Here is a 122,384-nt window from a genome sequence, read left to right as displayed (position 1 = left end):
AAAAATCAGGATACACTTGTTCATGTTGTACTCAGTTGTCAAGGCCTTTGGCCTTCTGGACAGGAGGGAAACTGTGGACTTCTGAATCCATATGAACTGTATTGTTTAACAGAACATCAACTGAGAGGCTTTGAGTAATTTTGTACTGTTTTGCTTGAAATAAAACACATTTTGTGTACGGTTCCAATTCAGACCTCACATCCTGAAGTTTAATCTACTGATTTGAATCTAAAGATTTCTACTTCAAACTTATGGAGAAGAGACAGCCTCTGCAACCTGTAGAATAGAGTTTGCTATAGAAATGAAATGTATTAAGAAAATATTTCAAATAAAAAAGGTCCCAAATCTGTAGATGTGAGAACAACTTTATTTTCTCAAGTGCACTTGCTAATGATTCACCTGGCCAGCAAAGTTGCAGTCAAACCTAGGTTTTAGGGTAAGAGCCTAAGGTGAGTTAGCCTGAAATGCAGTATAATAAATGTTAATAGATGCTAATAAAGCAGAGCTGATGGCACCCATGGACTGCAGTGGTACCTGAAGGGGCAGAGAAAAGGGAAAACTTCTCCCCACCAGTCAGGGGGGAAGTGAGGGGCTCCAAGGCAGGCGCCCTCCCCCTTGGGGTGTCCTGTTGGTGCAGCAGGTGCTGTGTGACACTGCTGAGTGTGACTCTGTGACTGTCACTCTGTGACTCTGTGGGAGCTGCTCAAATTCCCCTGGGCTGGGTTTGCTTTATGACGCTGTTTGCATCGATTGTGCCGCGCTCGGTGCGCTGCCTGTCCTGGCTGGCTGCTGTGCCTTGTGCTTGTGTGTTAGGGGGCAATGCCTGCTGGACAAGCAAAAACACATTGCCCTTGTAGGTGCCGATGTTACCAGCTAAAAACTGTGAGGGAAAGGCTGAAGAGCTCCCTCAATGGAGTTATAGAGTGGCAAATAAAATGTCAGGAGGCAGAGAGGGAAAGGGATGAGTTAAATACAACAGGCAGATGTTTCCAGTGTAAAAGCACTTCAGAATTGACCAGTGCAAGGCCATAAGGATAAGAACAGCTGTAACAGTGGAGTAAAGGCACTGCCACAGTTTTCTCAGGCTGGGGACATTAGAGCTTACATGGATGCAAGTGGAAAGTATGCCATGGGATTTGCAATGAAAGGGTCTTGGTATTAGAAAAGACAAGGCACCATGCAATACCCTCCATAGCAAACCACAGATACAAAGGCAAAGGCTTTAAGTGTGGCCTCTTAAAAGAAGAGGCTTAGCCTGGCAGCAGGGAGTGGCATGGCAAACCCATCCTGAAAGAAACATGTTGTCTGAGGGATTTGTGAGTGTTTAGAGGAGAATTAGAAATGCTGTTAGTAGTAGGCCTTGACAACTGAGTACAACATGAACAAGTGTATCCTGATTTTTCAAAAGTTTCCAGCATTTTAATAATGGCAAATGAAGCATTACAGATTCCTTATTAATGATGGGCAATATCAGTGCACATTAGAAATACCTGGACAGTTGAGCTGCTGAGAACCAGTACTCAGCTTGGGTAGCTTTTTTACTAACAGGTCGGGTTTTCAGTTAGGAAATGCAATCTGCAGCCCAAGAATAACATGCTGATGTTAAGGTGAGAGGGATTGTATGAGAAGGGTCAAAACAGCAGCAAAATGTAAAGAGGATTCTGCTTGGGGGCTTGGTGTGGTTGAATGGACGATCTGAACAGTTCTTTCATATGTTCAGTCCTTAATTCAGGAGGCTATATTGTCATTTGAGAGAGTAGTGAGAAAATACCCACTGGAGTGACCCACTTCTGGATAGGGAATGGGAAGAGGGTGTCTGTCCCTTGGTGCATTCCAGGTCAGCCTGCATGGGCTGCACTGATGCTGCTGTGCAAAATGTTGCTCCTGTGTGGATCTTCAGGGTCAGCCAGAGTTGTACAGAGGGGAAAGCCTAAAGCCAGACTGATTAAATGTGGGTTTTCTCTTTGGGGAAAAAGTAGATTTTGCTTGGAGCAGTGGTGGACAAAGGGAATCAGTTGTGAAAAGAACATCTGAGGCAGCTATTTCATTCTGCTACAAGATGGGGATCCTCTCACCCCTTTTCCAGGAATATCCTCCTCACTCTCTGTGCCAAGTGAGTTGTGTGCTAACAGCAGGAGGAGCCAGGTGGCTGCTGAGGGGCAATGGGGCCTGTAGGGGCGAGCATTTACAATGTGCCCAGGTTGTAGGGGCAGCTCTAGGCCTGACTGGTTAGAGGCATTTACATTCTGATGTCGCTCTTCAGGGTTTAGGGCGTTTTTTAAACTTTATTTGACTCCAACCATTACTTTTTGCTATGTGCAGGGTGTAGCCTCCTTGAGAGGGATGCTTATCCAGCCATACTGGCTTGGTTTGATGGCTCAGGCTCTAAAAGAGACAGTCAAAGTGGTGTAGTTTGGCACTTGTGCCCTGCCCCGGGTTCCTCTTTGTCATCCTGTTTTTCTTCTGCAGTCACTGCAGATCTGTGATGTTGTCTAGAACAACACAGCATAGTCTATATAGCCCACAACCCCCTACAACAGACCCTCAAGAGTGGTCATCCTTCTTGCCCTACTCTCAGCACAGTTCTACCTAAAAAACTGAAAACATGTGAGAAAAAAAACACATGTAGCAAACTACATTAAAATATTTTCCTTTTTTTTTAACCTTCATGCCCGGCTTTGCCAACTAATAATCTTTATTCTCTTGGGTTTGGGGCTGGTCACAAGAGCCTGCATTGAGATATTCAATTATTTAGTGTCCTTTTAAAAGAAAAGGTAATGCACACAAGAGAGATGTAAGATCTGCTCTGGTGACCATCCCCGCAGCTGGGATTTTAAAAGAACATTTTTGTCAGGGCCCTTGTGCTTGTGGTGCCAGCATTGCAATTGTACCCAGAAACCAATTCCTCTGTTTTCTCAAGGGACAATGAATTGTTTTTGCAAGTAAGCAAACCAACCAAGAGCCTTGTCACCTTCCTCTCCTCACATGAGTTACTGCAATACCTTTTCAAAACCATTTTTCACTTTCTCATTATGTTTGACATTATTGTTTCTCAAGCTTGAAGATTTGTCTTTTTTGACCTCCTAGACAAAATTACTTATAAGGATAGATTTCAGTATAGCATCTTACCCAGTTTTATTTTGATCTCCTCCTCTCTCTGTAATCTCTGGAACAAAGAACCTGATTTGAAGTACAAAGCGGTCTGCTGGGAGTAACATTAAAAAAACATAGTAAATAATTTATAAATGCTACCCAGAAAAGTATTCCACATTATTTTAAGTAATTTTGTTTGACTGTGGTAGGGAATGAACACAATAAGAGATCAGAAGTGGTCACACTAACCACAGAGAAGAAAAATATTTCAGGTTGGGCATAATTTCTCAGAGCTGGCAAAGCTGAAGTATTGGCTCTCCTTTATGGATACATACTTCCCAGCAATTATAGTGTAGACAAAGGCACAAATCTGTTGTTAAAACAAAAAATCATCCAGATTTATTACTATGAATTTCTATCAGGAGTCAGAAAATTGCACATGCAGCCTGGCTAGTATGTTTGGTTCTGGTGTTTTGTTGTTGGTTTTTTTTTTTTTCCTTCCAGTATAAGAGTAGGACCTAGCTGACCTGTGCTTACATCTAAATTGTTCTGATTTATTTTGGATTCTGTTGAGTTTTGAAATCTGTATACTGACTGCACTCTTCTAGGACTCTGTGTCATGCATTTGGATAAAGACTTCAATTTGTGTTTGTTTGCAGTGATATTAGATGTTAAGAGGTTTATCCTGATGCTAGCTTCTTTGCCAGAAGCTCCAAAATCAGAGATCACGCTGCATTTCACATAGCTCTGTGGACAGAATCCCAGCCTCCTTCTTTTCAACTTCTGCCATAGGTTTACTCAGTGAACCAAAAGGTTTCTTCATCTGGAAAACGTGATCAGGAGGTATCTGTCCTGGAGATAGCATGCTTCCAGCAGGCTTACTGAAAATATTGTCCCATTTTTACCTGAGTGCTTGGGGGTATGGATGTGACACTGGTCTCCTATGCAACCCTACTGTGCCCCACCTGTTACATCCAAAGCGTGTCTCCCTTTTGTCTTGTACCTGAAGTACCTGCTGGTACCTCTAGCGTGCCCTTCTGTATTCCTCCTATAAACAATCTCTGCTGCTGTTTTTCTGTTTTGGGGTTTTTTTTTCTTCTCTTGCCAGATTATCTCATGGATCTACTACTCTGGGATAAGCAAGAGGCCAGAGCATATGTTTAGATACTTTGGACCATTTTGAGGTCAAGGACAAATTTTTTACTTGCTTGGTTGGTCATCCCACCTGTAAAATGGTAGTAGTGACACTGGGCACTCCTTTGGCACCCTGTCAAAAAATAAAAATTAGTTATTAAGAAACAATTAGTCTGGCTTGGTATCAGGGGAGCTTTTAATATTTAGTTTAACACAGATTAACTGTGTAGCCAGTGATAAACTTACATTGTGAAAACATGAATGAGTTCAGTGAATCCACTAAAGCGAAGAGGATGTCTGAGATTCAATGGTGTGCCTGTTTAATTCCTTTTAAAATTTCTTTATTGTTTTTTGAAGTATTTGTTGACAGCTGTTTTTTTTGGCAAGTGTTCTTAACAGTCTGCTCCTCAACAGAAGAACAAGACCAAGGGTCTCCTAGGTAAGTCTAGTGGCAGCAGAAGCCACTCTAGCCTGACCCCAGCATAAGTGGAAAGGCAACTGGGAATTTGTACATGTAAGGAGTGAGAGGAATAGTGGAGCATTACTTTCTGTATTTACTCTGCTGCTGTTTCACATTACTGAATGCTCTTTAGGAGGAAATGAAAATCTTTCTAATGGGATCAAAATGAGATGCGTGGAGCAGCAGAAGGTAGTTCCCTGGAATGAAATTAGATCTGACGGCTGGGATTTAACACACTCTCTTTTGCCAGAAGTGTGTAAGATTATTAAAGCATCACAACCTCATTTGGTTGCTTTGTAATCTGTTCTTAACCTTCATGCTGATGAGGCTGTTATGTAACAACCAGTGAAGGCCAGACCTTATGTTGCTTCAGTGTATGGGAGCCCATGGCCAGAGACCCCTGTGGGGCCAGGTGGAAAGCTGGCTGCATTTTCCCCTCTTGAGATTATGTGGAAAGCTTGCTTTTGGGCTGTGGGTAGCATCCTTGACCACAGAGAGGTGTATCCTAAGGTTTGCTGTGTGATGCTATGTCTTGTCACTGAAACACTCCTGCTTTCAGGAAGCCCATGGCAGTTCTGTTGAAAGGGACACTGCCAAACCCTTTCTCCTTCAGTACCTAAATTTTGGCTGCATACAGAAGCAGGGGTGACTGCTGTAAAGAAGGTGTTTATTATTTTCATTAAATTAAAGGTTTTTCTTCAACAGGAGCAATCTTTGGTTTGACTAATCAAAAGAGGGATGTAGGTGACAGGGACAACCCTTGCTGAGCTCTCATTTTAGCAGAATGAAACATTGCAGCATCCTAAGCTGTCTGTGGTCAGGGAATGCCCAGTTTAAAAACCCAACAAAAGTCTGGCTGTGAATGAGAGCTCTGAGCAATCCATCTCTAATGAAATCAGAGCCAACAGTATTCTCCTCATTTAAGAGAGAATACCGAGGAAAATACTGAAGAGGGAGAAATGTTTCACCTGCCTAGATGCATCAAAATTCTGCACAGCATCTACTTGCACCTTTAACTATCTCAGTAGCTTTATCCTTCTCCACCCCACAAACTCAGACTTTTGCTAGAAGTGCTGTAGGAGTCATTTGTCAGTGTTTAGATCTCAGTTTCCATCAAAAACACAAAGCAGTTCAGAGTAACTAAATTCCCAAGGTCATCCATGAAAACTGCAGTTCCTGCTAGTACACAACAAGTATTTCAGGTCCTTTCTCTGCTCTGTTCCTTTGCTTCATCAGGAATTGTACAATAACTTCCATTAGAAAAAACCAAAGCATAATTTATTTTGCATTTGCATCTTTATTCTACAACACAAGCAACATAAATAGTTTATACTTTTTGTTTTAAAATATTTCCATTTCAGAATTCAGTCAGAATAAAATATACACAAAATACAATTTGCAAGCCAGCTGACAGTGACTGCCCAACCACTGGACACCCAAGGACCATACAAAGCTAGCGGCACAACAGGACACGGTGGACATGGGGAAGTGTTCTTCTGAGAAGAGCAGAAAGGTAGAGGGAGGAAACATGGATGAGACCAAAGAATTGCAGATAGGTATGAACTCAGCAGAAGGTAAACCCAATGTAAGCACTTGTTTGACAAGGTAATTTATAGTCTCTCTAAAGAAGTACTATTGGCTCCTCCTGAATATACAGCTAGAGAGATTAAGTCCTGGGAATCGTGTTTTGTGGTAAAATGCTTCCTCTGGCAGCCATCATCATGGAAATAGAATTTGATTTTTTTTTTTTTTTTTAATTTTCAAACAGAAAATACTTAGATCTTTGGTGAAACGGAGTGTCCACTCCCTTTGGCTTGCTTTCAGTTCTGGTTGAAGGGCCATAGAAGTATGTTTGCAGTCTCACAAAAATGACAAAAGTGGGGGGAGGGGAAAGAGGCAGAGAAGAGGAGGTGGGGGGAACTGAAAGAAGGTCCTTGCTGTTGTCATTGCACACCTTCAATCCCCTGCTCCCATCTGCTCTAGCAAACAGCGTATGCTACAGGGCTCTGTCACCACCGTGTTCTGCCCTTCCTGCTGTTCTCCCTTTGGTATCAAGTCCTGTCTTCCTCTGCAGAGTGGGGGGCGCAGGGGTCACATCCTGATTGTGGAGGAGATATTTGTCCCTTGCTTGAACCTGTGTACCTGTGCCTGTCTGCCAGCTCAGCTCTCTCACTGCAGCGTGCTGCTTGTGGAACTGTGGCGCTTCACCACAGCCCAGATGGACCAAATGCATGGACAGGAAACAGGGCCCTGATCTCCATGGGAGTCAGACAAAATTTATCAAAGTACATAAACTACCTTTTGAAAAGTGGGATGTTGGGGTAAAAGGATTGAATAGATCCTGTTGCCATGTTTCTTAACCAAAAATGCTTTCCATAAACTCAGCTCCCTTATTCAATGTGGCAGTGTAGACTATGCAAACCTCAACTTGTGATTTTGCCAAAAATTGGAATTTGAGGGATCTGGTTCCACAGGCAAGCTCATTATTGCATTAATCCAGGATCATACAGAATAGCTCCACTAATATCCACAGAATTAGGGCATTTCTTCTTCCCTCTGCTTTTAGTTTTCAGCTTGGAGACCTCTGAGCACTAAGTGAAAAGACTGATGCACACTTAGGCCATGTGTGTTTTCATTTTTTCTTTTTAAAAAGGCAGCACTGCTGGCTTTTAAAATGTTTGGCCAAAACTGTTTGTTTAGTATCATATTAGTGTCACATTAAAGTATGTGTTCTGAGGGGAATTAGTGGAAATGACTTCTTCCTTGCAGTTGTACAACTTCTGGAGTCCCAGGCATGTTGCTGGTGAGGGCTGCTGAGACCCTTTGCTGATATCCCAAAGAAGCTCCGCTCAAATTAGGGAGGCTCAGTGAAGAGGGATCACTAGCTGCCACATGCTTTTATCTACATTGCATAAAATCCAACATTTGTGCTTCTGTGCATGGTAAATTGGTCCTTTACACTAAAAGAAGAGAAACTTCTTTTGGTAAATTGATGGTATCATCTTACTTCTTTAACAACTGTGGACTGATCAGCAACTGAAACAAACCTGTTTAATGTCATATACCTGCACAAAGGTCTTCCCATAAATTACTGTGACTGGAGTAATGAATAAATAGCCTGCTTAGACACCTTAGACATAACTTAGTATAAAGGTGGGGGGGGTGGGGGAGAAGGAAGCACTTCACTTCTTTTGTAAATTAAAAACAATTTAGCACTGAGAAATGGCATTTATTTCTAGAATGGATTGCTGAAGGTGACAATAGCCAAACCACATGCACAATTTCTCAACAGGCTTCTATACAGATGAGCTAGGTGAAAAATAAATCACTTTGGCTTGCTGGATCTGTGCAAAAGTGAGGGTTCTAGTTTTGCAGTACGGGGTTGTGTAGGACTGTGTGCTGGTTCCTGTAGATTTTTCAAGCAGGAGGTGTATGGAGGACAGCAGCAGAGAGGGTGACACAAAAAACTTTACAGGACTTCCCCTTTCCTGAGAACTTGTGAATGTATGTAGGGACTGAAGAATTCAAGGACTGAGTCCTAAGTATTTAAGATCCCTAGCTACTTAACCTCCATAGATTTTGACAGCTTTGGCACTTTGAGTGTGGGCCCAAACCGTGAAGAAAGGTACAAAGTGGAGGCAGAACATGGAGCTGGACTCTACTTTCTAACTTGTTTGCCACTGGGTTTCATGCCAGTGCTGTGCTGGGCTCTGCAGTGTTGATACCAACACTGAGATGCTGCTATATAAAGTACAGGTGAAGACTGCACATGGTACTTAGAGGTGGGGGTTTTATCTTTGGTGAGTGAGGATTTGTCAGTGAATTTTACATAAAGGTTTAAATTTTAAACAAAACTTGAAGCTCAAACTGAAAGGGAAAGCACCTTACAAGTCACAGGTGTAAACTGTGCTTGGCTTTGACATGAGCAAGCCACAGTGCAGATGACATAAATTTTTCATCTGTGATGAGGCAAAAGCTGTGTTGCCTGTGCTGGGAGTTGTACAAGGAAAGTATTGCCCAGGTCTGTCTAAATCTTTTTCTAATAATTATTTCTATATAGTAAATTAAGTCAGTTGTTCTCAAATGAGTGTTTATCCCTAGGAAAGTATTACAACTCTATTTTAACATAGTGGTGGTAATTCAATGGCTGCTGAATGCTCAGGAAAGGTACCAGAATAACCATGTTAACCATTGCTGGTGTGACACAAATACATAACACAGCAGATAAGCATGTTACTAATGTGGATAGCTCTCTGAAAATATGCTGGATACCCAGAATATGGCAGTGATTGGAGCCACAGGTATCTGTACATATACATGTCAATCATCTCATATGACTGCATATGTTCACAGTGCAGAATGAAGTGCAAACATATGCAATGACCTGAGACCGTGTAAGTTGGGGTCAAACCCTGCCCCTGTTCTGTAGGAAAAGGATTGCTCTCCTGATGAGTGCTCTGCTTTTCTCAGCTTTAAATATTTGCACAGTGATGAGCTATTTCATGTGCTTAAAGGTAGTTGATGCTGGGCAGCAGCAACTTTCTTTGTTAGCAATTGCCTACGAGATTTTAAAATGAGATGTCCTTGCCTCTGCTGGCTGCAGTGGCCCTGAGGAGGGCAATGTGAATTAGGCAAAGGCAGCAAAGGTGCAGCTCTGGTACCTGAGAAGGATACATCTTCTTTTTTAAAGCATTTCAGTTGAGCAAAATTTACTGGGTAATCATTTTTAAAAACAACTGGCCAGTTAAAAAAAAAAAAAAAACAAAACAACCCAAACTCAACTCCTATAGAAATTTATGTGACCAAAAAAAGTAAGGGCAAGAAAAGAGAAGAATGTGGTCATTAACCAAGGCAAAGAGAAAGAGCAAGCTCAGGCTGTAGTGCAGAGAGAGTGGTTTGCTCAATGTTCAAGTGTTTGGTTCAACAGTAAAGCTGCCAATACTCTGCCATGCATGAGGTTATAGAGCTAACAGTAAGGATTTGAATGGGATACACACATGGATACCAGGACTATTACTGCTACTGACTGAGTGGCTTCCCCACTCACAAGCAGAAAGCAGAAAAGCCACTGTAGCATGGACATGATTGGGGTGTGCAGTGTAGGGAATTCCCCTTCTGAAGCTTAGGACAGGCTGATGCAAGCCCCCCTTTCCTGGGACTGTTCTGGCAGACTTCTCCTTTGGGCTAAAAGCTTGCTTTATGAGGTCTGAAGGCATCATGCTGGCAGTCATGAGCCATGAAACAGGCCACAAGGGACCTATGAAATGGTGACATCACATTTATTATTCTACTTCTTTGGGGATTACTGATGTCTACAGCTAAACTAGCAGAAAAATTGCTGAGAATCTGATGAACCAACTAATATTTTTTATTTGTTTATGTCTTGAAGGTGCATCAGAAAGCTTTAACTTCTACATCTCATGGTTGTGGTTACTGAAGTGGCCATGGGCTGCTCCCCTCACCTGGAGCTAGCATTTTATACACACAAGGAAAAGGAAGAGCAGCACATGCTGAACCTTGCTCTCTAAATTGCTCTGTAAATAATTGCTGCATCAAATATTCCTTCTCCCCTCCTTCTAAATTACACTTCTGGAATTATTCAAAGTTACTTATGACCTTTTAGAGAGGAGTCTTAATGAGCAGAGGCACTGAGGGTGACAATGGGCACTTAGTGCATAATTTGAAGGACAAAGCTCGAAACAGGCCAACAGCAACACAGCAAATTTACTTGTCCTCATTTTCCAATGTGGTATTTGTAATGTAAATAGTTAAAAGGAAATTACATTTTAGGCCAAGATGGTGGCTAATCAGGTAACACTAGGTTATACTGTGTTCATGAGCTTGAGGGAAGTGGTGGTAATGGTACTGGCACCCCTAAAGTTTTTTTTACTGATTTACAGAAGGATTTTGTATTGCAACCACAATGCAACCATGGTGTTTCCTAGATTCTGGGACCTCTTCTGTAGTCCTGAATAATTTCACTGGTACTGCTATCAATTTTGTTTCCCCTACATAATTTAGGAATTTGCTTTAGTTTTAGATCAGTACAGCAAGGACCTGCATCCATTCAATGCATTTTTAATTAAAACCATCAGAGTTGGCTGCTTTGAATATGGTTTATTATTCTGATTTCTGTTGTTGCCTAATTAATGTACTGCTTTAAAAGCAGCTCTGTATAGATGCCAAATAAAAACTTTAACAAAGAATGTAACCAACTTTCACTCTACCTAAAGATGCATAAGAAAGACATGGCAACAGAAATCAAACTGTGCTAATGCTCTCCCAGATACCAAAGCATAATCTAACCTGTCCCTGAGGAAGTATTAAAACTGTGGGGGAAAATTGACAATTGAAAATGTTGTTAAATTAGTAATTAATAAAGTCAGTTTAGGTGGTAGAAAAGAGGTGTTTTTACAGAATTTTAATGTCTTTTAAACAATTTAGCAAAAGGAACTTTTTAAAGCAAGAGAAACAGCATGGCTGGCACTACAGAAAGTAATGGGACAAATACTCCCTGCACAAGACTAGCAGGTGACAAATGGGAAGAAGGCAGCGGAGGGAAAGGCAGGAGGATAGTGTCAGACTCTTTGTAAACAAAGCAGCTTGGGAGATGGCTGTTCAGTGGAGCTTCTTGGCTCCCTCTTTTTTTCCAGGTTTAAGATGCTAAAAGCAGTTCGTTTTGCAAAATCCAGGCCTTACACAAAGAGATGACATTGTAAGGATGCGTTGGAGCAGGGACTGAAGCTGTATATTTAGTTGGCATGCACATTTTAAAAGCCTTGGGAGAACAGCATTAAGGGGTTACCCAAAATTAAAATTAACTCATTTTCAACAAGTTATCAACAAATGATACAGCATAGGAGTATGAGATGAAATGTCCCAAGGGCTGTGACATAACTTGTGCAGCAAGGTAACCCTTGCTCTGTATAGTGTGAAAAGCATCACATATGCATTTGACAACACAATAGTCAATCCTCCCCCTTCTCCTCCCTCTTACTAATAACAGCAAATTGTAATAGTCCCAATAGGAGTGCTGCATGGAGGGGGGATGTACCTCCATGAGGATATGTCCTTTTCTATTTACAGCAGCAGACAAGAAATGAGAGAAAAACAGGAAATATACCTCCCTTTCATACCATTTTCCATCTTACTTCAGCTCCAAGTAGAATGACCTTTAACCAAGGTGATAAGGGTGTTCCTGGCTACAGCAGCTCGACATAAGCAAACATAAATTTCCAGCAGAATAACAGCTGCAGTGGTGTTTAAACTGGAGCACTTTACTCTGCTTAGCTGAATGCTGGATACTGGCACATGCTGGTATTTGCTGTGGTGTGTCTTCCCCACAGCTTCACAGGAAAGAGCAAAACAAACTTTCCTTTTGCCCTTAGAGGGAATTAGACATGTGGCAAAATGCTCAGCTGTAGGCATAGGTGAAGAGGCAGCCAGTGTGGTGCTGCAAAGAGGGCAGTTTGACAGTGCCATTTCTCTTTGAGCAATACTCCATAAGAGCAATGAAAGGATCAATAGTCTGTGCTTGGTTCACCCATTTTAGACCTGGGATTCTTTAGCTACTCCAAATGTGACTACAAAGGCTCCTCTTGGAGCAAAATAAATTTCCACTTTCTCTAGTGAGCAACACATTTAGTTACTTCAATAATCTTTATCCTTTCTCATGCCAATTTTTGAAGGGAAGATGTTACCCTAAAAAATGTCACCTTCTTACTTGTCCTATAGCCCTCACCTTTTCACTGACTTGGATTTGTTTATTTATTTTCTAAGTTAAATAGCTCTACTGACCTGGTTTGACACCCCCATGACAGTTGCACTCACAGCTGACTTCAAGTGAGGAAGTTCTGCTGCAGTTTCTGGTGGCTCCCACTGCTGCAAATTTGAATTAAAATGAAGGCAATGAAATGCACCTCTTCTGGTAGGAGCCTGATTTACAGACAGGTTCTGGGTTCTGGGGCCATGCCAGATCCTCTAAACAGACTCATGCTTTGCTTCCTTTGCTAGTGTGAGTGAGGGACACACAATCTCAGGTGGACAGACAATATAAATTGACAAGCTCGTTGTTTCTTAATTTCTCACCAACAAATAGGCAATTAATGAACCCCAAGTACTTCTTTGCTGTATACCTTGCATGTCTTCTGCCCTTTGCAATGAGCACAGCTTGGTTTAAATGATGATATCGTAAACTCGGCCCACTCTTCCCAGCCATTCCCGTACTGCCTGGCGGACACGGATGTCTGTCACGTGGCAAGTCAGCTGGCTGATACAGGGAAACACTGCTGGCTGCAGGGCTGTGAAAGTTTGGTCTGGCAGAGCCTGAATCTGGTTGAGAACTGTCAGCACCATGTTGGTCCATGCCTACGAAGAAATTTGATTTAAAAAAACCTCTTTAGAAGACCTTTCTAAATAGGTGAGCCCAGTGGTTGAGGCAGAAAATAAGGTATCTGGTGGCTGCAGCCTCATGGAGCAGACTGAGTAAGGCCAGCATATTCATTTAATGTTCCAAAATCACTTGACTTTGTATTGCAGGTATCATGCTCACCCTTTCCTTTTTTTTGTCCCACAGTGAACAAAACCTGTCAAGTTTGATGCTTTAACTGATTTGTTCACTTGGACATGCAAAAAACAAGCTTTTAGCAAAAGAACCCATTATTTTTCTCTGGAATTAACAAAAAATCCCATTCTTAAGTACAAAAGCAATGTGTCAAGCAGCATAGCATTTTCAAAAGCCTTCAGAGGGCTACAGACCATAGCAGTAAGCAATGAGTTTGCTGTAGGTTGTGAGTTCTCAGGATTAAGGGCAACTTTGGCCCCAGCCACAGAAGCACTCTTGACAGCTGAGTTAGTATATATGCCTGATGACACTTCCCTGAAAACTGACTTTCTTTTAATAGGGCAGAATCAGGTTTTTATTAATTCCAGCTCCTAAAGATTCAGTCCTCATCATAAGGACTTCATTATATAATACAATATTGAACAAAAATATTATAATAATGTAAATGTTTTTATATATTGCTATTATTATTAGCCTTCTACAAGAATGTCCTACCTGTATCTGGGCCTCTGCATCCCTAATAGATATATTCAGGGAGCTGACTGTGGACCCTGAACGGGGTCTCTTCTCTTGTCTCAGGATCTCTGGACCAGCACTGAATGAATGCCTCATTTGACCTTGATCTAGAAGATGTTGAGGCCGCTGGAGTACAGGTGAGTCTGGCCCTCTTGAACCCAGGAGTTCCCCTTTCTTTTCCACTTTGACCTCTTTGGTGAAGGATGTCATGGCCTGTTGCTGCTTTCTCTTCTTGTATTCTGTCATAAACTTGGAGATGGTTTTGTCAGTGGCTATGGTGTAGATCTTGTTACCAGCACTCTCCCACCATTCTTTTTTCTTGATTTGCTCTTTTTTTTCTGGTTTAGGACTCAGGGGTGGGGGTAGCAGCAATATTTCTCCACTCCCTCCTCGAGGCGTCAAGCTGTCTCCCAGCTGGTCCCTGATTTGACTTCGGTCATCTTCTGATGGTGTGTCCTTTCCAGACAGCCCTCCAGTTGATGGGGTGGAGGTTTCTGAGTGAAAAGATGGTAAAATGAAGAAAGAGTCACCTTTGAACACTGGAGGCTCCTCTACATTGTTCTCCAGGTCCAGATGCATTTGGATGTAGTTGTTGCACAGTTCCATGCAGAGCTTGTGAAGCCTCTTGATCAGCCAGCCCCAGTCTGCATTGCTGACCGGCTGGACGCTCAGAGATGGGATTCGAGCCCTCCACTGCCTCTTCTCCTTCCCTCGTGGGGGACTGACCTGGGCAGTTTCTTCAAAAATGTCTTCATCTTCTGAAGAACACTGCTGTGAGGAGTCTGTGCTTCTCTCATCATCTTCAAAGAGGATCTTTTTCACTTGCTCTGCAGTGATGTTCTCCTGGTTTGTCAGGATTGCACAAACCAAGGCATGGAAGTAGATGTTGAAGCTCATTGCTGACTGGCGATACAAGTTGGCAGCTCCACCAATGCCAGACACTTTTTTCAACAAACACTTCAGCCCAGGTCTGGTGTCAAACTCTCTGGCTGTTCTGTAGGAGTCCAGGAGTAAGTCAAAGATGACAGCCAGGTTTTGCATGGAGATGTACCTGAGAAAACCAGCCAACTTGTTTTCTGGTACTTGTATTGCCATTTTCTCCTCCAAGTTAGAAGGGCCTTTCACAAATTCTTCCAGTAAGATGTCATATAAATTCTGGAGCAGTACTTGGTGGGACAGCAAGCTCACTACTATTGTCCTGAAAGGAATACTTGGTAAACCAAGCATGGAAGGAAAAAAAAAAATCACAGAATATTAAAATGGTGCATTGTGCTTGTACTAAGAATAAAAGCACACTAAGATATTTTGGCCAGCTATATCTGAGGAATTAATTAACACACAAATTATTCTTCTACCAACATGTCAGATAATCTTTATTTTGCCATGAAAAATTGGGGCCAAAACTAGATTACTACTCAGTTTCCATTTCCACTAATGCCCAGGAGTACTTCTTACAAATAAACCATGAAGAGGTATCCAACCAATAAAGAAACATGTACAGAAACATCAGCAGTGCAATGCAGCATGCAAAGAAGCTGAAGTCTGGCTGAAGGCACATTTCACTGCTTGCTCTTAAGACTTCAACTTGAACACTGAGAACCTAGCATGGACATACCTATCCCTAACCCTGTTCCTCACTTACAATATTGGGTGATTCTTAGCTGTGCTCCTGTTAGAAAGATGCTGGGAGTTTTTTTAGCCCTCACTGATGTTTGATTTGCACAGGGGACACAACAATGGTAAATGCCTCTGACCAAAGTTTTCAGGTCTTTCACCAGTAAATAATACTGAGAGGCTTACAGGCAAGCAAGGCTTGGAAAAAAAGACAGGATTGTTGTTTGGTATCTCATGGATTTCAAATTATAAACCTATCTTAAGGTCTATTATTAAACCTATCTTAAAGTATTTTAAAAAGGTGTAAGATTACAGGACAATGTTCTAAATGAAGATGATGCACATAATAATACTTGGTTTGATGTGGTGGGTCAAGTTTTAATTAGCACAGCTATCAAGTAAGGAAGAGATTTTTCAGTTTGCTTGCAATACTGAAGTTTTAGGTCAATTCAAAGCAAATCTTCATGTAACATGAGAAGTTCAGTTGTAGACCTTTGACATTTTTTGTTGCAAAAATTATACTGCTTTCATTAAACAACTTTCAAAAGTGTTTTGGAACACCAAGACAAAAAGCCTTTTTTTTTTTGAGAAATCCTATTAAAACCCAATTTTCAGAATACAACATTTTTTTAAAAAGTTCAGGCAAAACTGTTATTCAGTTACATTCCCTGTGTCACTTTGCCTAGCATGACACAGCTGATACATCAGTAAGATTTAGTAGTCTTATTATTTGTCAGTGATAAAATGTTAATGATTAGCATATACAGTTGAGCTCTTTATGGGGAAGTAGTTTTCTGCTGTAAAAATCATTAGAGGCTCTGACTCAAAAAAGCTCTTAAGAGCATGTATAAAGTTAAATGAGAGCTTGCAGTGATTTCAAGCAACTAATCCTGTTCCAAAAGCAGGGTCAGGAATGAAGGAGATCTGCTTTCCTTGTAATAGCCAAAAAAGCAATTTACAAGGACAGTATAAAGTACTGCTCAAACCCAAAAGAAAAAGAAACTGGTAGAGAACTACACGTGAAAACACAATGGCAAAGCTGGTTAAGGATAGTATTTTCTTACTCTGTCCAAAGTCTCAAACTGAAATATATTATTATTTTTCAGGAAGAAGAAAAGCTCCCTTACCCCAGCTTCCTGTGAAACGATGCAGCATTAAGGAAACAAAACCAAAAGGGAGAAGTGAAACCCTGCTAAGGTTAAAGTAAAACTTTTGGAAAGGCCACATTTACTATCATGCATGATTGCCATATTACTGCACTGCTGTAGCAAATAATATGAAAATAGTGGCACAGTCAACTTGTGAGCTGTGTTTTGGTGATGAGCATTGCTGGGACAACACTTGGCTATGGGCATATACACCTTTAGCAGTTGGCTGGACAAAGCGCAGTGTGAGAGCATTCGGAGTTTGCATTAATTGCAAGCCTTATTTATTTGTTTAAAGACAAGCAAGACCCTTGCTGCCCTTACAAACACAGCCTGTTAGATTGCATGGCCTTAGGTGCTATGAGAGGTGAATATTCCAATCTTGCTTTGCATTCATGGTAACAAGAAGAATGACCTGCTAGCCTTTGGATAAAGTAGATATTTCCCCCTAAAAAGGAATGGTTTAACCTGTGACCTTTAAGCTTTCTTTGTCTCTGTGCAGGGGCCTGTTCTCTGATGGTGAGGCAACAGAGCACCTGCTCTCAGGGGAAAACTTCTGTACAGCAGTGTAAGAGACATCTTGCGTGGTCTTTCTTCCTGTCCCTCCAAAGAAGGACCATGACATTCTGGCTCCTTGTTGCAAGCAGTAGTTTAGATTTGAATGGTATAAAACCATGTTTGGTATCTTGTAAAAGACAATGCCATGCCATTATATGCCTTGCAATACAAACACAAACCCTGAATGCAGAATTCTGATTCTTGGCCCAAATGATGGTACAGCAGTTGTTTAAACAACCACGTGCAAGCAAAAGGAAATATTCTTTTACAGGATCAGACTGTAGTGCAAACAGAGGAATTTTTCAGGTGGTAACACAACAGAAAGACTTCCACAAAAATAATGTGTCAAGCAAAAACAACACTCCCTAGCTCAGTGTTGACAGCCTTGCAGTTTTGGATATGGTCTCTTCAGTTTATAATGCCCCAGTTCATCCATTACCTTTTTCTACCTTCTTAACCAAGTAATACTGAATTTAAAAGACCCTTAGTGAAGCACACATTGCATTTGCTAGCTGTCACTAAAACCACAACAGTGTCACAAAACCTAATTTGATCAGTGTATTCGTTTTTGTTGATGAGCCCCATGGGGAGGTATGATTTACCAGGCTCAGTTCACATCTCTTCCTGTTCAGCAATACTTTTATCTTGCTTTAAGTGACACAGTGTCTTCCTTGGAAGATATTTTACCTTCTCTGGTTATGCCCATTTGGTTTCTTATCTGGTGGCAGGTCAATGATGAGCACACATGACTGGGCATGTTCAAACCCTTCCTTGTTGCTCGGGGTTTTTGGGGAGCACTGAGTCTCCAGCATAAAGACCTAGAAAGCAACAAGTTACATAAAACAATCAGTTTAGCACTTGCAGTGGGTCTGGGGTGGGGGAGGGGCTGGGAATAGGATTTCCTGCAGTGTGAAATATCTGTCATTCTGAATTATTTTACCCTGATAAAGAGAATGCAAGGTATCCCCCCAGGCAGACCTTTCCTGGAGTATGCTACTTTGGTAAAACAGCACTGGGCTGCCTCCAGACGTCTAGCGGGGTGCAGGGCAAAGGACAGACATATTTTTCTTTGAATTTGTTTAAGGCACAACACCAAATGCCAAACCAAGCTTTCTGCTGTCTGTATGCTTCTATCTGAAAGCACCACGTACAGTGGAGAGAAGGATCTGTTTGCACAGTTAGCCTTCTGCACCTAGAAAGGTTGCTTGTTGGAAGGATTTTTTTCAGCCATGAAGATACAACAGACACCTAATATGCAATCCTTTGGGGGTGTGCTGTGATTTAACCACAGACAGCAACTAAATGCCAAGCAGCCATGAACTTACCACACCCCACACCCCATCTCTCTCAAGGATGGGGAGGGGAATCAGGGAAAAAAAAGATAAACCCCATGGGTTGATATAAGAGTGGTTTAACAATTTAAATAAAATACAGTAGAATCAACCACCACCACTACAAAAAGAGCAACGAAAAAAAAAAAAAGAGGGAAATAAAACTTGTACAGTACAGTACAGTTGCTCATCACCCAATGACTGATGCCCAGCCTGTGTCTGAGCAGCCCCTGCCAGACAACTCTCCTCATTTACATACTGAGCATGACACTCTTTGGTATGGGATATCCCTCTGGCCAGTCTCCAGTCTCCACAGCTGTCCTGGCCATGCTCCCCCTCAGGCTTCTCATGTCCCTCCTTCCTGGCAGAGGATGGAAAACTGAATGGTCCTTGACCTAGTGCAAGCACTATTCAGCAACAACTAGAACACCAGTGTGTTATCAACATTATTCTCATACTAAATTCAAACCACAGCACTGTACCAACTACTAGGAAGAATATTAACTCCATCCCAACCAAACTCAGTTCAGTGGGAAACAGGGCAACAACTCTCAATTGCTGTGGCTTTGTTTTGTAGCTTCATAGTTGTAGCAAATCCTCACTGCAGAGGACTCAGGGAGTGCCACTGATAGTGTCTACAAGAAAAGTATTAATGTTACATTGCCTGCTTTCTTGAGTTCTGCATCTTTAAAACTTAATTTAAAACACATTTTCTATTCAAACAATGTCTGCCACTACCACATTATTTGTGATCACCAGTCCTGGTCTGTGTGTCTCAGATTCTCAAGCAGCATCAGAGTATGATTTATCAAGTCAGAAATTGACACCAACATCTGCTGGCTGTTTTAATCTATCTGCTTTCCCAGGCTGAAACTGTCATATGGTATTTACAGTTTTATGGTACCCTGCAGGTTATTAGGTTCAGTCTGCTGTATTTCAAAGAACTTGTTTCATATAACCACTTTCACAGAATGAATAACCTTCATTGTAGTCAAAAGAACCCTAAGAAGGTTCCAAGTTTGCTCTGCTGATTCTGATTAGGCGTTAGTGAATAATTTGTTAAATGTCAGCATTATCCTCTAGTTCTCAGTAACCCTTTTTCTTCTTTGCCTATAAATACCTAGGTATTTATAGAGAAAAATTCTTGGATAAGTTAATCAAATCTTGTTTTCCTATTTTCATATCACCATCTCTGTTCTAGTGCAATTTTTGTCCTTTGAATTTATCATTCCTTAACAGAGTATTCATAAATCTATGTGACATTCTTGATGAGGATTCACAGTGACACTACTATTTCCCTTTCTCTATCAAAAACACCTCCACTAATGTATCCTGGCAATTTTTATAATTACATTACACAGTAGGATCATTGTCAGTCTTCTCTAGATACCCATGCATTTTTTTCCCCATCCTAGGCATTTCAAATTCCTGTCTACAGGGTGACAGTTCTGATGTTTTCTGTGTTTTTTTTCCCTAGTTTTTGTTAATTTTTCTGAATCCTACTATTAGACAATTGATGTTAGCCTGGTGATGAGAAAGTCTTTGCCTGTACGGTTGGTGAGGAAGATGGTGTAAAAAACACACCTTCATAAAGAAAATTCCAAGTTTAAAAGGTTTTCTGTCTTCCCCTGAAACATCTGTCAGTACCTGCTGTGCCATGGCTCTGATCCTCCAGTACTCAGCCTCGGCACTTGGTGAGAGGGAGGGGGCTGCCACCTTCACTTCACAGGCATCTCCACTGAAGCTTTCAGTACCACTGTGGAAATAGCCCAACAGGTTCTACAGGGAGACACAACATCAGAATTTCACTGTGCAGTAAACAAATGACTGTAGCCATTTCCAGCCTGTTTGTGTGAAATACAAGATTCAGTGACCTTTGCCATCCCACCAGCTGGTCACCTGCCATCTAGAATTAATAGATCCAATGTAAAGGCAGCTTTTTATGGATGCTGGTCTGCAAAGACTTCACAGGATTTTTTGTTTACAAAACAGACAGTGAATTGAAAATTAGTCTATATGGAGCATGCAGCTACAGCAAAGCAACATTGTCTTCTACCTAGTTTTGTAAATCCAGAGGAAGAAATTGATCAAAAGGGAAATTTTCACCTATTAAACTCTTCTGATTTCATACTGGCAAGGCAATTTAAAATAAGTCTGAACTGAAAGCTACTAGTGTGGTCTGTATGCATTTAGAAAAACTGATTTCAACCTCCACTATTGATCCAACATGTTTAATTGGGAGTTGACAAATTATCAACTTGTCAAAAGTTAGTGCATCCACTGTATGATTACATTTTGACTGACAGCAAAATGGCAGTTTTACCTTTACTGGCTCCAGAGTGGCAGAGAATGCATCCTGCAAGGCACAACATGCAAGCCTCCACATCTCTTCAGTAAAAACAGGCCCTGCTGTCACCAACACATACCTGCAAGGACACAGGAAAATGCTACCACGTTCAAGAAGGAACTAGACAATTCTTACTCCTAAAAGGAGAAGGTTGAAAATCCCCTTTGGAAGTGTCCAAAACTAAGCTGGATGGGGCTTTGAGCAACTTGGTCTAGTGGAAAGTTCTCTGCCCATGGCAGGAGAGTTGAAACTAAGTGATCTTTAAGGTCCCTTCCAACCCAAACCATTCTATGAATCTATGAAAACAGAACAAAAGGCTTACTCAGTAGCTAGCTAATGTTATCCAATCTCCTCAGTTGTTATCCTGACCTATTTTTGTAATTACACTATAGTTTTGACTTTTTTTCCTCCTTTGTTTTTCCTCTTTAAGTAGACATCTTGCCACAAGAACCACATACTATGTAACTGTATAAATGCACGGCTTATTTTGATTATGACTGTAATAACTTGAAGACTGATAAAGGTGCTAATTGCGTCTAAAGACCTGTGAATGCCAGGAGCAGACCCTTTTTCTTAAGGATCAATTATTGACTAACTATATATAAGTAATATGCAAATGCTTTTTTTGAGAATCATGCATGTAGTATTGCCTAAAATCACAGGTTCTGAAGCACGCTGAAAACAGCCAGAAAAGGTTAATGACTGTAAAATCTTTTATTCCCCTAAAAAGACTTAAGAGGTATTGTAGACTTCTTTTGAGATGTTAACCGACTTATCAGCCCACAAGTTCTTCAAAGACATAGACATCTTTTTTGAATGTGCTAAGAGTGAACAGGTTGGGTTACCTGATACAGGAGCAGCCAACTCTGGAAATAATTTCTGTTGGTTCTGCTACACAGGCTACCAGTAACTTGAAAACATCTTTCAACATAGTATTGATCATATTTTCATAACCAATATCTATAAGGAAAAAAACACAGACTGGTTTTAACATCATTGCCTTTTCATTATAATTAGAGATAAACAGTCTTGCTACACTTACTGCTATTCAGAGAATTTGCAAAACCAAATGCTTTTTATGCAGCTATTGAAAAATGCATTGCATCAAGCTGAAAGAAGAACATCCTTTTTAGGTTAACAATACAAAATGACTGGACTGAAGTGGTACAGGAGAAATTATCTTAGATCCTGTTTCTGATATTCTAGTTCCTTATGATCAAAGTCTTTGTATCTTCTTTTGGAAATATACTAAAGATTATGATCTTTTAATTTTGAAGATAGCCCTGCTCTGAGAAGGAGCCTGGTCTAAATAACTTCCATAAGTATCTTACAATTTTTTCCTCAAAATTCTAAACCCTAAAGAAAAAAAAATCCCAGTCAGAAATTTTTAACTCTCCTCCTATTCTATGCCTGAGCAACCAAAAAAGCAATGAAACCACCTCCTCAAGTAGCTATTCAGCAACATGTCACTGATGACAGTAAAAATAATACTACAATGACATACCTGAGTGTATGAAATTCTGAATGTGCTCCACTACAAGTTCACTGGAAAGGCCAATGGCATGCTTGAAATTAGAAGATGCCACATCCCAGTAAGAGTGGTCACCATGGCTGCGATGGAGCCAAAGAGACATCGTGGGAAGAAGAAGATGTACAACTGCATAAATGCCAAATCCTGGTCCTTAAAATAAACACAATAATGGTTGTATGTACTTGCTTACAAAGCCTACATACTCAGTAAATTTGCTAACTTCTTCCAAGCTGAAGCCTGAGGCAATGCTGAAGGAAAGAGGTTCTGAAACTTTTTTGTGGGGTGAGAGTGGCAAAATTTGGATGTAGTTATGAGGTACATTTAGCCAACTGTTCACCTGCAGTCTTTCCCAGCAGATGTGCAGGATTATGTAATTTTGTCTTCCATTTGCTAGACACGAAGCAAACATTTTCTGTGGCTAGCACATTGATAGAGTACCACACCTCTTTATTGTGCAATGAATTTAGGCATATGTTCAATATACTCTTACAAGATGCCTTTTGTCAACAGAATGATGGACTAAGTGGAACAACTTATCAGCTCTGAGGAAATCCCTTTCTAGCAGAGAAAGTCTCTGTGCAGCTTTAACACAAATAATATACTTTACAGAAATGGCTTAGGAGTCTAAAAGGTTTGGTTAGGACTCCACTAGCTCACATTTTATCAGGCCCTTTCATTACCAGGTGTCTTGGCAACGTCCCTTAGCAATTCAAAGAGCAGATCCAAAGTAGGAGGCTGGTGCTGACGGGGACAGTTGGATATGGCAGTTGTTAATTCTTCCAGTAGAATAATCCAGACGTTGATAAGGCCTACAAGTAGAGAAAGAAAGATTAAAAACCATGAATAAGATACTGCTTGACACAGGTGAAATTTGCCCTCAGAAATTATGGAAATTAATAAATTAAGTAACTTAAAGATCATGGTTCTTGCATGTTTACTGTTGCCAGGTAATGGTTGTGGTCAATAGCCATTTTTGAAATGATGGTTTCCTTTTCCCTCCCTTTTTGTCAAGTTTGTGTTTTGTCCCATCCTTCCACATCAATACACACCTTATTCTGGTCATACTTTACTATTCCTATTAGCTCAGTGTCTTTAACCTTGTGTAAAACATCCCAAAAAAATACATAAATAAAACCTCATCTCATTACCATTGCAAATGCTGCTCAGAATAGATTGTACTTTCTTAGGTTATGCTTGAAAGTAAGATTCCTGAGGAGACTAGCCATAATTTAACTGGCTCTATTTGGTACTCAGGACTGAAGAGTAAAAATGCCTCATGAAGTATGATTAGGCTGCTTCACATGTCATCTTTAGATGTTGAAGAGGTCACAGAGCTGGACAACTGCTAAAAGAGCAGATAGGATACAGGTGAGCTCTCATCTACACTGGCAAGCAGATATCCCCTAAAATATTACAGGATACAACTAGTATTCAATAAAATTTTGAAGATGGTTAGGAATTGCTGCCCTTTAATTTTTCACAGATCCCTTAAGTATCTGCTAGTTCCTCATGATAACATGAACAACTAGAAGGATCTTACACATTACACTCTTAAGTCTCCTTAAAAGGCTAAGGGTTTATTAGGCTAAAATGGATTTTACCTTGGTTCACTAATAAGTTCCTGTTCTCTGTCAGTGGTAGCTATGCTGAGGTAGTCTGTATCTTAATGATGCTTGCTAGCTAATTATGTTCTAAAATCAATACAAGAGAGAACTTTTTTTAAGATTCACTGAGCTTGTTGACTGCAAGAATCTTCCTGAGAAACAAGGAAAAAACAGTGGAATCATTACTTTGTAACTAAGTTGAGGATTTATTTATTCACACCACTTTCAGAGGGCAGTGTTGTGCCCTGTTTTGAGTCAGTTAGACTTTAATGATCCTTCTGAATAAGGAAACAGCATAAATGACTCAGAGTGAAATATGGACGTTTTCCAGTCTGGGAGAACTGAGTATCTCTAAAACACTTCCTGAAGAGTCCAGCATGAAATCAAGTACAGTATGAAAATACACTGCAAATATGCCAAAGTAGGTTAAAACATTTTGCCTTATCCTGCTACTGACTTTAAGCACTGGAGTGCCAGGTGAAGACTGCCTAGTGTCTTTGTAAAGTCAGTTTGCCTAGCAACATTCTGACACCATTGCCATGTAAATAACAAATTGGGTCACAGTCTCAGGGCATAGCTCTGACAAGAACCAAAAGGTTTATTTGCTGCAGGGTGGTATTTTTATTTACAGCAAGAGACTTATTGGCAGCGTCACTTCAGAACAGTAGGCAGCTGAGGTGAGGACACCCCAGATCAAGTTCCAAGTCTGATTCAAAGCAGAGGCTTCAATGACTTGGATCTCCTACATCCCAGGTGAATATCCTAAAATCCCGAGAGAGAAAAACCAAACCAAACCCAGCACAGGAAGAAGTAAAAGGCTGTTTTGTGAAAAACTAGTACTTGTGACTTTCTGGTTTCAGAGAGCAACTTTTCTCTCCTTTATCCAGGGTAGCAGGAACAGGACAATCCATGTGGAGGAAGAGTCTAGATAAAGGTGGTACCAAGGGCCAGTCTGGTGAGGCACATGAATGAAATGCACCGGAGTCAGCCTGCTTTCTGCCAGATTTCAGCTGACTCTTTACAAAGGCAGCCTGGTTGGAACAGCCCAATAGTCCACATATACAGAAGTGACTGTGAAGCAAGGGGTTAAGTTAGAAATGTAGCTAGTAAGACGAAGGCCATATATTTTGATTAGGGGCTTAACAAGGAGATTAAGAAAAGAGTAATTATTACCAGATGGGGATAACTGAAGCGAAGACAATATATCATGTATTTGACTTAGCTGTATTCTTAGAAATGACAGAGAACATATGAAGTATTATAAAAGGGTAGGAACAACAAATACACCTGGCTTCTAACAATGATTGGGCCCAGGAGAGGGAGTTTGGACCATGACCAAGGGGTCACAAAGTCCTGGCAACCAGATAAAGGTGAAGAATTTACCATGAGGAAGACTTCTTACTTCATCTTCTGAAGCCCACTGACCCATTTCAAAGCCCACTGACCCAATTCAAGAAGATGACTGCGCAGCTGTAATGAACATTCAGCTCATTGTAATACCAAGCGGGGGCAGGTGATGCATATGTAGAGGTGTCTGTATGTCTTTATGAATATGTAGAGCTTTTGTAGATATATGGAGAAGCTACAGTTTTGGAAATTCACACGTTTGGAGGGCTACCTCCCAGTGTGCCCAGCGTGCTGAATAAACATGTCACTTTTCAACTTGAATTAGCTGAAGAGTCTTCTGTCCGTGCATCATTTTGGCAACTGCAGCAGGACTCTCCCCTGTTTACTGCGAGACCAGGCTGTGGATGCCTCTAGGTGCCACTGGGATATTCCTGGAGGCACTGGGATATTCCTGGAGAGACCTCCGCTCCCTGTCTGCTCATTCTGGGGACAGACAAAACCGCTGGCATTACAGACAAAGGGTATGTTTATAATTATAGAAATTAGTCTCTAAGTTGTACGTACGCATGGCTGAGGGGGCAGTTGGTAAGTCACAGGGGAGGCCCGGTGTGCATTGAAGGATTTGGTTGCTGGCTTAAGGGTAATTTGCCATGTCAAGGGGACCCACTAGCAGTTCTGGGGGTGAAGTGGGCAAATTCCTGTGTATTGCTGCTATTCTTTTATTTATTGCTATTTTTGACTCTATATCTGTGTGTGTGTTTGATGAAATATGTGGGTTTTGATTCTTGTTATTGGAAATCATAGTTGTCACTGTTTTTGAGGGATATTGTGCATTTCTGAGGTAATACTACTATCTTGTGTCAAAAGGTATAGTTGCAATGAGCTGGTAACTGGCTCATTTCTAAGACAACACTGCTATCTTGTGTCAAAAATTATACTTGCAACTAGTTGGTTTTTTTAGTTGGTGTTTTGGTTTTTGTATTTACTGTGATGTATGTTTATTTTTAATAAATTGTTAGAGGTGGCTGGCGAAGCTTGGGCTTGAGCTGCAAGGGCTTGACTGTCCAGAGAGGCACTCTCTAAGTGGCTTGGGCTTGTACCAGACGAGTTCTTGGCTATAGGAGGAGACTGGGCTGTTATAAATCAACAGGATAGAAAGAGAGAAAGGGTGTTTTTAGGGGGAAGATATTCAAGCTGAACGAACTGTTATTTAGCTTTTGATTGGGAGTTACCTCAGCCGAGGATTATATCAGAAACCTGTGGAGGTAGAGAAGACCAGGAATAACTCCTTGCTTTTTGTGTAATCTGACAATTTTCTTTTGGGTACCTGGGTAGGACTAGGCTTGTGTCCTTCTTCATTGCAAGAGGTGGCATAGAAGGTGGTATTGTGTATCTTACAGGTGGAGACCTGTGTGCCCAAGATATTTCCTGGAATCAGAATTCCCACAGTACTATAACTGGGAGAGAGCATGTACTGAATGTGAGATAGTTAATTTAGTCTGTGGAAAAGGTCGTCCTGACAATTTAGATATTTTTGAAGAAGATTGGAACAGCGCAAAATGAGCTGGAAGGACAACCCCATGTTGTTTAGTTCTGTGGTCAATTCAATGGTTTAGTTCTGATATCTGATACGGGGTTTTGTTTGTGGAATTCCTGCCTGTAGTGAGAGCAATATTTTGTGTAAGATTAATTACAGTGTGGAATTTGTGGAGAAGGCTGCTATTATTTCTGCCGAGGGGCAGACAAGGACAATTTATGGGCAAAAGGTCAATTGAGACCTAGGGCTAGAGAAGCCTGTGAAGAGTGCTGGTGTGGTTTTGAGATTTGTGTGCAGTTTTGGTACATTTTCCCCCTGAGAAGGGAAATGGGGAGGTGTGGTGAGCGTGCACAGTGAAGCGTGTATACATGTGGGCTGCGCTTCAACCATGGCTAAGAGAATTAAAGGAATCTCTCTTACACAGTGGTTCGGACTTGATCCATGGGAATTTGTTACTCCAGTGAATCATGGAATAGATAGAAGAAACAAATGGGTTTACCTAGAAGGATTATATAAGACTTCTGGTGGCCATTTAGTGTCTTTAGATTGGGAATTTCCTACAGTAGAGAGTTTAGAACTTCATGAAGGGATACATAGAATAGCTTGCCTCTGTGGACGTTTCTCTGGAGCCCCTGGTTCATTTAGAGGTCGGCATTATGCATAGGTGTTATTGTAATATAATATTTGTGTATGATGATATTACTGATATTCTGCAGGGCAGCAAAGTGAATGTGTCCTGGGTCAGTGGAAACACCACCTTAATTGAGCTGATTTTGAACCAGAGATTTTAAAGTTGGTGTGTCTGAAGTCACGCTTAGTACCCGAAGATTGGGTTGTGTGGGAAGAAAAATGGGAAAAGACTGTGAGATTTTGTGAAGCAAAGTTTAGGTAGAGAGAGTGAGAAATAAGTAGCTGAGATGTCCTATGAATAGAAATAGAAATTGGAGAAGAGCGAGTTTTGTAGAGGTTGCTTGTCCAAAGGGCTGCCCTTGTGAACTCTGTGTTTGTTTCTGCTGCATTCAGTGTAAAGAGCTGTGGTACAGATAGACATTTAGGTGGAGGAGATCAAGAGAGTCACTTTGTCATTCATGTTATTTTAAGGAGACAAAGGCCACACAGAGATCTATAAAGATTTTATTGGCAACCGGTCGTGAGGGCCACAGAAGTAACAGGTTTGTTTGAATCATTGCAGAAGGGGGTTTCAGGTAATTTAGGGAAGCCAGCAGAAGTAATTAGAGCTGAGTGTGCTCAGCCTATTTTTATACCCTGAGACTTTCAAATCTAGGCAAAGAGAGTTGGGATAAAGTAAAGTGCTGGGAAAAGAAAAATGGGAACTAACCAGAGTAAAGAAATTTCTAAGGCTAGTCCCTTGGGTTGTATTTTGGCACACTGGAAAGAATTGGTGGGCTACAGAGGAACTGAAAATAAAAGGAATTTAATTCCATTTTGTAAACAATGGTGGCCACTTTATAGGCCAGAAGGAGTTGTTAGATGGCCACTGGTTGGAACCTTAGACTATGACACTTTATTGCAGCTGATGTGGAACAGAAATGGTAGGAAGTAACATATGCTGATATGTTCTTTACTCTCCAGAATCATCCTGAGCAGCAGAGAGATTGTAGAATTAAACCTCCCTCTGATCTCCTGGTATTGGCCTTTGAGAAGAAATAGAGAAAATAGAGGAAAACCCAAACGATGTTGCAGTACTTGTTCAATAAATCAACGCTGAACCCATCCTCACAAGGAGGCACAAGAACAGGAATTAGCCAATCTGTTTAGGCCTCCCCCTAAAAACTCCCCCAAAAGACAAGAGAGATCAGGAGGGGATGCAGACTCGGAAGGATTGGAGACCCTAGTTCCAACTCCAGTTCCTTCTTCCCCACATAGCCCCATAGCATCTCGGACTAGGAAGCAAGTAAAGGAAGCATTAAAGAAATAAGCTGAGCTGTCTGCTCCTCCATTTATGATTGGATCACATAAACCATCACTAGTGTTATATCCTCCATTACCTAATAGTGACAGTGAAGATGAGGAGCCCTCCCCAAATGGCCTCACAGTATCCTGGAGCAGAAAACAAACAAAAGAAATAATACAAGCACCTTTATGGGCGGTAGGACCTGAAGGAAGGAGGATGTTAGTTAAAATCCCATTTTCTACTATTGATTTACAGGCATGGGAAAGGCTTGCCAAGAACTACCGGAGTGATCCGATAGGCACAGCTAAATGATTAAAATATATGATGAAACAACACAACCCAGATTGGGCTGATATTCAATTACTGTTAGATGCTTTGACTGAGACAGAGAAGCAGTTAATTTTGAAAACAGCAGGGAATTTAGTAGAGGATGCTTGTAGAACATCACAACTTGATGTTAAGGAATTTTTTCCCCTCCAGGATCCATGATGGGATCCAAATATACCAGAAGATTTGGCAAAATTGGAACATTATTGGGACCTTGTAATAAAAGGAATGGAGAGGGCGATCTCTAAAACCATAAACTGGCCAGCCCTATATAAAGTGAGACAAGGTCCTTCTGAAAGTCCTTCTGAATTTTTAGATCCCTTGCATGAGGCAATGTGTCATTATACATCTTTAGATCCTGATTCTCAGGACGGGATACAACAGTTAGCAAATTTGTTTTTGACTCAGTCCACAGGGGACATTAGGCATGAGCTTCAGAAGATCCAGGGGCCAATGGGGTGAAATTTAGAAAACTTATTAGAAGAGACATGGAGGATTTTTAGCAATGGAGAGGAAGGATACAAACAAGGAATGAGAAAACTAGTAGAAGTAGTGAGAGAAGGAGGAAAAGGGAGATGTGGGAAAGGACCACCAAAACAAGGTCTGCCTTGGCTTGGGAAAGATCAATGTGCAGGAAAATTGGTCACTGGAAAAACCAATGTCTGGAATGGAGAGAAGGCAATGAAAAAAGAAGAGGAAACCCCAAAGGGAAGGGGTGGTTGCACAGGTCAAAGCAGACTGAGGGTGACCGGAGAGTCTCACCCCAGTGGACCCTCTGGTTAAAATCAAGCTAGGGAATAAAGGAAAGAAAATGGAATTTTTGGTAGACATGGGAGCAACATATTCAATGTTAAATAAAGCTTTAATGCCTATAATAGACAATTGTGTTATGGTAAAGGGGGCAACTGGCCAATCTGAAAAAGCATATTTTTGCAAACCATTAAAATATAAACTTGGAAAGCAAGAGGGAATTCACAGATTTTTGTATATGCCCAACACACCAAAGGCACTGTTGGGTAGGGATTTGTTGGAGCAGCTAGAAATAAAAATCATATTTAAATATGGGGAGGCTATTTTGGAGGTTAAAGACCAACAGTATGTAGAAATGTTGAGTTTAATATTACAATTAATGAAACAATTAATAAGACCAGTACTGAAGATGAAGAAAAGTTTAACAAGAAAATAATGGATCAGGTATTTCCTGGGGTATGGGCTTCTAGTGTATCAGGAAGGGCAAGGAACACACCCCCTGTGGAGGACAGGCTTAAAAAAAGGAAATCTACCTGTGAAGGTAGCTATCATGCATATCAAGGCACACCAGAAAGTGACCTCTGAGTGTGTCATAGTGAAACTGGAGTGTATCCCATTCAGCTTTAATTCCAGATGGACAAATTTCTCTAGAAGGTGAGCCAAACTATAACAAGAAGGACAAGAGACTTATTGAGACTGAAAATGGGAAATACAAGCAGGAAAGATGGGCAATTACGCAAGAAGGGAAAGGAAAACTTGTAGTCCCCTCCTATTTGTTATGGTCACTATTAAAAGAGGAGCATCAGAAAACCCACTGGGGAATAGACACTTTGTATAATTATTTAATAGATAGGACTGTAGCCAGAAATTTACAAGGTACAGTTATTCGAGTGACCAAATAATGTAGTCTTTTGCCTCCAAACTAACCCCAAAAATATTCCCAAATCAAAACTTGGACAAATTGGAAGAAGCTATGGTCCTGGGCAACAGTGGCAAACTGATTTTTCAGAACTTCCCAGGAAAGGGGGTATCGATATTTATTGGTACTGACAGATACCTTTTCAGAATGGCTGGAAGCCTTTAATTCCAGAACTGCCAAGGTGCAAGAGGTAACTAAAGTACTGTCACAAGAGATAACAGTATACCATGTTTTGGAGTCCCAGCCACCATATCTTCAGACAGAGGGCCACACTTCATTTCAAAAATTGTACAGCAGATTAGCTGCCAATTGGGCACAGACTGGGAAGTTCATACTCTGTATCATCCCCAGTCAAGTGGCCAAGTGGAAAAAATGAATAATTTAATCAAGCAACAAATTATAAGGCTATGGGAAGAAGCAAAATTACCTTGGCCCCAGGCTCTTCCGTTAGTATTACTGCGAATCCAGACTAAACCAAGGACAAAAGAAAAATTAAGTCCTTTTTGAGATATTATATGGAAGGCCATAGGGGGTACAAGAGGAAACATTAACCCCAGCAGGGGAAGAAACCCTACACAGCTACACGATGGCCCTAAACAAACAACTCAGAAATTGAGAAGCATTGGCTGGGATTTGGAGCAGGGAATTAGACGGACCAGTACATGACATACAGCCTGGAGACTATGTATATGTCAACTCTTTTGCAGAGCCACAGTGGAAGGACCATTCCAAGTGCTTCTCACCACTTTTAATCAAGGACAAAGAACAGAACGCCTGGATCCACCATACGCAAGTGAAAAACAATCCAGAAGGTGTTTGGAAAGTTACACTGGGTAGTAATGAACTGAAATTAAAGCTTACTTGGGAAAATAAGTACATTGTAAGAAGAAAAGTTAATCTAGTTTGTATTTAAAATGACTTTGTTTCAAAGAATGGCAAGTACAATTTGGAAATTTGTGGCCTTCACGATCGTAGCTATGACCATGACTGAAGTTAATGCAATACCGCGTGTGTACAATGCAACTGGTATATACACTTGTCAAGGAAAAGCTTATGACTTTTACTCCCGTAAGGCTCTGTCAAAAATGCTGAGAGTCACAAATGCATCTGTTTGGGAAGGGAGAAATGTCTGGGGATGTGAATATGCGTTTGTTCAGGATGGGTTCCACGAATTCTACCAAGAACCAATGGAACTCATCCGGATTAGCCCTGAATGTTGTGACAAATGCTTAAGCAACTGTCCTGAATTCAGACTCAGAATAGAAGGATGTGCAGACAAGAATCACAGAATTGACTATAATATAACTCAAGTCTGTGTTGTTCCTTGGAAGCATAGAACAACCAGAACAACCAATTAGCCTCTACCAAGACAGACTGCCCATATTCAGACTACACTCATCCAGACCCTAAAAGAGATAATTTGACCTATAATTACCAAAATCGGACCATATGCTATTAAAAAGACTGGACTCCAAAGGCTACTGCTTAATCCAAAATGGCCCCTGAAGTGAGTAGAAATGCCAATGCAGGTAAATGCTTCTGCCATTAAACTGGAGTGTACCCCGTTTCTTAAGACCTCTTTTATGGATGAGACCACTTGGTTACAGAAGTGTATACCATACATGCTCAGATGAAAAAGATTTGACTGGATTATTAAGAACAGGACTGGGGGTTTTGAATACAATGAATTCAGAGGTATTAATGAACAAATTAACTGCAGCTGGTAGTGACACAATTAAGTCACAATAGCCTTTACCATCTCCTTTATTAGCTTTAGGTACCACTCAGTGGAAAGTGTCCAAGATACTACCAGAATGGGAAAATATAGAAGAATGGGACCATGAATTGATAATCAATACCTTGGGTACAGCTACTGAGAATATTTATTTAGCTCTAAGGTGTGTACAAGCACAATTATGGATGCAATCAGTGGCTGCCTCAGTTATAAAGGAAAGTGGAGAAGGCACCTTTCTTGCTGAGATCTGCAAAATTGTTTGGGATAATTCTTCTGACTTAGAAAGAAAACTTCAGTCTTGGTGGGTTTTGGTCAATTTTACCTATGATCCTGTCACAAGTGTAGTACTGCTTTTGTTTTGACTATACATAATGCATCAGAGGATTTAATATACCCAACAGTTGCTTTAAGTTTGAATCATGAAGGAACTGTACTGTATCCTTCTGAACACAGAACGTGGACACAGAAGGTTGAAGGGAAGTGTCAGACTATTAATATAGAGTCATGTGCCACGAGAAGACAATTAGGATTTATACGTGAAGGAAATATGAATAATGATCAAGATACTTGTCTGGATACAGAACAAAGCATTTGTCACTCTGAGGTTTATTCAGTCAACCAGACAACCCTGCTTGTATATATAAGTCAAGGTGTGCACGCCTCAGAATAGCATGTTCCACTATAGCGGTAGACGAGCTCATCATAAATGAAACACAATTTAATCTGTGCATTTGTAACTTTCCCAAAATTGAAGGATGTAATTTCTCCTATCAGGCACCTGCTGTATCACATCAGTATCTAAAGGCAAATTTGACTAGAAAGAAGTGCAAGAAATATCACCTGTGCCTATAGGAATGAATTTAACTTTAGTCAAACAGTTATCAAAACATGAAGATCTAAAGGAAATTCTTGAAGAAATTAAAATTATGGGAAAGAAGATCTGAATTACAATACATCATGACACAGACACCATACAGAGGGTCTTTAAAACGTTAGAGGAAGATATGTCTCACCATTAGTGGGATGTACTTTCTGGATGGTCACCAGAATCAATGGGTATACTTAATGCTTTAGTTCTCCCAATTATTGTTTTATTGATTGTAGTTACCATAAGTTTGATTTTGTCTGTTGTAATGACTGTTTAGAATTTGAGGATGATACAATGAGTGGCACCTTAACATCATTATCAAAAACGTACAGTGTTGTTTTAAGAGATTGTTATCGCATGGCTTGGTTAGAGGAAGAAGAATCTGTGTATCAGTAAAAGAATTTACTAACTTTGCAGAGAAACAGGGGAATGAATCAAGGGGTTAAGTTAGAAATGTAGCTAGTAAGACAAAGGCCATATATTTTGATTAGGGGCTTAACAAGGAGATTAAGAAAAGAGTAATTATTACCAGATCGGGATAACTGAAGAAAAGACAACATACCCTGTATTTGACTTAGCTGTATTCTTAGAAATTACAGGGAATATATGAAGAATTGTAAAAGGGTAGGAACAACAAATACACCTGGCTTCTAACAATGATTGGGCCCAGGAGAGGGAGTTTGGACCATGACCAAGGGGGTCACAAAGTCCTGGCAACCAGATAAAGGTGAAGAATTTACCATGAGGAAGACTTCTTACTTCATCTTCTGAAGCCCACTGACCCAATTCAAGAAGATGACTGCGCAGCCGTAATGAACATTCAGCTCATTGTAATACCAAGCGGGGGCAGGTGATGCATATGTATAGGTGTCTGTATGTCTTTATGAATATGTAGAGCTTTTGTAGATATATGGAGAAGCTACAGTTTTGGAAATTCACACATGTTTGGAGGGCTACCTCCCAGTGTGCCCAGCGTGCTGAATAAACATGTCACTTTTCAACTTGAATTAGTTGAAGAGTCTTCTGTCCGTGCATCAGCTGTGAAGGCCTCCTGAGCCCAGAAGCCATAAGGCTGCATTCCTCTACTGCTTGGCCCTGTACGTTCTAGTTCATCCAACACCCGATTAATTCACAACCCATATAAACCATAAAAATAATCAGGAGACAAATGCTGCTTGTTTTTTCTGGAGGTCATAGTGCTTTTTATGGACTTCAGAAATTCACTGTTTATTTCAACAGACCACAGGGCCTAAGTTTGGAAAGATTTAAACAATTATTCTTTATCTTTGTGGAGTGTAACTCAATACTGTTTTTTTTTTTTCTCTTAAAGGCAGGCCTGCCAATACCAACTGTAAAAGATTTTCACTCCTTTACTTCAGCTGTGGTCTAGAAAGTAGTTTTGTGTTCGCTTTCAGAAATACACAATGGTTGTATTATGAATTTCAGGATAATCAAAATAATTGTTAATCAAAATATTGTTGTTTTGCCCTAAGAGAGGGGTTGTATTTTTCTTATATATGAACTGTATCTTTTACATAAAGAAGGTGACAGGACCTGAACTTCCAAGCTCTGTGTGCACACATGGGTGTGTGTAGACAACAAGGAAACAATAAACTATGAAGTTTTCCCTCCTTTTTGCTTTCAGCAGTTGGCAAAATTTGCAGCAACACATAGAAGAAACAATTGATTAGTTCTGAATTTACTACTTTCAATGCACTTACCAGTGTCATCATCAAAGTCAGAAAGGATGCACTCAATCCCATCCTCACTGCTGGCTGACTGTTCCTGCGCTCTTCGGGGCAAGTTAACCAGCCGGCCACTGAGGAAGATGGGTTTCAAGGGCATTTTATAGATTTTGGCTAACAACTTGGAAGGGTGGAGAAGAGGGGAGAGAGAAAAAAAGAGGAGGTAAACATCCATGGGAAAGTTTGTAAAAGTAATCACATAAAACACAGGTTTGTAAAATAAAATAAAAAGTATGCAAACACAATTAGAGGCCAGAAGTCTTCCATTCACTGACAAGTAAAAAGTTGTGGGTAAAGAGAGGGAGAGCAGCAATTTAAATAACACATTTCTGAGATGGGAGTGTGTTCTCTTCTCATTTGTGAAGGGCAAAGGTTACAACTCACTGATTGCATCTATGACCTCCAAAGCTCTGTTAATCATACTATTGCAGGGATAATACCAGCATTTAATCAGGTCTTTCTAAGTAAATAATGTACTTGCAATATACAGACAAGATTTTTTTTAGTCATTCCTGTTCTACTTTTACTGGCAAGTTAAAAGGTATAACAAGATATAAATGGCTGCTTCTTTTAAAGAGGAGAAAATATTTCCCCCTCACTGTGAACTGGAGTTTGCAAGGATGAGGAACAGCAATGTGGTACAGATAGCATATAGACAGAACATACATTAGATATATACACAGATATTTACTAATTTTTTTAGATGAACAAGATAGCAAGTTGAGTTTGGTATATCTGCTGTTTATTATTCTGAGTTGACTTATTCTTCCCTTCTTTTCTCAGTCTGCACACTGAATCCACCCATTATCTCTGAATTTAGATATTAAGTGCTTTCAGCAATGATAGTATCCTTTGTTGTGCTTTTGTATTATATTCAAAAAACATGGCCTAGGTCCAACAAAAAGACCTGCAGGTGCTACAGAAATACAAATAACATTATAAAATCAGATAAAAAATGTCCAGGTAACCCTGGATAATAATATATGCTGTGTGCAAGAAGGTTAGAGAAAACATGCCAACATTCTAATTATTAGATATTTGACCTGAGCTTCAGATATGTCTGCATGGTACAAATAAGCTGCTTCTGCATTCTGGGTTTTTTTTTTTTTTTTTTTTTTTTTTTTTTTTTTTTTTTTTTTTTTTTTGTCTTTCATTCACAACACTGTTTATGGTAACTGTTTAAACAAGAATGAATTTAGCTTTGAATTATGTTACTACGATGTTTTTGAACATTCACATTTTCTCACTAGCACCCTGGGTCTGAGTGTCTTTACTCGGTTTTCCCGGAAGGAGTAATTGCTAACTGGCCTGGAAGGTATGATACTCCCTCAGATTACCACTGTCCATTTGGCAGCACAGGGTATTACCATCAGGGTCACCAAAGACTCTGTAGGGTTCATGCAAATCATCCAATGACTGATGCAAAGCCTGCAGGTTAGAATTATTTCCCAGGCTAGGTTAGTGCCTGTACAAGATTGTTCATCATACCTGAGAACATCTCCTGAGGTAATCAAGCGCGGGAAGGCACAAGTCTGTAGATGCAGATCCTGATCCTGGCACACAGTCACCCATCTCCTTACAATCTACTTCCCCTGGGGACAGGAAAGGCAGCATTGGGAAGGACAGAAGAAAAACAGTAAGTACAGCATTAATTTTCTTTTCTCATTCAGTTACACCCTAACGTTTGAACAGAATCCAGAAAACATCCTTTGTTTGATCTTCTTAGATGACAACCAGCTGACCCCCACACAAACAATACAGTAATACTGGTCATAGTTTGTACACAAATTTTTACATGAAAAAATGCTTTAATAAACATATACCTATTTAATATTTCTTAGTAGAGTCTTTGGGAGTTCTAATAATCATATATAGTATTATCTGTCTTATTGACTCTATTCCACTGTCTTCCATGGGTGTAGGAATTAATTACTTCTATTAAGCATTGCTTAATTACTGTAGTATTTTTTTCTATTCATTTGTACCCCACTGCCCTGGAAAATTCGTCTACCACAAGTTCTTCCTATTAGTTTATTTACTGCTTAAATCCATCATTTTATATTTTGTATACTACACTTCCTTCTGCTGTCTAATGCAGGCATCAAGTCTCACAGTTTCAACTGTATGACAGTTATCCTGAGGTTTTAGTGCCACTGTTGCTGGTATTCCTAACTTCAATCAGCAGACTGCTCCTCTCAGGCCAGCTTCACTAACAGAATTCAATAACCAGAACAGTTCCAAGGCATCCTGCTGCAGAGCTCCTCTCTGGATAACTCCATTCACTCCATTGTTTTCCCTGTCTGACTGTCCCATCTCAGCTAAAGTTCTGTCCACCTTAGAATACTTGGCTCAAAACCATTTTTCCAGTTTAGCCAAATACTTCTCATTCAGTGCCAAATCTGAAGTGTGACTAAATGCCTATCGATATGAACATTTTCTTGCCTTAAAAAGTTATTCCTCTCATAAAGAGCACAAGATAAATATTAAAAATTTTTATTAGATCCTACTTGTTCTCCTTTCTCTATATTTATTTGCTTTTTCTATGCTCTTAACTATTCCCTCCATAATGTATTTTAAAGTTTTGTCTACTACTGAGATCAGCCAAGACAGCCAACGAAGTTTGAATCCTTTAGTTTTAAAATAAAATGCACATAGTATGGCATTGTATTTGCGGACGTTTCCCATAGTCCTATTACATTTAATACAAAAAAAGACCTTGCTTTTTGATATGTGACCACAATGGGGTCAAAATTATCTTACGAATGCAAGAAATGTAAAGAAATACAAGACAGGCTTTTAAGCTCTGCAGAAAAACAACATGAGTTCCCTTTCTTGGTACTGGACATGTAAGTTTATTTCTCTTTTGTAGTAATAACTACAATTACAATTACATCACAAGGTGAATTCTTCGCCCATTTAAATCAATGGTGAAATAGGTCAATGAGACAAGAGTAACATTAAAGAGTAGATCTTCTGCAGTTAGGTGCTTCATTTAAATCAAAAGGAGCTACTCACAGACCTAGATTTTAAGACATGTTGGTTTATTTCCAACCATCTCTGTGAATTAATTTTCACATTCCCATCTCTGTGAATTAGTATTCATATAGAAACCAAAAGCTCCATTTTATCACAACTTAGAAGTTCTATAATTTACATCCACAAAAAAACCCCAACAATGTCACAGTTCAGTGAAAAGTGTCAAACTCTAATGATCAAGGCAAGCCATGGATCACCAGCATGGGGGCAGAACGGCCCAGCACCATTTGCCTTTGTTCTGAAGGCTGGTGAAGCATGACAATTACTCTGCAGGGTCACCCTGATATGTTATGCCTGGTCTCTGCTGCCCACAGTGTAAAACATGCCCTGCTCTGTTGCAAACAATCCCTGCTGTCTCTGCACAATGCCAGGCCATTTCTGCAATATTCTAGGTTTGGATGTTTTTTCGTTTTATTATTTACATGAATATAAGCAAATCCTGGTGTAAACTAAGAACAAGTTAAGAAGCAGACACTTTTAATAGTGAGATGCATCTTTGCTTCCATAAAAACTTGAAGAACTGATAGTATTAAAAATGTTACAGAAATAATCCCTTGGTCTTGATTTATTTTATTTTTTTAAAGCATTCTGGACTCAACATCTTCAGTGCCCCTCTCTTTCCTACCGTGCTATGTATTACATAATTGATTTATTCTCTTCTGTGAGATATCATGACAATAGGAAAATATTTACCCAGTCCTTTGACAAACTTCATAAGGCACATAATATAACTGGTGGCAGCGTTGGCAAAGACCTGGATGTTGTCTGTGTTTAGAAATGCTTCAAAGACATCAAACACTGGAGCCTGGCGTTTCCCTGTGGAGATAACAAGATGAGAACTCTTCCTCACACTCCCTTAAAATAATTTTCCAACCATTTTCCAACAATTTAACTGAATCTGTAGAATCTTTTCTATTCTGGTCAGAGACAGAAATAATCTTAAAAGTAAAACCTTCTCTTGCCCCTGGGGCAACTCATGTAGCCTTTCATAGGAAGTGACAGAGACTCCCTCCCTTGCCCAGTCTATGACAAATACCAGTTTATGCCTGTTCAAATGGTAGGAGCAGGTTTGAACTCTTGAACTCAGGAGCTAATACTTCTGTTTGGTGGAAGTTTCTGTTTAGTTTCTGGTTTAGTTTTTGGTAACTGCCAAGATTACATCAATCATGCAGAAAACTATTCAGACTATAGAGTACCAAAATAGCCTTGATTTTCCAAAGTAGATTATCTTCTTCAAAAGCTGTGTACACCAGCATTCAGCCATCAACCATAACATATCTCAATGACAAAGTTTAGGAGGAAAACCACGTCCCTTACGTGTGACTTGTCATGTTTAAACATAATGGGGCAAAAGAAAAAATGGATTTTCCCATATTAACGCATTTCCATGCAAGCAAACACCTCCAGGAAGGATGCACATTCTTACAGAAATATAGTCTGTAATAGCACTAGGAATATGAAAGCCTTGTGATCAAATGCCTGGACAAGCACTTGCCCAGATTATCACATTAAGTTACCCTTAGGTATAAGAGCAATAGATTTCATACAACAGGAAAGACAGTTCACAAGATACATGCTGCTTGGATACAGTCTTTTTTCCAGTAGGATAGTGACAAATGCTCAGCCAAACTCAGTACCCCTGCACTACTGTCTTGCTCAGAATTATTCAAGTAGGTTTGACGCCTTTCTTTCTCAGTCAAATAATTTGTTAGAATGTAGAGGACAAAAGGTCAGAACAACACATCTGCTTTCCTTCCTACCCCAACTATTAAGTCAGATACTTTGGTACAGTTCTGGAGTATTGTAGTGCCACGTTCAGTTTAGGCATTTAAATATATTGAGTTAGTGTCCCCCAGGGAATCAAAAGCATATTTGAAACAGTGCAGGAAGTCCTTACCCATAGAGTATTCTCCTACGAGGTACTCTTTGACCTCTGACTTGCTGCTGCTATGCACTGTTTCCAGGGCACTGAACAAGGGTCTCCATCCCGACTGGATCTGGGTAGAACACATTTCCACCAACTCTCCTATAGAGGTGATCACCTGCAGCCAGTGTAGGAGGGGTTAAAAGAAAACAGCCAAAAAGCAGAACTGATATACAAATGGATCTTCAGAAGGAATGTCTTTAAACACATTCCTAGGCCTCACTATGATAATCTAGATTAATTTACTCTTTAAATTTTTTAGATAGTAGAAAATCTTTATTTAATTGCTTTAAAGCCAGGTCTGCTGTCTCTGTGCTCTACCACAATGCTGAATTGGGTAGGCAGAGCACTCTTAATTCCTAAATTCCTAATTCCTTGAAGATGATTAAGGGGCAGCATTCAAAGGGAATCAGGGAAGCACTTTCAGGTGGACCAAGTGCACTCTGGAAACCATTCTTATGGGCATGGAGACCAGATACAAACGCATTGATCAGAGCTAACTTGCCTGGTCTTGGACGTCCTCATCACACAGCTCCAGCTGCATGATGCGCTCAAAGGGGCGGAAAAGTGCCTCGTTGAAGCGAAAGTGAGAAGGCTCGTTCCAGTCCATCAGCACTTCCGTGAGGATGTCATGGATGAAGGAGACAGCCTTCTGAGACACGTGTCTCTCCTTGTGACAGGCAGCCTACAGGGAAAGGAGAAGGATTAGACTATGTCCAAGCAAAAAATTTGCTTTTAGTCAGACATTTTCAAGGAAGGTAAGCACTGCATGTTACTGAACCTTCAAAACAGCTTCATCACTGATGTGACCAGGGACCCCACTGTAATGAAAACAGGAGACTACTGCCCTGGAAACAGATGACTGAGACTCTGAGCTGCCTAGAGGTCCACAGATGTATGAAAATTGGCTGACAAAAACACATAGAGCTAAATAAATTAAATACTAAAACCCACAGAACAGAACTTGTGTGAAATGCTGTCTTTTGTTTGGACTGTGTCACCCTTTTTCTCTTCCAAAGGTAGCAGCTGAGCTGGCTCTATATAGGAAAAGAAAACCTGCATCCTTTTATAGGAAGAATTGCAAGGATGCAGACCTTGACTGGAATATAAGCAGATGGGGGAGTCAGAGCCCCTTGGGGTTGTATCAGTTTTTTCTCCAGGCACAATTTGCATCATATTGCAGAAGTCCAACACCCTGTCTCAGTCCATTTCAGTAACTTAAGCACATGCTTTGGTGGCAGTATGGCAATATATGACACAGTGTATTCAACACAGAGCAGATTTGACAATGTTGGAGGTTGCTATACATTTTAAGAGCTATCAAGCCTTCTTCATCTTTCTCAGCTTTGTTGCTTCATGCACACATTCCCATTTTTGTCCCCCATTCCTACCTCTACAAGGTGAGGAGCCACCAGGCTCCAGCAGCGCATGAGGTGGAGCAGCGGGCGGGATTTACTCCTTACAATTCTGAGCATGGCATCACCAAGTCGGAATAAGTGAAGAGCACTTCTCCTGTCCTGTGTGGATTTTACTTCACCTACAAGAAAGTGTAAGAATAAATGGAAGCTAAGCATCAGCTGCTCCTCCACTCCTAAATGTCTGAAGAAGAATTAGAAATTACTGATTAAGTGATTGATAATTAATAAGCTTTAGTGGGGGCAAGAAAAAGGAAAATAAACCCCAAACCAATGTAAAACACAGCCTATGCCTGTGTAGATAAAAGAACAGGAGATGGACCCAAGTTTAAAGGTTACTAAACCTACTTTAAGTGATCACTTTTTTTGCAAACATACAAAAGACAAAGGCTTGGAAAAGTCTTGCAGAAAAGTTAAGCAAGGAGTTAAATAAACTGATATTAAGACCCAAAGTGGTAGTTGTGAAAGGTTTTGGTGACATCTACAGGAAAGATTGTAAACTGCAAATTATTTGGCTTGGGTATTTAATTTTGTATTTCTTATTAAGGAAAAGATACAAAGAACAGAATGTAAGAAAATTTTTTTCTGTTCCCCAGTCACTAATACTTGTTATTTCCTGTTGAAAGGGATTCATCTTCCATTGCTCTTACAACATTTGGAAAGACACTTCATCCTCTCATTTCAAATAACTTTACACTGCTTTTATCTCTAACAAAAGACATAATCAGGGGACATATCACTTTTAAAATAAAAAATAGCACTTAATTCCTCTATCTTAATTTTAATTTCAGTATTAAAACAACAGTTGATTGACCACTACATAACATGAAAAGACGAAATCTATTAATTAAAACTAGAGTAATGAACGTTGAGGTCTGGAGACAAGCAAGACTAAAAAACCCAAAATCTTGAAGTGTCATACCTAGAAAACAATAAGCAGCACTTCAGGGAGAGAGGAAACCAATTAAATTGGAGACTCAGAAAAAAAACAGTGTCTACCACAGGACAAAACAAAACCTGTGTTATTTATGTAACTTCTGATTGATGTGAAGTACATGCTCTACTCTGTTGGGGAAAATCAAGCAGGACAAATCCCACTGCTTTAACATTCTTCATTTGTGTGCTCTGCTCTCTATCGCCCATTTCCTGAACACATCTGAGGTTATCCTACTGTCAAGTATGAAACCTAAATCCACTGTCTTAAGTCTAGACTGACCCAAGTTGCCATACTGGTCTGGGTTCAAAAATAGAGCTGTGATTATATATTGGCACACAATTAACACCCCCCAAAGTCCAAGACTCAAATGAATGTCCTGTGATGTGTTTCAAAGCAGGTGTGGATGTGGTCTCTGTCCAAATAAAGTGCTCAACTTTTTCTGAAGACAAAAAATTGCTCCCACAATTGTAATAAGAAAGATTAGTCCTGTAAGCAGTACAATTATATATAAAACACTCTGTACAGGATCTTCAGGTTATTTACCTGGCATTGCTAGTGAGTAATCAACTGTATCTGTGACTGAATGGAAAAGCTGGGCCTGAGAAGCCTTCTTGAGCTGGTAAAGGAAGCCTGCCAATGCCGTCAAGTTTAACTTGTCAGCAGCATCTTCAAAAAGCCTGTAGGTAAAGAACAGAATCTAACTGAAAAATTCATGAGATGCAGACTTAAATGTGAATGTAAGAGGAAAACTCCTGTCTGTTTGTGGCTTCTATACACTGGCTTTCGTGACACATTGGTAATTGAGGGCTTTTTAATTTATGCAGTGCTGCAGCAAGACTTTGATCTAGAAGCTTTATTAATTGGAGGGTGGAAAGCAGGTTGCTGTGGAATCAACCAGAACCCTTTCAAGATTCACTACAGTGCTAAAACAGAAAGTCACTTCTTCAAGTTACCATAAGCCATTTATGAACCAGTAATCAAAGAACCAGTTGAAACATGCCCAGTCCTCACAACACATATCATCATAGCTTCACTAACTTTAGGGTTACACCAGTTTGCTCCATCTGAAGTTACCAACCCTAACCTGAAAAATAAATTAATTCAAGTCTTAAACCTAAGGTTACCATACCTGAATTGCTAGTTTGGAATATTTTGCTGAATTTGGCTGGGGTAGAGTTAATTTTTTTAACAGAGGCAAGTATGGGGCTATGTTTTGGCTAACAGTGACAAATACAAGCAAGAGTTGTTATTTTCAGCTGCAATGGGCTCTTAGGATTTAACAGTTAAAATCTGTACACATGAAACAATAAGTGTGGTTACACTGGAGGGAAGATCCACAGAGATTACAGTGAAATTTCATATGGTGCACCCAGAAATTGACAAAAATGATTCTCTGTTATTGCTTTTCATGAAAAACTTTTCTACAGTCCTAAGAAACAAGGGATTAAATCCTAACAAACATTTGCATTTAAGTAAAAGGGTAGAAATGAAACCAGCATCATTAAAATGACAGTATTGCTATTCTCTAATCCTCAGACCCAAGCTGTATTGTAAGCTTCCTAAATAAAAGGTATTTTTTTGCCCAGAGTCAAATTTCTACAAGCAGTTTATGCAGTACTTGTGGCTCTGAATTTACACATAACACCTTTCTATGGGCAGAGATCAAGATGAAAAATATCAGTTGGATCAAAAAGGTCAAACCCAGGAATTTTTCAACTGTAACCCGGGCTGCTTAAAATATAGCAGAAATAATATCAGTTGGCAGGCCATGATGAAAGGACATTTCAGACAGCCATTCTGTGACCATACTTGGCTCCCTTGCTTCTCTGGACACACTGGGGAAGCCTGACAAAGTGTCCACACAGCCCTGGCAGAAGCAGCTGCTTTCTGACTGACACTGGTCTTGTCAATCAGTCCCTTCCTGTCAGGACAAGACACCCCTTTACTTTGTTTAACTGATACAACATATCAATTTACATGCAAGAAAGAAATCCACCACTCTTGGATGCATTTGATTTGCTTGGCATAGTCACTGGTGTGCACAGATACACTCAGCTCAGTACTTGCAGGTACTGCAGAGATGAAAAAACCCCAGGTCTTTTAGAAACTGCCGGTTGTGACAAACACTCAGCTCTCTTGTGAAATTCAACTGAAGCAAGTGGCTGAAACGAACAAAGATTAGGCCCATTGCAGCACAAAAAGGGCCATTTTGGTACTGCTTTGGGAACAAGGATTCTGGTTGCTGAGAGCAGTGCTTTTACCTGTCAGCCTGCGTGGAGAGCGTGAGAACAGCTTTGGCAGCACTGGTACCACACAGCAGACTGCCTCCACGGAAGTCAAAAGCTCTGCCCTTACTGCTGTCCTTGATGAGATCCTGGATGGAAACTGGCTGAATGACAGGGTGGCTGCTCAGGGTGGTCTCTTGCTCGGGGGTGAGTGCCTGAGGAGCCTCCCCAGGCTCAGAGTCTGGGTGCTGCCCTCCGGGTGCTTGCTGGGACTGGGTGATGGTAAGGGAGGGCTGGGCAGCACCATCACTGAAGTGGGTGTGCTCCAATGTGCTGATGTACTCACACACCCTGGGAATACACAGGAGAAGCAAAAATTAATAAACACCCCAAAACAACTCCTGCACTAAAACTCCAAATATAACACCCCAAGACAACTCCTCCCTGCACTAATCACAGGACATTTCCCTCAAACCATAAACAGATGCTTTCTAACTCTCAAATGACACAGAGATAACCTTTCTTCTTACACATAGATAACCTTTCTTCTTTGGCCTCCCATGTGCCTAGATAGCACATAGTTTGGTGGAAGTGCCTAAAAAGCCCATTAAGGTTCCTGGGTCTGCCACAGTCTTCTGGTAACTTTGAAGCTTCCAAGCATTTTGTCCCTGTGTAGTGGTGGAAAACAGCACCATCTTTTCTTTTAGAGATACTGACAGTTAATTCACTTTGACACTGTTTTTACAGAACATCCAGAGATTGCAAAGCCCTTTTTCTCAGTCCCTTACTTTCAGGCAACATGGCCTGAATTCTGGATATTTTGGGAAAGCTGGTGAGTACCTGAATACATGAGGCCAACAGTCCTGATTATGGCTTCCCATCTCCAGACCCACATTAAGGACTGCATCCATACACAAAACATGAGCAGTGTGCAGGCAGACTCCCTGCACTTTCCCCATCTGCTCCAGTTTCTGCTCCACTTTCTGTTTCACTGTAGCATAAAAAAAATAAATAAAATTAGCTTCTTCAGCTTTTAAACAAACACTGGTTTGTATACAGGGTGATGAAATCTATAAAAGAACATGAATTTTAGGCAAAAAAAACCCCAACAAATCAGAGAAATCCATTTCTTCCTAATAAACCTAAGGTAGCTTTAAAACTAAAATCCTTTTTGACTGAGCCTATATTCGTGAAAAAAAAGTATGAAAAAGTGAAAATCAATGCTAGATTGACACCCTCCACCCCCAAATTCACATCCTGTTGCCCACAGAACAGTTGCAGATTGCCAGTGATATTTCTCTTCAGAGATGGCTGACTGGATATTTATTTTTACCAAAATCTCCTTTGCTATGGAAAAAAAAATAGCATTTGTGGATTTCATATGTATTTCCATACAAAAAAATTCGAATTCACCAAAAAGCTCTTGCCAAAGTAAAACTAATTTTTATCTGAGCTACAACCATTTGGTTCTATTTATTTTTTCTGAGAACCCCTGAAAAGCTTCATTTTCATGCTGCATTGGAATAGAAACAAGTTTTGAAGCTTTGCAAGCTTTCACAGAACAGGTCTGTTTGCCTCTGGCCACTGCTGCTGGCTCCTCTTTGATTCAGCACAGTCTGGCCAACTCACTTCAGCCATGTCCAGCAGAGCAGTCAAAAGCTAGTTTAAGCTCAGGCTTTTTCAGTTTTGTTTTCTCTAGCAAGACACCAAATTTAAGTACCAAGCAAGGTCTTTTGTGCAACACTGTCATTTGTAATGGGCTTCTTGCTATTAGAAATTAGACATAAACAGAGAAATTTTGTGTACTTCTTCAAATAATCACTGGAGACAACCACTGGGTTTGAAATGGTGGTACAGAGATGCAGAACTTTTTATTCCATTTTAATCTAACATCATTCAGAAACAGTTTTAAATATCTGAAGATGATGACAAAAGATAATCAAGGATATATAAACCACACAGGGAGAGCGATGCAAACTCAGTTTACATTACCACCCAACACATAAAAATCCCCAAATAAGCTGTTTCTCTGATGCTCTCTGGTTGTACTAGCATCACAAGGTTTAAAAAGTACACATTGAAAAATGCTGCTGGCTTATGCATTGTTCCACTGATATAAGTTCCATATAGAACGTAATTAGTGGGACATAATGTTAAGAACTTAGGACAGCAGGCATGTACTGAAGACACACATCCTATGTGCCTACAAGCAAGTGGTATACAGGAGAACAATGGAGGGAGAAATGCCATTTATATGTGGCAAAGTGCTTTCCAGTTGCAGCTTCACAGGCAATGTAAGATGAAGTAGGTAATTCAATCATGTAGTTACCTTGAGCTATAGCATCACTGGGTTCTTGGATTTCTTTTTCTTCTTTCTCTTCTTGGACACAGGAGGCCGCAGACATTTGGGCAAGAGCAGATGCACAGTTGGCAGCAACTCCTGTAAAGCAACAACACAATTACTGTATGATCAACTTTTCCTCCCCAATCCCATACAACCTCAACAAGAGGTAGGGTCAAAAAAATTTGGTTGAATATGTTCATGCTGTAGGGCACTCTGTGTATTGTCACCATCCATATGTCACCACTATGCAAAACTGGAGGAGGATGCTGCATTTCTTTCTCCTGAATTCCTTCAAGGAAAGTTACCATCCTATGCTATGACTCTGCCATGACATCCCCCATGCAGCCTTACCCAGAGCACAGCTCAGCCGGGCTGCCCTCCTTAGTCCATCCAGGCTCACACAGATGGAGTCCTTCTCCTTCTGGTTCTGCTCTTTGGCTCCTTCTGCTCCCAAGATGAAGGCCAGCCCCTTGGAGCTGCCTGCCATGCGGCCAGTCAGTGGGGTGGACAAAGTGTCAATCAAGTTCTTCCAACAGCCAATTAAAATGTATCGGGCAAAAGCAATTCCTAAAGTGGAAAAAACATTAATACTATTACTACAAGAAAATGGCACAACAGAAGCTTTATCATAAGTGGTAAAAAGCCAAGTCACATTTGTCCCCTGCAGGCTGAACTGCCAATTCACATGTACGATGTACTGATATACTTTCTTTTTAAATTGTCATTCTACACTATTTATCTGCATATGCTTTTGGTACGTAACAACCCACTGCTGGATAACACACTTGTACTTGATATTACAGTCTTAGTACCTGCAACAACAGAATCATCTGTCTTCCGGTTCTGGGAAAGAGGAGACTGAGCTGAAGCAGATGCCATCAATTGGCCACCAATTGCACTGCTGCCCAAGCCGTCGATGTCTGCCAGAACATTAAAAAACATCAGATTACTGTTTGCCACACAGATGGCACGAGGAACACATGTCTTACTGGCTCTGTGTTCAACTAAGTACTAGCATTCCTGACTTCGCAGGTGTGATTTCTTTGTTACTCTTTTTGGCAGCCTTCTAAAGCCTTGGTATAAACATGAGCTGAGGCACCTTAGGCTTTGCCCAGTATAACCAATGTTTTGTTGAATAGGGGAGACATCCCACTCTCACAAGCTGCTCTCCCCCCTCTTCTAGTTACACAATGAACAGAACTTCCAGTAGAGATTTCAAGACATTACAGTTCAGAACTTACCACACACTTAAATCTCTGCATTTCTTAGTATAGTATTTCAAATCTTGCTAAATCCTGTATTTAGATGTTTTCAGACCTCAGTCTTAGTCCTGAAGATGCATTGGGATCCTATTTCCTAAATGTGATTTTTGGTAGATCTCTGCATGCTCAATCTCAACAAAAGAAATAAAACCCTTTCTCCAACACAACTGAAGAGCCATTTCTCACAGAGAGTTTAATGTTAGGGACACGAGGTTGATTTCCTTTCTAACAAGCCCCATCTCCACATCTGGGTATCATTTTTTCCACGCGTTTCTTCCCTCTTACCAGATTAGTAGTTAAAAGTAACACTGAGCTCAATACAATAAGCAAAAAACTTTCAGAGCAGTGCCCTTTGATCACCACTTACTGGCTCAGCTGAAGCCATTGTTTTCCCTGCATACACTATTTTAATTACAGACACATTAAAGCAGACAGTGCATTTTATATCAATACAGTATCATAGGCATCCTGCTGTCTTTCAACTGATACAATTTGATTTTTTTTCCCCTCAAATGAAGCTAAGGATTGCTTCTAAGCACTTGTGCTCTAGGTTTTCAGCTTCTCTCTAGTGCCATTTGGCATATCCCTGGCATAGCTCAAGCCTGAACCAAGGGGAGTCTAATCTGTGGAAAGCTTCCAGGATCAGATGCCACTATTTATATTTGTACTGCACTGCAGGCATACTGAAATGGCTTTGCTATGACATCAAGAAAACAGCAGCCTTACTGTTTATCATTAACAAGTATCAACTCTACCAGAATTGAAGCTAACAGAATTAAGAGATGTTTTGGTTCAGTGAACAAAACTTCTCTCCCTGTCTCCCAGGGACAGTTTTGATTTTTTTTAAACTTATGCTTCAAAACCACCCTGATGAGCCAAAACAAACACTTAAATACCTGCCACAGCTAGGTCTGGCTCCTTCTCTACTGATAATTCCACAAGACACCACATATTGCATCATGACATGCTGTTCTGTATGCAACACAATAAAGCAGTGTGTCATCGTAGCTTGTTTTAGACACATTTGGAAGTTAGTCTTGCCACCATAATATTGTACTGACCCGTCAACATGCTGATAAGTGGAAGGCTGTGCTCCTCAGGGCTTCCCCAGTATCCAGCTTCCCCTAGCATGTTCCTTTCTAGTACCTGGTGGTACAGTTCTTCAACCCATGCCTGGGAAAATACCATCAATACTCCACTGGACTGGACCTGCTTCATGAACTCCTTCTGCAGAGAACCATAAAAGCCAAATGTAAGACAACAGTGTAAGCCCTACAGCATCAGCCCCCAGATCTACTTCTGAGTAAGGGATTGCAGAAAGAATTAAGTTATGAAAAGAATTAATGGAGGATTGCACTCTTAGAATTGTTAAGATTGGAAAATATCTTTAAGGTCATCAAGTCCAACTGTCAGCATAGCACCATCACCACATTCACCATTAAACCATGTCCTGAAGTGCCATACCCACATGTTTTTGAATGGTTCCATGGGCAGTCTGTTCTTCTTCCTTACAACCCCTTCCATGAAAAAAAATTTCCTGGTATCTAATCTAAACCTCCCCTGGCATAACTTGGGATCATTTCCTCTACTCCTGTCACTTGCTACCTGGGAGAAGAGTTCTACCCTCACCTCACTACACCCTCCTTCAGGGAGTTGTAGACAATGAGAAAGTCTCCCCAGAGCCTCCTTTCCTCCAGGCTAAACAAAGACAGCTCCCTCAGCCACTCCTCATAGGACTTGGTCTCTAGACCTTAGACCAGCTTTGTTGCTCTTCTCTGGACTCTGTCCAGGACCTCAATGTCCTTCTTGTACTGGGAGTCCAAGACCAAACACAGGATTTGAGGTGCAGCCTCACCAGTGGGACAATCCTTGCCTGGTCTTGCTGGCCACACTTTTCCTGATACAGGCCCAGGATGCCATTGGCCTTCTTGGCCACCTGAGCCCACACTGGCTCATGTTCAGTTGGCTCATAAACACTCCCAGTTCTTTTTCCCCCAGGCAGCTTTCCAGCCACTCTGCCCCAGCCTGTAGTGCCACACTGGGTTCTTGTGACCCACGGGCACGATCTGACACTTTACCTCATTGAACCTCATACAAGTGGCCAAGCCCCATCAGCCCAGCCTGTCCGGATCCTTCTGTGTCTGTCTCTGCAGTGGAGAATGACATGAACATGAGCAGCTCTCCCCTCTCCTACTGCAGTTAATGTACAATGCAAATCAGAATGACAGTTCTTGCACAGTGACAATGAGACATGCTGATCTCTCGCTACTTCCATGAGGTAGGAGTGGGATCTCAAATCCAATTAGAAGTTGTGGCACCTAACATAGCCTGTCCAACAACTGGGCTTTTCTGCATTGAACAGTCATCACAGATTAACTGGTCTCCAATTATTTGTCAGAATGATCTCTAAGAATACTTTGGTCGTGCTCAGGCCTGTTGTGCACATTGAATCCTCTAGAGAATGTCATGAGTCACAGATCTGCACTTGATCTGCTGCAGACCACACCAGAACTAAGGATGATGTTAAACTCCATTTGTTTTTGAGATTATATAGATTATAAATTCCCTTACACTGGAAGTTCAGTAATAATTATATATTTTGACACCTTTTCTTATTTTTTCCATATATCACAATTTTCTTTTTTTTTCAGAAAACTCTGAAAAAATGTCTCTTGGGCAACTAAGTTAAACAACATGGATGCATGTTTTCAAAACGATTTTTAAAAAGCCCAAGAAGTGGAGGAATTCCAGGTGTAACAAAAATTATAATTTCACACTACTAAGACCTACTTATTTTTCACTTTAACTTCTCATGTCTTCATCTACAGAAATTCAAATCAAATATTAGGCAAAAAAAAAAAAAAACAGTTGCAAGATGAAGATATGTTCATGCACATTGTCAAGAGACAGTACTTGCAATACCACATGATGCTAATCTATTCTGAAAATAGCTTAACCATCAAAATGACTGCGACCTTAATGACAATCAGTAAGCAGCATTCCTTCCCACCAAATCACAGAGTAATTTAGATGCACAACACTTATCATGCAAGATTCATAAGCAGCTTGGAGAATGCTTCATTTGCAATTACTATTACTCCACTTAGCAAGCAGCCTAAAGGCTTTATGTGTGGGCTGGTTTATGTGAAAGGAAGCAAAATAAATTTTCATTTTTTAAAAACAATGATCCCATATTCCCCAACTCACCAGCAACACGGGGGCTTGGGCAGGCTTCTTCCTGTAGTAATCTGAGTTTGCCAATTTTAGGTTGAGCAGCAAAGTGTAATGTGATACCACGTAGAGACTGTCTGCATTCATCAGAGTCTGGAAGTTGAAATTTAGGTTTCCCTCAAATCCTGGTGAGTGCATCATACCTAACAAAAACACCATGTGAGCTCTCATATTTTACACAGATTTTTCCTGGAAAAAAATATCAGAAACTATCCCTAACATTTTGGCAGCAACAGATTGCTAGAATAGTTAATGAATCATCAGTAGAAATTGCTCTACTAAACATACTAGAGTAGGGAATAGAAAAATAAATAGTTCATCTAGAATGCAAGACAAACTGAACACTCCAGTCACAGTCCAGCAAAACAATGTTTTTGAAATTTGTGCTAAATTTGAAATAAGCAAGGAGCACCAGCATTTATTGGGATGACTATCATGTATAAAGCAAAGGGCAGGATACATCTGCAATGCTAACTGGAAAAGTGAGGTGGAAAGGAGCAGACCCAAAGCCTGTGTACTTAAATGAAAATACACTGCACCAAATGGTGCTAATGAGATTAACAGCCCTTTTAACCCCCCAGTAAACTTGTTCTGGCAAAGTCATTTGCTGGATGGGGACTGGAGTGCTCCACACCTTACAAGATCAGTCCGTAATCATCATTCTCTCCATGGCCTAGAGATATGTGGACAAATATCTAGGGCCAAGCCAGCTGGAACTAGTTACAACTCCAAGCCCTATTTATTTCATACAAGGCCTACTTTCTAAATGGCTGAGCACTTGCACTTCCGTCAGACCCAGAAACCACCAGAAAGGACTCACTAGTCCTGAAAACAATATTTTTATGAAGCCTACAACCATGCTCAATGGCACAATCCCTTCTTCCCATGGATGTCAAATAGCTGACCTACTGGTAGAAAAATATCAATCAAGTATGAGCAATACCTAATTGAATCCCCATGATCTGTAGTCTGAACCATGAAAAAACCAGAAATACCAGATCCACCCACATAACTCACAATATTTCATGGTTTTCACATCAACTGTGAAATCCATTCATATAATGTCAATTAGGGAAGATTAAGAAGTCAGCTTTACCCTAAAGGAATGCTCGAAATGGAACAAAAACCAGCTTCCAAGGTTAGTTACATGATGAAGCAAAGCTGTGTCATTTGTTAACGGCTGCAGTGGTTTACTGTGAATATATTCCTCCCACCATAAAGCTCATACCTCTTCTTAGACAAAATACAACAAACCATTAACAGTAAAAAAAAAAAATCCACACACAGAAAAGAAGCAAATGTTTTTCTTGCCTCGTGAGGGTTTGAAAGCTCTGTGCTGCTGCCTTCTCGGACTTTCCACTGTCGTCACTTTGGGGGCGTGGATAAGGTGAGTAACTGTTTGAGGGTGGATTTAGAAAGAGAGTAACTGTTCCAGGGTGGGTCTAAAAAATGAGTATCTGTTCAAGGGAACAACCTTTGTGGAAGAAGGGTGATAGGGCTGGCCACGAACCACATCCACACAGGCTGGCATTGCTTGGGGTAGATTTCTCATGGTGATGTCAACAGAATGTCAGCTTTACCTACTACCAAAACTGCAACCATGTGCTTGAAAGTACCCTGTGAGTAGTTGTAGTGATTTCTTCATCACTGAAAACAAAGATGCATCTTAACACTCTGTCGGATGGAGGATCATGATATTGATGTAGATATCTCCCTCTGGCTTTTTGTCTTATCTCTCTTAAATATGTACCTCAGGGACTAGAATCTGCTAGAGTAACAAAAACCTCAAGGCAGAGGCATATGTAAAAGTAAAAAAAAAAAAAAACCCAAAAAAACCCCCAACAACAAAATATCCCAACCAAACAAAAAAGCCCACTTTATTTTGCATCAAAATGTTTAAAAAAATGTGCAACCTCCTATACAAGATAACAATTAAAAAGGAAGGTTTAGAAGTGCACAGAAAAGTCGATACTCTGTTGAGGGCATGTATTTGAGCACTAAAAAGTGTTGGGGAAAAATATGTTCCTTAACTTCCTCTAAAAAACGGGAAAACAACTGCATTTGTGAGATGCTGAGATCACAGAAACAGAAGATTATACCTACCAACATAAAAACCTTCTCTCTAAAAAGTATGGAATCAAAACTCTAGATGGGCTAACTTACTCCTAACTTTAGAGTTAACCAACTTAATTGCAAATTTTAATTTCACTACAACTCTGTTTAGCTGACTACACCTTTTTCATTCTTATCTCAGCAGTGCCTTAAATTCCTACCTCCATTCATTGCCTTTCAATCCTATGAAAACATCCTAATTTTGAAATGCTATCTATATAAGGACCTGGCTTGAAGGAAAGAATACTGAATTGTATTATTCTTCCAAAGTGTAAGAAAAATCAAGAAATGAAACAAAGCAGTTAAATAAGGTCTCCCAGAAACACAAAAATACTGCTTCTGTACTGACTGGTCTCAGAACTGCATCTTTTCTCAACTTGAATCTTAACCAACTCTCAAATTTCTCCACGCATTCTTCAAGAATTATACATGAATAAATGTTGTATATACAATGAATGGGATCAATCCCTCTAGCTTCATCATCTAATCAGTGCCTTGACCAGCTGGTGCTAATGAAGGACTCCTAAAGTAAGGACCTACACATTGTTTAGAGAGGCAGATCAAACTGGTGTCTCAGAAGCTCTCCAGGGGACTTCTCACCCCATGACATTTGTTTCAAATTTCCTAAGTCTCTCTCTCTCTAAAGGTTTTCAAACTCATGGCTCTCTCATCTACACAGGAGCACAAGTTCTCACCTCAGGAGGACTGATGGACATTTGCTTAAGATCTGAGGTACAAGTTAAGGGACTGTTTCAGCTGGAATGAGTCTCATTCCAGGTGTCCAACTGAAACAGGAATTACCCAGATCTTATTAAAGCATAAAAGTACAACCCTGCAACAGCCACGACTTCATGAAAACTCCATGATAGCTCTTCCAGGCTGTCTTAATACAGTGACTGGTTACTCCATTCTTCCACGATTCCTTACTGAATGGTGTCTTTTACAAGTACTCCACAAAATCCATCTGGAAACGTGGTGTACATTTTTAAAATACAGATTTAGCCACAAGGGTGGCTTTCTTAGAAAAGTGAATGGTCTCTCTCAACAATCTAAGTCCAAGACTAAGTATCTTTTTTAAGATATACAAATCACAAACAATGGATTTAATGCAAAAATTCAGTTATATTCTTCCACTTTTCTCACTGCATTACTCATACTGAATGCCAAGAAAAGCTATGTTTAGCCTTAAAATCTAGAATTCTCCTAGGTCCACATGTTCTAAAGCTTTAAAAGCACTCTATAAAGACTTTACAGACAAAAGGGAAAAGAAGTGGCATACTCATTCATGCACAAGGAAACAGGTGCACAAAGATTTGAACTAGAGGTCTAGCACTGGTCTTTCATCATAACCTCAAGATTACCCTTTTCCAGGAAAAAAGAAATACTTGTGACAGAAAGGGTGCTCTTGAGCCCCTCAATTAGGAAAGTAGTGCACATTAGTGCCTCTTTCCTTTCTGTGATATAAAATAGCCAACGTTTCTTAAGAATACCATTTACAATCTTCCTGAGTTAAGGTTTATTTGGGTAGCATTTAAACAGGATATTAAGAATATCATCTTATTCACCCAGCTTCATATCTAAATTATGTTGTATGATGATGGGAAGAGTCCCCCCTTCTGACTCTGCATGATTTTAATGTGTGTGAGAGAGCATAAATGAATGAAGCAATGATTAGGAGATGAGCAATAGGAAAGGCAAATGCAGTAAAGTAAGTTAAATAAACAGACACATATTTTAGCAAACATTTTCATTTTGGCCACTGTCAGGAAAGCGAAACCCTTCTAAAAATATATATTTACACACATTTAAAATATGCTATCAACCGGACAAACTAGCCTTTGCATGACTTTTTTTGTTTGTTTGACAGGTCGAGATCCCAAATGTTCTAATCATTAAAGAACTGAAGATAGGCAGATCTTAATTTTTGTCTTGGTCTGGGCTTTGAGCTTTGCACTTCCTGTCATATTAGACAGCAGCATTATGAAAAACAAAAGAATGAAGACAAACTCCCCTCCTTCCCTATCCTTTCTAGAGCTTACTGTTGCAGAATTGTTACCACCCTCTTTGTGAGGCTGGCATTACTAATAATAACAGTGCAGTGATGTACTAAGCTACTTATATCTCATTGCAAACAGGCGATGGGACTTCCCACCTTCTCATTCTAAGGTGCAACCCCAACCTCTCTTTAGTGACACCATGTGCAAAGCTTCTCAACAGAGCTTCACAAACCTGCAAAGAGGTATCTTGCTACAACAAACTCCATTTCTTTATTGATTCAGGACATAATCCAGAGCCTGTTAAGTGTCAATGGATGTACCTCCCTTTGGATCACTGCCTGCATACTCAATTTGCTTTGCCTTAAATGAAGTATGTTCCTGTGGAGGAATGTATGGTGTAAAGGCCAAACCTCCTCATTCTGGGTATGTTCTCTGAAGATGAAATCCTACAAGGGAATCTGTGTACAGTGCAGTCAGAGTGTGTATGCTGGTTAGACAGTAAATATTTGCTTGCAAACCTGAGCAGAATGTTGAAGAGAAACTCTGCAGTGCTCCATCCACTTCTTCTATGCTGGGAAGAGCTATAAGCCTAGGAAGAAGTGCTTCAAGTGACTGGATGAAGAGCCGTGCACTGTGCTGGTCTGCTTCTTGGCTCTTCAGCAACTTCAGAGAGAGAGCAGCAGTGCGTAAGGACCTGTGACCCGGGCAATCCCGCGGGGTCTGCTCCTCATCAGCCAGGGAACAATTGTCAGAGCCTATGTCTGAGACATCAGACCTGCCCGAATCCTTTTCTGCTGCCATGGAATACTGATCACACGAATCAAACTCAGTCCTAGAAAGGTCCTGGTCATCTACACTGAAGTTACTTTCACTGTATCTGGATCCATAGGACCGGGTCTTGCAATCAACTGATAAAAAGTTAGTTATATCTGGATAGACTATGGTGTGGCTTCTTTGAACAACATCTGGCTGGTCAATGGTTTCTGACTCTGGTTCTCTATAATGAATTTCTTTGCTTTCATGTCCAGCTGGAGATGGCAGGGAGTTTTTTTGATTTTCTGGATTATCCTCTGGAGTTGTTTGTCCCATATCCCCTTCCAAAGTAGTCTGACCAGTGTCTGTGGTAACGCTAATGCTGATATCAGGACTCTTCTCATTTCCTGATTCCCAGGCAGGGTTTTCTGAGGACAGGATGCGTCTCTGCCACCTGAAGTCAGCATCATTGATCTCCATAGAGTCCCTGCTTGTCTCAGTCCCATCCTTCAATTCTTCCAAGCGCTGGAGCAGCAGCTGGATCTGCTCTTCACTAAGACCCCTCCCTTGGCTCAGCTCATCTAACGCTCCAAGCAGGGCAAAGACGCAGGACACTGAAGCATAGCACGCTTCAATACCGCCTTTGATGCATGCTTCTGTCATCCCATCCATGATACTACAATCAACACAGAGTTTATTTAAGTGATGTATGCAGCAACATGTATGGTGAGCATGTCACTGTCATTCAACACCATCTGTCCATAATCAGGAAAAAAAGAAGTGAACTTATCCTTTAAGACTATTCCTGAGAAAGACAATTAGTGTAAGAACAAACTATTAAGTCTCTCATGCAAACATGGTCGTTCTGTAAAGGGAGTGCCAACAAGGGAAAGTTACCATGTACTCATACCACCATGCACAGCATATTCTCTCTTACAGACAAGCACTTAACTAAAAAAATCTCAACACCCAGCTGAACTAAATTTAAAGGCCATATGTATCCTGAAAATGATCTTATCTACAAGATATGATCTTTATAAGAACTGAGAACCCTTCTTGCTCAATGTGACAATGTTTAAATTTTCTATGACCTCCTCTGACTTCATCTTGAAAATACACCTCTAAAGAAACACACATTTATTTTACTGCAAGTTTAAGGACACATACTCAAAAACTTTCAGCTGTAAACCAACATATTTGGGAATTTTGGCAAACTCAACAAGATAGCTATCTATGTCTTTACAAACAGGCCCAGACTGATGACAAACCAAGCAAGAGCTTTTACACCTTTTCCATTCTCACAGCTTACTTAACCAGGCAGATACCCCAGCTCATACTGGGTATGCTCCTGAACTGCTTAAATGCTCTGTGTGCACAGGTTTAAGACAGAAGAGGCTAAAGGAGGAAACAAAGCGTACAGCTTGAGAAGATCCAGATGGGACTTTCTTTTAGAAATAGACCTCTTCTTGGATTCTGACTCAGAAGAGCAGGGCCCTGCCAAATCACAAAGCTGCCGAGGACTGCCAAGTATCTGAAAGGAAAAGAAACGAAAGTAAGAAGAAGATTATCTAAGCATTATTTAAATAAAATAAATAGGTCATAATTCTATCAAGTCCAAGGTAGCACTACTGTAATTTCTCACAGCAAATGAAAATGGCACAGTGATGGTCTACTTATTAAAGCTACCTTTCCTCTTTTTAGACACAGAAAAGCAAGTAAAGGAGAATATTCAGCAAGAATCACATTTAGAATGTTCTCCAGTGCTTTACATTTTTAGCTGATTTTTTCACCTGATACTGCACAGAAGACAATTTTTATGCCAACATAAGTATTTTTTTATTATAGTTTATACCAAAGGAAACCTCTCTCCTCAGCCACCTTGTTACACAATTATGGAGTCATGGAAAGATAGGCAAAGTGATTCCTTCAGACTCAACCTTCTAGGTGGCACCTTGTTAATGCCCACCAGGAAATACAAACAAGCATGTAATAATAGGCCCAAAGAAGCAACAGGTATGTCCTGCACAAAACAACATTAGACTAAGCTTTTCCTAACACTTCAGTTATCATCTTGCTATTGTTTAAAATTAGAGAAAGACAGTGACAGGATGACTTCCAGTTTAGACAGGAACCAAGTGGGTGGCTGTGTGGTGTTAAGAGAGATTTTTCAGAAATAGAACAGCCTAGGTATGCACAAGCTAGATGAAAAATTCTCTAGGAGATAGCACTGTTCCTACAAATTACATAAATTTCCTTGTTTTCCACAACATGAGAAGAAAGGTACCCATGTAGAATAGAAAAGTCCATAATTTCAGCTAGTGCTGAAACAAGTCTTCCAGTGTTCCACTTCTAGTGCTTTCAGAGATGCTGGGCAAGAGGCCAGAATGGATTGGTCTTGAAATGGCTTCTTAAGCCACTGGCAGCTTTCTTGTATCTATTCAAAAGAGCTCCAAGAAACTGGATTTCAAAAACTGGGCATGTAATCAAAGCATATATTCACCTTCATGCCTGGAAAACAGACTGTGAGGATGTGTCTGGGGAAAGATGCCAAAGAAGTTGCAAACTGGATCGTTATGCTCTATCTCACCCAAAAGAGCAATTGTGACTCAGTGATAGAAACTGCTCCATGCAGCACCACAGCACGAGCACTGACAGAGTGCCACAGTAGCTTGTATTATGGAGACAAATACAGCTATTACAACTGCATCAAACTATCTGTCAGAGTGGTGCTGAAGCACAGAAAGGACAAGTTCAACATCCCTAGGTGGGAAGGTTTGAAATACATTGGTGTGCATGTATCAACAAAACTTCCTGTTAAATAAACACTTTGTTTTACGTGCCTGGATTTGCACATGTGATTGTCCTACCTCTTTCATAATTTTGATGGCTTCTACTCGATGTTGAGGCGGTGGGTAAAGCAACATCCGATGATACAGAGACTGTAGCACAGGCTTCATGGATTCCACTGACCCCATCAGTCGAACCAGTTCTGCTGCAATATAATATATGGTCCGTGCAACAGGCCCACTAAGGGCAGGGGCTGTGGAAGAACAACCTGAACCCCGGCCATGATCAGAGATCCCTGAGGAAGGTGAATCAGCCTCAAGGCAGATGCTGCTGTGGGCAGAGGTGATAGTTTTATCATGGATTGGATTTCCCAGGATTACTATTAGGGCTGGACACAGTTGCTTCCTGAGAAAGAGAAAAGCAGCAGATGGTAACTGGAAAAAAATACTCTTACTAGAACAGATTGAAAATAGCCCATGGTTAAATGAGATAGACACTCTTGTTTTAATGATCAGTCAAACAGCAGTGGTTAGATAGAAAAACAAATTATGCCAGGCTTTTTTCATCTCTCAATCATCAGCGTGCTAGTCCATATGGAAGGATCTCTGTGTGCTGTAGAAACATAGTAGTGATTTTGCAAGTTCCTGTTGCTGCACAGTGCTGTCCCTTTCCAGGATAGCATGCCTGCCTCTTTCACCAGCTGCAGCCCATCACAAAATAGAAATTCTGGACTTCAACTGCTTAGTGTCTCTTTTTCAATTCACCTTGGGAGCTTTAAAAAAAACCTGACTAAACAAGAACTAATCAATGTTAACTAGAAGGCTGAATGTTCCATCGCTGAACTGCACATGCATTATTTTAGTAAGCACCCTTAGTTGTGAGCATCTGTTTGGCTGTCTTTTGGGAACACAATGAAAGCCCTGAACAATAACTTACAGTGTGCACTATACTACACATATGCCACTATACAGTAAATACCCATCCCTCCTTCAACTGTCTCACACTCATGTTAAGTGATTCAACACCAGCAGATCACTCCTCTGTGGAACCAAAGCCAGCTCAGCACTTTGCTCCATTAACTGCTATTTCAGCTTTGCACTCACACACTTGACATTTTACTTCAGTCTGCAAGACCTTAAATTAAGAAGTCAAGTGCTGCATGAGAATGAGTCCCAAATCTGGTTTTCACCCATGTCTTATTAGAGGTTCAAGCAAGTACCTAGAGCAAGCACCCAATTTCAAGCAACAATTCATAAAATACATCCTCATAGGTAACTACATTTTATTTTCTCAAGGTTTTATACAGTCTAGAATTTTCATTGCTCCTCTTAAGAAGATATCTGAAACAGCTCAGCTTCCCAAGCCATGGAAAGAAAACCAGATTTTAATAGGACATCAGATAATTACTTTGAATCTGCTTATTCCATTTATTTCTCCAATCAAGTACATTTCAAAACATAACAATTTACTGCTTAAGAAATATGCCTGTCTCAAAGCAGGAATAATCACAGGTTGCAACAACAATATATTCCCCACACATCTTAGTCCTGTCAAAGTATTTCTGTATCAAACTATGGAGAACACTGTCAGCACACAGAGCTAAATTTTCTCTCTCTCCTCCCTTCTTTATCTTCTTTGGGAACTGATTACAAAGTGCCTGTCAGAGTGAAAGCTGTGTGCATGCAGGCAACAGCTCCTTAAAGAATAAGGACAGCTACCAGTTTGCATCACAACCTCACCAGACAAGTAATGTATTAGTGCATACAAAATGTTCAAAATGATGTTTGCAGTTTAAACTGTTTCGTATCTACCTATGTTTTAAGGTTTTTTCCCCCCACTAAAGCAGGTAGCTGAAATATGCATGTTCATTCCTTGGCAGCAGTGCAGGTTAAGAAGTCACACCCCTGATGGCTTGCCCTCATGGTACACAGGTACAGATACAAACACCTGTAGATTTGCAGCATAAACTGGATCACCAAAAGGATGTAAATTGAAAATAAAACAGGAAATGTTTTCTTTTAACTGAGAAAATTTCAGTGACCTTGCTCACAGGATGGCCCCACAGTCTGTCACATGAGCAGAAAAAATGGGCTGGGTGAAATTCAAAGGCAGAAACTTCTGAAGTGAATCTACCATGAGAGAGAGAGTTCTGCTCTCATGTTAGACCTCCAAGAGGCCTCAGCACTGGGTCCTTGTGCCACACTGCCAAGTGTTACCAGTCTGAACACCTCCCAGTTTGGCAGCCACTGATGTTCCTGGGACAGCAGGGGAGTTATGGGCGCCTCTACATGTTCCATCTTTAGAATTGGGCCCAAGTCAATCACTTCAGTTTCAAAAATTACAGGGTAAAAACACAAAAACCACATTTGTCATTAACAGTCACATATATCATTCCTTAATACAATTACCTGACAAGGTCAAAAGATGGGCACAGACTGCAAGGAACTGCATATTAGTTACATTCTTGCTTTATTAATATGACTCAATTATCCACAGGCTATAAAAACCCCACTACTTCAATCACAAGGAAAGCAGGATTATTTCAGGTGCTTTGATGTGATGGTATCAATTTAGGTGTAGATACGAACACCAAAGATATCAAGCCTTCCTGGTAAAGTGTATTAAAAAGGAGAAATTCTTGATGAAATAGAAGCAACATTAAGACTATTCGGCCTCAAACTTTATACAACAATGCAGGTCATAATAAGCATTTCTGGTCACCAGCACACGTTTGACATTAATTTTGCTTATCTTCCTGTATTATTGTATCAGAACATTAAGAATCTCAACAGTACCCTCCTACAACAAGCCTCTGCTTGCATCTCTGTGTTCAATGCCACACACAAATCCAAACTATTGCAGAAAGCATAAGAGGTTTCCTGTTCTGGCTAAATCCATTAGACCTCATTACAGTGATAATTCACTACCAGGATTTAATGTGGTAGCTGAGCAGGCAGTCCTAACCAATTTTATATGAGGCACAGAAAGAACTGATAGTAGGTTAACAGCAAGCTCTGCTCACACCTGGAGACTTTTTACAGGTTTTTTTGCAAGGCTGGGGGGAACGGGTCCTTTTACATTTACAAACTGAGTATTTGCATTAGTCTTCAGATGTACTCACCATATTAGATCAGTGAATCCTTTGTGCTGGTGCATGCTGGGGGAGGAGCTGTTCAGCATGGAGAGGATACACTCCAAGTAAAGAAGCTGAAGTTGACGATTGTCACTGGCAAAGAAAAGATGCCATTCACATCATATTAAAACAGACTACTGAATTTTCTAAAATAACCACATTAGTTCACTTGAAAATGATGCCATAATCTACAGCAGTGATTTATTTTGCTTCTTTCTGTCAATTTACAATGGTGTGATCACCTGCATCATCCCACTTATTTTGCACTGATTGCATGCAGTGATCTACTGCATTAAAAAAAAAGGTGAAAAAATAGGAAGAATAAAACCCAAATAACTACTCAAATTCAATCTAAAATCTTGAGAAGGAACCTTAAACAGAGGAAAAGGAGAAAATAGAACATTTTGGACTATTGGATAGTTTCTTCAGGCAATCTGAAGCATGTTTAGGCTATTCTCTTCTGGTTATTTTTTTTTTCTTGATGACAGCCACAACGGTCAAAAGTTACTATCTCCAAGCAGAAAGTCACACAGTAACATGGCTACCTTTCAGGGCCTTACGAGTAACTCTGTCAGAACCATAAACTCAAAGAAAGCTTCATGAGAAGGAATATTAAAGAACCTGTGGACATCTGGAACTGATACACTTGTAACATGCACCGTGCCTGCCCCTACTCTTAACATCAACTGTGGGATCCAGAAGACAAGCAAGGCTGAGGTCCGCCTTACGGAAGGAGCACTCCATGGCAAGTGTACCCACAATATGGTTTTTGCTCCTAAGAAAACCAGGATTTAATAACTCTCTTTTGGTCAGAGATGAGAGCTGGAGGAATGCACTTTCTGATATATGACTGTAGGTCAAGGAAGCTGTAAAGAATGGATTTATCTGAATCGAAATTAAGGAGTGAGAAATATCTGTTTTTCTGTCACTGCCTGAGTTCCTTTTGTTCACATACGTGAATTTGTATCCAAGTACAACAATACCTGTTTCACATGCCATAGAGAAAACCCTGAATCCTGAGGCTCAAAGCTGGATTTTTAACTCTGTGGTATGGAGGGTTGAAAACTGCTGGCTTCTTATATATTTTAAAGGTGATAGATTTTTCCTCACAACAGTCCACACCTATCTGGAAAGATACATGCATTCCAGGTACAGATGCCTTCTTTCCCAACAGCTTTTCTTACAATGTGTCTTAATGCAGATGATCATCCCCTTAGAGTTGACACTTGCATAGGAATGCACAGGGCATCCCTGCATTCTTGATTTGATTTTCCCAGATGCTGACACTGATGAAATAATGCTAAGTAATGCATTCCTCTGTAATCCTGCTGCTATTAGAGAGACTCATGGGAAGAAAGTCTGCAAAAGAGCTGCACATAGATGTCTGTGCTATCTTTGCCTCTGGTAGTTTCTGAAAATTGCACAGCATATAAAACACTTCCTGTCCATAACAACCACATTTTAGAAGTTAAGATTATAAATTTTCAAGTAGGTAGAGTGTATGATATTCCTAAATTGGAGGAATTCTTTGATAGCACAAATTACTGCAATTGGATAAAGCCTGTCTAAGAAGGACTGATTTATTAATTCTGAATATAGTATCTGCTAGGTCTCTCCATGGCTCTTGTAATTGTTATTCTCTCTATGATGGTTCTTCCAGCCAGAAAAGAAAACTTAGATTATTAGTTTTTTGTATTAGTATTTTGCTGCTGTATGGAAGTTACCTACAGATTAGATTTACTGGAAGCTCTGTAAAGCTGAACAAAGAAGGCTGCACAAAGAAGGCAAATTAGCTCCTAATTTCAAGCAAGGATTAAATTATGCATCATGAACAATACTTTCTCTAGCAAACACCTCATTTAAGCACAGCTTTGCTCCATAATTCCAGAACTTCAACAGCACAATCACATGCATCAGTGAAACTCTCAACCTCCAGGTAATAAATTAAAATTATAAACTTAAATAACTCACTTTATGACAGCCTGGAGCTTCTCACAGAGTACAGTGAGGACAGATACAACATCATCACAAAGAGACTCAGTTGAAGTACCTCCAAAAAGGACAAATATCAGAGGCATTACATATGAACAGCTGGATAACAACATCAATTAACTGCATGGGTTTTCAGAGCTGGTCAGAGCTTCTAAACAAGAAGCAGGGCTACCAAAATTCATAGATAAGATGCAGTAGGAAAAGTGCTAGATAGGAAAGTGATTGCCACAACATGCAAAAGCAGCAGTATGAAACCCGGAGAGAGCACTAATTGCTTACATGCATTTACAGAAGGTTAGCTGAAATCAAATTCAGATAATAAAATAAGTATATAATTAAATAATAAAAAAGACTGGTCCCAGTTTTCTACATGGCAGCCAATTTCTGTATCTCTCCCTGCAGTTTCTCTCCCTTACACATTTTCTGATGTCTGACCAACTTCTGATCTTATCATAGAATGCTTGTGCTCTTCTAAGATTTTAGCCTCCATTCACACAAGTTCTACAGAAATCCTGAGTGAAGGTCAAAACCAGAGACTATTTTTCCTACTAGAAGATGTTGAAAGTTAAGCCACAATGGGAATAGAAAAACATTCTCTTGTAAAATAATCACCTGGCAAGTAGTCATTATATAAACAATGTCTTTGGCTGAAATAGAGTAACGATTGTTTTCAGATTCCACATTCTACTCTGCAAATCTATTTCATTTGAGGAAGTAAAGGCACTTACTAAAACTTTTTTCAGACCACTGAAACTCCTTAATTACAGTGTTAGCACCTTGAAACAATAATTTATTATTATGTTGAGTGCAATGCTGTTACCATGGTCCAAATGAAGACACAACTGTAAATATCAGGAGCTGACAGGGCTATCTCAGTTCTTACCACAGGTAACCAAGAAAGCACCAAACTATAAGTTACAAAATCCTGAGGGTGCAACTCCCATGACATCAAACAGCACTGTGGTGATAAAAAGGAAGTTAAGAATAAAAAAGCTGGATTGGAAGGAGTCACTAAAAAAGTTTTACAAATACCTTGACTCTTGAATTTCTGCAAGTTGTCAGGGTTTTCAACTATCTGTTGAGGAAAGACAAAGGTGGTGTAATTGGTACAAGGGACAGAGGAACATTATAGAACCAATACTTTAACAGCAGAACTTTCTTAAATTCAATTCTTAAATTGTCCTCTATCTGTTTGGGGTTTTTTGTTAGGGTTTTTAACTGAACTTTTTGCAAAATATTTTTTAAAATTTCTTAAGATCTGTTTTAACAGTCATTTAGACTAAAGGAAATTGCATCTCATTTAGGTGAAAGTTTTGTAAGTCCTTAAGGGATTTCCTACACCTAGAACAACTCAGTAATAATTAGGTATATAAATTGCATTGAAAATAACTGAGAGAAAAGCAAAGTTTAGACTTCACAAACTATTTAGAAACCAAAATCAATTGAGTATTAGAGAGTTTAGAACATTGACAGTGTTAATGTTACAATACCAACAAAATTAATGGCAGTCAGGAAATGGAAATGACCTCATACATCACTTGGTTCAGCTGTGGTATAGGATTCTTCCTATCGTGCACAACAGGGTCAAGCCAAATTCTCTCAAGCATCAATAACAAAATGTCAGGAACTAAATACACTTCTCATATGCTTTTATATACTCCTCACCTATGAAAAGAACTAACAAAAATGAATTTTCAGGCCCAAAATGTTTCTGTCTCTCTGTTTGGGGTTTTTTGGGAAATGGTTTGGCTAGTAAAATGAACCTACTTATCACCAACAGAAGACAAGTTTACTTAAACTGAATTATTATTTTTGCAGTTGCTCAGCAGGATAAAAACAATCTAGTCTATTAATCCAAAATAGAAGTGATCATCTAAACCCAAAACAGATGTAAGGAAAACTATCTGTACAACTAGAGTCCTTAAATTTTCCTAATAAATAGAAACTGACTTTTACAAATAATACTTCTTTGACAATATGGTATTATACAAAACAGTACAAACAATGTAAGACGTCAATGTAATTCCACATGTACCCAGAACATCTACAGTTGAAAATGTGCTGTGATGTCATTCAAACAGCTCTCATGGATTTTAATAATGAAATAAATAAAATTATAATTTTTTTTATAACAAAGAAAAAAAAATCATAAGTTAAAAACTATCTTCTATTAAAAAAAGTGGAAGAAAAATCTCAATTACACTTTCCTTAGTTGAGAATCTGTTTTTTTACTATGTAAATATTTGTCACGCAAAAAGTTTTGGCAGAAGGATTTCAATGCACCTTAGAAAAACAAGAAAACAAAATAAAAGAATGGAAAAAGCTGATGCAGCCTGACATCAAAACAAAGTGTCTTTTATTTAATGCAAAGAAAAAAAAATAAACCAGCCAACACAAGCTGACAATGCGAGAGCTCTTAGGCAGGCATAGTCAGAGCCCAAAACACTTTTAAACAGGATTAACTGAGGAAGTGTCAAATAAAAGCCATAAGGCATTCAGATGAATGAGAACAAAATGTTATGCAGCCATGGACATGGAACCATTTGTTGATGCCAGAAGGCTCACCATGTTTTCTTGCTTTTGTCGTAACTGTAAAGTCAAGTCACTCAACATTTGGCTGAGGGTTGCCCGCACAGCGGTGTTAATGCTCCGCTGGTGACAGCTAGATACATATGTCTCAATGCAAACCTGATGAGGAAACAAGACAGCAGCACAAAGAGATCAACTTCCCCTTACCAGGAACACAGTTTAGGAGGATACCAAGGTCTCTCACATGCAGATAGTCAGCCTTCCTTACTATTTAGCACATTAGAAGTTTTTAGCAGTCTTGGTTGGAAAGCCAAGTAATTCATCAGTCACACAGCTGCAGGAATGGTAGGGCAAAACTGGCAAAGTCTCCTGTCAAATCCAAGTGATTTTGGTATTTATCTCACTTTGAACAGAACTCATTGAATGAGGCTTTGATTATTCATGTCTTGATACTTATTGTAACTACCTTGCTGCAAGTCTATGTCTGCAATGTAAATATCCTCCAATTCTTCAAGCTTGTTGCTTCTGACGTAAAGGTATTTGCCACTTATTCTACGACAATCATTACGTACTGTATCACATGTGAAAACTTTTAAGGCCTTTCTTAACACAGAAAATACAATAGCACTCTACCATAAATAACACAAACAACTGCCTTTTAATAACTGGCAATCCAGCAGAGGGCTCCTCTTCTCAGAGATCCCATGGGAACCAAGATAGCAATAGAAGAACACTGATGGATCATCCAGTTCCCAACTCCAAGCCCAGCTGCTGACAGTTTTCTGACAATGTGCTGTGCCCAGAGTCATGCTTGACTTTTGCCCCAGGTGATCCTGCACAAGATATTTTGTGGGAGGTGCTGGGTCTCTGTAAGACCTTTGGTAACTGGAGTAGACAGTGTAAGCACATTGCACAGTAACTACTAAGTAGATAAAAATCTTGATGGAGCTGAGCAGGTTTGTGACAGAACTGTACAATACAGTCTTCTCGAAGAAGCAGTTTTGGTTCTTTGTCTTGCACTAAGCTTTATTGTTCACAATGACCACAAGAATCTTCCAAATCCAAAACAAACAACCAAAAAAAAAAAAGTAAATGACTGTTCACACACTTACATATTTTTCAGTTTTAGCAGTTTTATTCTGCCATTGTTTAGATATATAGCAAGTAAGAACTGTAAATATAAATGGAACTAGCTGTGAAAAATTATTTAAAATATTAATTCTTAAAAATATAAATGTGTAGTATAAATTATATGCATAAGGAGTATACAAAACTGCATCTGGTGTACATTTTTGAATGAGAAGGATATTATATGATGTAAAGTCACTTTTGTAGTTCCCTAATGAGGATGAGCTTTTAAGAAGGAAAAATTAAAGTGATCTGATTACATAGTCTGATCAGTATTGACATAGGCACACAAACAAGACTCTTGATTGTTTCTAACTCCTATTGAAATGAAACCAAGCTGTCAATAGGTCAGTGATGAAGATGTTCTTGTAAGTTGGCCTGGACCAATTCTGCTCATCATTCAGCTATCCCTTGAACCCCAGTGGACAAAATAACCCTAAAAGCTTGTTAACAACATACAGCCCTTCACAGAGGCCAAACCATTCCAGTGCTGCTGAGATAATTCTTTTTGAGCTGTAAGCCTTCTTCTAGAGTACCTGAATTAATTATTGAAGTACCATTCTTAGAGGTAGGCTGACTTTCTGGAAAGAGCATGGTTGATATCTCCTCCTTCTCTCCCTCCCCATGCGAGCTAATAAGCAAACAATACTTGAGTTGCAATCTTACAGAAGGCCTGTGTTCTGAATGGCTGGGCAAGGTACCTTTTGAAAAGCCACTGATGAAGAAGCAGCAGTAAAAATGCGAGAGCTCAGGGCTCCAAAGAGGTGTGCAATGGACATTTTGATCATTTCATGCATTCGGGGACTTCCAGCTCTATGGCATGCAAAACACAACTAAGAGCAAAACACAGAAGGGTTAGCTAATGAAACACAACAGAGTTACACAAAATAAACCTCCAGAAGGCACACTGGAGCAACAAACACACACAAAAAAACCATGAAACAGCATCATCTACATTTTCCTGCAGGTGTCTAGGCAAGCATGGGAAGGTGCACAGAACAAGATTTAATCCATTTTTCATACTACTAATCTCTTTTCAATATTTTTAATACTTAGGGCAGAAATTATAGTAGTCTTCATGTTGGATGCTTTCTGAATTTGAAGCTGATAAGGTTCAGAATGATTTTGAGTGCCATTGTTTTGTACACATGAATTGCAAACGATCAGACAGTGCAAAATGGCCAGACTGTAGCTTTGTTTGTCAGAGACAGTCCTCAGGGTGTTCCACTAGTAATGAAGGCAGCACCTTTCCAATCCTGGAGTGGTTCTACTTGCTACAGAGTGCAGGCTAGGAAAACTAAGGGACTGATTTGGAAAGAAATGTTAAATAGCATGGGCACTGGAACAGAAAGCTCCTCTTTGCCACCTTTCCCTTAGAGCAAGTCAGAAGGTTAACCAAATGCTGAACTGAGATATTATTTTCTGTTTCCTACTGCTTATATGTTGGCTAATTCAGATACAAAGGCATAGTGATGCCAGCTATTAAAATCTTTGCCTTACCTAAAGCCTGTGGAGGAACTTGTGGAAACATGTATATGCCTGGTAGGATTTGCTATTTAGAGAGACTTAGGCTATTTAGGAAAACCTGAGGCAGTATTTTCTCAAGAAGTGTGGAGAAAATAGCTCTACATCCAAACACTTCAAATAGAGGCAAGCACACTCTGTATTACTGCTTGCTCCAATTCATTGAAGGAAATGAGTTTTGCTTGCTTTGCTGGCACATCTCATCATGCATTAGTCTTGTTCACCATTAAAGAAAAGAACTAGCATTGTCCTAATTTGTATCAGTACACTAGCAAAGCTTTTTAAAAACCAGATTGGCTGAGAATAAACTGAAATGCAACTACCAAAACCAGCAGAGTTTCACATCAATCTGTGAAAGACAACTGCCAATTTTCAGAATGCTTTTGATGAATAACAACCCTCTTTACAGAGAGAACAGAAAATATTATTTCTGATTATTTCTACAGTTTATACCACACAGACCATCACTGATTGACCATTTCCCCCCAGTCTCAGGTAGTGGTCTTAAAGACTGAAAGCTGAAGGGCTCAGAGTCATTAAATGCTTTTGCCAGCAAGCACTTTGTTTAATCTCAAGCTCTTTACCTACAGCCAAGAGATGCACTAAGCTGAATTCATCAGCTTTTGCCTTGCATGTTAGGAAGTCTGTGAGAAATGTGAGAAAAACTGCAGTAGGGGAAATTATCTGTATTTTTTTTCCAGTGTGTGACACTGACCTAAAGAGGGTTTAGTAGAAATTAAAAAACTGTGGCTTGCTTTAAGTAGCAATTCAATTCATCCCTGCTGCAGCATCTACAGATGGGGCTTACAAAGACCTCCAAAAATAGCCACGCCTTATGGTCTCACCTAGCACAAGAGAAACTAAAATCTAAGCTGTGCTAATCTAGAATGATTACTATCTTTTTCATCTGGTATCTGTTATATACATGAACTATTTATGTTGTATCCTTGCCTTTTAAAGCCCTTTTTTCTTCTGCAAAATGGAAGTAATTTTCTTTGGTTTCCTGTCATCCCTACAACTCCTTTCTCAGCTTCTGATACGATAAAGCAAGGTCAGTTTTATTATTGAACTCAGAACATACTGTAACTTCCAGCTAAAGTAAGCTATTTTCACACAGGATTTTTGTTTTTACAAAAAAACTCCACCCCAAATAACAAAAACTGAGAAGTAACACATCTCTAAATGTCTACAGACACTTGGGAGTGTAGGACATGTAAGTAACATTTACATTCCTTCATGGACACTAGCTCTGCCCATACCATGTTAACAATGTACTTTTATAATAGATTCTGCACACAGCAGTGTGGGTTGCACAGGAGGATTAAGTGCTCCTGTACATTTTCTCTAAGCTGAACAGCCCATAGCTTGCAAAAACACTACTAAAAATATCACTCACCTACAGAGGCTCAGGTAATATGCCTGCAAGTATGTTTTTCTACAACCAAAGCTCCTTTACAATTTAATTCATATTAAAATCTAATGGAATAAAGGGAGTAGAGTGACTAAGAACCCAATGGATCAAGGGGCATTATAACTATTTTACTTGGATGTGTCAGGAAGGAGATACACACAAGGAACAGTGAGGTACTTATGCTAACATGGCACACTATGGCTTATAAACTTCTCTTCAGGAAACTCCATTAGTGTTAGAGTTGCAGCCAGTAGGAAATCAGTGCAGTGCTGTTTTATGAAGAACTCAAGAAAATTTTTCTATTGCAAAAGCAAAATAAATATGAGAAGTAGTAAATGTGTAATGCTGTAATAAACAATTATCAGTCAACTTCCAAGACTGCCTTCCCATGCAAGCCCAAACCTGCCCAACTTGCAACTATTTCTTCACACTACACATAAGGTAATACCAGTCCTAATGATGGTAGATGTGTTTTAGACTGGTTCAGTTTCAGGCTACACATGGAAGGCACACTCAAGGTAGTAGGGAAAGCTTAAGTGACACAAGCAGTGGTGTAACAGAGGCACTTACCTCAGCAATCTTCAACACTGAACTCCCATTCAGCTCAAAGGTGGAGGTATACGTTATACAGAGCAAGACCTTGCATCAAAAGAGAGGAAATGAAAAAAATTAAGTTTCAGCCATTATTGACTCTCCTTCCCACCCTTGTGCTCCTAGCCAAAACTCCTTCCAACTAGGAGAAACAGCATCAGAAGCTTCTTAGCACCGTGTGTTATTGGGATAGAGGAGATCCTCCTGAGAAGCTGCATCTGTTGGCCCCAGAGGCACCACCCAATGGATTACTTATTGCTGTCTCCTACATATGATCACCAAAAGGAAGACAATCCAGTGATCAACTCTGGCCTTGGACCCCTATTCATATTTCAACCACAAGCTTTGCATGATTTATAATCAGTCCTTCCATTCACTTCTATCAATATAACAAAAGAGAAAGGAAAAATACAATGCAAGTTATTACTTAAGTGGCACAGACAGATAAGTATTATGTGAAAAAATCCATTAATTACTGCCTGAGGATTTCCCAGCACAGGATATTTGCACTAAGTGTATTATAGTCACTTGATAATGAGTAGCTAAAAAACATCCATAAGCCCCAGTTCATGAAGGGAGGCTTTTTCTGTCCTGAATTCAGCAGGAAGAATAAGACCCTAAAAGACCAATTCAACATCTTGCTTTGAAGAGAAGGGGAGTAAGAATGTGATGTGAACCACCAGGATAAATGGGTGAGCGAGGCAATGCGGCAAGAGATGCTGGGGTGTCTGATGCCTTTTGTGTCTGAAGATTTCTTCCCTCTCTCCTGTCTTCCTTTCCAATCTCCTCTGCCCCACAGAAGATAGAATCTCAGCTACTGTTCTCTCTCCTTCAAAGCATAAAAGCCCTCCAGTACCAGAATTTATGTTTGGCTTGTTCTGAAATAGAGTAAGTTTCTTGGGATAAGTGTAGCAGCAAATATCAAATCACATTAACACTAATGTATTGGTCCCTACAGCTTCTCAGCCCTACTCAGAACTGCTGTTCTCTGCTTCACAAGGAAGTTTGGGGCATCAGATAAGTCAACATTAATGGCTGTTAACTAGAAGCAAAGTACAGAAGAGTCTGTCCACAGGTGAGTGTGACATTTTCCTGAAGGAGGACATAAATAAACTGTTTAGCATTTTGGGAGTCATACTGAAAAGTTACTATACACTGAAATGCACTGCACCTTTACAAGTGTTTTTCTTAGCAGAAAACCTGTATTTCACTACAGGATGTCACACCTTACTCTAAGGTTGTTGGGTTTTCTGTTTGCTTGTTTGCATTTTTGTTTTGTAAATAAAATGCCAGTAAGGAGCTTGATCCTCTTCTTACAGACAATGATTTTACTACAAAAAGTGTTCCAAGTAAACCATTGTGTAATGGCAATTTTACAGTTTTCTGTATATGATATCTTGATTTGACTCTCAGTCCTTCATAAATAGAAGCTGAATAATGTGGATAAATACTAGGGGTAGTGACAACTGAAAAAGGCACACTACTCTTATGAATTACAATAGTCCTGCACTAGAAACACTTTTTTAGATATTTAGCATTTATCTTGGGAGCAAAGTTTCTGAGCCAAATCCCTTCTTCATGGTTTCTCTTTTCTTTGAAATGGACAAAATGGAATTTCTTAAAAGCGTTATACAGCCCACCTCAATATTACAAGAAGAGATACAAGCTACACAGCACTTGAACTTGCCAGAGAAAGCAATCTAATTCTAACTACAAATAATTGAGAATGCTGTACTTTGTATTTCTTGACAGGAAGAAATACAAAGTATTTCTTTGTATTTATTTGTATATACAGGAAGAAAACTCCACAAATTTCTCTGCAATCCATAACATTTACTGGTACATGCACAAGTGCCAGTGAAAAGGAACTGTGGTACCTTTTTTCCTGTCCCCAGAGCAAATTCTATAGAACAACAGAAAGGTAAACAGTCAATTATAAAAACTCTCAATCTCATTTGGCTAATAATAACATAAGTTATAAGGACTGTTATTTCCATCTGCTGCTCAGTCCATATGTGAAAAATTTAAAGCTTTGAAGCCAAACAATTTTGTTTAGCACTAACTAGATTCTTAACTACTGGCCAGCCTCACAGTCAGCTGTGGGGCCTCACTTTCTCAGCTATTAATTACACTGAAATTTTATTGACATTTCTAATAGCTGTGAGAGCTCAGCAGCTGGCTAAAATATATATATTCAGTATACTCAAGGGAAAACTGATCTGTATCCTCCAGACACTGCTGTGTAAAACACAGGTGTAGAGCACAGTTTCTAAACACACAGAGCCAAGTGTTACTTCCCACTGACAAATCTCTTCTTATCACACTAAGAAGCACGATGGACAACCATAACTAATCCTATTCAGTGGTTTGTGTGTCCTGATTTTCCCTACTTGTAAACCCTTATTTACTTCATGTGATTTTCTGCTCTCTTGTCCATCTTGGCTTTGTAGTATGTGTTACTATCTAATGTTTGCCACAGATCAAAACCTGGGTGCCAAGACACTACAATTCATGGAAGGACACGTAAGTTCAGGCGTTCTTTTAAGCCTTTGCCCTGCAAAATCTCTTTCTTCCCTCCTTTTTTTTTTTGTGTGTGTTTATATTTTTGTTGTTGTTTTTGTTTTTTTTTTTTAATTTCCATCTTTTATAGAGCTGAATTGTGAAAAGTCAGTGCATATATATACACACCCACAAATATATATATATTCTTTTCTGTCACAAATCCCAAAAATCTGCATGTAACATGTGAATGATAGAAACATCAGAGATCAAGCTCAGTAAGGAAGTGATGATCAAAACTTTGCTATGAAGCAAAAGAGAATTTCAGCAAAAAGACTGCTAGGTTTTGACTGCTATTCTTTCTAAAAAATAATACTGGGAACCCACTAGTTAGAGAAAGGGCATACGACCTGATGCAACCAAATGACAGAAGCACAAGTAATCAGCCAGTATATTCTTGGCTTACTCCACTGCTGCCACAAATCATTTGTAAGTTCTGAAACATGTCTCTGACCAATACACAAGACTGCTCTCAGCTATGATTTCCATCAGCACTGCTGCAGGACTCATTTACAGTCATGGCAATGATCCAAACACTTAACTTGCGTGTTTTCCCTTTTATGTGGAACAAACAGGAAGACAGCAGGCTTCTCTTTTAAATTACTGGATGAAAAAATGGGACTAAAACCAACCAAACAAAAACAAACTTAATAATTCCAATCCACTGAAAACACTGAGTCTACAAACAGGATACCCCCACAGACTGCTTAACTACTCATGATACTAACTCAAACAATCTGTATTTAAAAAAATTAAAGAAAAGAAAGATAGAGGCTTTCTTGGGCAATAACTTGTTGTTTTTGCAACCACTGGTATGGAAAGCAAAAACAAAACTACAAAGCAGTTACTAATAACTAGAAAGCAATTCCAGTAAAAAACAAAATTGAAAACCAGCTTTTACTGATTGGTATGGACTCTAAACCACATTTTGTTTCTTTTTTTTCTTTTTTGAAGAAGGAACTTATATGACTGTAGAGACAGTTTCAAAGTCACACAGCTTCCAGGATTTTTTAACTGGCTTGCATTATCTTGCAAATGCCCAATGAGATCACATTTCCATAAATGGTTTATCCATAATGAAAGTATTTATTTTAATTACTGTTGAAGCTCTGACCATCATGGAACAAGAAATATAATTCCTACACCCTGGAGTCCCAGGATACAGTCCCAAATGTAGTATTAGAGTATGCACATGGTAGTTTCCACAATAAGTAGAAACAAAACCAAAAACTCGGCCTCTGATATGTCAGTTGAAAGAAAATGTACAGGAAACAAAATGAAGTGCAATGTAATTAAACTGACATCACAATGTTTATCCATCCTGTGCTATGTGCTCTAGGATTACCCTGCTTGAGCAGAGAGATTGGACCAGATAACCACTGCGGTCCCTTACAACCTTGCCTGTTCTGTGTTTCTGTGTGATTCCATACTTTAATGGTTGGATGGGGATTTGAACAACCTGGTCTAGTGGAAGGTGCCCCTGTCCATGGCAGGAGCATTAGAACTAGCTGAACTTTAGGGTTCCTTTCAACCCAAACCATTCTGTGACCTCTTGAAGAGGAAAAAAGTGGGAATGTTTTTAGATTGTAAGGCTGCCTATCATTGTTAGCCAAGTTCCTTAAGTGCTTAGTACATATCTGTAGTACAAAGCAATTCTCACATTGAAGAGCTTATTTCATGTGGAGGCACATGAAATAAGCACAGTGTATAGGAAAGCAAGCAGTACCCCCAAGAAAGACAGAAAAGGTTCAAAACTTTACAATTTAAAAAGAAAACAATTTTGCAACCACCTCTAATCCCTTTGTGGGATTTGTAAAAGAAGCCTTTTCTGACTTACTTCATTTGCAGGCTAGTAAACTTGGATGCAATGTGTGTCAGGTGATTCTCACATCCTGCCCCTCAGAGGAAAACCCTGATAGGAAGGACAGCCCTTTACCTCATTCAGTAGTTTGACATTTAAAGTCATCCAGTATTTCTGCAAAACAGTTTGGACAGAAGGTGTCTCCCTATTTGTCAGAATAACTGGTAACCCGCTCATGTCGCACCCTTTGGCCTTGAAGGAAAACAAGGGCAAGAGAAACAAAGCACATTAATGAAGTCATTTACACTAAGTCACCATGTGTCACTGTACCAAACAGCAGATTTTAATTATGGAGAGAGAGGACATAATGCTATGAATTAGTAAACCCATAAATGCTGCTCAGCATTATGAATGCTTCAGATATAAGGACTATATCTGGTACAGGAGAACCTCACACATCATCAGCACTGGCATGCTGAGTGCTCAGAGAAGAAAATGCCCATTTAGTTCACTGGAATAAAACAGAACTGCTGCTGAACACTATTTATGGTGGCATGAAACCAAGTGAAACTTCTGCTTATGTAGTACAGTTGTAGAAAGGAAAGAAATTATTCAAAGTTTAAAAAATACTTAACAGTGTTTGTCAACATTCTGACAGAGGGCTTTATCTTTAGAATTTTAACAATTAAAGGCAGGGAAAAATAAAGAAAAAGGCTGAACAGCAGTACTAGGATGACATTTCCTCCTTTACAGATTACAACCTATTCAGGTATACTGCATTACTTTACAAATTATACTATGCAAATCTGAGTAAAACAAAAGTGAAAAAGGAGAAATACCAAACTGGAAAACACCAACAAATAGTTTAAAGAGTTCTCAAATAAAAATGAAGTTTCATGCACCAATTACTAAAATGATTCAAAAGGATGTCAACACATGGATGTAAGTAGAGCTAGAGCTGTCAAGGAAAAAAAGAACTGGTGTCTCCCCTGGGTGGAAAATTCTGACATTTTGTCTTGACAACAAGAGAATTTTTTGGGCAGGGGGGAGGGAAGATAACTCCCTTGCTCTCAGATAATGCAAAGCTGTAACAGGGAAGCATTCTGTATGGCAATGTGTTTTACAACAGCTGATTTAAAATTACTGTTTCAAGTCACTAGATTAATTGGCAAGAAGTTAGCCTCAACACAACCTAGGAAGTGGTGTCCCACAGGTCGCCTGGCCTGCCAGAGGATTTTACCCTATCCCAGACCATATTCTGACCTGCATCCAGGAAAATGCTATTAAAAAGCCAGATAAGCTGGTTTTGTGGTTGCATCACCAACTGCCATGTCACATACAGTTTCTCTCTTTTTCCTCTCTTACAAGAGACGTGAGGAGCTCCAGGGTACAGGACACAAGGAGCTGGCTGGCAGTGTCAGAACAGCTTATTGGGACACAAGTTCTCCCCTCAGCTGCCCCAGGGCCAGATGGTGCTAACAGCTATGGTAGCAGCGGCCCTAATCATGGGAGGCTGATAAGCAAGAAGGAGTAAACTGGGTGCATCTGTGGCACACCTGCAGTACAGGTACAATTGCGTGCAAAAGCGATGGCAAGTGACCCTTTCATGCCACTGTTGTGTGGCCGCTTTGGTTGGCAGAACTTGCCACTGTCACCACCAGTAAGCATTAATGTCTGGCAGCTGGCAAAAGACTAAAAGGCCATGTGTCAAAGTTAAAGGGTTTCTATATTTGGGGTTCTGATCATATAATGCCTTTGCAATTCATCTTCGTAATGGTTAAGTGAACTCCAGGTTCTTGGTATGTGTGTCAGACTAAAAAAAGTCTATAAGAACTTGTACTTCCACACTTGATAGGTGTGAAATTACACTTTACAGAACTAGGGACTCGCTGCTTTTTGGTTGATGCCAATGATTTTGATTATGCCACACCAAATGTGACAGTTCCAATGTGACAGAATGAGCATGTTCTCTATCTGAAAACACCTTCATAATCCCACAACTCTGAGACAGTTAAAATTTTTGCACTAGAATTTCTTCAGGAAAGAAACTAAGCCTACTTTTCTATCCTGCAAAACTTTTAAGCTGACCAACACTCTGCTTAGATTTTTGAAATTACACATATGATGAAACCCATAGAGATTGTTCAGGGATTGAATTCAAGCACAGAATGGTGATGAGGAAAAGCCATGGATCCTGGAAAGAGTTTTCATTATAGAGATACTGCATTCACTACTGACTGGTTTAGGCAGTTATCCTCCAGCATCCATTTGGCCACATTCAGGCCATTACCATTATCATGCCTTTGGATTCCTTAAGGAGAAAGCTCTGCTATTTAATTCAAGCCTGGGTTTGGCTACAATGACCAGGCACCTAAGAACCAGGGGAATTCTTTAATCACAGTACTAGGCATTTACCATAGTTCTAATTAACTCAGGAAAGGATGAGCTTATCTTGAAGCCCACAAGGTAGGTCATTCAATCCATTGGAATTAACCTGGTTACTTATAACTAAGCACATGAATAAAATGACTTTCAAAAATAACCAGAAAGAAGTAAAATGAGACAAGCAAACCCAAGAGGGTCTGGATTTGTAGTTGGCCTACATTACAAAAATTTAACTTATGAAAAGGCTAAGCACTAAGAACTCTATGTAGCATCTCTCAGCAGGACTGATCTTAAAAAAAAAATCTTATTTGCATGATGCTGTGAAAGTCTTTACAGAATCCCCTCTTTAACAGAGCAGATGCTAACACACCTCCATTTGATTTTACAGTTCAAGACAAAGCAGAACAGTTGTAAATTATATTCAACTAAGTATAACCACATTGTATGTGGAAAAATATGTTTCATAAACATTAATCTTAAAATAATGAGAAGATATGTATCTGTGAGAGCTTATGAGTTATCATCTCATTTATTAATACTCAAGAAAATTGTTTAGAATATAATCATGCACAGAGACTGGGATTGTACAGTTGTGTTGTGTCAACGTTTTTGATCAAACTCTTTGGAGCCATTTTTCAAATACATGAATTGTTCTCTCTCTTGGAGGGCCAAAGACTTGCTCAAGCAGCAACAAAGTTCCTGACAAGTTTTCTGAAATAATTAACGGTAAGTTTTGCTTGGTTGGTGAAGCACAGTCCCCTTTCATTCAATATTTGCACCACATCGGGACTACCTCCCTGAACCTGTAACAACATGGTTGTACAGACCCTAAAACAGGTCAACTATAACTGCTATGAAAACTAAGGCAAAAAAAAAAAGGTCACTAAACTTTCTCAGACTCCTTGTAGACTTTCAATAGTGACCTTCTCAAGTGACTAATTTGACAGCGTAACAGGAGCCCTATCAATCTAATTAGTTATTACAGAATATAAATTAATAAAAACTAGGAGATGAGTCTTAGCACAAAGAATCACTTTGCACCTTTAAAGCATTATGGTAGCAATCTTGGAAAGAAGAGCTGCTAATACTCAACCTAAAGACAGTTTGTCCTTACACAAACTAAGTTTTACCACAGAACTCTAAGTCAGATTTCAGTTCCAAATATATCCAAAGTGAAAACTGAAATCACAAAGAGAGCTGTCTACTATAATTACTGGAGAGCTCCCAAATGCTGTATTAATGGATCAGTGAAAAGACAAAGAGAAAAGATTGCCTTGACACAGCAGATTTAGCAAGGGTTCATTAAACCCCATTCACAGATAAAACAGACTTCTGGCTGACTCCTCACTGAAAGCCTACAGAAGAAAAATCCTAAAGAATTTGCCCATCTGCAAGAAATACACCTAATCCAGAAACAAATGCAAGTTGGAGTCACTGGGAATAAACTAATCTTTCCTAAATGAAACTGCTGTTCGCCATGTACAATAGGTAAATGATGGGAACTAGAAAAGTCTTCCCTCTAGAGCCACTTTGGAAGATTATTTTTTTGTTTCAAAGCAATCCTCAAGTCTATTAAAAAACCACCACAAGTAAGGTTGCTGCAACTCAACCGTGGGAAGTCTTCTGAGATATAATAAGGAGCAAAGCTTGGAATCTTCACTGACAGAAACAGAGTATATATTCATAACATGCCCAGCATATAACCATTAATTAGAACAGTGAAATAAAGAACAAGTATTTGGAAAAACATCAAATCCAAAAACTGAATTTCTTTCACAAGAGGTCATTATTCTTTTTCTTGCTTGAAAATTTCTGTCCTGCAAGCTCTAAATTTCCCAGGAAATGCGGACATAGACTGGACTGAAATGCATTGAATTATGTGACAATGCTGTCTCTGTGACTGAAGAAAACAAAAGGATGCAGTAGAAAGGGAAATCTTACGCATACCTTTGTCCTAAGAGCAACTTTCTTAGTTCAGTACCCATTATATTACAGTGTATCTGGTTTATCTGGAGAATTTGTTTCTGTGTATCTGGTTTGTCTGAAGAACTTGTTTCTATGTGAGGATTCATCTTGTAATTTGCAATTCTTCATTAAACATTTTTGTTGTTATCTGAGAATAATGTTATCACAGTCAGATAGAAGTACTGCATTATTAAAAAGGTGGTCAACTCATAAATGAAAGTGACTATAACATGCATGAGAATAAAGGAAAAAGGAAAAAAAAGAAAAATATCCAAGTGTCTCTCCTGTTTAGGATTCCTTCCATACTTCCCACTTCCTCAATATTTGGTTTCAGCTGTCTGGGTGCCACAGTTACACTCAAAGCCTAATTGCAGTCTTTCCTGGAGAGATAGCTTTTTAGAGTCAGGGCTAGTGATGAAAAATTACCAAAAACTCAAAGAGAGAAAGTCAAAATCACAGAATTGCTGAGGTTTGAAGTGACTGCAATCCAGAGGTTCAGCTATAGATTAGATTTCCAGTTTCCTTTTCCACTGCTGATCTGACAATATTTGATGGTGCTTTTGTCAATACTGCATGTATTTCTCCAAGCAAAGGTCTAACTGCTTGGAGAGGAGGTTTTAAGAATATCTGAAGCCAGAATTTAAAAGCATCGAGCTGGGGAGGGGGAAATCAGGATCCCCTGACTCCACAACTAAACTCAAAAGCAAGTGTTAATCTTCAGTCCAGAACATGTCCCCTTTCTGCTGCAGACTATCTACAGCTTGTTAGTCTAGTGCTTAACGTGAACAAAATGTCCACACCCCTCAATGTGAGAGAGACACCCTTGCATTTCACTCAAATATAACATGGCACCATGTCACACAACAAAATTTTTCCCACTTCTGAGCCAGCCCCACTGTGTGATCATGTTCATCCAAGGAAAGTGCTAAATTACTGTCCTCCTGATTTTTTCTATGCATCTGCAGCTGTAGAAATAGAGCAGTGAGTCACTTTGGTATCTCACTGATAAAGCATTGCTTTTGATTAGCAATCAATATATCTCTTCCTTCCTACATGAATATTCTAAAGAAAATATAAAAGTATATTTAATTATTCAGTTTGAAACTGAAGTTATTGATGTATAACAAAATCATCAGCAAGGTACTGTATGATTGTGTGGTTTTTCCTTTCCACTGACACAGCTAATTGAGCATAGTAAAACACAAACTGGTAACACACATATTAGAAGGCTTTTCAGTCTTATGGCAACAAAGATGACAAGAGCAAAGGTGAATACTAAAGTGGCCTTGTGTCAGACACACTATTCTCTCTAGTCAGACTTCCTGAATTATCTCAGTATCTATTAATACAAATTAAAGCACCTAAATAACCTCACTTTAGTCCCTAGTGTGAAAATACTAATAAATCTCTACCATAAAATGTATCAGAGATACAGAGAATACACAGAGTGGGTAGTAATTGAGATATTCCAAAGAAATATTTGGCTTAGCAGTTAAACAACATACAAGTCTGAATGCAAAATTTATATACCCAGACAGCTTGCTTTGATATGTGGGAAATCAAAGCCAGTTAATACACCTGTGTTTGTTATTCATGCCCATTCATGTCAAAGAGAAACCACAGCCTTTCCCCCTTCCTCACTGAAAAGATCACTGCCTTTTTTGGGCATAAAAGTGCTCCTGGCATAAGAATTACCCAGTTATTAGCAATTATAAGGGTGTTCTGCAAGAAAAATAAGCAAGGACTTCAGAGTATCACTTCTATTCTGGCATTCAAGGGAGGAATTTCCCCATATAATGACTACATGAAAGACCTTTCTAAAGAGAAAGGCACAATCCCCAAGAGGTATTCAGAAGAAGCAGAGTGTCAAGCCAAGTTTATGCAAAGGTAAGAAGTACCTCACCTAGCACAGAGGGGAGAGATAATGTGGGAGGGGAAAGCTTTAAGTTCATCTTGACAGTTGCATTTGGGCAGTTCAAATCTTCCCTGGCTGCCCAGGACACACTCCTGCACAGTCCCCAGCCCTGGCCTTTAAGTCTGAATACTATCAGAGTGCTGGTTTTTTGATCCTCCAATCTGGCAATCAGCAGAGCATTCCATGTCACTCACCCTTAAGAATCAGAGGGATTTGGTAGCTAGCCATAAGTTAGTCAATGTCCTTCCATCTTTAAAACAGAGGCCCCAACTTTGCTTTTTTCAGTTCCAGAAGAGAGCCAGCTAGCACTTTTCTCCATTTATTTACAGCAACCATTAGAGCTACTCATACCACTATTCCTGTCTAAGGATGGCCCTTCACAATACTGCACATGCTCCAAAAGTGTGTGAGGCAAGACAACTAACTGCCCTTGCACCTCTTTCCTTTCACTGCCAATTCCAACATGCAGTCATCTGAATGTAAAAAGCATCTTTACAGAGTGCCTTCCTCAGCTAACCAGATCCCTTCACACTTCCATCTGTAATACAGGTGGATCATAACAGACCATTAATATAAATATCCAAGACTTTTTTTTTGATAGGATGGGAAGTGTAAATTTCTGGCATACTCTTACTGGGAACAGCAGGAGATATTTTGGATAGAATATTGAAAAAAATCCCCAAACGCATTAAAGTGATTTAGGAGCTTACACACCAGCAACTTACAGTGAATTCTGTACTCCTGCATGTCTACTTTCACACTGATTTTGCACGACTAAAAGCTTTTGTGTAATCTTTGATGGTTGCACTCTTAATACCTGTGAGACTGGTGCAACTGTGCAGTGAGTCACAAAGAACCAGGCTGGCACCATGACTGACACAGTTTCACACAAACCTGCTCACACTCAGGAGTGTCTAATGTCTATCTGCACTAGATAAAGACGTATTTTATCTTCTCCAAATGAATAACACAGTCTAATGTAGAATCATAAGCTGTCTTGAGGACACATTTTAGCAGATCCAAGGACATAAACACATTGCTGAGACCAGCTGCTAGAAATCTCCCTCCTTCCTCTCTAAAGGCTTCAGCCATTCATCAGGCCTGGGTTAGCTAATAACATTTTCAAGTGTTGCAATGACATCTGTAACCTTCAGGTTACAATCTGTAGAGACGTCTGCTTGATATGACTGTCAGGCAAGGCTCAGATCTAATGAGTCTGTGTTTTAACTGTCCTGATTACAATATGTTCTGGCCCTCTGGTCTCTTGAAATATTTAAATCAAAATAGAATTTTGCTTTGTTCTCAAAATGGGAAGTTGAAGTTGTAGCCTGATTTTTACCAATATACATATTTTGCTAAGGATTTGCACATCAAAATTTCACTCAGTGAAATTAAGACAATGTTCTCTTTTCTCTTTTGCACTTAAACTGGAACTGAACATGGTTTTCTAATTAAAAAAAAAGCATCCATAAATACAATGTCTTGGCTTGGGTTTTCTGCAGTTTGATGTTTTGAAATTATATTTGCTTCTCACATGTCAAGAGAATTTGAGAAGATATTTACTCAGAACTGTAGAAAAATACAGTGTTCACATTCTTCTTAGTGTGGGGGCTTTGCCTTGCAGATGTACATTCAGGGTTTCAAAGAAACTGTGCATGCACATTCTGATTCTGTAACACTCAAGAATGTAAAAAAAGTAACTTGTAAAAATTATTGCATTCCAAGAGGAGCCTGTTGGTTCAGTACAGCAAGTACTTAACTCTTCCCCTTTCCCTCTGTAGAGACAAAAGGGGCAGGAAGGAGGTGTGCTGGGTTAGGAAAGCAGAGCAGGGTGTCATCAGTTAAGCAGAAGCCTGCTGCCATAAAACAGGTAACAGTCCACACAAATACTACTCCTTTTTTTTGTTGCTATGTTCACCTCTCTGCGAGTTCTGACACAGTGTGCGTATTCCACCTCCAGTGTAAAGAGTACAGATGGTAGAGAGTAGTTTCTGAGTGGATAACATACATTCGTTAGACCCAAGATGTCACATGGAAGAAACAAAATAACTAATCTATGCACTTAGAAATAAAGGATGGTCAAGGAATAGACCCAAATATATCAATCAGTACTAGGTATAATGAACATGCATAAAGGACCACCAGGTCTGTTCCAAAATGGTTTCACCAATGATCAGCTATAGCCAACAAACCCTGCAGCGCAAAGTTTACACCCAAACATCTGAAAACTGTCCACCATCACTTTGCTTTGTACAAATTATACAGGTATTGCCAATACTGATATAGAAAAATGACTTTTAAGTCATACAACCAACATGATCACAAGGCAAGGCATTTTGGTATAGCCTCCCTGCCAAAACAGAACCTCCTGGCAGCTCAGTTTCTAACATGCTCACAGGAGAATGCTAGAGTATTCATAGAAATTGAAGTTCTGACAGAGTATACAAAACACTAATTTCCCTTACACACTGGTCCAGGGACATTTTGATGCCTAAACAGATCATGCATGCTCTGTCATTAGCACTTTGCAAAGAGAAAATACAGCTAACAAATTACACAGCACCTGTGCACACACAATACAAAATTACAAGTGTGCACAGCCCATCCTACAACAACTAAAGCTCAATAACAAACTTCCAGATCTGTAAGTCCTTTGCCTGTGCTCTTCCATGGAGGAAATTGATTGTGCTGCTGAAGTTTGTTAAAACTGGAACCACCAGTATTCTGAATGTTAATGAAAACTATTTCCTATCTAATCCAGGGAAACACAAAATAGAAATGAAAACAACTGACATCTGCCAGTAGGAAAAGGGAATCAAATACTGTCCTAAAATGAAGATTTTCAAGGCAGCAGCTAATTTATTTGCTAACCCCAGCATTCAGTCACACAGCCTCCGCTGCAAGCACTGATGTGTGTGAAACACTAACCTTCATCACTTCAACCTGCAGGTCTTCATTGAGCGATGGAGTCACTTTGACAGCATTCAGCATCTGATTAAGCAACTGTTTCTCATCTGAGTCTGTTTCCACGGATACAAACCTCTCATCAGACAGCAGCTTCTGCAGAAAGAAAATGGCAATGTACATGTTGAGACAAAACTGCCTCTGCAAAGTACTGCACCTAAACCTACTAGGGCTTGGTACTAGGGTGGTTAGGCTTTCTGTCTAAAATTTTCAAATTAATCCAATAATATAAAATACAAGAAAAACAGCAAAACTGGGAGATCTGTGTCATGTCAGTTGCCATTGCAGTATCATCTTTGCCCATCCCACATCCCCAGTGACAAGAATAAAGCAGACATCAGTAACTGATATCACTTCAGCTAATGTCCTTTGCAAAACCTCTCAGTATTTTAGAAGCTGGGAGAGACTGCAACCTTTTCAGCCCCCCAGATCATCAAAACAACAAATTTTTAAAAAACCCACTCAGGCTAGCATCCTGGCATTGAACTAGTGCTATCAGATCTGCCCAACAGGAGACAGTCACCTACTGTCCCAATTACTCCAATAGAGCACAAGTGCTGTGGAAGTGGCAGTTTTGATCCCTGGCAAAATGTGTTTTGTGTCATACAGAAGTTGACCATTAATGAATACAATCAAGTCCTCAGACAAAAAGCACAGTTAACAAGTGACTAACACAAACACACACAGAAACCAACCCAAGCTGACATGATACCAAAATTCCTTGTCCTGACATTGGGTTGGTTGAACTGAATTCAATACAGACTGACTGAACCTCAGACTGAGTATTTTAGACTGATCAGATTTACTCTGCCCAATATCTCAGAAACATCTCCCGACATTGTCAGTGACACTATTTCCTTGGAGCTCTACTAGAAACGCACCCAAGTTTTGCTATTGCTGAGCAGAGCTCACACAGACTGGTTCTCCAGACTGGTTCCCCAGCAAGTAGGCTGGGGGTGCAGAGAGTTTGGCAGGGGACACAGCTGGGATGGCTGACCCCAACGTGACCACTGGGATATCCCAAACCATATGACACTGTGCTCAGCAACAACAGCTGGTCAAAGAAAGAGGAAGTGGATGGAACACAGATATTCACAGTTAAGGTATCTGTCTTCCAATATAACAGTTAGCCATGATGAAGCCCTGCTTTGCTAGAGATGGCCAAACACTTGCTGCTCCATGGGAAGTGGTGAACGAATTCCACATATTCCTTTATTTGCACATGCAGCTTTGCTTTCACTATTAAACTTTGTCTTAGCCCACAATTTTCCTCACTTTTACCCTTTTGATTCTCTCTCCCATACCTCTGAGAGGGAAGGAGTGAGTGGGTAAAGCTGAACTGCCAGCCAGGGTTTTAAACTCAGAATGCTTTAAAGCATTTCCCATTTCCCACATACCAGAATATCAAGTGTTTTAGCTCTGTACAGCCTGATGAGATTTAACTAAATCTGCAATGACAATAATGGGGTTTTCTATATAAAGAATAATGTTTAGTTCAGGATGGGAGATATGGAGCTGTTGGAGTCAGTGCTAAGATGACAAAGAAACTGAAGCATCTCTCTTATGAGGAAAGGCTGAGAGCTGGGACTGCTCAGACTGGAGAGAGAAGGCTCAGGGAGGATCTCACCACCACATATAAATATCTGAAGAGTGCAAAAAGGACAGGAACTTTTCAGTGGTGCCCACTGACAAGACAAGAAGCTCTGGGCACAAACTGAATCACAGAAGGTTTCCTCTGAACACCAGGAAAAAATTTACAGTAAGGGTGATCAAACACAGGCTGTCCAGAGAGGTTGTGGTGTCTCCAGCCCTGGAGGCACCTCTTTTCCAGTCTAAACAGTGCCAGCTCTCAGCCCTCCCTCATAAGAGAGGTGCTCCAGACCCTTTATTATCTTAACAGCCCTTCCCTTCTACAACCTCACCGTGCCCAATATGAGGAACTATCTAACCAAGTGTCTGACACCTCATATGCTGGATAAGGTGAATTTGAATGATCCACTTACATCTTATATTCCCAGAACAATTTCTTTCTCCCTCCAAGGGAAAAAATTCTTTTTGGAAAATGGATTTTATACCCCAGCAGTGTGCCAGGCTTTTCCACAACTAGCATTCCCCTAGTGATAAGTATTTACTGACTTGTACTCATTTGTCCAATTAAAAGAACAGTAAACTGCTTTAGTTTTTATACTGTCAAACCCAGGAGAGTTTTTTTTTTGTTGCTTGTGCTGCACTGCTGTTCTCTTTTGCAATTTCATAGACTTCCAAATCAGATGCTGTTTCTACTGTTTTCAGTGTACAAAAAACCCAGAAAAGTGTCCACACATAAAGAACACAGCTCCAGATCCTCTATTAACCTCTCCATCTTCCAAGCACTGCTGTCCTCTTTTCTAGAGGAAAGAAGACAGCAAGCCCCAGCTTAATTTCTAAGATGCTTAGCAGTGGCAAACTTTTCTGGGAGTAGCACAGGGCCACAAGGAAGAGTACATCTACATTTCAATATTAAAATCTAAGACCTCCCCACCTATCTGCAAAACATTTTTAGGCTTCTTCAAAATCACCAGCCTTTACTTGCATCCTAACTTCTGAACAGAAATGTGAACATTATTGTTAGGTTCACTCAAGGACAGATGCTTTTTCTGTAGTATTTTTCAAAAGAAAAGCCTAGATTTTCTTGACACCCACTGCCTGCCAACACACTCCCACTCTAAAGTCATACCTGCATCCCTGCTAGAGCCTGTTGGGCCAGCTTCATGCTCTTTGATTCCAGAGCCAGTTGAAGAGGAAGGAGACACTTCTCCCTAAGGAAAATTTAAAACAAGTGAGAGGGGAAAATGCAATTAAAATTGGTATTCAAGTAACATTCCAGAAAGGCTGTATCAATTTCAGAAAGATCATGTTTGCATACAGCATCCAAAGATAATTTCACAATTCTGTGAAGCACTTTTACCCTCTAAAGAAAGCTGGCATATTTCACACACTTCACACATCTCTAATCCAGAAAGCACCTTTAAGTGCTTTTACATTGTGCCTTTGTTATACTCCCTCTCTTAAAGTGAGGAGAACTTGCATTTGAAATCAGCAGATCAACGGGTGCCAAAACAAGGTACCTGTGCATTAACTGGTGCTCCATCAGCCAGACACAAACAGGAAAAAAAGAAGGAAAAAAGATGATTACAGTGTATAGTACTAACTGAAGGACCCTAAAAACTGATGGTTATTTGGACCTGCATCTCTTCTAGGCAGAACACCACATTTTAGACTTTCTACAGATTTTTGCAACAGCATATAAACATTTTGGGCATTATTAATACAGAATGAATTTATTCTCACATTAAAGTGGATGAACACTGGGAGGTGAGGGGAAAATGAAGAAAGTCATAAGCCACTGGAGTGGATCCAGTTCAGTTTCATGATAATGAAGACAGGTGGGAGCTCCTATGGCTTATGTGTAGCTACCTCGCACATCAGCATGTTGCCTGCCATCTGTCATCACATACTGCAATGAACAGATAACAATAAGAGCTTTGATAGATGTCCCAAAAAGAAGAGCAAAAAATGACAAACAGGAGGATGGAAATTTGAACAGATTCAATTAGCTGAACTTCCCATCCTTGCTAAAAATGTTTAACTGAAAATCTAATTAAGGTTGCTGCAGACTGTGCTCCCACTGTATTCTTGGAGAAAATGAATTGCCATTGTGTCATTTCCTGTTCTTGTTATACACTCAGTCAATTAAGCCTTTAGCATTTCTATGCTACAGCTATGAAACACCTGCAGAGATATCTTACAATGTTTGATTAGCTTGAGCACCTTCACACTTCAGTTCAACCTGCCATTTAAATGCATCATCTGATAGCATGAGAACATGAAGGACAGGCAGATAATCCTCAGGCAGAACAGGAGAGAAGGATGTAAATTAACACAGTCCCTTCTAATGTCTTAAGAATTCAGTTCAATAAGGCTGCAAAATAGGGAATGCAGATTGGAATTACCTCAATGGATTTGAGTGCAGTGAAGTAATGGAATGAGGTCTGCAGCCCGTTTATAATGCCACTCTGTTTTGAGCAGTCCCTCACCATGGGATTTCATTGCTTACTGCACCGTCTGCAGTTCTGTATGGTTAAGTGACAATTCATGCAGGTTTTGTAGTACTACACATGAAGGACATTTTACATAAGTGAAGTCCTCAGAATAAGCTGATGCACAACAATACACTTCAAAACATGTTTAAGAACATTCTCCATTTACATAATGTACAGAAAGTAGTTTCACACCATAACTCTTGAGCATCCATACTGCTGCATGCTGGTGTGGACATACATACACACAGAGTTTGAGGCACAAATACCAACTTAACCCTGATTGAAACACATCAAGTACAAAACAGAGGGAGAATGAAAGGAAGGGAACACCTTTGACTGGGAAGAGAGGAAGCTACCTGCCAGGGCAAGCAAAAAACCTCAGTGACAGAACCAAGTGCATAATCTGGGGCCAGTACCTCCCAGAGCACAGGCTGTCCCTCCTGAGCTGCCTCACTCCATGACTGTCAACTTTGCCAACTGCAGAATGAGTGATGGGAACACACACAGCCTTTATATTCAGCACCCTAGGTTACAATGACCTTTCTAGTTGTCCAAGCTTGCTGTGGCTTGTCAACCAATCAACCTGCCTCTTTCCCTGCAGGTCTGGAATAAGGGATGCTTTGGCAGGTCAGTCAAAACAGACTGCCAGAAGGGTCAGAGCAAGACAAATTACTATTGTATGTAGAGAGATCATAAAAATCTTCCCATTCTCATTGTAATGACAAAAAAAGCCTTTAGTGAGAAAAGAATGGGTCATTAATTCACTCTCATGATAAAAACTGTAATGAAGATAGGAAATTGCCTAAACTTAACTCCTTGTTGTTAGTCCCTGGAACACAGTCTCATAGCCCACCTTCCCCTCCTTGACTTAGGGAAAGGGGCATGATAAATGAAGCATTTTTCCCTTCATGCAAATGGTGATAATCCTACTATTTTAAATCCCATTCCTGAAAATTAAAGATTAAAAATAAGACAGCTCTCTGCATTATCTTCCCGCTGAAAATTACATAGGAGAAGCAAAATTCAGAACCTCAAGGCCTTATCAGCATCCAGTTTGCATTCCACAGAATTATTCACAGCCCAGTCAAAGAACAGATAAGAATTTGATTCACCACTGTTGCCATTTTCTGATACACTGTTTATTAGGCAGGATAACAGTCATAGCCAAAGTCTGACATATAGTCAGAGTAACCAACGATTGAAAAGATTTTCTCCATCTTGGCTGCTTAAAAAGAACAGAGTAGCACAGTGTAATATTATTAGCATCACTTATTCAAGAAGAAGAGTTGGCCCATGATGAGAAAATAATTGGTAGAGACGAATTCTCAGAATTCTGCAAGTACCCACAGCTGCTACCCTTATGTAAAACAAACAGAAGCAAACATTGTCCTTGCACAAATAGGAATGATTTAATTTACATAAAACAAATTCTAGTGTTGTATATATGAACACATGTACATATAAAAATAGAAACATAAATCTTTTTTCCTGTACTACTTTAGAGAAATTGGTAAAAAGATTTCACCAACAAGTTTAGGCATAATGGAAGTATTTAAAACCTGGACTAGGGACATGGAATAAATGCATCATTTTTCAAGTAATAACTCTTCAAGAAGAATGAAGATTTAAGTCCTTGCTCACATTCTAGAGAAATATTACTGCAGAAATATTATCATCCCACTTACAAAGAGAATTACAGTCAAACTCAGGTTGGAGAGAGGTTTGGAATCCACAGTATATAAATACAAGGCAAGTTCTCCCACCTCCACAATGCAGGAAGTCAAACCAGATGATTACAACAGACCCCTCCAGCACTAAAATTTCTACCTCTATGCAAGTACAAGTTTGTCAGTAGTACTTAGAGAAATAGTAGAGCAATAGGATAAAAGACAAATTCTGAAGCCTTCCAGTTAGAACCTTCCTTTTCAAGAAAAAATAAAACAACAAATTATCTTTATGACACTGTGACACTACAAGATGATCATGCACCATTAGACAACTTTGGTGCTACCGTGCTATGTAAGAATGAGCAAGCACTCAGAGTTGCAGATTACAGGTCCTGGAAAAAAAAAAACCAAACAACAGTTGGGAGACTGTTGCCAAACTATGTAGATATAAATGCTGACTTGCATCCACAGGGCCAGGATTTTAATCCAGTTACTCACTAACACAGAGACACTTGTGGGCATGTTTCCTGTGTCACGAGATTTGCCTCATGTATTTGCACCCATCCGGTGAGCTTCCACCTTTAAAGAAATTGTAATCTCTGGCTGAAGGCCTTTTCATTTTTCCGTTTCACCACTTGCATCTTATTTTTTAAAAAAATCTCATTATTTTCCTTCCTACAGAGCACAAAACTCTTTGGTTTTATCCAGTTACAATGGAAAGGCTTCTTCTCCTCTGACTTAAGGTTAATGTTCCTTTTCTTTCCATATCCAATTTTCTCACCTCAGCTGCTGACATCAGCTCTCTCTCAGAGTTCCATCCAACTCAGTATTTAATTTTTCCTTCCTCTTTTTTTTCATGTATTCCCTCTTCCCTTCAATCATTTTGCTTTTCAAACCCAGACACAAAGTCTTCACCCAACAGTTAAATAAGCCTGCCTTTGCAGGGAAATATGAGTTGCTTATCAGAGGATGTTTAATGACACAGGGGAAAAAAAAGGACAGAATAATGCCTAAATGTAATTTCACACAGTTTCCTAGCTAGAACTTTAATAATTCTTTTTTCAACCTGGAATTGTGAATGAGATTGCAATTTAAAACTGCTTGGTATTAAAGAAGTGACATAATGGTATTTATAATCTTTTTTATTTACATCCTTTCTAAGATAAATGAATTTGCCACTACACAAGCAGCATAGCTCTACTCATGGGAAAGGCAAGCATGAGCAATTTAATCCTCCAGCCAAGCCAGTGCAGCCAAGACCACAGAATTCATATGATCATAATTAAGTAGCTCAGCACAGTCACTCAGCTGGAGAGCACTTCTGAGGTCATTTGCCTCCTTGCTATACTAGCTAATAACATCTTGATTTTAACAGAAACACAAAGTTCCTAGATAGGAACTTGTTGTCAAGATGAGAACAAAACAGAACCAAAAAAAATCCTATAAGCACAAGGCGTACTTTTACTTGAGAGGAGAGGAAGAGAGAAAGCAAAAGATTCTACACAATATTAAAGTAAGGTGGACAAGGCCAAAATAATAATCAGATGCTTCCAGTCTCCAAAGCTCTAGTGTAATCTCTCTCTGACACATTCTCACTGCTCTCCCTAGAACATCCACCTCCACAGATATTTGCCCTTTGTGCATAAGGTATCAATAGTCACTTGAAAATTCTGCTCTTAAAAAGCTTGATGACACATCAAACCTCACCAGGTCTTAATCATAATGCAATCTGTAGCCTTTATGTGATTTTGTTGATTATGATTTGGAGTATGAAGATGAGGTGACAAGCTGGACTTGCTCAGCTTACAATTTTGAAAGTTTATCAAACTATTCCACGAAATCTCTCTTCCTGATATTTGGTAACTCTGGAAGGGAAGCTAAAGATTTGTCTAGTGAAAGCATTTTGTTTCAAATTTTAAGCACAAAATGACAAATAAAGTGTTTTATGAGAATTAAGCTTCCATCCAGAGAAGTTTTACAATGCTGGAAAAAGGCAGGCTGAGGGAACGGAAAAAGAGACACAGAGGTATCATCACATGGACATCCTGGACATTACCTTATTTTCTCCACTGCAGCTGTGAGTTACAGAAACCAGATGAAAAAAAAGGAGAATGAGGTGTATTTCCGGTCATTACTAGTTACATTTTGAAGGTCAACGCTGTAATCTGCAATGCCATTCAACTTTCACAGCAGTTCAGCGCTAAATCTTGACAAGGGACGGTTGCTAAAAATATCCCCATGTTTGCAATGCATTACGTAATTTTATACTCACTGCACTTCAGCATATTCAGTTTCTTAAGCAAACAAACATTGAAGGAAATGAAAGGTAGTGAATTTCCTGCAGCTTTGTTACTTTTCATGGAATGTAAATAAAGGAAATGTGAGAAAAGACTTTCATTATTCCCACTCACCTCTTCATTTTCAAAACAAAGAAAGTCATGACTTGCACAGCATCGAGCAAAGATCAGAGCAGAGCATTTAGCAGGAAAACAGTCCTCTCAGTTCCAGTGCCACCCCTCTTCCTGCACCATTTAGCAGGAAAACAGTCTCCTCAGTTCCAGTGCCACCCCTCTTCTCGCCCCCAACCATATTTCATTCTCTAAGGCAATTATCAAAAGCCTCATGATGTTCTCATTTTCTACTCTTCTGCAAGCACTGAAAGTGATCAAATGTTTAAAACAAACACACATACTGCTATCCTGTTATCATCCTTGGAACCTTAGGTCAATATTTCAGTTGCATTTGTTGTTAGAAGTCTGACAGTTAAAACTATGGCTGCTTTCATCCTCAGCCCCACCCAGCTGCTCCCCACTCCCATTCTACCGGCTCCCGTGAAGAAAATCAACCTCAGCCCAGCCAAGACTGTGGGGTTTTGTCACAAAATAGAATGAATTTTTGGAAGAGTCTATAAAAGGAACAAAGACCCAAGGGAGTGGTGATTATTATGGTTCACTAATACAAAGAAGATCAGGAAAGGCAGTAAGTTAGTTTCAGAAAGAGCAAGCACTGCTCTTTTAGAAAAACACCACTGAAACTAAAGAAACAAACCTCATTCAAGCTCACAAGTAAGAGTAACAGAAACCATGTGTCTTTTTTCATAACAATGCTAAATTTTGCTCATACATTCAAGAGTCACAACCCCAGCTGACAGGTTTTCAGGGCTCCTGAGGATGACCCCTTACCCTTTCCTCCCCAACACCACTGTCTTTTGGGGTCGCAGACCAGGTGCAAAATTTTGCTAAGATAAAAATACCTGCCCATTGGACAAGAAATAGGGCCACTTACATATCCCAGATTAAACATGCAAATTGATTCAAATACTGTATCAGTGGCACATTGCCTTTCTAAACACTTTTTTCCCCCATCTACTCCTCAACATTAGAACTGAGAATGCAAAATTTTAAATCAAGACCAATGCATGTACACCAGCCAAAACACCAAATGGACTACATAAGTGCTCCCACAAGTCTGGATCCAGGCTGTAAACTGCCAGCATGGGAGATGCAGGTCAGTAATCCACACTGTCACTAGAATCTCTTCTTGGCCAGTTGCCTGCCAGGGAATTCGTAATTCACTTGCTGAATGGCAGACAGTGACCATGTAATGGTTGAGCAGCATGAGTCACATCCAGCAGTCACATCCAGGAAGAAAGCACAGGAGCACCTAATGCCAGGTGGTTGTGGCAGCAAGAGCAGGAAACAAATTGTTTTAAAAAAAGAGAAAGAGTAAAATAGAGAGATATGCTAAAACCATGCCCCCCAAAAAAACCCTCAGAGATAACTATTCCTCCCCCCCCACTCCTTACTTCTGTTCAGGGGATCTGCTATGTATGTATCAGCTTTCCGAGCCACTCTCTCCCAGCAGAAAGAAACTAACAGAAAAAAATCAAGAGATGGGAGAAGACATAAACGATGAAATCACAAACATTTCTTCACAATAGAGAAGGTGAAATGCATTCCAAGACTCAAGATTTTGTAAGTGGATGAATTACCTGCAAAGCTAAGTGGATTGAAAGTCTCTAAAGCATTGTTTGTTTGGTGATGATCACACCACAATTACTGCTTTTATTACTTGTTGAGCACATGTAAGGTAAAATGAGTGAGCGTGTTGTTTTATTTAGGAGATTATAAACTGCATACTTCTCAAGAACTATGTCAGATTCTAATCTAGAGATACCAAAAAAAAAAAAATTAGTAGAACTACTACTTTCATCCCTGAATGTTCTCCTTCCCACATTTCCATGACTATAGAAAAAGTTCACAAACTGCTCTCAAAAGCTAGCACCAACATGATTAACACTGGGACACAAGCAAGAAGAGACAGAATCAGACATGAATTGGTTATTACACAGGACCCTGCTCCTCACTGACTTCTGACTTTCCAGCTGTAATCTCCAGAAATACTGATCACTTTAAAAAGGACAATCAAAAATATAAGAGGAATTTTAGTGGGCTGACCCTGACTGGATGCCAGGCTCCCACCAAAGCCACTCCATCACTCCCCTCCCCAATTGGACAGGGGAGAGAAAATATAATGAAGGGTTCATGGTTTGAAATATGGACAGAGAGAGATCACTCTCCAGATAACTGCCACAGGCAAAACTGACTGAAATTAGAGACACTAATTGAATTTGTTATTACCAAAACAAGAGCAGGGTAATGAGCAGTAAAATAAGCCCTCAACACCTTCTCCCCCACTCCTCCCTCCTCCCACCCAGAGACACAGGGAGGCAGGGAATGTGGGTTATGGTCAGTTCATCACACGTCGTTCCTGCCACAGCTTAGGGAAAGGAGTCACATCCTGCTTCAATGTGGGTCCTCCACAAGGATGCAAGCCCTACCAGGAAACCTGCTCCTCTGTTCATGAGTCCACAGATACCTGCCAGGAACCTGCTCCAGCACAGGCCTCCCACAGGCTCACAGCCTCCTCTCAGGCATCCACCTGCTCCAGTGTGAGTCTCCTCCATGGGCTGCAGGTGGACCTCTGCGTCCCCATGGACCTCCATGAGCTACAGGGGCATAGGTGCTTCTCCACGGTCTGCACTATGGGTTTCAGAGGAATCTGAGCTCAGGCAGCTGGAACACCTCCTCCTTGTCCTTCTTTGCTGACCTTGGTGTCTGCAGAGTAGTTCCTCTCACATATTCTCACCCCACTCTTCTCTGGAAGCAATAACATCTGCAAAACAACTCTTTTCCTTGTTCTTAAATTTGTTATCATAGAGGGGTTGTCACCATTTCTGACTAGCCCAGATTTGGCATGGGGCACTTCTGTCTTGAAGCCAGCTGGCATTGGCTCTGCTGGACATGGGGGAAGCTTCTGGCAGCTTCACACAGAAGCCACTGCTGTAGCCCCTCCTGCTACCAAAACCTGGCCATGCAAACCTAATTTGCATTTCTTCCAAAAAGAAATGCTCCTTCAGAAGTCCCAACCAATCTCTTCTTTCCAGCAAAGTCTGTGCTGATAGCAAGTCACCAAGTTTTACATAGCCTGTAAGGCATGACTTAATGACATAATGCATTCCAAGAAATTCTGGCAAGCCCAAGTTTTTTCAAAGCAGTATGTGACTGGCAACTGCTGTCTAGCCTCTTATTTTATCCTCTGATATGTAGATAATCCTCATGAGCATTAAACTGCTCCAATCAAACATTATTTTTCAAAGCTCATTTTCTTGTGTCTGTTGAGTTACCTTTTATAGCTCATATTTCAGCCTCTAAAATCACAACAAGCCAAGAAGAGAGCCTTGTTCAGTGTATAGTGCTGGCCTTAGGGGAGAATTTGCCATGTGAAAATGCTGAAGTGAATATAGCCCAACTGAGTAGCAAACAACTGTTTGCTGGCAGACAACACTAAGGTCTCTAAAGCTATTTTCCATGTGATCAACTCACCAATTAAAACACAAGCACATCAATTTATCTTATCTAATTCATTATTTATAAGTCAGCCACCCAGCCTCCTTAAGCACTTAGTATATATCCAATTTTCACAACTCATATTCAGAGACAAATACCATCATACTAGACAGATCACAAGAGGCCAGTTACCAACAGGTTATGTGACTCTCCCTTCTCAAGAATTCATGGAACATCTACAGCAAAGCCTTGGGCCATTTCCATCTTGATCCACTTTAATCTTTGTTATTATCTCCCACCCTTGCCCAATACTCTGATCATAAGTTAAAAGTACTGAAAAATCACATACATATTCCTATCTCAAGGCAGAGCTGACAAGACTTTGTGGGAAACTCTGTGTTTGTTGGAGATTTGTATTTCTTTAGGAAGTGAGACATTTAAATAATGACCCTCACTAGAATCAATATGCAAGGTCATTAATGGGGATTTTGATTCATAAGTCCAATTAACATCAAAGGAAGTTGAACAGCAAAATAGTCTCATCTAGCTCCCTGAAGATATACCCAACAGACTTCTATCAAACTAATTAAAGAATTACATTCCAATCTGGATGGTCAGTCACTGGGACTCCCCTGGGGCAAAAGGTGCTCCCAAACACAGCAGGCATGTGCTATCTAAACTGCTACCAGATAACTGCTAGAAACAGCTCCTATGCAAATGCTACAGCTGATGTCCCCAGTTAATTGCACAGATATCAGGGAACTGTAACGTGGTCTGCCTCATGTTCAGTAACACCAGTCCAACATAAGATGAAACCATGGATAGGTCAGGCACATGACAGAACACAGTCTAACCCAATACTACAGTGGAAATAAGTATGTAGCTGATATAATACATGTCAAAAACCCCTTGAACTCAAATGCTCATAGTCTGAGGAAAAGCAGAGACACCTTGTCTTCCCCATTATCACACTGAGACCACAATTTTACAAAAGACAACTTTACAAAGAACCTCTACTCATCTAAAACTGGGGTCTCAGAAGCAGAGAATGGCTTTTTATTTTATAAGAAAGAAGTGAGTATACAGTTTACATATTCTCATTCTTGTGAGTAGCCTTCATTCTTCAGTTCTAGAGAGAAAAGAACCTAAGTGTGAAGTGTAGATTAAGATTCCAACTGGATGAGCAGCCAGAGGCTGATCTGTGTTACAGCAGCTGATACAACCTGCACCTGATGTAAGATGAAAGCAGAAAAGAGGCACCGCCAAGACATGTCCATCCCGTATCTTGGCTGTGTTTCTGGTCACAGCCATTGCTCAACTTTCCAGGCTATTCTTTTCCAGCATTAGGAACCAAGCCATCACAGCACTGCTTTTTAACAAATACCAAGCGAAGAACTGTTATCTAATTTGCACATCATGCAAGCAAACTCCAGCCCAAGCTGTGGCCCAGTGTGCTGATCTGGAGCCTGGCAGTAGCTTGTTATCAGAGAGTGAAGGGTATGTTTAGCAACATCTCCCACCCTATCTAAGGCTGCATGGCTGAGCCTTACCAAGGACCCCACAACAAAAGCTTTTGTCCAAATCCTCTTGTGTACCTTTCATTTTCCAAAACATCCAGTAATAATGTGCATTGCTACTGACAAGTCTAAAATTAAGAGCTTATTTAATCATTGCTACACCTGAAAAGGTATTAACTTTACTTTAAAAAGGGGGATTTACAGTGGAAAAAATACCCCAACTAAACAAATACATCATTAAGAACACTGGAGGAAGAAGAGGAAAAAGAGAAAAGCTGTTACCACATTTCTTCCTTTTCCCCTTGCCTACTATCTCTTTACTATCTGTAAAGAGACAGTAGGCAAGGGGAAAAGGAAGAAATGTGGTAACAGCTAGCTAACCAATTCATAGGGAATGACAATAGCACTTAAAGGCACAGACCACACACCATATTAGAGGCTGATAAACAGGAAGGTGAAGAGCCAAGTTTTCTCCAGCCACAGTGTCAATGCATTGTGTCAGGCACTGGTCATGTCAGACCTATGCTACATCCATCCCCCATTTGATTTGAGGCCTCTTGTGGACTGCAGCTGACAGGAATTTAGAGTGGCAAAAGAACTGCTCCTATTCTTTCCCTGTTTGGTGATTGCTCTGGAAGAACTAGTTCTTCAATCCCTACCTTTCCTTGCAAAGCGTATATGAAAGAAGCCTCAGCGAATCTTGAGGTGATAAAAATACTCCCAGGAAAGTAATGTTGTAGCAAAACAAATGTCCCTCCCTATAAGCAGCTCACAGAGGATACCTGAGAGGATCACAGGACAGGCCAAACATACAGCAACATTCCTATATCCTCCTTTATAAGCTCAAACACTTCTGATTAAGGTACTTCTGAATAAGAATGGTACCTTGCATCTCATAGCTTTCAATCAATTTCCTTCATGGATTTGTTGAGGTGGTTTTTGCATGCATGCAATCTTTCAGCATCCATTACATTCTCTAAGAAGGGAAGCCTAAGCATTTCATATGTCAACTATTAAGCTCTATGAAAGAACATGCTTTTGTTTTAAACAGTGCACTTGCTAGTTTCCTTTGATGACTCTTAATGGTTTGTCCCAGGGTGACGTTATGATGCTTGTATCCCCATTCATGTGTTCTGTTAATGTTGGATATTATGTTCTGTACCTTTAAGACCGGCTCTGAAGAGGGAAAGTTTTGTTTTGGTTTTCTTATCAGCCTGGCAGGACACAGAGAGTGCAGCTTTTGCTTTTTGTGCTTTTGCTTTTTGCTTTTGCTCTCTCACTCTTGCTTGCTTTGCTTCTGCTTGCTTTGCTCATTAGCTAGTTTAGCTAAACTGTCCAATTTCTTCCTGGACTGTTTCTCCTTTCCTTCTTCTGATCATTTCAAACCTGCTCCAGACTGGGACCTGGGAAACACCAAGAGTTTGCACCTTGTGGCCTGCAGCAGCAGCCCCAGCGCCGGAGGGACTGAGAACAGAGTGACCACCCCCCAAGAGAGACTTTCTGAATTTGTCATCTTTGTCAGAGTGTTGCCATCCGGTATTGTTCATTTTGTGTGCTGGGGGGTGCTGTGCCTATTAAATAAACAGGTTCTTTCCACTTATCTCCGAGAAATCCTTCCCGAACCGGTTGGAGGGAGGGGCTGTGTGGGTTTGCTTTCTGGAGGGGCCCTCCATTGGAAATTCTCCTCCAAATTTGCCCTAAACCATGACAAAATCTTGGCGCCCAACATGGGGCGAGAGAGCAAGAGAGAGAGAGAGTGGAAAAACCCTGTTTTGAGTGTATTTTGGTTGCCATTACTCTCTGTTTGTTTGAAGCAGAAAAAGCAAAAGCTGCACTCTCTGTGTCCCGCCAGGCTGATAAGAAAACCAAAACAAAACTTCCCCCCTTCAGAGCCAGTCTTAAAGGTACAGAACATAATATCCAACATTAACAGAACACATGAATGGGGATACAAGCATCATAACGTCACCCTGGGACATGGTTCTGTCAAAAAGAACAGTGAATAATTTCACCTATTTACCTACTCCATAACAATGACAATTTCCAAAATGAGATTTTAAATAGCTAGACAAATCAGGGCCATGCCACCTCTCCCATTTTATATGTGTACAAATGGAGGTGGGAAGAAGGAAGAAGGCTCACTCAACATAATCTAGCAGGCTAAAGGAAGAAGTAGGCATAGAAACTGTATTATTTTAGTTCCTAGTCAGTGTCCTAGCTATATGATGATATAACTTTTTAGTTTCTGGAATATTTATTTTCAGTAACAAAACCTGATTTACATTCAAAAGAACACAAGCACACTGAGAAGAACTAAGAAGCATCATTGCTTATTACTGAAAGATGGAATTTAGCAGAGAACCTCTTTAGCCCATAAGAGAGCCCTCCTTCCTAACCAGTGTCACCACTATACATACTCATGCCCATTTTAACACATTTCCTTACATTTCATTCAGGGCCAAAGGCCAAGGACTCATCAGAAAATTATCTACTACTACCAGCCAAGATATGTATATCTAAAAACTACAGAAATCACATAGATGCAGCCCACTCCTCTACCTCATTTTTAATTCAAAATTTTTGCTTCAGTTTTACAAATACTCACAAGCTCTAAAGAACTCAAGTTCAATGTTCTTACCTCAGCTGATATGGTGGTATCTTGATAGCAGCATCGGGAGAATCCAAGGTTTCTGTATAATTAAAGGAAACAACAGGGCTTTTAAAATAAACTTCTGAGTTCAGCCACAGTTAGCACATCTGGCTACAGCCTCCAAGCCAATGATCCCAAAGTTTACACCTACTCCACTTGACAGAACAACAACCACTGCTGCTGTGAGCTGCCAAAGCTTTGCATAAATCTGACAGGACGTTGCATGCCCAATGAGAAGACATCGAGTACCATTTTTCCCTTTCACTTATCAGCACTTCAGCAGCACATCCACTAAAACTGGAACAGTATAGAGGATACTGGCATGGCTGCTGTGCAAGACTAACATGCAATTAATGAAGCAACTCATGCAACATCAAGATGAAGGGCCAGTAATAAGACAGCAACAGGTCTGATCTACCACAGAATGTAGCTATGCATGGATAAAACACAAAAATTTAAAGCAAATGAAAGTATCCCAGTTATGCTGATTTAAATTAAGGGTCCTGATGATCAGTGTTCCAGGTTGGAAATGTCAAAAAACACTTCAAGACACAAAAAATCTCAGAAAATGGGTGGATGCTAAAATGTACCTAAGCTTGTACCCCCCTGAAAGATTAACTCGTTATACTGATCATTATATTGCAAGGATAAAAGAGCTCATGTAATCCAGTAGAACAAAACTTCTAGGTTTTAAAATAGATTCCATAAGCCGGCATAAAAACTGTACGGCATGGTTTTTACGATGATTTAAAGGAGGGAGGGGGCCTTTAAAGAAAAAGACAGCACCTCCAAAACATACACGGAAACTGACAGCTACTGATACCCGTATATCTGCCTCGCAAGAGCCACGAAGCAGATGCAGGCGGTGGGGAAGGCGAGGGCGGGGATGCTCTCCGGGACCGGCAGCAGGTGCCACGGCCCCTTCCAGCAGCGCGGAGCTCCCGGGCATTTTGAACGGCCCAGGAGCTCCGTTCTCTTCCCAGCCGCGGGAGGCTAAGCTAAGGAGGCTCTCCTTAGCGCGGAACAAGTTTGTTGAGGTCTCCCTGCCCCCTGCTTTAGAGACCCGCTCCATCGGCGGCTCCTGCCCCGCTCCGCTCCCCCGCCCGCGCCCCTTACCGATGGCCCAGGTGCAGCTCTCCTTGATGGCCCTGTGCTTGCTCCCCGACGCCTCCTTCTGCAGCTTTCGCAGGATTTCTTCCATCTTGCCTCCCCCGGGATATTCGCCTAGCCGCGGGGGAGGAGGAGAGGCGGCGAGGAAGAGGAGGAGGAGGAGGCAGGAGGAGGGCGGCGCGGGCGGCGGAGCGGTGCCGGGGCTGTCCCCGCCGCGGCAGTGCCTAGGCGGGAGCGGAGCGCGACACCCCGCTGCCGCCCCGCTGCCGCTGATGAATCACGCCGAGCTCCGTGGCGGGGACACGTCAGTTGTTGCCGCTGCGGAGTCCCTCCTCCTCCTCCTCCTCCTCCTCTCCCACCCCGGGCAGGCGCCGCTGGCGCGGCGGGGCTGGGGCGGGCCTGGCCGTGCCCGCGGGCGCGCAGGGACTCCCTCCCGGCGCTGGGGTTGGACGAGGCGCGGAGCGGAGCGGAGCCGGCGCCGCCGGAGCCGGGCCCTGCGGCGGCAGCGGCGGCCCCGCGGGAGGCGGGCGGGCGGGTCGCCATGGCGACCGGCGGGCGGGGGGCGCCGGCAGCCCCGGCCTGCCCGCCCCGGGCGGCGGGAGGCGGGCGCTGGGTGTGCGCTTGGGCCCCGCCGCTCCGGCCGGGGCTGCGGCTGCTGCCGCTTGGCGCAGCCCGGGCCTGCGGGCAGGTTCCCGCTGCCCGGCGCTCCGAGGCCGGCGGCGCTGCCGCAGCGCAGCCCCGCTGTCCCGCAGCGCTCTGCGGAGCCGCTCCCGCAGCGGGCCGGACGCAGGGAGCCAGGCCGGCGCACCGGCGGGAGTGCCGGCGCTCGGTATACCCTGCAACCAGTGCGGTCAGATCTGATGTGAGATCTGTGCCTTTCTCCTTAGCTGGCAAGTGCAGAAGGACTTAAGCTACCTGTCTGTGCCTTCACAGGAACGCACACCTTAATGTCCCCAACAAACGAGCCTCCAGGAGAAAGAGCAGCCACTCCACTAGCTCAGATCTTCCTCCTCACACGCGGAACGCTTCCGACCCACCAAACCTCCTACCTTCTTCTGTTTGCTGTTTCCCTGCCTTATCTCTAGTTTATAGCTAGTTGCCCTTTTTGTGACTGCATCGCTTAATTGTTACAACGTCCTCATCTTCTTGCAGAATATCTCTTAAAAGAGACAAGAAAACAAGCAGACAATGAAAAGAAAAAGCAGATAAGAAAGGCATTCCAGGTAGCAGCTGGCAGTATTAGCGGTTATGTCTCCTACTGCTAATTGGAAGAGTACCAATAGTGAATTACCAGGCAGGATATTGGCACCTGGTGAAATCAGCCATAACATTTCCCATAGGATATTGGGCTTCCAGAGGCTGTCCCTTGTCCAAATACTTACAAGGGCTCATCCTGTGTTCAGACATATAATGAATGCATAATCCATAGCTGCCTTTTAAAGCCAGAATGTAAAAGTCCTGTCAGAAAAGAAAAGGATTTAGAATAATGCCAGAAAGGTCTAGAGGTGCATAGATTATTGCTGGAGGTGGAAAGGTATAGCCTATTGCTACAATACTAAGAATTAAAAAACCCAACCAACCAAACAAAAAACCCAACAACAACAACCAACCAATAAACAAATAAAAAGCTCCACCCTAACAAAAAACCTCCAACCTTTAACAGAAATACCATTTAGCTTCCACTTTCAGGCCATAAAACAACCTTTAGGAAACTGAAATTAGTTTGCCAAAGTTTCTTATCTCTGACCATGCTCTGCCACCTTCCTTGGAATGAAAAATCTAGTGATTGCTAGTGGCTGGGATTGTCAGGGCACTATGATGCTGTAAGTCAAGGCTCAAGTTGAAGTGATGATAAATTGTTTCCCACCCATTGTGCTTCCTCTTTATTCTGCATTGTGCTTAGTGGAAACAAGCATGAAGGTCAATTTCTGGCTTTTCCAGGCTTTGTTTTTGTTTTTCCTGGGGGAAAAACAATAACAAAAAGAACTATGATGGTGATTTAAGTATTTTTAACCTAGAAATTACGTACCAGAGTTCATTGGACTTCTGGAACACTCAAAGATAAATATGTATCTGTAAGTAGTAAATAATTAATTGCATATTTTCAAGGAACCATTGATGAAACTGAATTAATTTTTAATTTCAGATTATTTCTAGCTGTATGCATCATGAATTTACTGGTTAATTTCTCTGTAGTCTCTACAGGAAGGCTACAGCAGAAAATGCAGCTGGCATTTTCATCAGAGCTATGGTGTTTCTCATAGATGCTCAATGTCACCAAACCAAGATTTGTATTCATTTGTGTTTCACTTGCTGTCCAATGTGTTCAAGCAAAATAGACTCTGTATTAAAAAATGCTTTCTCTCAGTAGTAATGTCATCAGCTTGTGAGAAACAAAGGTCATGTTCAGGCTCCTTAGAGCATCTTAAGGCCTGCCAGTAAGATTTTGCAGAAGGAGAAACAAGTAAGCCATGATGACTCTTCCCAAATGCATATGTCAGAACAGCATGAGTCAGCTTGCTGAAACTTTTCACTTGAGACCCTCCATTTCCAGATGGATAGGAGTCCATTGTGGAGAGCTTTGTGGATAATTGGCTAGCTGAGAAAGGCCACTTTGATGTGATACCGTTGGATAAGGATAGGGGAAACAAGCTGGGGATTAAGTAGTCAGTGTCCAATCACTGACAAGGGTCATGGTGACCTTTGCTGCAACATGAAGATGGGGGAGAAAATCTTTTGCCAGAAAAATGAAGATAGCCTAGGTAGAATAACCACAAGAATGGAAACATAGAAACAAAATAATCATTAGAGCATAGAAGTAGGTGTGGTTGATTTTTGTGTGTTTTAACCAATAATGAGCTCAGCTTTGCAATATGTATAAGCTTCATTAACACCAATATAAATATGTGTGAGCTTTCAATAAACTTTGAGATTTGTTGTTCACGCATATTGTGTGCTGCAATTCTTCCGCCGTTCCCGACAGTCCATCAGTCCTTGGGTCTGTTGTCTGTATACTCACATAAATACACAGTAACCATGTCCTGCTGGAAGTCACTCCATACACAAGCTTTGCTTAGGGAGGAGGTTATATTTAATCATGTGCTCTGGATGCTGTTTCAAGGCAAGCATCCTAAAATGCCACAATATCTGGAAGTCCAGCTACAGAGTAGGGATGATGATGGTGAAGGTTCCTCTCTTTTACCATGAAGAGAAAATTAAGCCTTTTATGGTCATCCTTACAGCTCATAAATCCTCCTTGCTTTGTCCTGGCTGTGCAAAGCAGCCTTCTGCAGTGGTAGAGGTACCTAAGAGTCAGTGCTCTTGATCCCCTGCACAGCTGAAGCCAGGTCCGACTGGGAGCCATAAAACTGCTATGCAGATCTGGTATCTGCATGATGCAGTGGTCATATATCACTAAGAAGCAGTGGCAGATGTGCAGTGTGCTTTTGTAGCCCTCGCCTGGCAGTGCCTGTGCTACTGATCTTTTGCATTATGTGAATACTGATTATATCCCAGGACACATTCACAGCTCTGAGCACAGCCAAGGAGTGTGTAAGCAAAGCCAAGCTACTCAAGATGCCTGGAGTAATAGAGCTGATTTAGTACAATTCTCTGTCCAGGCAAGTAAGCAGCATTTGCTTGACCTCAAAGGTCTCCATGCTACTATGTCTCTGTGCCTTCTAGTAGCCAAGGAAGGCAATGTGCTCTTATTTTTAATCTTTTCTGATAGCATAAGCCATACTGCCCGTGCACACACCTGCCCTGTAATTCTAGTCTTTGGGAACATAAGAAAGAATTAAAAAGTATAGTTGAAAAGTGTGAAACAGGCATGCTAGACAGTGAGATAATCACATATATTTGCTATTAGTCATTATGACTCACGTATTACCTGTGCTTTGGCCATTTTAACAATATTCTTGATCTCACTGTATACTCTAGATGCCGGAAAGTGTGGACCAAAGAAATAGACTGTGTCCCATTCTAGTTCTAGTTCTAGTTCTAGTTCTAGTTCTAGTTCTAGTTCTATAAGAACTTCTTACTAATATAGTTACAAAATGCTAAGAAATTCCCTCTAATGACAGGAAAACCACTTGGTTCCATGGTTCAAAAATTATTTCTAGCCAGATTTTTCAAAATTACTCTTCCCAGAAGCACTCCTATAACTGGACTGACCAGCAGTCACAAGCTTGGGCTCTGTTATGCTCAGGAAGCTCTGTACATGTGGCTTCCCCTATGAAGGATAAATTGCTAAAAAATTTGAAGTGAAGGGAGCTGTAGCTGGACCATGGGCTCATCATCACATTGTGACGCCTGATAGCAGATGGAGGTACCCTTTCTTCTCTCTCCCAGAAGGCATCAAGACCCAGACAAGCAAGACCCTTGTCAGGATTTCAGTTATGGCTGTCTAGACTGTAAGCACATCCCTGATGGTGGGGTGGCATCTGTCGTTGTTTGCCTGATTACACAGCAAGTAACCAGAGGCTAGAGCTGGGGGCTCAGTGAAGTCCTTCCTGAGCTGCTGCTCCTTTCTGCACCCTTCAAAGTATGACCCTTCTGAGCACAGCAAAGCACACTAAGCATCAGCACTGCTCCATGCAGGATTACAGATTTAGGGAGAAAAAGCCTCTAGAGCGGTAGCTGTAAATAAAGCCAGCATATATTCAGAACTGTCTTTTCAGTACAGCCTCACAGCATTTATTCTGTGAAGAACAGTTGAAGCAAATATAAAATCTTCAGATCCATGCCAGGGAAGAAATATGAGACAAGACTTTGTGACTTCATTGAAGATATATTTTCTGCAAAGAGAGACAAAAAACAAAAATCACCATGACTGTCTTCAATTTACCATAATCTTTTTCATTGCCAAGGCAGTTGAAGAAGGCATCAGGAACACAGAACAGCTTTCTGGGCCACATCAAGGTCATTTTTACCTAGCAGTTTGTATTTGTTACAGAAGTTAGTTGAGCATTCTTAAAGAAAGGGCAGAAAAAGTATAATGCCCTTCCCTATGCTGAACTCTCCCAGTTTCTGTTAAATTGCAGAAAAGGCACTTCCTGAGACAGTGGTTTTATCTTCATAAATAATACCTGGTGGATTTTTCTTCTGGGAATGTACCTAATTCCTTTTGAAACTTTTTTATGCTTGTGACCTGCACAACCACCTTCTGGCAGTAAGTTCCACGGCCAAGTTGTGTGCAAACAAAAGAAAGTTCTTTTTTGACCAGTTTTATCTTCTTTTTCTCAAGTTTTTGAAGGTACCTACCTTTTGTGCTTTGAGAAGCACTTAATAAGAGTCCCCTATTTTCTCCCCATAATTCATGATTCTTTATGCATTGAACATGTTCTTCCTCAGCTGTTTTTATTCCAGTCTACAGTGGACTATTCTATTTAATTTTTCTCCCAAAATGATCTTTGGTCATTCTGATTGCCCTTCTCTGTACTAATTCTAATTCTTCTCTACCCTGAAATACAAGAGTTTGTGAAGATGAGTGAGTACATGGGAAAAGGCAGCATGAAGATTTGTACTGTAAAAGCTCTCTTGCTTCCATCAGACTCCACTGGAAAGGCTTCAAGAGGCAAGAAGATTATAAGTAACCGTGGAGTTAACATCACAAGAGTTTCAATTCAGTCAGAAAACTGAACTTTAGACTCCTTCTGTCCCACTTTTCTCCCCTAATCTAGAGGATTCCCCTAGTATTAAGCTGGGGAAGGAAGCTTAAAAATGCAGTCTGTTCAAAAGCTGAATACAAAAAGATTGTATCATCTGGCCATCATATGTTTGGAATATGTAAAATGGACAAACCTAAACTCTCTGAAGCTGTCTCTGGAAAGTGACTGAGCTGGTAACTTGTCATGTAGCTGTATGAAATGTAGGTCACTGAAAATTACAAATGTATTATACATATTTGTGTTCATAACCTGCTTTGAAATCTGTTGTGGCCTCTCCTCGTTATGAGGAAAAAAGGACACTGTCACATCTGCATCTGTCAGAGGCTTGTGTTACAAAGTCAAGAAAGGTCAGCAAGGTCTGACTAAATACATCTCTACTGGCCAGGAAATGGATTGTGATTTGTGCTGCCTGTTTAGTGTTAAGCATATAAATACATGAGTTGAAGTACTAGAAACACTCCTAGAAAAGCTAGATATTATACAAGTTTTCAACTTACTATGTTCTTTTTGAAATAGATAAACAGATTTTCCCACCACTATTACAAATTTTAAGGTAGGAGCACTCCCTGACAAACCCCTGAATTTGTTAAGTATGGTGCAAAGTAAGGAGAAACACAAAGGGACAGGTAAAGTAGATGTTTAATAGTGTTAATATGTAGATTCTGTTCTGCCACAGATAGATCAATCTGAAATGAATTCCCTGGTTTCAGGGCAATACTCTCATGTTTACAATGCAATAGTGGCAAAAATAATTCAAAGCCATCTTTTTATGCAGCCGTATAAAACTCAATATAAACACAAGAAAAAAATCTCCTTCTTCTCTGCAGCGGCCCGGCGGGAGAAGGATCATCCTTCTCGGACGTCCCGGCTAGGTGGCCAGCACCGCTAGCAGCACAGGGAGCACTGTCCCACTCTCAGTGTTTGGGACTGCGCCTAAGGCAAACGCCTTGCGTTATAGCAGCAGCGCTGCCTTGTGCAAAGGACGAGGCCGCCTCTGGCTACAACCAGCAGGAAATAAAGACAGCGCTCCCCAGCTGGGGTAACTTTCAGATTTATTGCAACCCCAGGGGAAAGCAGCCGCCAAAGACAAGGAGGGGGTGGTTGCACCATCTTATAAAGGGTGAGGGATACAGGGGAGGAGCCAGTCCTTAGGCGAATAGGGGTTCAGGGGGGAGTGGGGTACAAAGGACTGACCTGAGGAAACACCAATGGGAACGACATAAAGGAGGGGCCCCGGCTCCCGAGCCAATCACCCAGTGCTCCAGCTGGAAAATTCTAGAGAAGAAGGTGGGAGCAGAGAGTGACAGGCAGGGACTCTGGGGAGGGATACAAAAAAGATACATTGGGTTACTATGGTAACTGGGGAGGAGTTGGGATAACAGACAGCAACAGGGAGGGGAGGGAGAACCAGGGCAGAACCATTACAGCGCAGGGGGGAGCGGAACAGTCCAACTTATGAGAATACAGCACAGCACTTCTCCCTGCTGCTCCCAAAGTCTCTGAGATATAGTTTGACTCTGTTAACCAATGGTTCATATTTTTCCAGCTTTAAAGATCAACTTAAAAGATTTAAAACATAAAATATTCTGAATTAAGAGAGATAGTTAACTTCAGATCATAGTTTAGTTCCTATTTATTATACCTTTTCCTCACAATAAGTGGGAACTTCTTTCAAGGGAGTTAAGTCTCAGTCTCCAAAAGCTCTTTCAAAGTGTATAAGGATATTTTACACCTCATTTGCTCTTGTCCCTGCAGACACTAGTTTTCATCTCAAAGGTATCACAGAATCAATTAGGTTGGAAAAGACTATCAATTACTTCTACGTCTCTCTCTGCCATCTGACTGGGCACAAGACTGGTGTTCTGACTTTGACACTTAAATTGCATATTAGCAGTAAAGTTAACCTGTAAGTAGACCTGTGGTATAGTCACACACTTGGAAGCTTTCTTGGAATGTTCTTCAAGAGGCCAGTTTGCTATAAACTGACTGATGAACTTGTATGTTGAGTGATGTCCTTTTATATTTCACTATTAGTATTAATCAACATGAAATCAATGTTCAGATTGTTATTGGCATGTACTTTCTGGAGATATAATCAGAGGGAGTAGAGCATTCAGCTTCCACCTTGCTGGGAGTAGACAGTAATTGCCTCTAAGTCATGATCTGAAAATCCAATGCTAAGTGATATTGAACCACACAAAAGCTCTTATTACAGCAATAGTCACAAGCACCCAGCCTTGTGGACCTGAGGGAGAGCACCACTATCCAAATGTATAATTTTTGAAAACTTTTCTTGCATTAAATGAAAAGCAGAAATATAGAATATTCGCAACATGTATTTTGAAAAGAGATTTCAAGGAATGGAGTTCTAGAGTTCTGTGTTTAAATTTCAGTAGCTTCCAGATCTAATATACTACTCAGTCTATAAATGAAAAACCTTGGGGGAAAACAGATCTAATAACCACAGGTTCATCTGGTTTCTAGTAGTCAAACTGGACTGCTTGCTATCTTCAATGTACTATGGGGCAGGCAGAAAGAAAAATAAGAGATTGAAATTTTTTGGAGATTATTAAAACGATGGTCCTTTAAAGAACAAAGACTATTTTTAGGGATACAGCACAAATGGATTTTGATGGTTTGATCTTAATATGCCTACCAGTACTCTTGCTTTCTATACTACTGTAAGTCTCACTGATTTCATTAGTAGATGGTTGGTCCTGAGCAACTCTTTTCCTTCATGCTTTAGTGAAACAATTGCAACCAGCAGAACTGTGTGATTTTGAGTCTTGCTGATTTGAAAAGAGAGCAGCTTTTCTACCATAGCCCTTTAGTTTTGCAATGTGATCTCTCACATTTGATCTGTAAGAACTGATAAAAATGAATCACCTTATGTGTGTCAGCTGATCTGCTGAAATTTGTACACATTTGGACAAGTTTTTGACATGCAGCAAAATGCATAAGCCAGATACATAAGCCAATCTTACATTTTCCTTTAATTCTTCATGGCAACAAACAGGGACATCTTCTCAAATAAAGGTTATCAGATTGTATTAAAATTGGCACAACATTATCTGCTCTCTTGTCTTGAAATGGTGAAACTGATCTGATTGAAATGCAAAGCAATCACCCCTGCTCCCATCCAGATGGAAGACTTCAGCCCCAGTTAGTATTTGATAAAGTGGGTGAGAATGAGATTGTACTGTGGCAGTTGCCAGGTAACCTTGAGGTAGTGCCACCTGTAGTGCCAGCCAACTTTATAGATGACATATGTATTACAGATACAATATTGATTTTATGCAGTTACACGTAATTAGTAATGAGAAAAGTGTTCATTCATTTACTGTGCCTTTTCTGATCTTTGTGGAAGTTGAAAACATTATCTTCTTAAATACCTAAATACCAAAGGGGCTACTTTGAATAATTTCTTCATTTGGGAAAAAACCAATCCAGTTATTTCCCATGCCAAGGGTCAGCTGATCTTTACGGTGCAGAAGAACAGATCATCATTGATCCATTAATGAATAGTTATGTAGTTATCAGAATAAGAGGATTTAGTCATGTTGCTTTAGCCATGATTTATAAGTACAAATATATGAAATATAAATTTTTTTTTTAAATTAAACTCCCAAATTTAATTTGTTTCCATTCAGCCTTGTGCAAGATATTTTAGCTAATTTACTGTTATTGGCATGGAATGAAGACACATCTTCCTACCAGCACTACAGGGAAAAGCTTTCCCTTCAGAACCGGCAGCAAAACCTGTAGCTACCATAACCCTTCCCAATACACAAGTTAACATACCTCACATATTCCATGCAGTTGTTGGATGCTTCCGTGTATGTACATACACTCTCTGAGGAGGGCAGCAGTAATTCCTGTACTCTTTTCCTTCCTTTCTTGCTTCTTAAAGGCTCTTCCTGTAAATTTCAGTTAGCCACTGTAGTACTTGCAAAGCCATGGGCACACCCCATTGTACCTTACTGCCTGAGATGCCAACAATATAAAAAGTTATTAAGGCCACTCTTTATATAAAGCTCACATAATTTCATATAAATACATTTGAACACTCTAGTGGAGTCAGGTCTGGTTCAAGAAAATTCCAGCTCAGCAGAAAACTTATTGTGCTGTGTGCAAACAGTTTTCCTTGTGATTTGTGTCAGAATTATGAGAAAGAACATCTTCAGTGCAAGCTGCATTGTTGGTGGAGTATATACAGGCAGTTAAATCACTTTTATCTCCTTGATGTTCTTGTGATTTGTTCTTTTTGTTTGGTTGGTGTGAGATTTTTCCATTTACAATTGGTGGCAGAGCAGATGGCAAAGGCTTAGCTTGGTCTAATATGTCCATAAAATAAGCAAAGCTGTCAGTGAGCCTTGTTTCCAGCTGGCCTATTCCACTTTGAGAGAGATTCTTCTTCCACTGGAATCAACCTCAAAAATATGATTTTAAGAAGAAATGAGTAGCTCTACTAGGAGCAAAATTTAACAGTTCTGATGTTCTCTCTAAGTTTGCTGTAGAACTTCTCCTTTAGGGGAGGGAGGCAATACTTTGGGATTCTCTCCTCCACAAGGCAGTGCTTTTTGGTGAAACTTGTAGGAATTCTTCAGTTTTGGTGTTTCTGATCTTCTGTCATTAAAAGGTGTTTTAGGGAAGTAGGGAGTGGCAGGAAGCTGGCAAAATCATAGAGACATCAGTTCTGCATGAGTTCATGACTTGATTGAGCAAGTCACATGATTAAGTGCAGTCTCATTAAGTTCTCTTCAAGTTTCAAAAAACAAACAAACAAAAGAAACAAACAAAATACCTTAGATGTTTGCACCCATTGGATTTGAGCTAATTCCTAAGTGTCTTCTGAAGCTGTAACTTCAGAAGTTTTTTCTGTGGTTATTTCTGTTGCCCGGTGTGCCCAGTGTGTGCCAACGCAAACAACCTTGCACAGATAGACAGCAAAGACAGGCTTTACCCCAAAACAACATTTGAACAGGAAACACAGGTAAAACAAACTTCAATGCTGCTTATTTCTGAGCTAAAGAAATTATGAAATGCACTGCTTAAACGATTTCCAAAAGGCCACACACCAGGTCTGAGGCAGAGCTGTGAACAGAAAACTTCTGAGCCACAGTTCAGTGCATTCACCACTGCTCAGTGCATTCACCACAGCTCATCCTTCCTTTCCAGAGGACTACCACATAGGAACATATTATTCAAAGCTGCTGACAAGTCCAGCTAGCTGTTTTTCTAACAAATGAAGGAGTGGCAGTTGGCAAAAGGTGATAATAGTACTGGGCAGCAAAGATTGTAACTGCCTGTGCCATATACTGTATTGAACATTTTATCTCTAAATGCTTCCTTAGAGAAGCACAAACAAGAATACAAAGGAAGTGGAAATCTGACACCTGCTTATAATTTATAATGCTCATTATATTTTTGGGACAGCCATCTTTGGCAAGGTGAGTTATTTTATTTATAGGCAGGAGCTGCTCATGATTTGCATGGTAATGCATTCACATCTGCAAAGCCTATAAATTAGCCTCCAGCTCATTACAGCAATGCCATTGTCCTACTTGCCAGTATGTAATCTGATCCCAAATGTTTCAGATGTCCACAAAATAAAACCAGCCTGAGGGAAGAGCTTCACCGTTGCAGTATTAGCACACCAAAAAAATCTTCCTCCCCCGCAAAAAAAAAAGGAAAGAAAGAAAATGACTGGATGGGAGAAAACTGCTAAGTATTTCAAAAAGATGAGCCCCAAAGCCTAACACGCAAGAAACTGGAAACATTTTGCCATGTTTTAAGGTGCTTATGCCAGTTTGGCCAAAAGAATTAATTTATTGCAGTTTTTTAAGGGGTTCCAAAAAAAAGCAGCTTCATAGAAGATTAAGTCACTTACTTGGCTGTGCATTCTGATTTTATCCTAATGTGTCATACTTGAGCACTTGTATTATTATTACTGTTTCAAGTCTGGTTGTGCACAGCTCTCTGAAACAGATGCTGATGTCCTTTATTTTGGTGAACCTTATAAAGACAGTCCCTACTTCCAGGTAGTCAAGAGTTTACAATTATGTCAAGATTTTGCCCCTTCATTAAGCCACCAAAAAGATGAAACGCAGCATAGACAAAGGAGGCTTGTGGAGCACATATCCCCTTCCATCCAGATATGCAGATGCCTCCAATGTTAATTCACTTTGTCAAAGGTCACTGGATGGTCAAAGATTGCTGTACCCCAACTTCAGCTTCTGAAATATCTGAGGATCAGCTTTGCTATGGTGGGTATGAAGAAGAGGGCTCTCCACTAAACTTGGTTAATGCTGGTTCACTATTATATCCTCCATCTGGCACACGAACATACCCATCCTTAAAAAAGAGAAAACTGAAACCCTTACAGTCACAAGCCCTGCCTACATCATTGGAAAGGTCTTTAACAGAGTGACAATGCCACTGTCAGCAAGCTCTCACCCACTGCCCAGACTTGCTTCTGCATTACCCTACTGCTTACCTCCTCTGGCTTTTTCATCTCTTCCATCCAACCTCTCCACCTACTCTTCCTTGGCTGTATAGTCCTCGAAAACCTCTCTTCTTTGCTGGCCTACTCTTATAGATAAATGACTGCAAATGAGAAGAAGGCCTGAAATAAGGGAGCTTCAGCAAAAGCTTCAGAGTGGGAGGGGGCAAGGCACAGGTGACTGCACAAGTGTGATGTTGGATTCAGGATCCTGATGTGCCTGCATGCAGGATGTGCACCAGTATATTAAATTTCTGTATTGAATTCTGGTTGATAATAACTGGTTATTTATTTATTTACTGTAGCTCTCTTGTTGGTCTCAGCAGGTGGGAGAGCAGCAGAAAAACAGGGCTCTGCATGAGTCATAACCCAGAAAAAGCTCTGCTGAGAATACAGCTCACACTCTTCTGCAGTGTAGCCCAGGTGATAAGCATCAGTGTTGCTATTCTCTCCATGTTGTTGGTCTCATATTGCCATGAATGATACTACTCACTGTGATGTAGTCTAATATTCACTGTGCTGTATTCAAATGGAGCTGTAGGGACAGATATTTAGGGATATCTCCATTTCATTTTCTTCTTTTCCATGCTAACATGAGAGAAAGGAAATGCAGCATAAAGAAAAAGAAATACTTGTTTAGAACAAACATAGAAACATAAAAATAAAAGGTGTTACTTCTAAATCCAGGATTTTGATCTCACTTCTGTTCAGTTGTACTTTTGATCTTGCAAAGAATTGCACAAGGCTAGATCCAGCTATGGGCCCAGAGAGGGTTTATACATCTCTGCTGCATATCCCACTGCATGAGTGGGCAGTGCCCACTTATGAGCCACAGCCTGTCACCCCTGCAAGCAGCAGCTAGCTGGCAGGTCTCTCTTTTAAACATAGGACAGTCCTCATGAACTCTGTGGGACCTTTCTAGCAAAGAGCTGGGCACAGACTGAGGGAACATGAAGGCCTGGTGCTCTCCCTGAAATCTGCAGTTCCAGCACACGTTTAAAGGCAGCCTTTCTGCTCACAGTGGGAGTCAGGCTGCTCAGTGCTGAGTCTGGAATGAACTTCTCACACAGGGTCCCTGGAGTGGTCACTGCCGGATGTGGACGACTGCACACATCCAGGGTGCTCTGAATGTGCCAGGCTGGGGATGGCAGCTAGCACTGATCTGGGTACCTCTCACCTCACATCTGTCTCACCCAGAAACTGAAAACTATTTGGGGCTGCTGAAGTGCCAACCATATCCAGCCCTGCATGTCCCACAGGGAGCGAGCAAGCTCTGGCTGTCCTTGGAGCTGCCCTCTTGGGCTGAATTTCTGCACTGGTCATTCATTTCACACACTGGCCTCCTCCTGGCCTTCATCAGACTGTACAAACAGACTGTGAGTAGTTGAAAGGGATTTCAGTATTTGAGTAGTTTATCAATTCTTCCCATGTTTAATGTGCTTCTATTGCTAGGAGAATGGAGTACAGGATATACTTGGGATTGCTGTTTAGATACTGCACTAAGAAGTATAGTGCCTGTGGCTGCACAGAGCTGATTCCTGTCCCATTTCTAATTGCATTCACTCTCTAAACATGGCATAATCTCCTTTACAATAGTATGTGTGGGAAAAAAAATTTAGTAGCATTTTCATTCAGACCTCCTGTGATAAAGACTCCTTTTCTTTTTCCTCTGCCTATTGTGCTTTAAACTTTTACTGAACCTATATTTTGTCCCTAGTTTCTTCATGCTTTGTACTACTGAGATCCAAGTAATTATTTCCTCACAAATGGTAGCAAAAGAAGCACGAAAAAACTAGAAAGAGGGATGCTGTAAAGAGAGTTTAAAAACATACATTTTCCTCTGTGTGTATTTAGCAGTTTCCATCTTTGCCATATGTTCTTTTCCTCATCATTTTGCCTTTTAGATTGTTCTTTAACGCTTGCCTGTTTTCTTGCTTCTGCAACAGAAGGGGAATTGATCTTTCATTTGTTCTGCAAATATTCCTTATTGTCCCAGGTTTTATAACCCCATCTGTTATTGAGTGATCAATTAAAGTCTCTTGTGGTCTCACTTTTCCAACGGATCATGCTATACCACAGACTATATTTCATAATAACTGCTATCTACTGTGTGATGTGTAAATGAGAGAGAGAGGAGCAAAAAGACAAGGGTATTTTTCCCCTGCCTACCATTCCTCTCTTTCTATGTAAGCACATATCTTCAGTGCTTACTTTTTATCAATGACAGCATTTAAACTAAATCCCTCATCTCCACTCTTTTCTACATGGGTTCAATGCCTGTACCTCAGTGTTTGCTACTACAAAGCACAAAAACTTTCAGCATTTGAGCTTACAATATAAGCTCACCAACACTTGAGACAAATAGGTAGATGCTGTCACACTTCCTTGCAAACATCCCCAAAATAGAAACTTCTCTACCCAAGCAGTATTTCCCCGTTCTCTCTCATCCATCTCCCAGCCCTTTCTTACTGCTCTCAATAGTTACTCTTGGTCATGTATGTGTTAACTCTGTGTGTAGTTTTAAAATTACTTCTTCTCCCATATTTTTAGGCATATACAACACCATGTTCTGCAGAGTCCTGTTTCCTCTTCCTGCACTCAACTGTCTGTCACAGCAAAGAACTTAAGAAAGACATGCTTTTAAAATTAGAGGTACAGCATGGTTTCTGCAAGGGGAAGTTAAACCCCACAAGTGTGATCAGCCTAGTGTGAAGAAGGTGAGTTGTTTGCAGCAGGACGGATAGATGGAAATTTCTTTTCTCTGTCCAGCACAATGGGAGAGAAAACTCAGAATTATAACTATTTATATGGTTATGCTTTTCTTAATAATAGAACAAAGTGGGTCATTGCCAGGGAGAAACACAGAAGCAGTTCCTGGTGGAACAAGGCTTGGAAGAAATTGCGTCAGAAGCAGCACCCCTGATTTGCCCCTGAAAATAATGACTCAAAGTATTGACGTTCATGCATGCTGTGTTAATCCAGTGTCATATCTACATGTGCTGCTAATTTAGAGCTGTGATCTCTCATCTGAGTATGTGCCTAAAGACCAGACTGTATCTCCGAAATCAGGCCTCAGTGAACTGAGCTATTGGGTGAGTCATTTATAAAAGCTAAACAGAGACTTCAATGTGGAGCTGTTCAATCAAAGGTACTCTCTCTTCTTCTGGAAGTGCAGGTGGTGATTACGTTTACCCAAAAAGCTCCTGATGTCACTCCTGGGAACCAAGATGTTGTTTCACAAGAGCTAACTGTGCTGAGGCTGGAAAGCACAAAAATGGCGATTCTACAATACCATGTGGGCAGCTCTGAGATACATGTGGCTTTTACAGAGAAGAAGGAGGAATGGAGACAGGAAATACAGATCGATGCAAGAAAATGCAAATGTTGGTGGAAAGAAAAACTATATATCTATCATGCCAATTTTTCCCTGAGATTTTGGGATGAAAAACTCTCGGAAACAGGGAGTTAAATACATACATACATACATACATATATATACACACAGAGGTCTGTCTGTGTGTGTGCGTATATGTATATAAAGGTAAAATCTCAGGGCTAAGAATGGGCAGTAGTATAGGGGCTCTCATCTCCCTAAATGAACTCAAGCCCATGGATGGAAGGCAGTGCCACACTCGCACTGGAAGGCACAGAGGTGCTAGGCCCTGCTTTGCATACACCAGTGGTGCAGGTGTCTGGGTGGAAGCTAACGCCATGGCCTGGGTGACCCTTCATCATCAGTGGTGAGACAATCAGAACTTCAGCCTCAGTCTAAAACATCTGAGTGAGAATAAGTCCACTTTAGGTCCTTGGCCTGCAGTTTCAGGGGAGATGAGCACCTAAAAGCCAGAGAGTCATAGAATCATTTAGGTTGGAAAAGACGTGTATGAACATTAAGTCCAGCTATTAACCCAGTACTGCCAAGTCCACCAACAAACCATTTTCCCAAGTGCCATATTTACATACCTTTTAAATACCTCCAGGGTTGGTGACTGGGCATCATGTTCTAGTGATTGACAACCCTTTCCATGAAAAATTTTTTCCTAGTAGCCAATCTAAACCTCCTCTGATGCAACTTGAGGGCTTTTCCTCTTGTACTGTCACTTGATACCTGGGAGAAGAGGCTGATCCCCACCTGGCTACACTCTTCTTTCAGGTACTTGTGAAGAGCAATAAGGTCACCCCTGACCCTCCATTTATCCAGGCTAAACAGTCCCAGACCCCTCAGCTGCTCCTCACAGGACTTGTGCTCCAGACCCTTCCCCAACCTCACTGCCCTTCTCTGGACTGGCTCCAGCACCTTCTTGTAATGAGGGGCCCAGAACTCCACACAGGATTTGAAGTGTGGCCTTACCAGTGCTGAGTAGAAGGGGACAGTCCCTGCCCTGGTCCTACTGGCCACATTATTCCTGATGCAGGCCAGGATGCCATTGGCCTTCTAGACTACCTGTCTTGTTGCCAGAGGAGCAGAAATAAGGATGGCTGAAAGGGCCCCACTGAGCATAGCCAAGCTGTTCAGGAGGCTCCGGGGTGCTGGGCAGTGTCCCAGGACACGATAAGCCCCTCTGCGGGCAGGGGATCTTGGTGGGAGGCCGCCCTGTCCCCTGGATCGCATCCCCTGTCCCAGCTTTCCCAAGGTATCTCTGCCTCAGGATCCCATTCCCGATCCCAGCTTTACCCAGGTGTCTCCTGCCCCAAGATCCCATTCCCGATCCCAGCTTTCCCCAGGTGTCTCCTGCCCCAGGATCCCATTCCCGATCCCAGCTTTCCCCAGGTGTCTCCTGCCCCAAGATCCCATTCCCGATCCCAGCTTTCCCCAGGTGTCTCCTGTCCCCTGGCGGCAGAGGCGCCGCCGGCCCCGGCCCCGCCCCGCTTCCCCCAGTCAGCGCGGCGCTGTGTTTAAATAAAACAGCGTCAGCGCAGGAGAAATCTTAGGTATGAAGGGGGGGGTTAAGCGAAGAAAGATTTCCAGTTTTGCATCTGATATTGCACAAATGTGATATTTTCCAAGACACATCTTCTCTTGACTTATCAGATGTGAATACAAAAGTCGGAAGAAACACAAGCATACTGCTCTGCAAGAATTAATAAATCTTTCCTGTTCTTGAATAAACCAAAGTTTATCTTAAAAGAAAACAAAGTTAAAAGCCAGAAAAACCCTCTGGCCCCTCAAGCATAAGTACGCACTGTACCTTGGGTTTCCTTGGAGGGATGGTTCAAGTGAGTAACAACTTCAGGAAAAAACGTTCACACACTGCATCAAGCTGCCATTCCTATAGGAATAGTTCCAGTGTTAGCCAGGCTATTGCTAGCATTTTGTAACATCACCCATGAAGACAGCCAGTTTGCAACCTTGGAAAAGGGTTTATGAACAAAATTGAAATCGATAAGGAGATCAAGGATGACACAGTTCTTTATTTGATGATTTCTTTTCTTACATTTTGGACATGCAAATGAGAGGATGAGGCAAAGGAGGAAAAGTTGCAGCAACAAGCCCATAGAACTTAGTTGTCTGGAGACCCTCATTATCCTGTGGGTATGATCTAAGTGAGCCTGAGGTCTTTAGAAAGCTTTGGGTAAAATCCCTGCCACCTGGGTTTCTGCCATTTCCTTTACTTGATGCAGAATTTCACCTAGTACAACTTCAGGACAATAGAGAGATCTTCACACAACCTAAGTGTAGAAAACTTGAGTTAGCAAGCACACGTGTACCTTTACTACTGTATGGCAACCATGAGCACTGCATGCACAGAAGGAGGACTCTTTACTACTACCCTTTTATTTCTAAGATTTTAGGTCATCTCAGGCTGATGGAGTCACACAAGTTGTCCCTTGCAGGAATGAGAAAGGGTTAGTCACACCTCTGCAGGTTGAACTGTTGCCCTAGTATTTCCACAAGGCTTTTGAAGTAGGCTCCATGGCACATCAATTGCAGAGAGCTTATTTCATCTATGCCAGCCCCAGAGGAGTCTGTAATATAAACTGAGTTCAGTTAAGGGCTACTAACAAGAGCTGGCCAGAAAAATTGCTTTCTTATAAATTCACATAATGTCAGCTTTTGAGCACACATGAGGAAATTGAAGTTAGATCTGGAAACACTGATGGAGTGGTTGTTGTGGGTTATACAAATTACATCCCATGCCTATCCTGTTTTATGGGTTGAGTGACTACCCTGTTTAGGTGATGTTTATTAGGTGGCTGTGATGCCTGAAGAGCAATTAAGTAGAATTGGGGCACTTGGACATGGAGGAAAGTGAGCATAAGACGCTGCTGAAGGGCAACACCCATGAATCACAAAGGAATTGGATTTACAACAGATATTCAGTCTGTGGACTTGTTTTTTCTGATTTTTTTTTTTTTATCTGAGAGGTAAACAGGCTAGAAAAAAACAGCATGTAAAATGGATAAAGGAAAGCATCCAGTCCCTGAGGGGACTGTGCAGGGCAGAGGGATGCCCTTGGCACTGTACTACCCACTGTGTCCCACTCCCCTCCCCTCCCTCCAAATGCACTCTTGGCAACCAGCCTGCAGATTCCCGCTGGTGTATTTCAAAGCCTGTGAGAGCTCAGCCATACCTGTCTGGGCTGGAGCTGATCCCTGACCTTCTCTCAGTACTACTTGGTTTTCTCTGATAGCTAGGTGAATGATTGCCAGCACCAGTAAATGATTTACTACATGTAAAGCACTGCCTGCTAGAGAGGCATATCCCTTGTTACACTGCAGAGAAAAAATATTTCTATAGGGCCACAAAGTTTATGAGATTAATTTATTATTTGGATAATAAATAAATAAAGGTAAGGGTAGTGGTGGTGAAAGTAGCTTATGATGCTTTTTAACATGGCCAAAGATAAAACTGGGGAAAGTGTTCTTATTTTCATTAGTACAGAACACATAGCTGTGTTCACAGCTGAAGATAATGTACATTTGTCAGTGCAGCTTGATCCAGAATGCTCAGCTACATTCAGGCTGGTTTGGTGTTTAGGAAAGCAAACTTCCTGTTTGTTTTAGTATGTATTAGGGCATCTTCCTCATAATCACAGCACTACTTGTTTTTCATGCGTGTATCATTGCAGCCCCACAGAGCTGACTCCTACCATCTGGTCTCTGGAAGATGTGGGTTATACAGCCCAGAGGTGAGAAAAGCTGCATATGTTGCTGGAGCTGCCTGTTTTGCTGCAGGAGGCACTGGTTTGTTAGTTCTCTAGATCTCTTTGCTAATAAATCCAAGTGTCATTGGGACTGAAGGCAGACAACTTCATTGACTGTGTTATAGGCCCTCACTCATACAGAATGGAATCTTTGGGGTATTATCTTTTAACTTCAGCTGGATTTCCTAGTTGTTGAAAAGCCAAGGATTTAAAAAGAAAAGAGAAGATGGCATTTCTTTCTTCATGGCGTCACTGGGAGTAGGAGGATAGGCCATAGGCAACACAAGCCATGAATGCCAGAGGTGGATTTGGAGGCTGCCCTCAGAGCTTCTCATCACACCACTGGAGCATCTGGGCACTGAGGCACTCCAGGTGTAGGACAGCCTTGGGAAACCAAGGGATGCAATTACTAAAAATTGGAGCCAGCTCTATACTCCTGTCTGAACTGGGGGAACTCCCTTACTTTTGACCTTATAATGAAGACACTTTCCTGAGTGGTGCATTTCATCAATGGATGAAATTTACTCTCACTTCTCTTCCAACAGCACTCAATTTCCTGAAGAAAATACTTTCTCTATCTCCTTCTGAGGTGACTTGAGTACTGATAGTGAGACTGCTGGAAAATCACTGCTTGGTACTGCACAAACGAAGTTCTGCTGTAGTGACAAAAAGAGGGGATCATAGTGCCCAGTTCTGCCATTACTTCTCTGGCATGCAAAACCTGTGTGTGGATAACATAGGCTTGCATGCAGTTCTGGCAAATTTTATTTATGACTCTACTTTATTATGAATTTGGAATGAAGTCTGAACAGTGGGAATGAACATCAAAAGGATGTTGAGAGAGCTGGTGAAACTCCACATGATTTGAGGTACACTGCCTGAGATTTTTGCAGCTTGCCTATAGTGATATCATCTTATTGTTCTGATTTTAGTATCTCAGTCCATTCCCTAATATTTGTCAGCAATCAGATGTCACTCCTCACAGGTCACCTCCCATGAATATCTCTTGAGGAATTGGCATTGGGCACAGTTTAATTATATGTGACGTAGGTGTGACAAAATCCCATTTTATACCATCCAACAAGAACTCACATGCTCCCGTTCTCCATGAAGCACATGTAATCCCCCTCACCCGCTATTATTTTCAGTCCTTCATATCTCAGAAATTTGTCTTCCTAATGTCTTCTTTGGTGAGGCCTGGAAGCTACTCCAGGACTCAATCAAATGTGTGTGA

General features: G+C 40.6%; 1 protein-coding gene across 3 annotated transcripts; it reads right to left on the bottom strand.

The window, feature by feature from the left end:
* Positions 1-3,132: 3,132 nt before the first annotated feature.
* ARFGEF3 (ARFGEF family member 3) lies at positions 3,133-102,321 on the bottom strand. 3 transcript variants are annotated; one of them, XM_071433826.1, is made up of 36 exons: positions 101,841-102,321; positions 100,713-100,764; positions 87,676-87,757; positions 84,924-85,055; positions 71,350-71,418; positions 66,753-66,875; positions 65,220-65,262; positions 64,167-64,245; positions 62,184-62,288; positions 59,143-59,467; positions 57,694-57,806; positions 56,041-56,951; positions 52,725-52,808; positions 51,390-51,556; positions 49,244-49,409; positions 47,733-47,840; positions 47,272-47,487; positions 46,906-47,016; positions 45,417-45,567; positions 44,613-44,927; positions 42,895-43,028; positions 41,391-41,536; positions 40,505-40,684; positions 39,973-40,117; positions 38,769-38,891; positions 36,528-36,631; positions 35,016-35,160; positions 22,973-23,101; positions 22,266-22,442; positions 21,607-21,721; positions 20,738-20,840; positions 20,062-20,193; positions 17,771-17,901; positions 13,746-14,976; positions 12,823-13,054; positions 3,133-3,202 (listed from the first exon to the last, which is right to left on the bottom strand). In XM_071433826.1, the coding sequence occupies exons 1-35, from the start codon at positions 101,923-101,925 to the stop codon at positions 12,863-12,865; spliced, it is 6,624 nt and encodes a 2,207-aa protein (XP_071289927.1). In that variant the 5' UTR covers positions 101,926-102,321; the 3' UTR covers positions 3,133-3,202; positions 12,823-12,862. The 3 variants fall into 3 exon arrangements, with proteins under 3 accessions (XP_071289927.1, XP_071289919.1, XP_071289934.1); XM_071433818.1 differs by lacking the exon at positions 3,133-3,202 and having other exon boundaries at positions 5,965-13,054; XM_071433833.1 differs by lacking the exons at positions 3,133-3,202; positions 52,725-52,808 and having other exon boundaries at positions 5,965-13,054; positions 101,841-102,320.
* Positions 102,322-122,384: the final 20,063 nt, after the last annotated feature.

This window comes from Agelaius tricolor, unplaced genomic scaffold (assembly GCF_023055355.1).
Source record: "Agelaius tricolor isolate 1412-34295 unplaced genomic scaffold, bAgeTri1.0.p SCAF_1, whole genome shotgun sequence".
Classification (NCBI taxonomy): domain Eukaryota; kingdom Metazoa; phylum Chordata; class Aves; order Passeriformes; family Icteridae; genus Agelaius; species Agelaius tricolor.
This window is presented reverse-complemented; position numbering and strand designations above follow the sequence as displayed.

Coding starts and splice junctions, on each gene's coding strand:
- ARFGEF3 (XM_071433826.1), bottom strand. CDS start 101,925: ATGGAAGAAATCCTGCGAAAGCTGCAGAAGGAGGCGTCGGGGAGCAAG. Junction 47,017..47,271: donor CCGGCTGAGCTGTGCTCTGG/GTAAGGCTGCAT, acceptor GTTGCTTTACAG/GAGTTGCTGCCAACTGTGCA. Junction 14,977..17,770: donor AATGGGCATAACCAGAGAAG/GTAAAATATCTT, acceptor TGGTTTACCAAG/TATTCCTTTCAGGACAATAG.